Source organism: Oryx dammah, unplaced genomic scaffold (assembly GCF_014754425.2).
Source record: "Oryx dammah isolate SB20612 unplaced genomic scaffold, SCBI_Odam_1.1 HiC_scaffold_26, whole genome shotgun sequence".
NCBI classification, from domain to species: Eukaryota; Metazoa; Chordata; class Mammalia; order Artiodactyla; family Bovidae; genus Oryx; species Oryx dammah.
Genome location: NW_024070210.1, coordinates 20,506,149 through 20,643,303, shown reverse-complemented (window position 1 = coordinate 20,643,303; position 137,155 = coordinate 20,506,149). Strand labels below are relative to the sequence as shown.

Sequence of the window (137,155 nt, the reverse complement as noted above, 5' to 3'; positions counted from 1 at the left end):
CAGTACTTGGCACAGAGTAAACATGAAATAAACAGTAATATCCTCCCCCTCCCCAGCCTCAGCTTCCTCATTTATATTTTCTTCCTAGCTTTATGCTCAGTCCTGTCTGACCGTTTGCGATCCCATAGACAGTAGCCCGCCAGGCTCCTCTGTCCATGAAATTCTCCAGGTAGGAATACTGGAGTGGGTTGCCACTCTTTTCTCCAGGGGATCTTCCCCACCCAGGGATCAAAAGCAAGTCTCCTGCATTGTAGGCAGATTCTTCAACGTCTGAGCCACCAGGGAAGTCCTCCTCATTTACAGAGTGGCTACTAATACCTGTATGTTTAGCTTAGGTATTTTCCAGACTGAATTCTAGAAGAAGGGAGACTTTCAACAGTCCCCTGGGTTACTCTGATCAAATAGAACAGCTACTTGGGGGTTAGGGGAGCAGAGGAAGCCTCATCCTCCATCACACGCCTTCTCCAAGCATATCAGACTCCACAGCAATCGGTTAGAGTAATTCTGATGGCTTTCAGAACCCAGTGTTTCCTAGTCACATCCAAAGATCAACATAGTTTTCTTGCCGCAGTTGCTCCCAGAGGCTGGCAGCTTCTAGGCTGCAAGGAGAAGGCTATTGTCAGGAAAGAGGATAACCGCTGCCCACTCTCCTTCCAGTGCCCTGGTCACATGCCTCAGAACAGGAAAGACAAAGCTGGCCGCGAGGCCAAAATAGCTGATCTGCAGCTGCTTAGATTAAGATGCCCCTGCTGCCCACTCCCACTGCCTACACTTGCTCTCCCCACCAGCCCAGGGCAGGCAGCACAGACTGGGAAAATGCATTCAGTCCATCAGGCATGACAGAGTTCAAATTACCAAGTCAGCATGAAAAGTCTCCCTCTAAATGGACTGAAATTGGATTCTATTAAAAACCACATTCAGCGAGGCCCTTGGCTATTAATATTTTCTAAGACACAGAGAAGGGGGAGAAGGTAGAGGCCCCTGCAAAAGGTTGGGAATCTCAGCTGTTCTGTTGAATTGCTTGTCTGGAAAAAAGCCAACAATTGAAAGCCAGATTTGCCCTGTCTTCAACATCTCACAGAATCTTAGGGCTGGAAAGAATGTTAAAGTTTGATAATTCAACCTCTCATCTTATAGATGAGGGATCAAGTCCTGAGATGATAAGTGACTTCTTCAAGGTCACATAGCTAGTAAGGAACAAAGCCAGAACTAGAACTCACATCAGTTTTCTAACAACAAATTTATATTCTGTCCACTGAATCAACATACATTTACAAAGCATTTTTCTTCTTTGAATGTAATGCTGTGATGTTACTCTCTTTTAAAGAAAGAAGGAAAATAACACTCATGCAATCATCCTCTCGCTCAGAACTTATCATTCCCATCACTCTAGTATAGGTGGACAACAAGGTATTGTCTCTGCTTGTGAAACTCAGTCTATAGGGAAGAAGGAAAAATAAACAGGCAACTTCAAAACTGTGTAATAAATGTTATAGAAACACCAAGGGCACACGGAGAAGAGGCATCTATAGCAATCCTGGAGGACCAAGGAATATTTTCCCGAGGGAGTGCCAATTGGAGGGGCAGAAGTGGTGAGAGAGGGGTCAACTTCAGACCAGGGTCAATGGCAAAGCTCTGTTACTCCTTTTCCTGGATACAATATGAAAAGATTTGGGGCTGTCATTATGAGCTGTCTTTCCTTACCCTTTCTCTGGGTTTCATGCCTCGGTTCAGGTAATGTCACTATACTACCCGTATAGGCTCAGGGGCTGAGAAGCCACAGAAAACTCTGCAGACTCTATCTGATTAAACCCCCTCTGTGCAGAGTAAGGACAAGTACACCAGTTATCTCTGAGCACAATCAGAAGCTCTTCAAGACTTGTGATTTCCACAGTAGGTGAAAATTCTACACTAGGTTTCATGAATGTAGCCCCAGAGGCATCATGTCACACGGACCTTTGATATATTCCATAGGTTTTTTCCCCTCTCTGATCTCAGGCTCTTTATTCTAGAACAGCATTGTCCATAAGAAATAGAATGTGGGCCACCTGCATAATTTTACAATTTCTGATAGCCTTAAAAAGGTAAAAATAAAAAGAGAAAATGACTTTATCTTCATGTATAAATGGGTTAATAAAGGTAAGTCAGAATCCTGTCTGGATATCGTAATCACCCAGTCAACATTTAGAAAATACAGACGGTGGGGTCCTGGAAACAGCATTTTTAAGAAGCTGAAATTCCGGCAAGAGAAGGGGACGACAGAGGACGAGACGGTTGATGGCATCACTGACTCAATGGACATGAGTTTGAGCAAACTCCAAGAGATGGTGAAAGACAGGGGAGCCTGGCTTGCTGCAGTCTGTGGGGTCACAAAGAATCAGACACGACTGAGTGAGCAAAAACAAGAAAATTCTGGTAGTGGTTCATAGAGTCATATTTGGGAATTACTGAACTATTGAAAGGGCTTCCCTGAAAGGTTTTTGACAGTTCTAATAGTCTATAAATATGCAGTAAGAAAGCTAGCTAACACAAACAGAATCCATCCTTTCTGGTCTGTGTATTTGTTTCATTAATTTGCATGAATGAGTGTACATACTGGGGACTTCCTTGGTAGCTCAGTGGTAAAGAATTCTTCTGCCAATGCAGGAGACACAGGTTTGATCCTGGTCTGGGAAGATCCCACACGCCACAGGGCAACTAAGCCCGTGCACCACATCTACTGAGCCCACGTGCTGCAACTACTGAGCCCGTGCACTCTAGGGCCCATGCTCTGCAACAAGAGAAGCTATCGCGTCGCCACTAGAGAGTAGCTCCTTCTTGCCACAGCTAGGAAAAAACCCACGCAGCAACGAAGACCCAGCACAGCCATGAATAATCAAATATGCATATTGGTCAAAGGTGAGAAAGCTTTCCTTTTTCCGAGCTCTAGAGAAGATGGAGGGATAGACATAAAGACAGTGGCGATGGAGTGTCTGACCATCAGGCATGGTTCCAAGTTCATGGTAGACTGATATTTGATGGAAACTTCCATGATAAGGAAATGAAGAGATTAAAAAGATATGCCAGGGGAGTTCCCTAGTGGCCCAGTGGTTAGAATTCTGGGCTTTCATTGCCATGGCCCAGGTTCAATCTCTGGTCGGGGAAACATAATTTAGTATAAGCAAGGTACTGACATTCCATCCCCAGTGGATCCACCTGAAACCTGTGAGCACGCATGAGGTTACTTAGGCCTCTTAGGTACCATCAGAGCCATCACTGGACTTCTAGACTTGTAAAAGAGCTGAATGCTTTCACTTCTTCCATTCTCCTTCTGCTCGCAGCCACAGCTACCTTTAAGCCACTAAGCCCTACTTTCCTAGTCCGGGTCTAATCTTAGACCTGCCCAGGTTTGCACCAGCCTCTAGTTAAAAGAAACCAAGGTCTTAATTGAAGTGTGTTCTGAGATTCCAGAAAAACGAAGGGTAAAACAGAAGAGGAAAGGGAGCTGAGAGAAACGAAAACTCTTTTTGTCAATCAGGTTGCTCATTTTGCATTTGAGAGACTGAGGCACAGAGCACCGCTGAAACCAAGAATGTTGCTACCCTGGTCTTCATTTCTGGGATTCGCTGCACAGAGACCTCCAAATCTCTCTTTAGGACTGCTGGAAGTTGCTTCCATTGGTTTCCTGCGTCTGTTGGCAGGTACCAATAAGAAAATTTTGAATAAGACTATGAATAGAAGGTATGCATTAAGAAACGTCTAGTGAATCCACTGATAGTAGAATTATGTCTGGCGATTAAAAAAAAAAAAAAACTCATACTAAATATTGCTGATGTTAAACTGTGCCTATATGCCAAAGCCAGGAATGTTTGATATGGCAAAGGCACATTGGTGATGTGGTTCCCTTTCGCTGCTCATTTCTATACAAGAACTTTATTCGAAGATGAGTCCACTAAAGTATAAAGTTAATTTCAATGTAGAATATAATCTAGTTCTTAGCATCAGCTGATGGCATTATATCCTGGCATAGAGTTTAAAAATCCCAGCAGTTCACACATCCCCCCATGGAGAGTCGGGGACCTAGATAGGTGAACAGCAGTGCTTCTCAATCACCTGGAGATATTGTTACAATACAGACAAATTACTGAATGGGAGAAAATAGCTGCAAATGGTATGACTGATAGGGGGTAATATCTAAAATTTCTAAGCAGCTTATACAACTCAATATCAGAAAGAAAACAAAGAACACAATTTTCTCAATGGGCAGAAGACTTGGATAGATTTTTTTTTTCCCACAGAAGACATACAGATGCCCAACATGCATGTGAAAAGATGCTCAGCATTGCTAATCATCAGAGAAATGCAAATCAAAATCACAATGATGGTTAAAAGTCTGGCTTAACCTTTGAGCATCTTCAACACTAGAGAAGTTGGCCAAACTGATGTCTGAGATCCCTAGCCTCTTCTTCCAGACCCTCTCTGCTGGCCTCCACAGGACCATCTTACAGCCCCCTCCTCCCTCTCACTTCAAGAGCTTCTGTATTCCTGTGTTCTCTACTCTCTCCACATCAAAGGTGGCTTTTAGAAGAAGATCTGAAAATATTTCTCAGTGTCTCCACCTGTATGAGTTTTTTGAGGGAGTTTGCATTTTAAGCCTTACCACTTAATCAAGAGGGAAAAGTTTAGGAGAGCTTAGGTCTCAAGGATAAATGGCAGTTGATTAGGCTCAAGCTGGAGAGGGAAGTGGGGGAAGAAAGGGCATTCTAGGCAGGAGGACCATGCTTGCATATCCTAGTCACTCAATAAATGTTTGTTCACAAAGCGCTAAAGAAGAAAAGGGTGCGTTTAGTCCACTGGGACCAGAGAGGGATCTCTCCGAAAAAAATCTAGCCTCCTTTCCTGAACCTTTATCCAACTCTAAGAGAAGGGAGTTGGACAAAATATGCTTCATACATGTTGTTTTCCCCTCTCTATTGGCCATGTAGTTTGATTTTTCCTTTAATTCAGTATTTTAAAAGTAAAAATAACCATTCCACCAGGTACCACTTAAACAAGAGGAAATCTCTTTCAACCAAAGGTATTTGTTAGAATGGAGCAGGTTGGAGTTGCCTGCTTTTTACCCTCTCAGTAGCTCCCTTAGTTATTCAAGCCTCTACATAGTTTCTCCTTCTAGAAGCATGGTAAAATCTTTTGGAATCTGGCTACTGACCTTTGGAGTCTTGTCGGGGATAGGAACCAGAACCTAGAACTTTGCTGGGAGGACCACAGTTCAACCCAGGGCATGATCAGGCAGCTCCGCCCATTCTCTTTGTGTGGTTCATTTCTCTGACCCTCACTCTCCAACCCCTTGGCTTGCCTGAGTTGTGGGGACCTGTGACTGCTCTTCTAAGAGAGAAGCAAGCAAGAAGACAGCAGCAAAAGCAGCTTTGGGGTAACTTTCAAGCAGCTGGGGGGTTCTGCAATTGGTTGATGCTAGTACACAAGTGAATGGAAGTGTATTAGACCAGACTAGAATAGAAGATTGGAGAAGGTAATGGCACCCCACTCCAGTACTCTTGCCTGGGAAATCCCATGGACGGAGGAGCCTGGTAGGAGCCTGGGGTCTCAAAGAGTTGGATACGACTGAGCAACTTCACTTTCACTTTTCACTTTCATGCCTTGGAGAAGGAAATGGCAACCCACTCCAGTGTTCTTACCTGGAGAATCCCAGGGACGGGGGAGCCTGGTGGGCTGCCATCTATGGGGTTGCACAGAGTCGGACACAACTGATGCAACTTAGCAGCAGTAGAATGGAAGACAGAAGTGTGAGGAATGGGCACTTGGGGACAAAAGGGGATCATATGTATGAGTCAGGGAACAAGGATCCAAACAGTCAGTTTCTTCTCATCTGCTGAAACAATGGGGATTGTCCTTGGGTTGAGAGCCAGGGACACTTGGCTGATAAAGGCCTACTTATAAGAACACAGAGCAAGCTGAATGACACAGACATTTAGAAGAAAAATTCTGAGCTTTTATATTGTGAAGTGTGGGATAAGAGATGTTAACCAGTAGAACATCTTACTAGTAAAACCAAGAAAGACTCTCATCCACAGAATGCTTGGGCAACTTAGAAAAGAACTAGCTTATTCTATGAACAGCCAGGTTGAATCTTTTAAGCCATTTCTGGCTGTTCAGTGAAGCTGATCGTCTAGTTGTCAGTCCCCAGGTTTCTGTGCCCATGTGTCTTGCTCTCTTTTGCATCCTTGATGACAGGCATATAGTCGTGTGGGTGATCCACCAGCCTTCCAGCAATTAATAATCAGGGGAAACAGTTCATAATAAAGATCAAGAGCAACAAAAAGTTGAATAGCTAGAAATACTTCTGCACCACCTACTCCTGCACAAAACTTAAGGCAAGGGAAAGGACTTCCCTGGTCATCCAGTGGGTAAGAATCTGCCTTGCAGTGCAGAAGACATAAGTTTGATCCCTGGTCAGGGAAATAAGATCCCACATGCCTTGGGGCAACTAACCCCAGATGCTACAACAACTGAGCCTGGGGACTATAACTAGAGAGTCTGTGCCCCTCAATGAAAGATTCCACATGACGCAACAAAGATCTTGCCTGCCACAACTAAGACCCTACACAGCCTAATTAATTAATTAAAATATGAGATAGTACATAAATTTTTTTTAAAAAAAGACAAAGGAAAACCTAGGCCCTAAAGTTGCTCTAATGGAAAGGTGGTCTTCCCGCAGCCTCTCCTGCTGTCATGTTGCATTTCACCCATATCATCACCTAGTCTTACAGCCTTTGCCCCTCACAGCAAGAGGCTTTGATTAACCAGTCGAGCCACTTAATCTCATTTGGGAAAAACCAACTCTATGGTCTGTGACTCCTCCTCTGATAACCCCATACAGAGTCATCAGCAAACCAGTCATTGCTATAGCCCTGGAGCTGACAGAGGAATTTCATCTGCTTTTTGAAAGACAATTCATATGAAACATGAGGATAAAGACAACTGGCAACAAGAAATCAAAACTCTGCAAGCATCACCTTCTCTCATCCCTCCTTTCTGCTGACTTACTCCTTCTTGTCTCAAAGATGAGCATCTTCCACTCAGACTGCTGAGCGAGGCCCGTTGACAGGACAATGAGCTTTCCCAAGCCTTAGCCCAGTAATCTAGCTTGAAGGCGTCCTCTGTCATCAGGCCATTTTGGAAAAATGTAATTCACCGAGTTCTGATTTGTAGGAGGCTAAATCTTAAAAGAATGAGCACTCTGAAGAAACCATAGGCAGAGAAATAACTATCTCAGATAACAAAATGCTTTTATTGCATAAACTTCACAGGCCTCTAGAGCTTAAAAGGAGCTCATCTAATTGAACCTTTTATAAAGAGAGGGAGGTTCATGGTGACAGGGCTGGGACTCAAATTCATTTCTTTCAGAGTCCAAGCTCCATACTTCTTAGTGACCCTGGGCCTTCCATGCACTTCTAGGTTGGCAACTTGTTTCCTAGGGTAGGAACTCCATCCTGGAACCCCTCAATTTGTACCTCAAACCTAAGAAAAGAAGGAAGAAGTGACTTTGGGGATTCACTGTCAGGCCACTGAGTTGAAAGAGAGCTGTCACTATAATAAAAAATCCCTCAAGCCTCCTCGTCTGGGGGCTCAGCTTCAGAGCTTCCCAACCCCAGGAGCCATGGCTATGACCTTAGAGGTCTTAGCAGTTCTCTATGTCTTAGGTTGCCATGGAAAGGGGGTGACCCCTGAGCATTTGATGGAGACAGGCATGGGAAGGATTGAATGGCAAGAAAGACCATGCACCAAGTTACAGTTGGCTTGGAATTAGAATTTGTCACTGCTATCAGAGAACAGCAGTAGTTAAGCTGAACAAATCCCATCAGTTCTATTTTCAAAATATATCTAGAATCTGCCTCTTTCCACTCCTGCTAGTAACACTCTGTCCGAGACATGATCTCTACCCTCTTAGCAACGCTAACTAGACCCATTACCCCTGCACTTGACTTCCTCAGTGTGTTCCAAAGTGATTCTGTTAAAACTTGATTCCAATCAGGTAACTCCTCTGCTCAAAACCTTCCATGGCTTCCCTCTCACTCAGAGTAAAAGCTGAACTGTAAACCATTTACTATGAACAACAGGATCTGACAGGATCTGGATCTATAGCCTCTGACTTCATCACCTGTCTGCATCTCCAGCGACACTCGTCTCCCTATGACTCATCGCTGGTTCCCACCTCAGGGCTTTTGCATTGACTGTTTCCTCTATCTAGAATTCTCTCTGAACCCCCCTTCCCTGCCCTCACTCCAATAACATGACTAGCTCTATCACTTCTTTCAAGGTCTTTACTCAGAAGACACCTTCTTAATAAGGCCCTTCCTGACTACCCCCTTCTAAAATCTTAACACTCGTCCCAGAAGGTGATATTTCCTACATCTCTTCCCCGTTTTACTTCTTCTCCTTTGCACCTGCCTGTGACATATTACAAAGAAGGCAATGGCACCCCACTCCAGTACTCTTGCCTGGAAAATCCCATGGACGGAGGAGCCTGGTGGGCTGCAGTCCATGGGGTCACGAAGAGTCAGACACGACTGAGCGACTTCCCTTTCACTTTTCACTTTCATGCATTGGAGAAGGAAATGGCAACCCACTCCAGTGTTCTTGCCTGGAGAATCCCAGGGACAGAGGAGCCTGGTGGGCTGCCATCTATAGGGTCGCACAGAGTCGGACAGGACTGAAGTGACTTAGCAGCAGCAGTGACATATTACATATTTTACTTATCTTCCTTTGATCAGTTTTTAATAAAAATTTTTTTGCTTATGGCACACAGCATCTTAGTTCCCTGGCCACAGACTGAACCCGTGCGCCCTGCGGTGGAAGCATGGAGTCCCAACCACGGACCATCAGGGTTAATTTATCTTACTTAATGGTCTTCCTCTCCCACTAGAAATACCATGAGGGTTCACTGTTGCTTCTCCAGCAACCAGAATGGTATTTAGCACACAGTTGGCATTCAATTAACATCAGTTAATTTCTGAAAGGCTAGTGGATCACCCACACTATTGCATGCTTATCATCAAGAATGCAAAGTGAGAAAGATGCATGGTCTCTGCTCTTGAAAACCTTGCATCTGATGAGGGACAGAAACATGAAGACTGATATCTAGATGATCAGCTTCGCTGAAAGCCAGAGATGACTTTTTTTAAAATGGAGAGAATAGCATTGAAACATGTATATTACCTTATGTGAAACAGATCACCAGTCCAGGTTTGATGCATGAGACAGGGTGCTCAGGGCTGGAGCACTGGGATGACCCTGAGGGATGGGATGGGAAGGGAGGTGGGAGGGGGTTTCAGGATGGGGAATACATGTACACCCATGGCTGATTCATGTGAATGTATGGCAAAAACTATTCAGTTCACTTCTGTTCAGTCACTCAGTTGTGTCTGAATCCCTGTGACTCCATGAATCGCAGGACACCAGGGCTCCCTGTCCATCACCAACTCCTGAAGTTCACCCAAACTCATGTCCATTGAATCGGTGATGCCATCCAGCCATCTCATTCTCTGTCTCCCCTTCTCCTCCTGCCCCCAATCCCTCCCAGCATCAGAATCTTTTCCAATGAGTCAACTCTTCGCATGAGGTAGCCAAAGTATTGGAGTTTCAGCCTCAGCATCAGTCCTTGCAATGAACACCCAGGACTGGTCTCCTTTAGGATGGACTGGTTGGATCTCCTTGCAGTCCAAGGGACTCTCAAGAGTCTTCTCCAACACCACAGTTCAAAAGCATCAATTCTTTGGCACTCAGCTTTCTTCACAGTCCAACTCTCACATCCATACATGACTATTGGAAAAACCATAGCCTTGACTAGACGGACCTTTGTTGGCAAAGTAATGTCTCTGCTGTTGAATATGCTGTCTAGGTTGGTCATAACTTTCCTTCCAAGGAGTAAGCTTCTTCTAATTTCATGGCTCCAATCACCACCTGCAGTGATTTTGGAGCCCAAAAAAATAAAGTCTGACATTGTTTCCACTGTTTCCCTATCTATTTACCATGAAGAGTTGGGACCAAATGCCATGGTCTTCGTTTTCTGAATGTTGAGCTTTAAGCCAACTTTTTCACTCTCCTCTTTCACTTTCATCAAGAGGCTCTTTAGTTCCTCTTCACTTTCTGCCATAAGGGTGGTGTCATCTGCATATCTGAGGTTATTGATATTTCTCCCGGCAATTTTGATTCCAGCCTGTGCTTCTTCCAGCCCAGCGTTTCTCATGATGTACTCTGAATAGAAGTTAAATAAGTGGGATGACAATATACAACATTGACGTACTCCTTTTCCTATTTGGAACCAGTTTGTTGTTTCATGTCCAGTTCTAACTGTTGCTTCCTGATCTGCATATAGGTTTCTCGAGAGGCAGGTCAGCTGGTCTGGTATTCCCATCTCTTTCAGAATTTTCCAGAGTTTTTTGTGATCCACACAGTCAAAGGCTTTGGCATAGTCAATAAAGCAGAAATAGATGTTTTTCTGGAACTCTCTTGCTTTTTCCATGATCCAACAGATGTTGGCAATTTGATCTCTGGTTCCTCTGCCTTTTCTAAAACCAGCTTGAACATCTGGAAGTTCACGGTTCACGTATTGCTGAAGCCTGGCTTGGAGAATTTTGAGTATTACTTTACTGGTGTGTGAGATGAGTGCAATAGTGCGGTAGTTTGAGCATTCTTTGGCATTGCCTTTCTTTGGAATTGGAATGAAAACTGACCTTTTCCAGTCTTGTGGCCACTGCTGAGTTTTGCAAATTTGCTGGCATATTGAGTGCAGCACTTTCACAGCATCATCTTTTAGGATTTGACATAGCTCAACTGGAATTCCATCACCTCCACTAGCTTTGTTCATAGTGATGCTTTCTAAGGCCCACTTGACTTCACATTCCAGGATGTCTGGCTATAGGTGAGTGATCACACCATCATCATTACCTGGGTTGTGAAGATCTTTTTTGTACAGTTCTTCTGTGTATTCTTGCCACATCTTCTTAATATCTTCTGCTTCTGTTAGGTCCATACCATTTCTGTCCTTTAGCGAGCCCATCTTTGCATGAAATGTCCCCTTGGTATCTCTAATTTCCTTGAAGAGATCTCTAGTCTTTCCCATTCTGTTATTTGCCTCTATTTCTTTGCATTGATCGCTGAGGAAGGCTTTCTTATCTCTTCTTGCTATTCTTTGGAACTCTGCATTCAGATGCTTCTATTTTCCTTTTGTCCTTTGCTTTTCGCTTCTCTTCTTTTCACAGCTATTTGTGAAAAGCTATTTCACAGCTATTTCTCAGCTATTTGTAAGGCCTCCTCAGACAGCCATTTTGCTTTCTTGCATTTCTTTTCCATGGGGATGGTCTTGATCCCTGTCTCCTGTACAATGTGACAAACCTCCGTCCATAGTTCATCAGGCACTCTATCTATTAGATCTAGTTCCTTAAATCTATTTCTCACTTCCACTGTATAATCATAAGGGATTTGCTTTAGGTCATACCTGAATGGTCTAGTGGTTTTCCCTACTTTCTTCAATTTCAGTCTGAATTTGGCAATAAGGAGTTCATGATCTGAGCCACAGTCAGCTCCTGGTCTTGTTTTTGCTGACTGTATAGAGCTTCTCCATCTTTGGCTGCAAAGAATATAATCAATCTGATTTCGGTGTTGACCATCGGGTGATGTCCATGTGTAGAGTCTTCTCTTGTGTTGCTGGAAGAGGGTGTTTGCTCTGACCAGTGCGTTCTCTTGGCAAAACTCTATTAGCTTTTGCCCTGCTTCATTCTGCATTCCAAGGCCACATTTGCCTGTTACTCCAGGTGTTTCTTGACTTCCTACTTTTGCATTCCAGTCCCCTATAATGAAAAGGACATCTTTTTTGGGTGTTAGTTCTAAAAGGTCTCGTAGGTCTTCACAGAACCGTTCAACTTCAGCTTCTTCAGCGTTACTGGTTGGGGCATAGACTTGGATAACTGTGATATTGAATGGTTTGCCTTGAGACTGCATCCAAGTACTGCATTTTGGACTCTTGTGTTGACCATGATGGCTACTCCATTTCTTCTAAGGGATTCCTGCCCACAGGAGTAGATATAATGGTCATCTGAGTTAAATTCACCCATCCAGTCCATTTTAGTTCACTGGTTCCTAGAATGTCGATGTTCACTCTTGCCATCTCCTGTTTGATCACTTCCAATTTGCCTTGATTCATGGACCTGTCATTCCAGGTTCCTATGCAATATTGCTCTTTACAGCATCGGACCTTGCTTCTATCACCAGTCACATCCACAACTGGGTATTGTTTTTGCTTTGGCTCCATCCCTTCATTCTCTCTGGAGTTATTTCTCCACTGATCTCCAGTAGCATATTGGGCACCTACCGATCTGGGGAGTTCCTTTTTCAGTATCCCATCATTTTGCCTTTTCACACTGTTCATGGGGTTCTCAAGGCAAGAATACTGAAGTGGTTTGCCTTTCCCTTCTCCAGAGGACCACCTTTTGTCAGACCACTACAATATTGTAATTAGCCTCCAAATAAAATTAATTAATTAATTAAAAAAATTGAACCTGGCTCTTCAAGAATAGACTGGTTCTTCCCCGGGTCTCTGACCAAACTTTCTGTGGATGAATGAAGCAAAGGGTGGTTTGTTTGCCCATGACATGGCATCTCTGACCTGCCTTCCAGCTGGGAATGAGGAGTCAGGCCTCCTAAAATAACAATATTTGAGCATCCCCATCTCTGACTGTTTCCAATTCTGTCTCTCTCAATATGCAGTGAATAAAGACATATGCCTCATATCCCTATACTCCGTCCTTCAGCCTGATCCTCCTTTCCTACTCAGGCCCATCAACTCAGACATCTTCCTGTCAAGTCTAGTGAATTTCAACTTGGTTAAGAGCAGTTGTTTAAAGGGCAGCCTTTACTATGTCAGCCACAATGATAAGCACTTTACAAACAGTACTTCATTTCATCATCACAAGGTAGGTAATATCATTCCCATTTTTATATGATAAAACCAAAGCTTAGAGACTGCCCTGAACACCCAACTGAGTGATTTCTCACCACTTTCTCTTCTCTGAGATCCTGCCATCTACCCACAGAGGTGGGTCCTTGCTGACATGCTGATACTAAGCATGCACACACTCCCCAGGCCGGGGCAGAAACTTGACCCCACTGCAGCAGGGTCAGTTTCTTTTTCCCAGAAATATAGATGTGGATATAGTGGCATTACTATAAGGTCCTTCCTAAAGGGAGGACTGGACCATCAGGTGTGGTCCTGGGTACCATGGAGTCCAAGCAAGAAAGAAGTAAGAATCAGATGTGCTGAAAATCAGATGGGCAGAGCACAACTGTGGGGAGGAAAGAGGAGGAAGAAAGAGGTCACACCATGGTCCACAGTGGCTTTTCCCAGGCTCCCAGGTTTTCTGAGACTCTCTCTTACTCTTCCAACTAAGTGCTCTATTCTGATTAAGATAAATTGAATGGTTTTCAATTATTTGTAACCAAAGGGGCTTGACTCAGAGAAGTTAAGTAACTTACCTAATAGCACGTGGCCCCAGAAGGATGAAGGTGAACCTCCAAAGCTCATGCATTTTTGTAAATGCCAAGCCACTTGGATTTTGTCTTCTCCCAGAGGTAGGCAGGGCAGCCTATAGGGCAGTCCCTACCAGGTCACACTGTCTCCTTGTCCCTCCTTTCACACCCAACATATTTTCCCAAGGAAAACTGAGATCACTCCAGGGCAGACTCAAATAGAGAAAGAAGTTAGTTAATGATGAGAATGTGGGACTTCCCAGGCAGTCCAGCAGTTAGGAATCTGCCTGGCAATACAGGGGACATGGGTTTGGTCTGGGAACTAAGATCCCACTAGATTTCAGGGCAACCAAGCCTGTGCACTGCAACTACTGAGTCCGTGTTCTCTAGAGCCCACAACAAGGGAAGTCTGTGTTCTCTAGAGCTTCGCAACAAGGGAAGCGACTGTAATTAGAGGCCTGAACACTGCAACTAGAGAGCAGACCCCACTCATTAGAGAAAGCCCACATGCAGCAGCAAAGAGCCTGTGCAGCTCAATGAAGACCCCACATAGCCAAAATAAGTAAGTGAAGGGGCGACAGAGGATGAGATGGTTGGATGGCATCACTGACTCAATGGATGTGAGTTTGAACAAACTCCGGGAGATGGTGAAGGACAGGGAAACCTGGAGTGCTGTAGTCCATGGGGTTGCAAAGAGTCAGATACGACTTAGCGACTGAACAACAATAACAACAAATAAATAAATGTTGAGAATGCATAGCAAGTAGAAAAGAGCAGGAACATATTGTGGGTCGGGAGAAGACATCCTGGGGTTGATGTTTTTATCAAGTCTTGGGTCTTTGGGGGAACAGGTAGAACTATTTCCTTCCCTCCATCAGACCTGGCTAAGCAGATGGCTAATGTGAGGAGTGGGGGAGCCCAGTAAGGAGTCCTGGGGGCAGTCTTTGGAGCAGTGACTTTGTTCATGAGGCTTTCAGGCCCAACTCTACACATGAACAGAACTGCATTCAGACTTGCCCCCAAATATGCAATCAAGCCAGGCAAAGCCCACAAAAAAGTGGGCCAAAGGCTTCTCCGGGCAGATTCATTAGAGGTAGCTGCTCCCTGGGAGCCACTTGAAGTCTGCAGCTCCTGGAGCTCCGTTTATTGACTCTGGTTATTTCTCTAATTTGTCAAGTACTGTCTGCGAGCTTGAGCTTGCCTCCTAAGTGCTCAGCTTCTATCCTGCCTCCCAGGCTTCTCCAATTTGATTAGCGTACTCTGCACTCCATCTTTTGAGTCATTAATGAAAACACTGATGAATATTGGGCATAAGTCACATCCTGGGAGGCCTCTCCTCAGCTGGCTACCAACCCAGCAGGGATGACCCCTCTTTTCAGACCCCTCTTTTCAGCTTTGTCTATTGTTCATGAGTTTTTGTCCTCTCTTTCCATTCATCCATTTATTTAATCACTCACTTGCTAATTGTGCTAGGCCTAGAGACACAATTTCTGGCAAATGTAAATTCATGGAAATATTAATTATTACCACCGTGAAGTGCTCTGGGGACACAGAGATGCACTGGGAAAATCCCAGCCCTCAGTAATAAGAATGAGAATAACAGTTGCCACCTACCAGTGATGGGCTAAGTATCACACATATTACTGAGTCTGTGCTGGACATTATCCACCCTAGCAGGGACAAGCATTAATAAGGATTAAGAGGAAGGAGTTTTAAAAAAAAAAAAAAAAAAAACAGTAAGGATTCTAATCTTGCAATAGCCTATAATGGAAAAGAAACTGAAAAATAATGAATATCTACTTTGCTGTACACTTGAAACTAACATAATATAGTAAATCAATTATACTTCAATTAAAAATAATAAAGAAAATAGTAAAGATTTTTATTTTGGTTCTTCTACTTACTGGCTCAAGCCTTCTTTATCTTATATTCTCCTCCCATAAACTTACTTAATAGGATTATTATAAAACACTTAAATGACATAAGATAATACAGAAAAGGTGCTTGGAGCACATATGACAAACATTCTGCAAATGTTTACTATTATTATTATTTCACTCAATACAACTACCTGATACAAAGTACCATTATCTGGGTTTTACCAACAAGAAAAGTAAAGGATAGCAAGGCTAATTTGCCCAAAGTCCTATGGCCAATAACAGAACTAGGATCCAGGCCTGTCTGTTTGAGGCCAAATCCCATTTGCTTAATTATTATAACCTGTAAAGGAAGATAATATGGCCTAAATAACTATTCAACAAGACAGCAACGCAAATAAGACTGCAAGGAACAGAATATATTCATGATACAAATAAATTCTCAGTGAATACTACCAAATGATGATGATGACGATATACAGTTATTAATATGAAGTGCCATACTAAAGTTTTAAAAGACAGTGTTTTAGGGTGTCAGAGGAAGGAGAGATCATTTCTGAACAGGGCAATATCTGGGGACTTTCAGGGAGGAGGTACCATTTGAGTAGGACTTAGCAGATGGATAGGAGTTGGACAGAATGAGAAAAGAGAGAACAGCCCCACCATGTAGAGGAGGGGGACATGAGCAAAGGTAAGAAGATGAGGGCCATTTAGGGTGTGTTTTAAAAAAATAGCAAGAAGTTCCATTTAGATAGTAAGTGGCATGTGCAAGGAAATAATTGGGAATGAGCTAGAAAGGAGGGGGAAAAAAACCACACTGGTGTTAAATAAATAAAGCCTTGAATCAAAAAACTGGCCAATGCAGAGAGATTCTGACACTCCAAGAGTCTCCTAGAACTCACTGGGGAAGGAACGATCATAGGGATTTGGGGATGAAGAATGGATTTCTAAAGCGTCAGACACAATTAAGCACACGCACGCACGCACGCGCACACGCACACACACACACGAGTAATTTCCAGAACTTATGCACAACAGGGCTTAAGCTTGAGGTGGGGGCTGGGCAGAGCTGACATTCAGCCAACCCATGACTGTAAACACAGGCTGTTAAAACATTAATGTGCTTTGAACCTCGAGGACATCATGCTAAGTGAAATCAGCCAGTCACAAAAGGACAAATACTGTATGGTTCCACTCCTGTAAAGTATCTGAAGTCATCGAGATCATAGATGTAGAAAGTAGAAAGGTGGTTGCCAGGGGCTTGGGGGAGGGAAGAGGGGGAATTCATGTTTAGTGAGTATAGAGTTTCAGTTTCGCAAGATGAAAACGTTCCAGAGGTCTGTTGCACAACAATGTAAATATACTTAACACAACTGAACAGTACTTTAAAAATGGCTAAGATAGTAAATTTAATATTATGTATTTCTGACAAAAAGGGGAAAAAAATGTGAATATTCTCCCAAAATACTCTCCTTTCAGATGGTGAATGACACTGCCCCTTCCCCGGGACCCCTGGGCCTCCCTGACATCCTGCTATGAAAGGACTCATGTCTGGCACTATTTTGAAAATCACCCCTGGGGCTAGCGGACTTGGCTGAAAGATGCTTTTGTACTGCATTTTTCTTAGGATAGAAAAACACAACCATTATATCGATGAAAAGGGGAAGCGGGCAGGGCCATGCTGAAGAGTGTGGAAAAAGCAAACAGGCCCAACCACTACACTCTGGCCTCAGACATTCCTCAGGAGGGATCCCTGCAAGAGAGAGTTAGCACTGCCTGGAACTCTCTTCCTGCTGAGTCACCAGGGCGGCGGCCCCACCCAGTCGTGCCACTGTGTTCTTTGGAGTCTGGAGGTACAGACCCCGAGACAATTTCTTCCTGGGTCCAGAAGGATCACAAGGACCACCTCAGGACATTGGGCATGCCCACTCCACTGGGCACACACCTGACTGTTCACCTTGCAGGCCTCTGGCTTTCCTGTTGCTCCCAGCAGATACCCCGACCCCTCCATTAGCTTAGTAATGCTGTGGAAGATGCCAGAAAAAAAAAAAGAAAACAACAGTCCCAAGGAGTTGGTTTTTGGCAGCTCTGGGCTTAGTCATTTCTCTTCCTAATGAACCAGTGGAGAGATGGATCTGTTGGCCCATCCCGCTCCCTGCCCAGTGCCCAGTTCATCATCTGCCAGGCAGGACAGGAGGGGAAAGGAAAGGAGGTGGAAGCTTGAGGGTTGCTCTAGCCTCTGTTGTAACTTCCTCCTCCTGTCCCAGCAATGGCCTTTCTCAGTCCTGCATTTTAATCTGATTCCTCCTACTTCCCATAGTCACCTCATCAACTCCCAGCACTTTGCAAAAGAGAATCAAGAAGAAGGAGGAAGGGATTCTGAGACCGAGCTTCTGGTCAGCCAGGGTGCAAGGGGTGATGCCAAAAGTCAGATGTCAGTGGTCTTCCAGGATGGATGGGGCCCCCAATCCCTGACTTCTGGGGGCCCTGCGTGCTACATACTGCCCCTCCCTTGGGAAGTGGCTCCATCCTTGAGCCAGGGAGCAGTTGGAAGGAGCCTGTATGTGGTAGCTGCTCAGTCATGTCTGACTCCTCGTGACCCCATGGACTGTAGCTCACCAGGCTCCTCTGTCCATGGAATTCTTCAGGCAAGAACACTAGAGTGGGTTTTCATTCCCTTCTCCAAGGGATCTTCCTGACTCAGGAGCCTAGACATCTGATATCTGCCCTTCGGCTGGGTGAAGGTATTATTTCTTTAAGAAAGGTCAGAGGCTCCCATCCTTCCCATAGAGAAAACTTAGAGGATAACATAGAAGGTCTTACCATTTACCCTAAGCCATGGTGACTTTCAGGGATTTTCCAAGGGGCCTCCCCTGGGAGGGGAAAGGAGAGCCCATGAATGGCAGACACCTGAACAAGGGAGACAGGGGCACAGGAAATGGAGGGTCTGGGGCTGTGACCGTGAGAATGGTCTTTAGTACAGTATGAAGTTTTCTCAAAACCTAAAAATGGAGCTTCCATATGTCCTGGCAATTCCTCCCCTGGGTGTATATTTTTTTAAAAAAGAAAAATGCTAATTTGGAAAGATACATGCATACCATAGCAGCATTCTCTACAATTACCAATATATGGAAGCAACCTAAGTGTCCATCAACAGATGAACAGATAAAGAAGATGGTTTATATTGAAATACTACTCAGTCATAAAAAAGAATTTAATTTTGCTGTTTGCAGCAACCTGGATGGACTTGGAGAACATAATGCTAGGTAAAATAATCTAAACAGAGAAAAATAAATACTGTATAATATCACTTATCTGTGGAATCTAAAAAAGACACAACAAACTAGTGAGTACAACGAAAAAGAAGCAGACTCACACATACAGAGAACAAACTAGTGGTCACCACCTGTGGGGCTGCAACACAGGGGTAGGGGAGAGGAAGTACAAACTACTATGTGTAGAATAGGCTCAAGGATGTATTGTACAGCACAGGGAATATAGCCACAGTTAGTAATAACTGTAAATGGAAAGTACCCTTTAAAAATCGTATAGCACTTCCTCGGTGGGACAGTGGATGAGAATCCACCTGCCAATGCAGGGGACACGGGTTCGATCCCTGGTTGGGAGGATTCCACATACTGCAAGGAGCCGCTAAGCCTGTTCACTGCAACGACTAAAGCCTGCATACCCTAGAGCCTGTTCTCCTCAACAGGACAAGCCCGCACACCACAATGAAGAGCAGCCTCTGTTCACTGCAACTAGAGAAAGCCTTCACAGCAATGAAGTCCCAGAGCAGTCAGAAATAAGTAACTAATAATAAATACAAGTTTTAAAATTGTATAAAAATTTAAAGATGTTTTTAAGAAGAAATAACGGGGTGGGGGGAAGGTCTTTACCGGCACATCAGCCTTCATTGCGCAGTGCATGCCACGTGTCCGCCTGCAGCAGGCTCCTAGGGAAGCATCCGTGTTTTCCATTTTGGCCATTCTCCCCCTGCAGTGGCATATGCTGTCGGTTCCCTGCCCACCTCTGGCCTGATGCACCGGTGAGCTGGAATGACATCATCTCTGCTCCTGCAGAGCTCACTTTCAGTTCCTGACGTCAACTCCTCTACCGCTGCCCCTGCATCTCAAGCCAATGATGCTGATTTGGGGGTTTAGCTCAGCCTTTCCTGGGCATCATCAGTGTTGGCTTGGCCACCCCAATGGCAGCAGACACTGACCTGGCCACTCCCATAGCCTGGCCACCCCGTCATGGCCTATGATTCAGCTTGACATGGTGAGAAGGCAGCCTCTCCTACATGTAGAAGGACTCTTGTTGAGCTATAGTACAACAATTCATATTTATATAGATAACAACACCTGATTTTTAAACAGAGCTTCTCAAGTACCAGGCGCTACCCAAATGTTTACATGTGTTGTTCATTCAATCCTTACAGCTTCGGAGGTTCTATGCTATTGTTGGCCCCAAGGAAACTAGTGCATAGAAGTTAGCTAAGATGCTCAAAGCTGCATGTAAGAGACAGAGCCTGGATTCCATTCCAAGTTATTAACTCCAGAAAATGCAAGCCTTTTCCAAAACATCATGCCATGAAGCCACCAAAAGTACACAGGGCTGGTACCCAATTCTTTCCTCAAAACAGGTGGTGATGTGGTGGATGGAGAAGCATAAGAGGAGGCAGATACCCGAAAGATGGAGGGAAAAGGACTCAGAAAAGGGATTGGAGTCAAAGGCCAAAGAGGAGCGGAGATTTGTTCCCCTGTTTCCCAAGACCTGGCTCCCACGGCAGATGGTAGGCTGTGGGGTGGGAGTGAGGAGAAAATTAAGGACCTAGAAAAAGGATAAGCAAGCAGAGGAGGCCTAGAGGCAAGAAATGCAGGCAGGCTGACCCAAGGGAAGCGGTGAGATGGACAGCACATCAGAAAAGCATGATGGGAGGAGCTGGGGAACCAGTGCTGACTCCCCAGTCTGGATCCAGGGCAGAACCAGATGGTCCCTGGATTTAACTGTAAGCCATGAAAGCAATCCAAAGAAATGGAAGCAGTGACAGATTTTATTTTCTTGGGCTCCAAAATCACTGTGGATGGTGATTCCAGCCATGAAATTAAAAGACACTTGCTCCTTGGAAGAAAAACTATGACAAACCTAGACATTGTATTAAAAAGCAGAGATATTACTTTGACGACAAAGGTCCATATAGTCAAAGCTACGGTTTTTCCAGTAGTCATGTATAGATGTAGGAGTTGAACCATAAAGAAGGCTGAGCAGCAAAAACTGATGCTTTTGAACTGTGGTGTTGGAGAAGACTCTTGAGAGTCTCTTGGACTGCAAGGAGATCAAACCAGTCAATCTTAAAGGAAATCAACCTTGAATATTCATTGGAAGGACTGAGGCTGAAGCTGAAGCTGAAGCTCCAATCCTTTGGTCGCCTGATGCAAAGAGCAGACTCATTGGAAAAGATCCTGATGCTGGGAGAGATTGATGACAGGAGGAGAAGGGGGTGACAAAGAATGAGATGACTGGATGGCATCATCCACTCAATGGATATGAGTTTGAGCCAACTCCAGGAGATAGTGAAGGACAAGGCAGCCTGGCATGCTGTAGTCCCTCGGGTCACAAAAAGTCAGACACATCTGAGCGATGAAACAACAATGAAAGCAATCAGTTCATCACTGCAGCCCTCTTATTGACCAAATTTTTCCAAAAACAGGAGACACCAGTGACCCCCAACAGGGCTCCCAGCTCTTGGGGAAGAGAGAGACCCAGGGATGCAGAGATGGAAAACAAACACTAGCCTTTTGGCGAGCAGGGCTCAGGAACTGCCTGGCATGGCCGGTTCCTTGGCCCTGAAGCAGTCTGTCAGCCCAGGCCAGGCGAGGGGTGAGGAAAGGGAGGAAGGCCACCCCCACCAAAGCCTTCGGGGGGCCATGTCCACAGGCTGGTGTCCTCCGGAAAACTCCAGAAAAAAACCAGCAAAAGTGAGACAGAGGATTTCCTTCCTCCGGCCCCTAAGAAATTCCCTCAGGGCTCTTCCAGGAGCCACCAGTCTGCATTTTGTAACCAAGTTTTTAATCCACCCTGTAAGCAGGAAATGGAGAAGGAAGTAAGATGGAAAAACCTCAGAGTCTGTCACTGTTGCCGGTTCTTGTCACTGGGATAAAGCTGAGGAAACACAGATTTTTCCGAGTTGCACTTGATGCGGGTGGAAACTGAGACCCAGGGCTTAGCAGGAAAGAAAGCAGAAAGGGGAGGGGTTGCAGGGGAAAAGGAAGGTTGGGAAAGGAAAGATGGGAGGAGGGGAGGAAGGGGAAGGGGAGGAGGAGGAGGAAGAGAAAAACGGGTGGGGGGTCGAAGGGGAGGGGGGAAGTGAAATGGAATCCTCAAGGACTAGTCTGTCTCACTTTCTCCTGCCTCTTTCATCCTCTATATATGCCCCATCAGCAAGTTCTTGCCACTGACGCTTAAATTCTCCTCCCTTTATTGGCCCCCCGCCACCCTCTCACCTGGACCTTGTCAGTGGTTTCCATTAGTCTCTTAGTTTTCCTCCCATCTCCTCCAGCTCATCTTGCACCCCTCTAGGCTAACCCTTCCTAAACTAATTTTTTCATGACTTCCTTATCCTACCGTATAATTTTTTTCATAACCCCCTCGTCACTCCCACCACCCAATTTGGTGCAATAGAAAGAACATGGGCTTTGTGTAGAACCAACCTTAGCGGCTGTCGGTCTCAGCACTATTGATGTTTGGGGCCCAAGCATTTACTGGGCGGCGGCGGTGGGGGTGGGGCTGTCTTGTGCATTGTTGAATGTTTAGTGCCTTCCTATTACCCCGTAGATTGGAGAAGGAAACGGCAACCCACTCCAGTGTTCTTGCCTGGAGAATTCCAGGGACAGGGGAGCCTGATGGGCTGCCGTCTCTGGGATTGCACAGAGTCAGACACGACTGAAGAGACTTAGCAACAGCAGCATTACCCGGTAGCATGACTCTATCTCCTCAGCCTCAACTTGTGACAGCCAAAAATTTCTCCAGGCATTGTCAAGTATCTCCTGGGGCAGAAAACCGCCCCTAGTTAAGAACCCCTGCTTTTGTTGTTGTTCAGTTGCCATGTCAGCCTCTTTGCGACGCCGTGGAGTGTAGCCCGCCTTGCTCAGCTTCTTCCATTTATTCTATTGGCCAAAACCCAGTCACATGACCATACCTAACCGCAAAGGACCTATCTGGCTGGGCAGCCAAGTGCTTGGCTAAACCTTCCATTAGCGTGGATGAGAGAACAGCACTTGAGAGGACCTGTAGCTGTCAGTCTCTGTGTATACCCCATATCCCACAGTTCTAGTGAAGGAGCTGCCCCTTCAGCCAGCCTGAACAATGGCTGTCTCCCTCAGCAACCCCTACTTTCTTCTCTCCACCCCTTTGCTAGCTTTGTCCGTCCACAGGGGTTTCTTTCCCCCTTTCCCTGCCAATCTCAATCCTGCACATGCTTTCAAGCTGTGCTCACTCATTCAGTCGTGCCTGACTCTTTTCGACCCCATGGACTGTAGCCTGCCAAGCTCCTCTGTCCATGGGATTTTCCAAGCAAGAATACTGGAGTGTGTTGCCACTTCCTACTCGAGGGGATCTTCCTGACCCAGGGATCGAACCTTCCTCTCTCACGCCTCCAACATGGGCAGGTGGATTCTTTACCACTAGCGCACCTGGGAAGCTCCATGCTTTGAGGCTGAGCTCAGTAACACCTCTTCCTTGAAATCTCCTCAGATGACCTGCCCTGCCCCCTTCCCCGAATAGAGCAAGTGCTTGCTTCACTAACCTCCAACAGGGTTTATTACCAACCTAATTACAAAAACCTGATTTACCTTGGCCAGTTGCTAATCTATGTGTTGCTTCTCTTCCTGAAAGAATTCTTTGAGAGCCTTAGCCCATGCCGTCTGCTTTTTCAAATCCCTATGTAAAGCACAGTATTAATTTGCTAGGGCTGCCACAGACTGGGTGGTTTAAACAACCGAAATCTATTTTCTTACGGTTCTGGAGGTTAGATGTTAGAGGTGAAGGCATAGGCAGTGTTGGTTTCTTCCAGAGGCCTCTCTCTTTGGCTTGCAGATTGCCATCTTCTCATGGTCTTCTCTCTGCACTGTCTGTATCTTAATATCATCTTCTTATAAGGACATCAGTCATATTGGATTAGAACCCACCCATTGTTGTTCAGTCCCTAAGTCGTGTCTGACTCCTGGACTGCAGCACGCCAGGCCTCCCTGTCCTTCACTATTTCCTGGAGTTTGCCCAAGTTCATGTCCATCGAGTCAGTGATGCTATCCAACCATCTCACCCTCTGTTGCCCTCTTCTCCTTTTGCCTTCAGTCTTTCCCAGCATCACAGTCTTTTCCAATGAGTTGGCTGTTCACATCAAGTGGCCAAAGTTTTGGAGCATCAGCTTCAGCTTCAGCATCAGTTCTTCCAATGAGTATTCAGGGTTGATTTCCTTTAGGATTGACTGGTCTGTTCTCCTCCATAAAGGCCCTATCTCCAAATACAGTCACATTCTGGTACTTAGGGGTGAGGGTTCTAACGTATCTTTTGGGGAGGGACACAATTCAGCCTGTAACAGCCATACTGTGGAAGCTCAGGAAGTATTTCTTATCTATCTGATTAAAAGGCACCAAAGAAGAAAGCACAGTCATGCTGTTAACCAACTCCTGTGCCCAGGATCTCTCTGTAATGTCCAGCATGTTTACTTCTCTTGCCTCCTCTCAGAACTCAGTGTCCCCTTTGGCTCTGTGAGTGCACTCTCTGCTGGGTCTCCTTCTCAGGCCAGTCCTTCCTCATCTCCTTTATCAGTTCCTCTACTCTATCCTCCTCTAGTCAGGGTGTGTTGGTGCTCTTTTCTCCTAGCTCTAAGCTCTTTCTGTGGTCATCTCAGATACTTGATTGCCATAATCATCACTTGCATTCTGATGGTTCTCATATCCATAGCTTCCACCAAAACCTCTTCTGAACAAGAGGATGGTCATGTCCCAGGTCTCGAGTGAGTCCCTGGGATGGGCTACTATGTGAGGGTCCTTGGCTTTGAGCAGGAAAGAATTCAAGAGTGGGCCATAGTAAAGTGAAAGTAGGTTTATTTTGTGAGATACGCACTGAAGCTGAAGCTCCAAAACTTAGGCCACGTGATGCGAAGGGTCGACTCATTGGAAAGACCCTGATGTTGGGAAAGATTGAAGACAGAAGAAGAGGGTGAGAAGTTAGATAGCATCACTGACTCAGTGGACATGAGTCTGAGCAAACTATGGGAGGCAGTGAAGGACAGGGGGCCCTGGAGTGCAGCAGCCCATGGGATGGCAAAGAGTCAGACATGACTCTCAGTAACTGAACAACACTCCATATACCGGGTGTGGGCAGTAGCAAGTGAGAGCAGCGGGCTTAGGGCATGGGATTGTCTAAAAATGTAAGAGCAACCGAGGTATGGGAGTGGTTAGTTTTTATGGTCTTAGAAATTTCATAGGCTAATGAGTGGGAGGAATGTTCTATCTTGGAGAAGGGGCAGGGATTTCTGGAACTGGGGCACCATCCACTTTTTGGCTTTTTGTGGTCAAGAATCCACCTGCAATGCAGTAGACCTGGGTTCAATCCCTGGGTTGGGAAGATCCCCTGGAGAAGGGAAAGGCTACCCACTCCAGTATTCTAGCCTGGAGAATTCCATGGACAGAGGAGCCTGGCAGTCTACACTCTAAGGGGTTGCAAAAAGTTGGACACGACTGAATGACTTTGACTTTTTCAGAACTGTCATGGCACCTGGGGGTGTGCCGCTTAGTATGCTAATGTATTACACTGCACTTATAACGAGGCTCCAGGTGTACTGGAAGTTGAGTCTTCTGCGATTTTGAGCCTAGTAAGTTCTAACCAGTTTTTATCATATTCTGCTCTTCTTAAAGGTGATGTCATTCTCTGATGGTTGTGCCCTGCCTCCCCTTTCTTCCAGTCTCACCACCAAGTTATATTTGGTCTTCCTACTGGTGCCATCACCTCAATATGCCCAAACTGGATTATCTATCAATTCCTTCCATCTTCTCCACCATGACACACTATCTTCCCAACACACACACACACACACATTCCTTCTTCTCTAAAGATCCTTACCTAAGTACACTTTATCACCATCTCCCCAAAACTAAACTCCCTCACTCCTACATCCAATTCCCAAATCCCACCAAGCTTCACCTTCTTAATACTTCTTTTCATCACCTTTTCTACCAGTTGACTTTAGTCCACTGCCATCTCTCACTTAGATTACTGAAAACAACCTTCTTTCCAATCTCACCACCTTTAATCCACTCTTTCCTCTTCAACCAAAGTGATTTTCTAAAACATAAATACTATTATACCACTCCCCTGATTAAGACCTTTTAGGGACTTACCTAAAAACTGCAAATTATTCCTTAGTCTGGCAAAAGAAGTTTTAGAAAAAATTGCAAATTCCTTAGTCTGGCAAAAGAATTTCTTCGTGCTCTGGGCCCTTCTATATTCAGCTTCATCTCTCACCCATCCCCCTCAACACGATTACATTACATTACTTTATTACATTACATTATCCTATTACATTACTTACAGTTTCCCAAAGAGTTCTATACTCTGCTTCAGCCTCCAGCTTTTAGACACATTTTTCACTCTGCCTGGACTCCTTTTCTTTCTTTTCTTCTCCTGGCCAATTCTTATTCATATTTTAGGTCTCAGTTCAGATATTTCTTCCTCCAAGAAGCCTGATCATCATTTGAGAAACATCTTTGTCTGCAAACCATATTCCAGGAACCGGCCTCCTCTCTCTCCCTTCACACCCAAGAACACCCTCCCTGGCGAATTCCGTTTCCTAACCCCTGAGATCCTCTTGTCCTTTGTTTATGTCTTTGTTAAAGCATTTATCACACTGTAATTGATTTTTGCACTCCTGTCTCCCCTTCTCATAGGCAAGCCCCTTGAGGACAGAGGCTGTGTCTGATTTCTGTGCTAGAAATCTGCTTGTCCTTCCAGATTCCCACTCTGCTCTTCTCTGCCCTGCTGTGAACCCCAAGAAGCTGATTCATACTGACAATATCAATCAATTGTCCAAGGAGACACACGTGCTGACTAAGCAAGACTTTACTGGGAAGGGGCACCCGGGCAGGGAGCAGCAAGGTAAGGGCACCCAGGAGGGTTGCTGTGCCACGTGGCTTGCAGTCTCGGGTTTTATGGTGATGTGGTTAGCGTCCAGGCTGTGTCTGGCCAATCACTCTGACTCAGGGACCTTGCTGGTGGCGCACACATTGCTCAGCCAAGATGGATTTTAGAGAGGATTCTGGGAGGTTGGTAGGGCATATGGACTGGCATCTCCTTTCTTCTTTTGATCTTCCCCAAATTCTTCTGGTTGGTGGTAGCTTGTTAGTTCCACATTCCTTACTAGGACCTCCTGTTATAACTCATGCAAGCAGTTACTAACTTGCCTGGCCAGGGCAGGTGGTTTGGGTCAGTGGTTTCCCTAACAGAGGGAAGTGAGGGAGATCAAGGTTTTCGTTTCACCAGAGAGATGAGTCCTTCAACCTAAGGCCACACAAAGCTCCTGCCAGGTGTTCCTCTCCAGAGGGGTCTCTCCTGCTGGATTCTGGAAACGTTCTCTCCTTTTATCCCTTCAGCCCAGGGTTGATAATACCATCCTGATGTTTGTAGTTCCAGGGAGCTACAATATCCCCTGTTTTCCTATACTCTATCCATCTTTGAAAATATCTCTCTATTCAGTTCAGTTCAGTTTATTCGCTCAGTCGTGTCCAACTGTTTGCGACCCCGTGGACTGCAGCATGCCAGGCTTCTCTGTCCATCACCAATTCCCAGAGCTTACTCAGATTCATGTCCATCGAGTCGAGGATGCCATCCAACCATCTCATCCCCTTCTCCTCCTGCCTTCAATCTTTCCCAGCACCAGGGTCTTTTCCAGTGACTCAGTTCTTCGCATCAGGTGGCCAAAGGATTGGAGTTTCAGCTTCAGCATCAGTCCTTCCAGTGAATATTCAGGACTGATTTCCTTTAGGATGGACTGGTTGGATCTTGCAGTCCAAGGGACTCTCAAGAGTCTTCTCCAACACGACATTTCAAAAGCCCAGATTCTTTCTTTATAGTCCAACTCTCACATCCATACATGACCACTGGAAAAACCATAGCTTTGACTAGACAGACCTTTGTGAGTCAAGTAATGTTTCTGCCTTTTAATGTGCTGTCTAGGTTGGTCATAGCTTTTCTCCCAAGGAGCAAGTGTCTTTTAATTTCATGGCTGCAGTCACCATTTGCAGTGATTTTGAAGCCCAAAAAATAAAGTCTGTCACTGTTTCCACTGTTTCCCCATCTCTCTATTAACTCTCCTCAAATGACATGACCAATTACCCAATTTAAGTTTGCCAGGACTTGACTAGTTTCCTGTTTGAATCCCTTGCAAAGAATCTAGGACGTAAATGTCAAATGAATGAATGAGTAAGTGAATGATTCAGTGAGGGAAACAACCTAAAACATTGACTAGCTTGGCTTAATCAACCTCCAGCTCACCTCTATTTCGTAAGGAGAACGGGGTGGAAATCCCAGTTTAGAATTTGGAACTAAAGTGAGAAAGTTTTAGGGTTGGCAAATAAGGAGATATCGGGGCCTTTTGGCAGGAGGTGTGGTGGGTAATTGGAAAGGGGCTGTTGGGCAGATAGATGGGCTTTTACAAGCATCCCCCAAGTTCTTTTGCAGTGTTTTCAGAGGCTTGGGTACATCCCCGCTGTGAGCCCCCAAGGGAAGTCCATGTCCTGCGGTGACTTTGTCCCAGGCAGTGCCTATCGGTGGGAAGGGCTCTCAAGCCTTCTTTTCTTCCTCTTGGTCTCACCTTTAGAGAAGTGCTTAGAAAATCACTAGATGCTTCGGGTCCTCCATCCTCCCACTCAAATCCAGCAGCCAGAAATTCAAACTCTAGAGGTGTGGGAGGGGAAAGGTCAGCCATTGTCAAAACAGGATAGACTGTACTATTGAGGAGAGTGGGATTAAGGCCGCAGCCTAGGGGCAGGATCTTCCGGTGTGATTCATGCACCACATAACCCAGAGGTGTCCTCCCACTGTCCTGAGGGCTGTGGCTGGGAGAGACCTCAGTGCTCACCAAACCAGTAGAACCTGGGGCCCAGGAAGGGGAAGCAATTGCCCAAGATCACACAGTGGGTTAGTGGCAAAGGAGGGGCCAGAACCTAGGTCTCCCAACCAACAGGCCTACCATCCCCCTGCTAAACACACCTCGCTGCCTCCTGAGGTCAGGGGATGCCCCCAAGGTGCCAGGTCTCAGTGGGAGGGACAGGTTCACAATAGGAGGGGGGCAGAGCGGCCACAAGGGTCTTTCGCTGTGTGACTTGGGGAAGGGAATTAGCCCTGGCCGAGACCTGGCTACACCCCAAGCACTGTGCACGGGGCTGTCAGGGTTAAGAGCACTGGCTCTGGCCTCAAACAAATATGGATCTGAATTATGTGTGACCCTGGATAGATGAGTCAACTTCTCTAAGCCTCAAGTTCCTCTTCTGTAAAATGAAGATGAAAAGAATACCTCGTAGGATTTGGGGGAGGATGAAACAAAATAATCCCCATTAAGCACTTAGCACATTTGAAAACTGACACCGATTAAGCCAGCATGCAATATATGTTGGCTATTAGTTTCGACTACAACAGTTGTCTTAATTCTCACTCCAACCTCTAAGGGAGGGAGGACATAGGATCAGAAAAGATGTGACTTGCTCAACTTTATGTATCCATTTATATCTGTTAAGTTCCTACCAAGAGCCAGACACTGTTCCCAATACTGGGGGTGAAGCAATGAACAAAGCTGATGAGAATCCCTGCCCTCATGGAGCTTCCATTGTAGTTGGGGAAGACAGACCATAAGTAAGAAATCGAGTTGAAATGCATAATATGCCAGAGGGTGGTGGTAAATGCTGTGGGAAAGCACACCAAAGAAGGGGGTGGAATGAGGGCATGGAAGACTGCAATTTTATTTTAACTTGATTATTATCTTTTAATTGAAGTATAGTTGCTTTACAGTGTCGTGTTAGTTTCTGCTATCCAGCAAAGTGAATCAGCCACAAATATTCATATATCCCCTCTTCCTTGGAGTTCCTTCCCCTTTAGGTCAGCACAGAGCATTGTGTAGAGTTCCCTGTGCTGTACGAGGACTGCAGTTTTAAGTGAGTGAGTGAAGTCGCTCAGTCATGTCTGACTCTTTGCGGCCCCATGGACTGTAGCCTACCAGGATCCTCCGTCCATGGGATTTTCCAAGCAAGAGTACTGGAGTGGGTTGCCATTTCCTTCTCCAGGGGATCTTCCCAACCCAGGGATAGAACCTGGGTCTCCTGCATTGCAGGCAGATCCTTGACCCTCTAAGCCACTCTTTGAAGGAGGCAGGGGTGTAGTCATATGGGTCTCTAGGGGAAAAGCATTCCAGAGAAAGGAAAGCACACATGCAAAGGCCCTGAGGCAGGCAGCAATGATTAGGAGGATAACCCAGAGGCTAATGTTCTGAAACAGCCTTGAAGTGAAGTGAAGTCGCTCAGTCGTGTCTGACAGCCTTAGAAAAATATTATCAACTGTGGCTCTGGAAGCTTGGGTTTGAACCCAGAACTAATTGCCAAACCCAGGCTCACAAAAACACTCTGCCTTGCTCGGCCGCAACACAGGCTCCCTAGATTATCAGCTGCTGTGATTGTGGGGTGGGGGGAGAGTTGATTCTGTTCTTCCTGTGGTTCAAAGTCAGATACCAGGAAGGGGGTGAAGAATTTCACTTGCAAATATGTGTAATATCTCTATCTTCAGGACCCCAATCCAGAATATAAATTCCAGTAAGTATAAATACAGAATATCAGGACATCCGGGACATGATCACCATAAACAAGCAAAAATGCTTTTCAGTCCTGAAGATGCTCAGCTATTTCTCCTTTATCCACTCCTAATAAGGAGTATCTGAGAAACTTCTTTACTTGACCCGAGGAAGGAGAAACTGGAGAAAGGGGAAGCTTCCCAATCCTTTATCTGCTGTGGTAGCAGCAAGGTCCAAGTAGAAGGCATGCAGAAAGGGTGACCAGGAACCCCAGAGACCCAGGCCTGAGTTCTGATCCCTCTCAAGACCTTCTGCATTGCCTCCCTTTTCATCCTCTAGGAAGAAGCCCTCCATTGGCCCCTAGCCCCCACACCTGAGGGTATTGCTAGGAAGGATCAAAGAGAACCTCTTGAAAGGGCTGGTTCCCATTCCAGATAATTGCCAGGTAAACACGCAGTGTCTTTATGATGTAATGGGCCTGTGCTGGCAGAGCTGAAATTGCTCACTTTGGGGAGGGGCAGGAACTCTTCCAGGCCATTACGGTCCACTAAGTAAGTTGCCTTTGCCAAGGTGAAGTGGTTCCCTAGTGACTTGAAAACTGAACTATCATCTACCGTTCCATAAAGCTTTTCAGTTCCCTGAGCCATGACCTTCCTCTTCCCTCTCCATGAAACATCTGCAGCAGGGCTGCCACACTTTGGGCCAAAAGACTGGGAGAACAGCAGTATCTCAGGAGGGTGGGAGTTCATGCCGAAGGAGGTTGGGGCAAGGAGAGGGTGGCGAAGAGGTGACCTGCAGCTACGGGAGGGGCCTCAGGGATAAGACAGAGAGGACCCTAGGCCCGGCTCCAGTCTGAGCATTTCTTGATTCCAGCCATCCGCTAAACCACCTACAGGAAGTCAGCTCACAATTCTTGCCCTCGGATTTCTTATATACAAAGTGAGAAGATAATTGCCAAGTTCATAGTCAGCTCTGGAATGCCATGATGTTAATCAGAAGAAGAAACTGCGTGGGGCTTTTGTAATGGCTGGGGTGGCTCGTGGCTGGGCTGAGATGATCTGTCTCTGTTTCCAATCTGGAAGCCCCCTCAGCTGACTTTATCACCGCAGAACAGACCAAGACCTAGAGGAGGTTTTCATCCAGGCGGCAAAAACGAAACAAAGGAAGCGGGCTGGTCATTTTTACATGGAGCTTGGAGGCCCAGAGGAAAAAGGTACAAAGAGGAGAGGGACACACACACACACACGTAGTCCCTGAAATTTTAATATCAGAAGATAATAAGTTGCAACAACAGCCTGGTATCCCAGTTGGTGCCAACAAAACCCTCTCGCTTAATTACATGCCTAGAGCACCACAATTTAAAATCCTGGCAACGGTGTTCTATGCAATTAAAAACAAACTAACAGACAGTCCTTCCTTGCACCCTAGTATTTCGTTAGTTTGTTCCTGCTGTTCTCCCACGTCCCTGGTAACACTTAATGCTTTTCACCAAACAGCCTCCCTACCCTGTTCCTCCAGTGCCCACCCATCACTCTCTGACTTTAGACAAGAGACCCATGCTCAGCTATGGTTTACTGCCATAAACAACAGTTTTGTTTACTCCCGGCCCCAGCTGCCAGGTCACCGTGTTTCCATTTTTTCCTCATCAAGGAATAAGATCTTTGGACTGAGTTGAGGATGCTGAGTGGATTTTGCATTATCACTGGCTTTGAAAGGGAGGCTTGAGCATCTAGCTTTGATTAGCTTCCATTCATTAAGCAGCTCTGTTTTTTTTCTGCCTTTCCAGGTTTTTGAGCAGAAATCTTGAGTGCTAAAGAGATGCTGTCCATCAGCCAGAATCACAGGGGACAAAGAACTCTGAACCCAGCACACACAGTTCCAGACATCGTCCCAACCAAATGTTAACCCCAACTGCATATTCTCGTGAGAGCTATGAACCAGCAGCTAGCTATTGGGTTGGGCTTGAAGCTTAACAATTCCCCAACCTCCCCACCCCCTCCCATCCCAGCAAATGCTTCCACTTCACCAGGGAGCAAAGGAACCCCCATGGAGCTACCCTTAGTGATGAAATCTCCACATCAAGTCCATCAGTAAGACTTGAGTGTTCTCCTTTTCTTCACCTAAGTTTAGTTCATTAGTTAGTTCAGTTGCTCAGTCATGTCTGACTCTTTGCAACCCCGTGGACTGCAACATGCCAATCTTCCCTGTCCATCACCAACTCCCGGAGTTTACTCAAACTCATGTCCATCAAGTCAGTGATGCCATCCAGCCATCGCATCCTCTGTCGTTTCCTTCTCCTCCTGCCCTCAATCTTTCCCAGCATCAGGGTCTTTTCCAATGAGTCAGTTCTTCACATCAGGTGGTCAAAGTATTGGAATTTCAGCTTCAGCATCAGTCCTTCCGATGAATATTCAGGACAGATTTCCTTTAGTATGGACTGGTTGGATCTCCTTGCAGTCCAAGGGACTCTCAAGTCTTCTCCAACACCACAGTTCAAAAGCATCAGTTCTTAGGCACTCAGCTTTCTTTATAGTCCACCTCTCACATCCATACATGACCACTGGAAAAACCATAGCTTTGACTAGACAGACATTTGTGGGCCAAGTAATGTCTCTGCTTTCTAATATGCTGTCTAGGTTGGTCATAGCTTTTCTCCCAAGGAACAAGCATCTTTTAATTTCATGGCTGCAGTCACCACCTGCATTGATTTTGGAGCCCCCCCCCCAAATAAAGTCTCTCACTGTTTCCATTGTTTCCCCATCTATTTGCCATGAAGTGATGGGACTGGATGCCATGATCTTAGTTTTCTGAATGTTGAGTTTTAAGCCAACTTTTTTACTCTCCTCTTTCACTTTCATCAAGAGGCACCTAAGTTGCCACGGCCTAGTCTAGGCTGCCATCCTTTCCTGGGTGTTGGGCAGACAACTTCTACAACAGCCTCTGTTGACAGCCACGACTTTCTCTGCTACCCTAGTTAATCCACCCTTCACTCCACAGCCTAAAGAAGCTTTTCAAAATTCAGAGTAGATGATGTCACCCATGATTGAAAACAATGATTTCTTTCTACTTAGAATGAAATACAAATGCCTTACTATGGCCTCAAAGACCCCCAGTGCAGTCCTCTTTTGGTGGGTTCCTCATCTTTCAAATCTTGGCTTCAATCAGCGGTTCTCAATCAGGAACAAGTTTGGTCCTGAGAGACTTTTAATAATGCCTGGAGTCATTTGTTTCTTCATTCTTACAAATGGGGTTAGAAGGTACAGCTTTCGGGATCTAGTGGGCAGAGGCCAGGGATGCTGCCAAACATTCTACAACATGCAAAATAGTCACCAGAACAAAGAAATGTCTGGCCTAAAATGCCAGTGGTGCTGAGGCTGAGAAATCTTGGCTTAAATTCCTTTCCTCAGAGAGGCCTGCCCTGACCCTCTTTATCTCAAGCTGGTTCCAACTCCATTATCCTTCACATCACTAACCACAACAGGTTAGTGTTGTTAATAGGTTTTTGTTGTTTACATACTTGGATGCTCCACCAGGTTAGAGACCAGCTTTGTTGCTGGATAAGACATCTCACTTAGTAGATGCTCAATAAATATTCATGGAAAAAGAAGGACAGAAAGGAAAAAAGAAGAAAGGGCAACCAAGATTAAACAGCATCCCTTCCTACTGTTTCTGAGCCTCTTGTATTGTCATGCCCACCTTCATCTTTATGTAGAAAATCTTCCAGTCAACTTGACCAATTGCACTGATGGTTTCCTAGAGAAGAAGCTCAGTGGATTTTGAAACATTTTAAAAAGTCTGTGCTAGGTAGTGGCGTGAAGATATGTAGATTTCTTCAATATTGACTTGTGTTTTTTCAAAAAATTGCCACCATCCACTGGATCATGGAAAAAGCAAGAGAATTCCGGAAAAACATCTATTTCTGCATTATTGACTATGCCAAAGCCTTTGACTGTGTGGATCACAAGAAACTGTGGAAAATTCTGAAAGAGATGGGAATACCAGACCAGCTGACCTGCCTCTTGAGAAATCTGTATGCAGGTCAGGAAGCAGCAGTTAGAACTGGACATGGAACAACAGACTGGTTCCAAATAGAAAAAGGAGTACATCAAGGCTGTATATTGTCACCCTGCTTATTTAACTTCTATGCAGAGTACATCATGAGAAACACTGGACTGGAAGAAACACAAGCTGGAATCAAGATTGCCGGGAGAAATATTAATAACCTCAGATATGCAGATGACACCACCCTTATGGCAGAAAGTGAAGAAGTAAAGAGCGTCTTGATGAAAGTGAAAGAGGAGAGTGAAAAAGTCAGCTTAAAGCTCAACATTCAGAAAACAAAGATCATGGCATCTGGTCCCATCACTTCATGGCAAATAGATGGGGAAACAGTGGAAACAGTGTCCGACTTTATTTTGGGGGGCTCCAAAATCACTGCAGATGGTGATTGCAGCCATGAAATTAAAAGATGCTTACTCCTTGGAAGAAAAGTTATGACCAACCTAGATAATATATTCAAAAGCAGAGACATTACTTTGCCGACTAAGGTCCGTCTAGTCAAGGCTATGGTTTTTCCAGTGGTCATGATTGGATGTGAGAGTTGGACTGTAAAGAGGGCTGAGTGCCGAAGAATTGATGCGTTTGAACTGTGGTGTTGGAGAAGAAGGAGAAGAAGAAGTTGGAGGAGATCCAGTCAGTCCATTCTGAAGGAGATCAACCCTGGGATTTCTTTGGAAGGAATGATGCTAAAGCTGAAACTCCAGTACTTTGGCTACCTCATGCAAAGAGTTGACTCATTGGAAAAGACTCTGATGCTGGGAGGGATTGGGGGCAGGAGGAGAAGGGGACGACCCAGGATGAGATGGCTGGATGGCATCACGGACTCGATGGACGTGAATCTGAGTGAACTCTGGGAGGTGGTGATGGACAGGGAGGCCTGGCGTGCTGCGATTCATGGGGTCACAAAGAGTTGGACACAACTGAGCGACTGAACTGAACTGAACTGAAGGGTAGGAAACACATCTGTTTCAGGCTTCACTGTAGACACAGCATGTTGCATAAGGCCTGGCACATGGACAGTAGCTTCCAAATGATGTTTATGAATGAGTGAATGAATGAATAAATATCAGAGGAGGGGGACACATAAACTCCCAACCTAGAGGGTGGGGAGAGCTGATACCACCCAGCATCCAATTCTCTAGCAGCTCGTAGGCCCATTCAGAGAGCCAGCTCCCAGTTTAGACTCTAGTTCCTTTTCTTGGTGACCTTTAAAAGAGCATTGCCAATAAGCACTTCACCTCTGGAAGAGAATCCTGTCCTTCGTCAGCTATTTCAGACTGCTCTTAAAGGAAAAATATATTTGGCTTGAAGTTTTCCCAACGCCTATTTGTAGTCCATCACACAAAACCCAGACATTTATACTGTTTTGTCATCCAGAAGCCTGCTAACTCTCTCAAAGGTGACCTTCTCTCCACCCCCACCCCAACAACTCCAACTCAGTCCCCTCCTCCCCCACTGGGGCCTGCCAGGACCTGTGGGAAGGAGCTGCTGGCTGTGAGGTTACGACAATGCACTCCTTACTGGAATCAATCTGCCTACATTTCGCTGCTAAATCCCAGAGATTAATGTTATCTTATTAACAACACAAAATGGAAAAAGACTGAGCTCTTTTGGTTTAATCTGCTTAGTTTCCAAGACTTCAGGGAGCTTCTCCAAGGAATGTGCTTGGCTTTTGTTAGAAGAAGTTAAAAAAAAATCCAATATATTATTTGGCATAAATCTGCCTATTTAATTTAGATTGTGAAAACCCACTGATTAAGTCTTGGGTCTGTCACTTACTTACCTCAGAGTCTACAAATATCAATGCTTTAGGAAATCTCATACCTTAAAACTACTGCAAAGCCCACTTTTATTCTGTCTCCCACTACACACACACACACACACACACACACACACACACGCACACACACACGTCTCCTCTTTAGTCTCATTGGCGCCATCTGGTGGTCACTCAAATCCTCCAGGACTTCTAAAAATTACTGACGCCCCAGAGTACCTGTTTATGTATGTGCTTTGTATCTACTATATTCGATAAAACTGAAAAAAAATTTAAATGTATCAATTCACTTAAAAATAACGATAATAAACTTGTTAAATTGTAAACACAAAGAAATTATCAATGAACATAACCATATTTTTAAAAAATTCTATGAAAAGAGAGTCATTATTTTACATTTTTGCATGTCTCTAATGTCTGTATTAATAAAAGACAGCCAAACTCTATACCTTCTGCCTTCAGTCTGTTTCAGCATCTTGTTTTGGTTTAAACATATGAAAAAAATCTTGCCTCACACCAATATGTATTTGGAAAAAAGGGGCTTATTTTAATAGCCTTTTCAGATAATCATGGGTATTCTTCTGTGATACTATACCAAAACTCAACAAGCTATATAGTTTCTTAAATGCCAGTTGGAATGTGGAATTTGAAACCACAACCATGAACTTTTTATACTATGCTGTATTAGAATCCATTGGTCTATCTTGGGCTTTGCGTGGATTTCTGAATGCTTGATTTGGTAACTTCATTACTTTCATATGGAAAATATTGATTCACTGAGTTATGCAGAACTTCTAAGGGTTGACACATTTTATTATATGACATAAAAGAAATCACACTCATTCACATTGCTACCAATCACATCAGAAAAATCTCCTAAGTATCAGCAGGCTGTCAAGCTCATGACAGACTCAAGATTTTCCAAAATCCTAATTTTTACTTGAAAGTTTGAATTTTATCACTGGAAACAAATACTGTCAGTTGTTTTCCTTGAAGTAACAGTCTCACTTTATTCATTTGCAAGAAAATATCTACTAAATACTCAGGCCTGAATAATTGTAGTTGTCTTGATGATCATTCTCTTGAGTAAAACTGGTGTCATATTAAAAAAAAAAAAAAGAGAGAGGACACAGCCAGCTCAGCTGGCCATTCAATCACGTGTATGCTTTCCCTGAGACAAACCTTGTGTGTCTACAGGCAGCAGATACGGCTTTATGTGAACTTCACATTGCATCACACAGAACGCTAAAAAGATGACTTCACAGTCAAGATGTCATTAAGTTAGTGATGTCCACTGTTTTATCATGGACATTCTTCAGTGGACCTGACATCTCCGCTACTGTGAGTACGTGGTGGTGAAGAATACAGGGACTTCTGTCCAGTTTGGCATCACTGCCATGACAGGTGCTAAAAGATGCTGGCAATTTTACCCATTTTTGTTTAAAATCAACATTCAAAAAACTAAGATCATCCGGTCCCGTCACTGCCTGGCAAATAGATGGGGAAACAACGGCAACAGTGACACACTTTATTTTCTTGGGCTCCAAAATCACTGCAGATGGTGATTGCAGCCATGAAAAAAAGCTATGACAAACCTAGACAGCGTGTTAAAAAGCAGAGATATTACTTTGCTGACAAATGTCCTTCTAGTCAAGCCTATGATTTTTCCAGTAGTCACATATGGATGTGAAAGTTGGACCATAAAGAGGCTGAGTGCTGAAGAATTGATGCTTTCAAACTGTGGTGCTGGAGAAGACTCTTAAAAAAGTTTTTTAAATTTGTTTTTTAATTGAAGGGCAATTGCTTTACAAAATTTTGTTATTTTCTGTCAAACCTCAGCATAAATCAGCCATAGGTATACATATGTCCCCTCCTTCTTGAATCTCCCTCCCATCTCCCACCCCATCCCACCCCTCTAGATTGTTACAGAGCTCCTGTTTGTGTTCCCTGAGACACAGCAAATTCCCACTGGCTGTCTATTTTACATACGGTAATGTAAGTTTCCATGTTACTCTCTCTATACATCTCATGCTCTCCTCCCCTCTCCCCATGTCCATAAGTCCATGTTCTCTATGTCTGTTTCTCCACTGCTGCCCTGAAAATAAATTCTTCAGTGCCATCTTTCTAGATTCTACATGTATGCATTAGTATACGACATTTATCTTTCCGACTTACTTCACTCTAGGTTCATCCACCTCATTAGAACTGACTCAAATGCATTCCTTTTTATGGCTGAGTAATATTCCATTGTGTATATGTACTGTCAGCTACAAACTGGCACTTACCAAGAGCATTGCCAATGACCCAACCACAAAGGCATTTGCCATCTGCCTCTACGGAGACTGAACGCCATGCTGCTATAGCTGTTCACCTTCAACAACCCCTGAGGGAGTTCAGGGCGCAGTGAGGCACTCTGTGCTCCAGGGAATCTGGTGGGACAGGTCTTTAGATAGTTGGATGTTTTTAGCAACAGATTTTATGATCTCAATCCTTGTATCTCCTCATATCTAGTTCAGTTCAGTTCAGTTCAGTCGCTCAGTCATGTCCGACTCTTTGCGACCCCATGAATCGCAGCACACCAGGCCTCCCTGTCCATCACCATCTCCTGGAGTTCACTCAGACTCACGTCCATCGAGTCAGTGATGCCATCCAGCCGTCTCATCCTCAGTCGTCCCCTTCTCCTCCTGCCCCCAATCCCTCCTAGCATCAGAGTCTTTTCCAATGAGTCAACTCTTCACATGTCTAGAGAAGCACTCATCCCTTCATGGTGACATCAGACCCTCATGACTAGCAAACTCCCCCTTCACCCAAATCTTATATATTGACTTTCCCCCATTGCTGCTTTGGAGCAGTCTCTCAGAGCTATCTGAGATGCATAGTCTTCTTTTTGCCCCAAATAAAACTTAACTCACAACTCTCAAGTTGTACATCTTTGTTTAGTCGACAGGGTGAAGATTTCCAGGAACTGGGCCACTGTCCACTCCTTGGTCTTTTGACAGTGCCTTGGAACTGTCATAGCGCCTCAGTTCAGTTCAGTTCAGTCGCTCAGTCGTGTCCGACTCTTCCCTGTCCATCACCAACTCCTCACTCTGACTCACATCCATCGAGTCTGTGATGCCATCCAGCCATCTCATCCTCGGTCGTCCCCTTCTCCTCCTGCCCCCAATCCCTCCCAGCATCAGAGTCTTTTCCAATGAGTCAACTCTTCACATGAGGTGGCCAAAGTACTGGAGTTTCAGCTTTAGCATCATTCCTTCAAAGAAATCCCAGGGCTGATCTCCTTCAGAATGGACTGGTTGGATCTCCATACAGCCCAAGGGACTCTCAAGAGTCTTCTCCAACATCACAGTTCAAAAGCATCAATTCTTTGGTGCTCAGCCTTCTTCACAGTCCAACTCTCACATCCAATCATGACCACTGGAAAAACCATAGCCTTGACTAGAAGGACCTTAGTCAGCAAAGTAATGTCTCTGCTTTTGAATATACTATCTAGGTTAGTCATAACTTTTCTTCCAAGGAGTAAGCATCTTTTAATTTCATGGCTGCAGTCACCATCCGCTGTGATTTTGGAGCCCCCCAAAATAAAGTCTGACACTGTTTCCACTGTTTCTCCATCTATTTGCCATGAAGTGATGGGACCGGATGCCATGATCTTCGTTTTCTGAATGTTGAGCTTTAAGCCAACTTTTTCACTCTCCTCTTTCACTTTCATCAAGAGGCTTTTTAGTTCCTCTTCACTTTCTGCCATAAGGGTGGTGTCATCTGCATATCTGAGGTTATTGATATTTCTCACAGCAATCTTGATTCCAGCTTGTGTTTCTTCCAGCCCAGCGCTTCTCATGATGTACTCTGCATGTAAGTTAAATAAGCAGGGTGACAATATACAGCCTTGATGTACTCCTTTTCCTATTTGGAACCAGTCTGTTGTTTCATGTCCAGTTCTAACTGTTGCTTCCTGACCTGCATATAGGTTTCTCAAGAGCCAGGTCAGGTGGTCTGATATTTCCATCTCTTTCAGAATTTTCCACAGTTTCTTGTGATCCACACAGTCAAAGGCTTTGGCATAGTCAATGAAGCAGAAATAGATATTTTTCTGGAACTCTCTTGCTTTTTCCATGATCCAGCAGATGTTGGCAGTTTGATCTCTGGTTCCTCTGCCTTTTTGAAAACCAGCTTGAACATCAGGAAGTTCATGGCTTGGAGAATTTTGAGCATTACTTTACTAGCATGTGAGATGAGTGCAATAGTGTGGTAGTTTGAGCATTCTTTTGCATTGCCTTTCTTTGGAATTGGAATGAAAACTGACATTTTCCAGTCCTGTGGCCATTGCTGAGTTTTCCAAATTTGCTGGCATATTGAGTGCAGCACTTTCACAGCATCATCTTTCAGGATTTGAAACAGCTCAGCTGGAATCCCATCACCTCCACTAGCTTTGTTCATAGTGATGCTTTCTAAGGCCCACTTGACTTCACATTCCACGATGTCTGGCTCTAGGTGAGTGATCACACCATCGTGATTATCTTGGTCATGAAGATCTTTTTTGTACAGTTCTGTGTATTCTTGCCACCTCTTCTTAATATCTTCTGCTTCTGTTAGGTCCATACCATTTCTGTCCTTTATCGAACCCATCTTTGCATGAAATGTTCCCTTGCTATCTCTAATTTTCTTAAAGAGATCTCTAGTCTTTCCCATTCTGTTCTTTTCCTCTATTTCTTTGCATTGATCACTGAAGAAGGCTTTCTTATCTCTTCTTGCTATTCTTTGCAACTCTGAATTCAGATGCTTCTATCTTTCCTTTTGTCCTTTGCTTTTTGCTTCTCTTCTTTTCACAGCTATTTGTAAGGCCTCCTCAGACAGCCATTTTGCTTTTTTGCATTTCTTTTCCATGGGGATGGTCTTGATCCCTGTCTCCTGTACAATGCCAGGAACCTCCGTCCATAATTCATCAGGCACTCTATCTATCAGATCTAGGCCCTTAAATCTATTTCTCACTTCCACTGTATAATCATAAGGGATTTGATTTAGATCATACCTGAATGGTCTAGTGGTTTTCCCTACTTTCTTCAATTTCAGTCTGAATTTGGCAATAAGGAGTTCATGATCTGAGCCACAGTCAGCTCCTGGTCTTGCTTTTGCTGACTGTATAGAGCTTCTCCATCTTTGGCTGCAAAGAATATAATCAATCTGATTTCGGTGTTGACCATTTGGTGATGTCCATGTGTAGAGTCTTCTCTTGTGTTGTTGGAAGAGGGTGTTTGCTATGACCAGTGCATTTTCTTGGCAAAACTCTATTAGTCTTTGCCCGGCTTCATTCTGCATTCCAAGGCCAAATTTGCCTGTTACTCCAGGTGTTTCTTGACTTCCTACTTTTGCATTCCAGTCCCCTATAATGAAAAGGACATCTTTTTTGGGTGTTAGTTCTAAAAGGTCTTGTAGGTCTTCATAGAACCGTTCAACTTCAGCTTCTTCAGAGTTACTGGTTGGGGCATAGACTTGGATCACTGTGATATTGAATGGTTTGCCATGGAAACGAACAGAGATCATTCTCTCGTTTTTGAGATTGCATCCAAGTACTGCATTTCGGACTCTTTTGTTGACCATGATGGCTACTCCATTTCTTCTGAGGGATTCCTGCCTGCAGTAGTAGATATAATGGTCATCTGAGTTAAATTCACCCATTCCAGTCCATCTTAGTTCACTGATTCCTAGAATGTCGACGTTCATTCTTGCTATCTCCTGTTTGACTACTTCCAATTTGCCTTGATTCATGGACCTGTCATTCCAGGTTCCTATGCAATATTGCTCTTTACAGCATCAGATCTTGCTTCTATCACCAGTCACATCCACAACTGGGTATTGTTTTTGCTTTGGCTCCATCCCTTCATTCTTTCTGGAGTTATTTCTCCACTGATCTCCAGTAGCATATTGGACACTTACCGACCTGGGGAGTTCCTCTTTCAGTATCCTATCATTTTGCCTTTTCACACTGTTCATGGGGTTCTCAAGGCAAGAATACTGAAGTGGTTTGCCATTCCCTTCTCCAGTGGACCACATTCTGTCAGACCTCTCCACCATGCCTGCCCGTCTTGGGTGGCCCTACAGGGCATGGCTTAGTTTCATTGAGTTAGACAAGGCTGTGGTCCTAGTGTGATTAGATTGACTAGTTTTCTGTGATTATGGTTTCCGTGTATCTGGCTTCTGATGCCCTCTTGCAACACCTACCATCTTACTTGGGTTTCTCTTACCTTGGACGTGGGGTATCTCTTCACGGCTGCTCCAGCAAAGTGCAGCCACTGCTCCTTACCTTGGACGAGAGGTATCTCCTTACCGCCACCCCTCCTGACCTTGAACGTGGAATAGCTCCTCTAGGCTCTCCTGCGCCCGCACAGCCTCTGCCCCTTGGACATGGGGTAGCTCCTCTTGGCCATTTCTGCACCATTGCAGCCTGGCACTCTCGGCCGCCACCCCTGGCCTCGGGCATGGGGTAGCTCCTCCCAGCCGCCGCCCCTGACCTCGATGTGGGGTAGCTCCTCTTGGGCACCGCCCCTTGGGCATGGGGTCCTCCCGGCTTCTGCCCCTGACCTCAGACGTGGGGTGGCTCCTCTCAGCCACGCTCTGTGTGCTGTCGCAGCCGCCCGCATTCTGTGCCATCTTGTGTGTCTGTGTGTCTGCCATTTTGGACCCATTTAATTCTAATCAGTTTATGTTGTGCCCTTGGGCTATGTTATTCTTTCAAAAGTTGTGCCCTGCCCCTTTTCCTCCTGTTACAATCCAATTTCCTTGCTTTCCAAGGGATTCTCAAGAGTCTTCTCCAGCACCACAGTTCAAAAGCATCAATTCTTTGGTGCTTAGCCTTCTTTAAGGTCTAACTCTCACATCCGTATATGACTGCTGGAAAAACCATAGCTTTGACTAGATGGACTTTAGTCAGCAAAGTGATGTCTCTACTTTTTAATATGCTGTCTATGCTTGTCGTAGCTTTTCTTCCAAGGAGCAAGTGTCTTTTAATTTCATGGCTGCAGTCACCATCTCTAGAGATTTTGGATCCCAAGAAAATAAAGTCTGTCACTGTTTCCATTTTTTCCCCATCAATTTGCCATGAAGTGATGGGAAGAGATGCCATGATTTTAGTTTTTTGAATGTTGGGTTTTCAGCCAAGAACCTGAGCTAATCATTAAGTCCTGAGACCAAGTGTGTGATTGCAATTAGAAGACAGTGGGTTCAAGTCCCAGTCTGAGTTCTGGCCAATGGGTTCAAGTCCTATTTGAGTTGTGTGGTTTCATGCTCATACAAAGGAGAATGGTTTTCCAACAGGAGGTCTCTGTTCCTGAAAGATCAAGTCTTACAGGTAGCAGAGAAGGATAGCATTGTAGGTATGGGGATGGCCTGGGGCAGGGACAGTGTGGTAGGAGTTTGGGAAGGTAGATTGGGACCAGATGGTAAAGGGCCCTCAAGGCCATGCTAAAGAGTGTGAATCTTCTCTTACAGACCTTAGGGTGTAACATGATCAGACCTGTATTTTGTGAGCATATTTGCTAGGGCTGATCCCCCTTACCCTTTTCACAAGGAAGTCTCCAGTGCCCCCCATTGAGACTGCACAAGAGACCCTCCCAGTTGGGTAGCTGCAGTGTGACCAGCCTCTGAGAGGAGGGGCAAGGCAAAGTGCAGAAGCCCACTCTTCACCACCACCACCCCATGCCCCTACCCCAGAACATGTTCTCCAACTTGAGCTGGTAAGACTAGATTGGGTGGGGACTGGAGGGCTCAGAGGATTAGCACATCCCAGCCTTGAATGAAGCACATTCCATCATCAACTAAACAGGGTGGGGTGTGCCTTGGCCCAGCCCAGTTCCTTTCATGGAGGGGTGTGTCTATGTGTTGCAAACCTAAGAGTGCATGACAGGCCCATCCACAACCAGACATTCCTAACCAGCTATGCCCTGTTGAAGACCTCCATGTGCCTTCTCTCTTAGGACTTTCTTCCTGTCTCCTCACCAGGTTTTGCTTGTATTTTGCAGGTGGCTCACCAGTCCAGCACCATCTTTCCATTGGGAGGAAATGATGAGCAAAGGCGTAAGGAAGAGAAGAGATACCATTTGGAATGGGAAGCTGGCCCTGGCCCCAGCACCAATTTCATCTTCCAAGAGCAGGGCTTCTGCAGTTACTGTGCTGTGTTACTTGGCACAAGGGGGTCAGCCTCAAAGCAAGGGACCTGTGGAACATCTGCAGAGACCCCTGTGATCATGAGGAAGTACCCCCAAACTGCTATAGTCATCATTGTTTTACTGATTGTAAAATGAACATATATTCTTTGAAAAAGGCCTTAAAAAGTTTTGAAAGTAAAGAACGTTTTTAGGTTAGGTTATCCATAATACCTCTCCATAGAGACATCATAACTGACTATCTTTCCATCTTTTACTTATGCCTATCAAAGGGATTTTTTTAAAAGATGGAAAGGAAAGGAAGTATATTTTCTGTATTAGGATCAAGTTATTTTTGAAGCTTTTGGTATCCTGCCTTTAAACTTTTGAATGCTTCCCTATTTTCTTAATTATTCTTGAACAATCTGATTTTAATGGCTACATAACCTCACATATGGTTGAACCGTAAAATCAGAACCTATGCAAGGTATCACCTGGGGTCACTTTCCCACAAGAAAGAGACAGGCATGTACTGCTTGCTATGAGAGGAAGCCATCTCATGCCTTTGTGCTCCACCATCCCTTAAGACTCAACTCACATGTCACCACCTCGGTGAGGTCTGTGAAGCCCCAGCTCAGGCTGATGCCAATCCGTGGTGCTCTTGTAGCACCATCATAACACTGACCACCTTAAACAGGTGTCTGTATATTTCAATCTCTTCTAGCAGACCATGAAGTCTTGCAGAACTGGCCTGTATCCGAACAAGCCGTAAATCTCCAGTGTCCAGCTGGCACCCGGCACAAAGATATTCAATAAAGGCCTTGCAGAGCTGGAAATTTTAAGCAACCCCATTGCCAGGCATTTAGACTGTTTTTAATTTGTAATTAGAAACATGCTCTCATATTCTTATATTCCATGTTGACCGAGGAAGAGGGTAGAAGTAGACCCCCAAAATCTTGTTTGGGTCATTTGTAGTCACTAGAAGCCTCCTGTAAATAACACTGAGATGACTTGTAAACAAGTCTTTGCCTGCATCTGACTCATTCTTATGATATGAAAGCAGAGGCTAGAATCAGACAAAGCCCAGCTGCACTGTTTGATAGTTCTGTGGCCTTGGGCCTGTTCCTTAACTTCAGTCTTCATTTTTCTCAGTATAACATGGAGAGAATAATGGGATCTACTCTTAGGATGCTGAGATGTTGTAAATGAAATAATACAGGTCAAGACAGTGCAAGGCTTGGCGCACTGTAGCTAGTTGTGTTACTAAATGAAATTTCTGAGTCCATGTTATAGAATTAATGCCACAAGATTAAACTGCTCTGCAGAAACATGGAGCAATTTATATACATATGTCTCTCATAGCATTTTTTTGAACAAGGAGTCAATTTTCTCAAGGAAAAATTTGAGTCAATTTTTCATCTTTGCCCAGTCAGCCTGACAAAGGTCATATGGCCCTGGTCAAACCAGCTTTGAAGTTCAACACAAGGTCATCTTTCTCCTCACAGTCTAAGCATCTAGCACTCACCCCAGACACCCTCACCAGGTAGCAGAGAAAGGGGCTAAGAGGTATGGAGTGAGTGAAGGCCGAGGTGTTAGAGCATGAGCGGGTCAACACGGAAGTTCAGAAGCCGCTTTTCCACATGCAGCTGAGTGATGAGAAACAGTGGACTAAAGAACGGCCCCAAACAAAATTCTTCTGCTTTCACCCTCAGCCTCACCCAATGCACAGTCACAGAAAGTGAGCACAAAGGCTGCTTTGTGGTGAGCTTGCTCCAGAAGAGACGCAGAGAGATTAAGCGGCTTGCCCAAGGTCACACAGCTGGCAAGTGCCATTCAGAATATCAAGACCACAAGCAGCCCATGACTCACAGCTGGCAAACCTTGTCCACAAGTGCACGGCTCCACTGGTGTTTGTCCTCTGTCGCATTCCCAGCTTCGCCAGGAACGTCAGAGTGGACACTGATGGGGGTGAGAGAGCATATCCTTGCTAGGAATTCTGAAAGCCAAAATTCACTACCTGGGCAAAGTCAGTTGTGCAAAGAGACTGAACTGCTTCGGTAGACACCTGTTGGTGGGTCTCCGTGGTCTGGTTGGGGGTCTCTAAAATCTTCAAGGAGGTTCCTCACCTACCTCCTCTTTCCTACACCATATCTACCCCTCTCTCCCATTATTTTACCCCTACATATGGCAGTCGTCAAGAAACAGTCAGTTACTTGGACAGCTTGTGTACTTACAAAGAAAAGAGGGGAAAGGACAAGTTTACAAAGCACCGCAGCAAACTAAAAGTCATGATTGTAACAGTTTTATTCAAGTCTGTGTGTGCTCTGGTGGTGAGACCAGGCTGAGATCAGCCTTACGCTGTAATACGATAAGAGGTTTAGCCATTGAACCAAGCCTGCTTGGCATCCCTAGTTAACAATTTACAGTACCTTGAAAAAAAAAAATAAAGCCAAAGAAAAGAACCTGATAAGTTTCCTTCAGGACTTTTCTATTTTTAAATAAGGTTGACAAATTACAATAACTTAAATCCCAAAGCAAAATGGGAATTCAAGGACACAGGGTCAGCACACAAGGAAAGGACACTGGAGCAGGGAAGGCCTGGGAATGAAAATTAGGAGCTACAGACAAAGGAACAAAGGCAGCGGGGTATGTGAACTTCCATTTTAGCAGACGCAAAGGCTCTAACGGGGAGGAAAATCCCAAAGAAAGGTTTTCTGTGAGTTAAATAAAACCCATCTCCAGCTCCTTTCCTTAACCTCCCTAGAAAATACTGATACAGTCTCAGACTAAATCTGTGTGTATGCGTGTGTGAACATGTGTGTGAGTGTGAGTGTGACTGTGTGAGCATGAGTGTGTGTGTTTCACGTGGGTAGTGAGGAAGATTAGAGGAAGAAGTGGACAAGTTCATCACCTTCCTTCTTTGCCACAACTAGGTAACAAGGGCATGTGATTTGATACGATAAAAAGACAAAAGCCTGATTTCAAGTTCCCAAGAGGAGCTACAATAAGGCTTCCAAACTCGAGAGACCCAGAGGGATGTGGGTCGAAGCTGCGGTAAAGAGTGGTCAGTCATGGGGCAACTGTGGGCTGGAAAGAGAAGCGAGAGCCCACAGGTCTTCGGTGATGCTGGGAGAGGAGCTACGCAATTGACATATTCAACACCCCCTGAACAATCATAAAGAGGAAACGATGGAGAAGGTGCAGAGAGGAGGTTGGCTGAGCTCCAGGGAGATTGCAAGCTCTGTTGGGTGTCTCCAGTCTCAGAGGCTGGTGGTAGATTAGTCACAGGACAACTCCTCCTTGGATAGAGAACCATCTCAGAGCCATGGCGGACCTAAGCTAGGCTAACTTTACCCCCAGAGGGTCTAAACAGTGGCCTAAAATGTGCTCAGGAGAAAACAAGAGATGACTTTGGAGCCAAGAGATCAGCAACACTCCTTCCTAGCTGTGTGACCTTGGGCGTATAACCATCTGAGCCTCGGTTTCCACATTCTTAGCTGGAAGTAATATACTCCCACCCCACCCCCAGGGTAAGTGAGTCAAAAAGAAAGAAAAGAAAAGAATATACACTTTCAGGACAGCACCACTCACCTAGAAGAAATATAATGGTTTCATATAATTTATTGTTAGTCCTCATACCCAGACCAGGATGAACCCATGCCTCATTCTGACAGTGATGAAGCAAAGAGCCATAGCCAGCATGGCCTCTGGAACTGGAGGGAAGGATAAATGACGAGAGTAAAATAAAGATGACAGAGAATAATAACGGTAGCGAAAAGGATACCGATGGAGGTGACGTGATGGCTGACATTATGAAGGTCACTGAGGGCCAGGCAGTAGAGTGCCTGTGGAAGGGAATAAAAATGCCTCTGTCCATTTTGGTCCTTTCTGGAACTGGGAAAATGGTCTATTCACTTCTCTGCAGGCTCAGAGATGTCCCAGAGTTTTCAGATGGAGACTCTAAAGCATCCTTCCCACTATAATCCCTTCCCTTTACACATGCACTCCTCTAAGCGGCCTCAGGGTTTCAGAGAGGCTGACAGGCAGCTAGGGGACATCCGGGAAAAGTCACCCCAGTCACAGGTCCAAGGCTGAAAACTGCCCTCGGTCTTTCACTGCTGTTAAGTCAACACATTCCTATGCAAACACTCCCAGGGTCACCACCCAGCTCAGAACCTGAAAGGAAGGAAGCCCAGAAAAGACCTGAGCCTGCCTCACAGCTCTGCCCTCAGCGTGTTCAGGTGAGGGGCAGGCAGAGCTGAAACCAGGGTAAGGTGAGGCAACTCACCTTGGATGTAAGATTTAAGGGGGTCACAAAAAACACCAAAAAATCCCTCTGCTATCCAGATGAATCATATTTCAAAGCAGTACTTTTAAAAATTGAAATTAATGAAAAATTCACAATGAACATAAGATCAGAATTTTTTAAAATGCCATATCTCTCAAAGCAAGCAGTTAGAGGTGAAGGATTTCAGGAACACGGGCAACAGGTTATTGGACTGGCCAGAAAGTTCCTTCGCATTTTCTGTATTTTACAGAAAAACCCTAACTAACTTTTTGGCTAACCCAATACTTATGAAACTTGGTTTTAGACTTCAGGAAGTGTAGAGAAAGACCACTATCTCCGTGGGGTCATCATCCACCAGATGACCCTCTAGATAAACCAATTTGATCTGGGTTCTGATTTCCTGGACATCTACTCAACACAATCCAACAGGAAAGGCCTGTCTCTGAACCTCTGGCACTGTACTCTGGTGTCCGTCCTGAGATTCCTATCTAGTTGCTAGGTTCACGCCTGCCCATCAGGCGGGTAAAGCTAGATTGTGGGTGTTTGTGGGGAGGGTGGATCAGACCAGTCAGGAGGGAGACTGGGTCAGGGGAAAGGCAAGTAAGTCTGTTTCCAAAAGAAACAAAGAGAGGAGTAGACAAGCTCCTGGCTCTGCCAACAGCTGGGCGCTGAGACGCTTCTCTATTTCCAGCTGTGGTCATGAGTGGAAGACCCAAAGCCAGGCCACGGGCGGGAGATGCAGAGAACCACAGCCAAGAAGAATCAGGAAGGGCCAGTCCTACTGGCTCCAGATCACGGAGTAGCCCAACCTTCAGAAGAACAAAGCACGGCTCCCTGAGCAGCCTCTGGAGGCCAGAGTGCTCCCCTAGGGCCCAAGATCTGAAATGGACAAAGGAGGCGGTGAAGCCTGTCTATAGTGCATCAGGAGAAATGGAAAATAATCTAAGCAAATGTGAGGTTCACCCAGGCCATAGGGCCATCCAGAAGCACAGGGCCAGGTCAGGCTAATTAGACACCTACCCCCCCCAACCATTAATTAGCCTTAATCAGCCAGGACTCCAGTTTCTGCCTCCTGCCCTTCCAACGCCGGTGACTGCAGTGGTGGGTGCTGGGCAGCAAGGCCAGGGCATAGCCAGGGAATGAGGCCTCCACAGAAGCAGTAGAGGGTTTTCCCCTTCTGATGTGGAGTTTTACTCATTTGAATTTCTGATCTAAGAAAACAATGATACGTCTGACCAAAGAGAGACATTGGGAATGTGTTCCTCATAATAGCTGTGACTTGACAAGAAGGCATCTCAGGCCTGAAGCCAAGGAGAGAAACAGGTGGTCTAATCAGTCAAACCACATGAGACTGCCAATATTTGACTTTCAAACACGTGCACACGCGTGCGCGCGCGCACACACACACACACACACACACACACACACACACACAGTCCTCTACAAAAGGAAGCAACCCAGCCGGGGGGGCTTATCAGTGCTGGAGCAGGGGCCCTGGGACTACAGACTTTCAAGCTAGAAAGGTCCTTTGCTACAGGTGGGCAAGACAGCATCACCCTGGGCTCAGAGATCCAGAGAGAGGGAGAGACGTGTGTGACATACACTAGTGGGTGGGTGGCTCTGATCACCAGTTTCCTGCTGCCCCGTTCCCTTACAAGGCACCATGGGCAGCTCTCCCCCGACCCCGGTCCACAGTCACCGGCAGAGGCCTTGCAAGAGCCTGGCACTACAGGAGTGGCAGCACCTGCCCCCTCCCCAAAATTCTTTAAGAGACAACAGTGTTTCTGACCTGCCCTCACACGCCTGAGTCAAAGAGGTGGGCTAAGTGAGACATGTGTGGAAATGGTCAAGGTTCTGCATTCACAGCAGGGCCTGCCACACCCGCACGGACATACCAACCCTGCAGTGTACCACTCACAGCCGTCCTTTAATACCCGCTGCTCTGTACTTTGAAGAGTTAGGAAGGCTCAAGACAGGGTTCCTTCCTCCTAGGGGAGGGGGCGGGAAGGAGTCTCCCACAGGGGGCTGTGAGCAAGAATGCTGACACGGTATCAGGCCTAGATGCTCTTGCGGTGACTTGTGTCCTGAGGGAAAAGCAGCTTTGTGATGAAGCCCCCACCATGACATGTGTCCCATGGGCCAGCAGACCCTTTCCTAAAGATTGTTTCAGGAGCTGCCCTGATTCCTGCCTCAAAACACATCAGACTCCGGGAAATGACTCCAAGAAACAAGAGTCCCCGAATCGTCATTTTGGTGCTCCTTCCATCTCCCTGTCACCCACTTCCTGCTCCATAAGACACTCAGGATAGCGATGATAAGCCTAACGACTTAAGTGGGGGAATTAGGAGTGATGCTTGTAAACACCAGCTGCCATATAACTACAGTAGAAAAGCACGTGCCTGACCACGGTCCCCATTAGTCATTAGGCCAACTCCAGATCTTGCGTCTTCCAGAAGCCAGAGGAAGTAGGCAAGTCCCCCAGAGGCAAAGGTGGTGGGGACCGCACCGTCAACTTCAGCAGTTTGTCCTGTTTGCTGGCCGGGAGCCATGGGCTTCTCGGACCTGCTCTGATACATGCTTTTTTTGCCCTTGTGAGGGAAGCAGGTGACGGCTGCTCTTACAGGAAGGAAATCTGAGAGGGACTAAGAGACAAGTCCGAGGTCAGACAGCAAAAGCAGAACAGAGAACAGAGCCAATGCATTCAGTCTTAGAGCTGGGTGCCCAACTCAGCCATCAGTCCAAGCAGCTTATTAACTTCTCTTCACTTGGATCTTCATCTTTAAGCGTTTCCCTTTCTCTACCACCAAGTATATCAAAGGTAGAAGGCAAATGAAGTACTTTTGTAAAGGTTAGGAGGAAGGTTAGCCCTATTCTGAGTCATCCAAATGTCAGGTACCATCACCATCATCATCACAAGAGACTCTCCCGATACTAAAGGATGTGAAGCTAAGGGCATCCTTCAAAGCCTTTTAGACATAACATATGAAAATAACTGGGACATCTATTCAGCCCCTGGCAGTGACCTGGATCCTCAAGGACAGAGGACAATCCTATGTAGAATCAGTGGAATGAACTGAAGAAGCCAGAGGGGCAGAGAGCAGTATCTGTTTCCCATCATCATCTTCCGTGAAGGAGCACCCGCCAAGAGCAGTGGAAAGTGTCCGAGGAAAGGGAAAAGGGGGGCAACCCAAACCTTATTCTATAGGATCCTATCCCACCCAAGCCTTGCCCCAGAGAGAGAGAGTGGCAGATGGGGGCCCCTCAGAGACCCAGTTTGAAGGAGCTGAGAGGTGGAAAGTCCTCCATCATCATGGAAGCCCACAGAAGCATCTTCAGAATAATCCTGCTTCTGCCTCTTGTAGGTATAGCTCCACCCACAGTAGAGCCCCCGCCTTCCCTTGTCATCCCCTAGGCGGATGAGGAAGAAATGGGTTCAAGCTGTCAGCCAGTGGCAAGGGTTTACTCTAGACAAAATGACAAAAAGCAGAAAATGAACAAAGACTCCTTGCCTCATTCCAGAGCGCTGGCCAGAGCCAGGGTGTTCTGGACTACACTGTAGGCTGCACCCACCAGAGGACCAGAGATTGGGGCCAAAGGTTTAGAGATGTGAAGGTGGCTTAGGGCCTGGGGCCATGGATAGCCCTAGGAAAGGGCACAGGCCATCTGAGGACGAAGAGCAGTCACTTGGTTGGCTGAGCTGATGGGATTCAAGCACCGCCCCTCCACCCAACCCCCTCTAGCCAAGGAGTGGGGTTGGGAGCAAAAACCATCTCTTTTGGACTGTCTTTACTGAACAAAGAAACAGAGAGCAATGAGACACCACAGTAGAACCCTAGGCAACAAAACCAACAGTGCCTCCCCACCCAAAAGTAGGTGGGGCCCTTGAACCTAAGCGCCTGCCAGTGGGCTCGTAAAACAAGGAACAACTTGAAAACCAAGGCCGCTCATTTTGTCATCCTCAGGGCAGGACTTCTAGCATAGTCACAGAGAGAGCAGTGACCAAATCCATCACTTGTGCCAACAGCGCTGCTCTCCTGTCCTGCACCAGGGCAGCAAACGCAAGAAGCTGCAGGTGGGCCTCCAAAGCCTGCAGAGAAACAGCCCAGGATAAACGACGGGGGAGTGACACAGAGAGTCTTGGGTCAGGAGGAGCGTGAACTAAGGACTCTACTCCTGTCGTTATCCCCACTCAGAGACAACTGTTCACACCTGCCTCGGGAGCCTCAGGGTAAGAGGAAGAGAGGAGACTCGTGTGAGAAAGCTCCAGAAGATCAACATTCAAGCCACAGAAATGAATTCCAGAAAAGCCAGGATTGGCCTCTGTTCCTTCCTATCCAACTCATGGTCGGGGGCCCCGCAGTGGGGGCTACCTGTGCACGGAGACAAAAGCCCTGGTCGGTCTCCCACACTTGCGCTTGAAGATGAGGGTACATGAGGGGCTGACAGGGCACCTTACAGGTATCGTCACCCACCACATCCATTCACGCAAGGAACTACTAAGGGCTCGTTTGACTTTAAGGGCTTTGCAGAATGACGACGGGTGAGCAGGAAGCCCCATGGGTCCAACTCCCAGGGTCTAGGACCCAATTCTACATGCTATTCTTGGGCAAGGTAGAGACACCTCCCCACCAAACATGTAACCCCAAATCCACTAATTCCAGGGACTGGAGGGCAGATCAAGGCAAGGGAAGGCACATACAGATCAGACGACAAAAGGGGCAAACACAGGAACTTTGTCTCTGGTTTCAGAACTGACACCAGAGATTGAGCCTCCCCAGGCAATTCCTGGGATGAGTGCATATTTGATTCAGAACTGGGTCTGACCACGTCTGGACCTGCAAGCAGGAGATGGGTGCTGTCAACACGTGCTGGTTTCTGCCCTTCTTTGAGTGTTTATGAAAGGAACAAGGACAGACAGACTCTGTTACCCTCTTTACTGCAACTCGACTGTATTTCCTAATTCCCTCCTCTTTCCAGTTCTCACGGAGGCAGGTCCCGTACCACTGGGAGGCTCAAATAAAGAAGTGGGGGTGCATGGAAGTGCAGCAGGTGGTCCCAGCTCCCTCAATTCCTGTGCCCAACGTGGGAGCACTCTGCCTTCCATTCTCTAGCCGGCACCATAGGGCTTAGGATGCAGAAAAGCTCACATCTCACACCAAACGAGATTCTCATTCATGGGTGTCAGGAAAGCACGTGGAAGAGGAGCAAAATCAATCAGAGAACATCCAATACTGGGTGTGTGTGAAGGCTGAACTCAGGGCTAACAGAGGGACTCCAGGAGGACACCCCCTGGGGGCTGAAGAGAGGGAGCAGCAGGCAGATTCGGCTGAGTGACTCTGCAGTCACCCTGAAGGCGAGGAAGACTGTGGAGGGTGGGGGACATGCACGCACCCCTCCCTCCCCCACACAGTCAGAGCTGATGGCCACAGCCCCTCCAGCGGACCTGGGGAGAAGGGCCCTGCAGGGTGAGAAGCCCTCTGAAGGGGCCCTGCTTCCATCCCTTCCATCTTCAAAGTGCATTATCAGTGCAAGAAGTAGGGCGGAAGGCTCTGGGGGGTCCAATTCTGAGAAAGGGCTGTGCCAGCCAGCTCCCCTCCCCATCTCCTCCTGCATCCCCCCTTGCCCGCCCTCAACCCTTTGCATGCTAAGACCAGAACTCTTGCTGGATCTCATAAGGAGCAGGCCTGTGTGTGTTCAGTTCAGCTCTGCACAGTGGCACAGTGCTGTCCTGACTCTGTCCCTCTGCATCCAGGTCCAGAAGCGTCCGCTCGGTGGGCGGCAGCGGCCCCGCCTGGAAGGGGAGCAGGGCTGGCAGGCCCGGCCGCTCCTCCACAGTGCTGCTGCTGCTGGCCAAGCAGGAGTCCAGGTTGCTGGGCGTCTCCGTGCTGGAGCTGTTGGCCGGGGAGGCGCTACGGGCGTGGCTGGGGGACACAAACCACCACGGGTCCAGCCGTTGCCGGTTGGCCGAAGGACGTGGCCGAGGCAGAAACTCCAGGGTCTTCGGTCTCTCCAAGGTAGAGTCCTGCTGGGTGTTCCAGCGCCTTGGGGTCGGGGGAAAGACCACATTGGGGTCAGGGAGACGGGGGAATTCACCTGGGTCTCGGCTGGGGCTGGGGGTTTTCAACATTCCTGGTCCAAGAGACAAAGGGAGAGGTATCAGATGACAGACCACACTCATGAACCACACACGCCACTTACTCCCTGCCCCACCCTCCCCCCACCCCCGACCATGGCCCTGACCACCTGGGATAACTTGAAAAATGAGCGCCTACTCTGTCATGCAGTGTGTTGGCAGGCACTGGGGGTGTAACAGTGAACTACAGACCATATCCAGGGGACAGACCATGGTCCCTGTATCTTATAATAATGGGACACATGAGGTCATATCTGTAATGAAACAACTTAAGGAAATGTCTTTCATTCTCAGTTCATCCATTTAATAAACGTGTGACAAGAACAAGGGCTTTCCAGGTGGCACTCATGGTAAAGAACCCACCTGCCAATGCAGGAGACATAAGAGACACAGGTTCAATCTCTGGGTCAGGAAGATCCCAGGAGGAGGGCATGGCAACCCACTCCAGTATTCTTGCCTCGAGAATCCCGTGGGCAGAGGAGCCTGGTGGGCTATGGTCCATACAGTTGCACAGAGTCGGGCACGACTGAAGCGACTTACCATGCTTGGCAAGGACAAAGCAGGTATCAGAAAGCTGCTGCTGCTGCTGCTGCTGCTGCTGCTGCCGCCAAGTCGCTTCAGTCGTGTCCGACTCTGTGCGACCCCACAGACGGCAGCCCACCAGGCTCCCCGGTCCCTGGGATTCTCCAGGCAAGAACACTGGAGTGGGTTGCCATTTCCTTCTCCAATGCATCAGAAACCTAAAGACTAGTAATCTGGGGGGTCTCTTTTTCCAAAGAGGCCACCTGATTTTAACAAAAAAATCTGAGCAGGGGAAGGGCAAGCTGAATAGTAAAGTACAGCTGTCACTCATATTCGAGTCTCACTGAAAGGGTATTGCCACGCCCTCCTCTCCTATGGGATTTCAGGTGGTTTTTATGTCAGATAGAGGTCTTCTAAGGAGCAAGGGATGGGGCGGGAGTGAGTGTATGCTCAGGTGTCTCAGATGTCAGCCAGAGAAGGACCGGGTATGCTGCGGCACAGCAGTTCACCTGGCCGCATCTCCACATCTGAGCGTCAGGTGTGAGTAAAGGATGACCGGTGCAGGGTGTGATGCCCGGCTGGAGGCCTGCCTTACGAGTGTGTCTGTACTCATGGTCTGTACTCACTCTGTAATGACAGGCAAGAGCCGGGCTATGTGCAGAAAATACCGCCCTGTGTGTGGCCAGATTCCTCCCGGTAATTGCAGTCTTCTTTCCAGGGAACAAACAGAGCTGGCCTCCTACCCTTGATGCACCCTGAAAGTACTGACTTGTACGCTCCCAGATCCGGGGCCTGAGCATCTCACAGGAGTCCCGGTCAGATTCTCCCCAGATCCTGCCTGTCTGCTTCCCCTCTTCAGGGAAGGCCCCCCTGAGGCACAGGATGGACAGATGTCAGTCCCCTCCCAACCCAGAGCAGCCTGTCTCAACTGGCTGAGTCAGAGGAGGAACCTGAGGTTGGCCTGATATCTCCACTCCTGGGAGAGAGGCCCCAAGGCGAAGGAGGCCCCAAGAGGAAGGAGTAAGGAGGAGGAGGAGGGCAGGTCTCACCTGCTCCAGGGCTGGGACTCAGCCCATTGCTGGAGGAGGGGCTCCTGCTGGCTGGAGGGGCAGCCGGCTTGAGGGCCCCGTCGGAAGGAGTCCGCCGGTGAGCGCTGGGCTGCGCGGGGGCCGTGAGGGTGACGTGGGTGGGCGTCAGGGACTGCTTCGGGTCTCGTTTGAAGCGCTCCACTCGGACGTTGACCAGGGGGTTGCGGGTGCAGGGGCTCAGGGCCGGGGCCTCCACGGGGCTGACGGGCATCTCGTACACCACGATCTCATCGCTGTCAGATCTCAGCAGGGAGCGGGTGGAGTTGCACTCGGAGATGGAGGAGAGAGACAGCAGCGTCAGCGAGGCGGAGGGGTCTCCTAGCAACAGCACAGGCTCCTCTTTCTTGAAGAGCTTCCGGGATGGGGGGCTGGTGCTCCGGCGGGGCCGGCTGGCTCTCAGGAAGAGCCCCTCGCGCCTCTTCTTCTCCTCCCGGGCTGGTGGCTCGGGCTCCTCCGGGGGCGGCAGCTGGCACTTGCCAGCTTCCAGCAGGTCAAACCCGAGGCCCGTGGCGGCGAGGACGGCCCCGCAGCCGAGCAGAGCCACCTCGCAGCGGCGGTGGTGGGGGCCGCCCCGCTTGAGGCTGTTGGTTGGCGTCAGCTGAGGGGTACTGGTGGCCGAGTTGACCGGGGTGGGCTCCTCGTGACCGCCATCGCTGAGGGGGCCATCCCCATCTTCCCCGCGAGGGAATGGGATACAGAGGTAGGACTGGCTGGGTGACGGCGGGAGACGACTCTCCCCACTCCGTGGGCCTTCGCTGTCCTCGTCCTCTGCAGAGACGAGAGACGTGGAGGGGGAACAGAAGATGGGAGCGAGGCGGCAGGAATGAAAATCTGGTCCTTCTCCCCCACCCCCAGGTCCCTGGCTTAGTGCTAGGGATCCAGAGGTTGAATAGTCAGGGGTGCAGGACCAGGAACCAATAGGACTTCACACTCAACAGTGACCAACATGGGGAAGTCGCTCTCCATCTCAGAGCCTGTTTTCCCATTTGCAGAAAAGGGGATCTGCCAATTTGCTCCTTCTGTCATAGACGCGCCCTGTCAGTTTCCCAGAACAGGTACATCCTTAATTATTTTACGACTTGAAACTGGAAGGGAATAGGGAGGGAGTTCAAAAGGGAGGGAATATATGTATTTGTATAGCTGATTCATTTTGCAGTCCAGTAGGAACTAACACTGGGCTTCCCTAGTAGCTCAGATGGTAAAGCATCTGCCTGCAATGAGGGAGACCCGGGTTTGATCCCTGGGTCGGGAAGGCCCCCTGGAGAAGGAAATGGCAATCCACTCCGGTATTCTTGCCTGGAGAATCCCATGGACAGAGGAGCCTGGTAGGCTCCATGGGGTCATAAAGAGTCGGACACCACTGAGCGACTAACACACACACAGGAACTAACACAACATTGTAAAGCAACTATACTTCAATAAAAATTAATTAAAAAAAAAAAAAACGGGAAGGGACCTTGAATTTCTAGAATTGACAACCTACAGACTTATCTTAAGACCCATTTCCTGCAAAGGATTAGAATCCTCGGCATAGATGAAGGCCAATCTACCCTATGGACTGACTGATTATGACCTTGGAATTCTAGAGAGAGGAATATTTTCTGAGAGACAGCCTGAAGAAGGCCTTCCACATTTAGGAATCACAGGGCTACACTGGAAGAGCTTCCTTGGAGGAACACTGGGGTTCTATTGCCATCTCCCATTCTATGGACTTCCCACGTTAAAATGCAAGGAAGGAGACCCAGGAAAGGCAAGTGCCTGATTCCACGCCTCCCCCTGCCTCACTGCCCTAAGGAAACTATAACCAGCTCCTTGGGACAGGAGGTCAAGGGCAGATTCCACGGCAGCAGTGATGTGGAAATACTCCCTGTAATGGGAGTAGGGCAAACAGAGAGAATAGGGTGCGGGACCAAGAGTTGAGGAAAGGAGGAAACAGCCCCATGAAGCAGTGCTAGAGGTCTTGAAAGAGTCCAAGAAGCTTGGCCACGAGTTCCCTGAGGGATCAGGGGAGAGTTAAGACAAAGGCAATGCTTACCCATCTCCATAAGGCTGGTGAACGCCGGCAGGGCTGGACTACTCCTCGGGCCCTTCCCCAGGTTGGGGGCACTGGACGACCACTGTTTGTATCCATCTACCAGGGACTTGAGGCTGAACGAGAGGAAATGATGAAACTGTCAGAACTGGTTACTCCCTTTACCCTCAGCTCCGTGGGCCTCTCCCCATCTGCTTCATTACAGCAAAGCCCAAGAGCCTCAGGGTACAGGCAACAAAGCTTGCTGAGCCCACTTGCTTCTTTAACAGAAGTGCACATGCTCTAGGGACACAAAAGCAGAGGCATGACACACCCCTACACATGCTGCCATGGAGCTGTGGGAAGACCTCCTGGGCAGGCTGGCAAGAGAACAGAAGGAATGAGGACTGCTCGGCCCTGGCCAGGGTCTTGCCTAAGCCCAACTTAAGGGAAAAGCCAAGACTCCACAGACACTGACTATAATATAACACACCGGTGACATTAGAAAAACTGCAATGCTGAGATGTGCAGTGCAAGGCAAGCACTGGGCGATGAGCTCACAGAGATGGGCCAGGCCACTCCACTCACACCACTTCTCAATTTCTCCTTCCAAGCCTCCAGCATGCTTAGGCAACTTCCAAAGCCATCCACATTTCAAATACAAAAATCGACCGACAAAAGCTGCGTCAACCCAGTGCACTTTGGGACAGACCTATGTGGGTAGCACATAAGGCTGGACTCGAACCCTCGGCCTGTCTGGGAATGGAGAGGAAGAGGACAGGAGCTGGCTTTCAAATCCTCGTTATCAGCTCCCAGTGGCAAGTCAGTAATTCCAAGGACACAGACTGGGTACCCCGCCAACCCTCTTACAGGACAGGGCATCAGAGGCCCACAAGCACTGGTCTTTTTCCTAAAGAACAGTGAAGGAGGCCTGAGGAATCTGTGGGCTATGATTGCCAAGGAGATACTGGGATTATAACCAGGGGCAGCTCTCATTTTAGGACTGCTGCTGCTAAGTCACTTCAGTCGTGTCCGACTCTGTGCGACCCCATAGACGGCAGCCCCCACCAGGCTCCCCCGTCTCTGGGATTCTCCAGGCAAGAACACTGGAGTGGGTTGCCATTTCCTTCTCCAATGCATGAAAGTGAAAAGTGAAAGGGAAGTCGCTCAGTTGTATCCGACTCTTAGCGACCCCATGGACTGCAGCCTACCAGGCTCCTTCATCCATAGGATTTTCCAGGCAAGAGTACTGGAGTGGGGTGCCATTGCCTTCTCCGCATTTTAGGACTAGAGAGAGCCATTCGACTAAAGCCCACTCTTCCCAGCCCATCTCTAGGGAGGGAGAAGGACCAGCTTTTCCCCCTGCCTGCAGATCTCTGTTTCAAGTGCTATCAGAAATACCAGTGATTAAAGTACATTCCAGACATCAGTGATTTCAACCAAAATACACAGCCAGAGAGAAACTTGCTGCCAAACCCACAGCCTGAGACTTCTGACTGAAAATCTTATAAATCCCTTCCAGCTCTGGATCCAGGGAATTCAGATCAGCAGCATCAAAGCCTGTGCTGAAGACCGAAGGATAAACAGCCATGTACTGACTCCCTAAAATGAAGGATGCTGGGAGAATCTTAACAACAGGAGTGGTCAGGGCAATGAGGAAACGTTAAGTCGGACCAACACAGGAATTTTCCCAAGGTGCACGATGGTACTGCTTCCCAAAAAAAAAGTCAGCATGGCCCTGGCAATAATGAGGCTTGATTCTGCAGGATGTGCTGTGAGGACAAGGAAACGGGGGTGGGGAGGAGGATTATTATAGTACATGTGATGAGGTGGTGAAGATCAGACTCACCCCAAGTGGAAATGTGGAGACTCTGATGGGGTACTTAAACCATTAGCTTTCTCCCGTCTCTGAGGGGATCTTCAATGAATAAAGAGAATCAGTAGCAGGCAACAGTGAATACATGCCGCTCAGCCTCTCCCACCTGAGAACCTTCAAGGCTGGGCTCCTGGTACGTCGCCAGCTGCCCTCCCCTTGCAAAGCCCACACCATGAAGGGATCATAACAAGATGGCCCTGCTGGAATGGTCACAGGTCCATGACCTCCCTATCTGTGGGATAAACATCCCAGGGGCAGCCACAGCTTAATTGATGGCGGGGGGGTGGGGGGTGGGGGCTGTGAATCCATAGATAGCTGCTGATTACAGACAGGTGCATATGTTTCCTATAGAAACACCGTTTTTTTAAAGGATGGGATGCAAATTCACCTAATGTTGTTGAATTCAGTACAGCTTTTTGTCATTATATATTTTCTTCAGTCAACAGGAACTAACATTAGAAATAGTATCATACAGAAGCTCTCAAAAATTCCTAACATTAAGTCTTTTCCTGAGATTTTATTTCTTCAGAGGAATTGACAATCATGAAAAATTAAGTCACATATTTTGAACTGCTTCAAAAGTTCTGAGGGCAAATCTATGTAAGGAGGAAGAAAATTCTAAAGTTAATGTTTTGTGTAATGTTGAAATGCTGTGAGTTTACTGGCAAGACAAAAAATACATTGAAATGAAACAGAACCATTGAGACTGCTGGGATCCAGAGCCAACCTGGCAAAGCCTACCTGGAATCACACTAATGTCAGAAATACCAAGGGATTCAGAGTGACTGGGTTCCTCAGCCCGAGCTCAACCCCACTCTAGCCAAGGCTCAAGGGACAGACTGGGGAGTGCTTGCACTTGCAGAATTTAGTACAGCAGAGCAACCAGGGGACTCCATCACTGATTTCTTACACAGCTTAGGGAGGCCTGCCCTACATACCTAAATTTTCTGTTCCAAGGGAACTAGTGATTTCCAAAGACTGGCTTCAAAGAGTCCATCCTTCATGAACCAAAACTTATTTTCACCTTCTAGCATAGAAAAATAGATTTTGGACATGAAATCTTAGTATTCAGAGAAATAGCAAGGCCAAGGCCAGTTACAGGTTGAGGGCACCTTTAAGTCTAATAGTAAACCTTAGAAGCTCTTTGGAAAGCCACTAAAAAGGATGAAGAGGGCTGCTGCTTATCCTCACACTCGGAAAAGTCAAGAAATATGGTTCTAGATCCTAACACAAGAATAAGAAGTATACCCCATCACGTGCATTCTTCAGGTATGAAGCAGAACTGCATAAGAAGCGTGGAAGAATCATCAGAGTAAGTATTTACATAAGTTTATTTATGCAAATTTACTGTGAGCTAGCCCACCTTTTAAGGGACTTCCCAAAGATAAGCTTACTCAGGGTCAACTCCATGAGACGGGTATGGAGAGAATCCCCATATAACAGATGAGGATACTTAAGGCCCCACTGCTGGGTGTGGAGGAGCCGGGATTCACACCCAGGCAGCCTGGAGTCAGCGTTCATGCACTTCACTACCACACTGCAGTCAACTGGTCTATGAAAGACCAGGGCCCATGGGCCACAAACCCTCAGTGAGAACACAAGCACATCCAAGGCAACAGGGCCTGCTGTGTGCTTCGTCCAGAGGGGTCTCTCACACGTCAGCATGGTCATGGGGTGGGCTCGTAGAGAAGGGCTAGTGGCTCTGGAGTGACCTCTGCCTGCACCTCCAAGGCCGGGTAGCTCCGCCTGCCTCTGGTTCAGGACAAGCCTCCACTCAAGAGCCCTGTCATCTCGCCTTGCCTTCTCTCCCCTCTGGGCAGATGCTTTAAGGACAAGAGCCAGGTGTAAGTAAAACACTCAGGCGGAACTCCTCGCAAGTGCCAAATGCTTGGGCTACTTGCTCCTCTGAACAGGATGCTCCAGCGGCTGGCAAACTAACTCATGAGCTACATCCTGCCCATCACTTGTTTTTGTCCAGTTTTACTGGAACACAACCGTGTTCATTCATTCACATATTGTCATGGTCTGTGGCTGCATCTGCATTACCACCACGTGGGGCTGAGTAGTTACTACGGAGACCACATGGCCCACAAAGCCTAAAATACTTCCTACTGGGCCCTTTATGAAAAAACTGTGCCAACTCCTGAACAAGGCAATTGGAAAACCTTCTTGTAAAGATCAAGAGGCATGTAATTTCTTTGAACAAGGTGAAACACACAACAGAGAAAAAGGTATTTCACGCCGCATTTTTAAAGGATTTCCCATCATCTGGCTCTTACCCTTCGTCTCCTGAGGCAAATTCCTTCTGACCAAGGGTACTTGGCCCCCACGTCCGCCCCTTCTTCTTGGGGGCCCTCTTCTCCTCCTCCTCCCCCTCCTCCTTGGGGATCACAGAACTCCGGCCCCAGGTTTTGCTGCTTTCGCCTGGTGTCACTGTGAATAATAAAGGTCACATGGGATTAGGAAAACAGAGAGGTGCCCCCCTAAACTAGCCTCTCCCCGACCAGACTCACACACTCACGTAACTGGAGATGCAGGTGTGGGGGAGTCAGACTTTGTGAGCAACTCTGTGCCCAAGGGGAGCCTGCTGGGCATGTAAGGGAGTTCCCAGCCACCATTCACTCTGCGCCCTCACAGTGCCAAATGTGGGAAAACCACCCAGATTCTTCTGAGTCCAGTGGAAGGTGGACACCCTGGCCAGCCAGTCACCAGAGCTCCAAACAGACCTGACTTCGGGAATGTGTTTTATTGGGTGGGGGGTGGGTGGGAATTGGCCTGGGGGATGATGTGGGGGGGAGGGAGGGAGAAAGTAGGTGGGAGAGATAAGGAGTAAAGATGATATAGAAGTGAAGAAATTTTGGTAAGAAAGTGCTGGAAAGCAAGGAAGTGAGAAGTTCAACACTATGGAGAGGGAAGTTAGGGACTGGGAGCGACAGGCCTGGAGAAATATAACAGAGAGAGGAGGAGGAACCTTCTCCTGACCCTGACACCTTAGAGCAAGGGCTAAAACCCAAATTCTTCAGAGACTGGCCTTTTATCATCAGTGAGTAGAAGGAGTGTGTTAATTGCTCAGTCATCTTCGACTCCACAACCCCATGGACTATAGCCCTCCAGGATCCTCTGTCCATAGAATTCTCCAGGCAAAAATACCTGAGTGGGTGGCCATTCCCTTCCCCAGGGGAGAATGGAAGGAGCCAGTTATCGAAAAACAAAGAGTTAATGGGACTGAGGCAAAATACAGAGCACACGAAAAAAAGAATCCACTGATTTGACTTGATTTTTCAAGGAAAGCCAAAAATTCAGGTCTTGGGGGGGTTTTCTCTGGGATGAAATCTCTGTATCTTTAAATTAGGGCATATGCCCCTCCAACCTCTCCCTCCCACACACTAGGAATATATGTATATATGTGTGTGTATACCTAAGCTCTTTTTAATAAACACCATCATAAAATAAAATTGGCTCAGATTTGGACTACTGTAAAGTATTTGGCAAGTTTACCTTGGAACCTGCACTTTGACAAAGCCCCTTCCTAGGAAGCATGGACCAAAGAAACACCACGATGCCCCAAATACAGCAGAGGTCCTAAGTCCTAAATATACCAGATCCCAAGTCCAGGGTACCTTCAGCACATCCCAAATTACTCTGTAATTCGCTAAAGATCCCGCCAACACCCACAAACCCCTCTGCAGGTATCTGGCTAATAGTGAAAGGCAGAGGAGGCAGGGTCAAGTTCACAGAGAGATGAGGTCATGGGGGTAAAGGCCAGCATACGTATGTGAGTGCAAGCATGCTAAGTCGCTCCAGTCATGTCTGACTCTTTGCAACACTATGGACTGTAGCCCACCAGGCTCCTCTGTCCATGGGGTTTTCCAGGCAAGAATACTGGAGTGGGTTGCCATGCCCTCCTCCAGGAGATCTTCCCAACCCAAGGATTGAACCTGCATCTCCGAGGACTCCTGCATTGGCAGGCGGGTTCTTTACCACTAGCGTCACCTAGGAAGCCCTCACACATGTGGGTGTGTACACATATTGTCCAGGAGAGGGGGCAGAGTTAGGACGGAGCCAGCCTGACCAGTCTGTGGCTGGACAGAGCAGGGGACAGGTGGCCTGGTGTGTTCTGACCCCAGCTAATTTGGGAAACAGACGTACACTGGATGGCGCGAAGGCGAGGGATGATGGTGGGGCTCGCAGGAGGACTGGACCGGCTGTTGATCAGACTCTTCCTTTTATCCATGGTGGGCGAGGCCTGTACCGTGAACTTGTGCTGGAAGTCTGCTTGGGGGAAGACAAACAGATGTATGTGTGTTAGAATTTTCCCATCATCAAATTCTTATGAACTACAGGGATATATGGGCTACCCTGGTGGCTCAGTAGTAGAGAATCTGCCTGCCAATGCAGGAGACTCAAGGTTCGATCTCTGGATTGCAAAGATCCCCTGGAGAAGGAAGTGGCAACCCACTCCAGTATTCTTGCCTGGAGAATCCCATGGACAGAGGAGCCTGGTGGGCTACAGTCCACGGGGTCACAGAGGAGCTGGACACTAGCAATTAAACAACAACAACAGGGATATGTGGTCCAAAACAGGAAATAGAGCCAATATTTTATAATAACTATAAATGGAATATAACCTTTAAAAATGGTGAGTCATTATGTGTGCACCTGAAACTTGTATAATATTTTACATCAACTCTACTTCAATTTAAAAAAATTCCTGTGAGAGAAATGACACTTGCTGGCAGCCTTGAGGGATGGGCACTATGTCCTGAGAAGCTCCTTTTCAACTGGGAAATGTTCTCTTTTAGAATCATTTCTTTTTCCCATAGGGATGTGGCGGCTGGATGTATGTAGAGACGGAAGCTTCATTACTCAAGTGAACTTCATTAGACTGTTTTCGTAAAGCTGTCCATGTAATGTACATAGAGTACATACTTGGAATAAATTTTTAAAATATCATGAGACCTTGTCGATTATTCTCTGTGTGTGTGCTTAGTCACTTGGTTTTGTCTGACTCTTTGCGACCCTTTGGACTATAGCCTGCCAAGTTCCTCTGTCCATGGGATTTTTCAGGCAAGAATGCTAGAGTGGGTTGCCACTTCCTTTTCCAGGGGATCTTCCTGACCCAGGGATAGAACCCTCATCTCCTATGTCTCCTGAGTGGCATGTGGCTTCTTTACCCACTGAGTCATTGGGGAAGCCCAGTTGATTATTCTAGGAAATCTAATATAAAATACATAAACTACTCTGTCTCATATTATCTATTAGTACACATCTCCTTTTCTCAGGGACCAAAGCAGGGAAACTGATGCTTCTCATTAAGTGCAGGGTAACAGGATTAACCCATGGAACCTGAGAAAGTGAGAGAGATGCAGTTAATGGTCCAAATTCCGGTTTATTCCAAAAGCGTTTACATCAGAGCATGAGGAATGTAAAATGTACATTCTCTGAGTTTCTAGGCTTCATTCTCCCCATCTATCGAAGGGCTTATCACAAAGATCTGCCTGTTGGCACCTAGGTTTCCCCTCTAGATGGTGATCTCCCTGGAGGTGGGATCCATGGCTTTTCTATCTGCTTCCTTAAGCACACACCAAGATGCTGGCACATGTTGCTCCAGAGATGCTTAAAGACTCTGTGTTGCCTGAAAAAAAAAATGTGCAGCAACACTCACTGAATTTCACTAACTGGATTCTCTTGTCTGTACCTAAGCCACCATCCCAGTGCTTAAAATCATCTACTACTGCCCCCGTTACGCTATTTTCCCTTGATTCCTTACACTTCTAATAAGCCTGCTTCCTGGGGACTGACAGGCTCAGAATATAATGAACGTTTTTATCTACATAAACACACACTTGAGTACTCACCTCCCTCCGTGGGTACGTAAACTCCAAAGACTCTAATTCATAGTTTCTTACTTCTTTGCATTTTCCCAAGGTGGTACCTACCGCAAATGTACCTTTGCTCAACTAATGTGTTTCTGAAAGGTTACATGTAAATCAAATTCTTAAACATTCATCCTAATCTCAACTGCACATAGAGAACTAATTATTACGGAAACCCTGAGTTATTTTGCAGAGCCAGGAGTCTTCTTATCTCATAGGCACATACACACACTCACCCTGGGATTCTTTTACCCCAGTGACATCTTCATTCTCCAGGTTTTCCTACAGTAAGAATTGCCTGTATGCACGGCCATGCTTTCTAGCAGATTGGACCACGCCACAGTCATGGCCTTGCCCTCATGGTCTGTGTGCAGTCATACTCCAAAATCCCCCTTGGAAGGGTGAAGCTTCTCAGCAGGCCAGGCTTTCCCTGGAATAGAACCTGGGGTTTCCAACCAGCTCTATAAGGAACCTGGGATCTCACATTTCTGAGCCCAGTCCCTGGTTCCCACAGACCCCGTGGCGCATGAGCCCCTCGGCTCACTCATGCTTCCCCTAGGTTGTGCGTGCTCAGCTGCTTCAGTCATGTCCGACTCTTTGTGACCCCATGGACTGTAGCCCACCAGGCTCCTCTGTCTATGGGGATTCTCCAGGCAAGAATACTGGAGTGGGTTGCCATGCCCTCCTCCAAAGGATCTTCCTGACCAGGGATCGAACCCGCTGGTCTTACATCTCCTGCATTGGCAGGCGGGTACTTTACCACGAGCCTCACCTGGGAAGCCCTCCCCCAGGTCTCCCGGGTACCAACCAGATGGGAGGCTAATGCGATTTCCGTCCTTGAGCTTCAGCCGGCTCTTCCTGAACTTGCCCTTGCGCTTCTTGACCCGGGGCTTCTCCTGGCATAACTGGTGGATGATGATGTTGAGCTCTCGTTCCAGAATGTCGATCTCCCGCTCAGCTAGCTCCTGCTCCCGGCGCCGCAGCAGCTCCTCTTGGTTCTTCTGCTGGAGCGCGGCCCGTGTCAGCTCCTCCTCCCAGGTGCGTAGCTCCTGCCGGGCAGGTAGAACCATCAGAGAGAAGGGGGCTCCTCCTGGGGCAGTGGGGGAGCTCAACCCTGGGAGAGCAGTGCTCACGGCAACCTGGACAGCTCTCCTCTAATGCCCCATACTTCACTCTCTGGAGGAGATGGAGGTGCTGGATAGCTAGTCGGCAAATGAACACCTGACCACCGCAAATGGTAAGGGAAGACAGGCTCAGAAGAGACATCCTGAGTACACAGCTAGGGTAGCCACAGGCCAAGCCCTGCAGAAGGGGGCTGAGAGTTCCTGGTGCTGGAGAAGACTCTTGAGAGTCCCTTGGACTGCAAGGAGATCCAACCAGTCAAACCTAAAGGAAATCAACCCTGAATAGTGATTGGAAGGACTGATGCTGAAGCTGAAGCTCCAATACTTTGGCCACCTGATGCGGAGAGCCGAATCATTGGAAAAGACCCTGATGCTGGGAAAGACTGAAGGCAGGAGGAGAAAGGGGCACAAGAGGATGAGATGGTTGGATGATATCACTGACTCAATGGAGATGAGTTTGAGCAAGCTCTAGGAGATAGTGAAGGAGAAGGAAGCCCGGCATGTTGCATCCATGGGGTCACAATGAGTTGGACACAACTTAGGGAGTGAATAACAACACCTTGACTGACTGATTAAAATTATCTGTGACCAGGAAAAACAACAAAGTTTAGGTAGAAAATATAATCATAATCATATGATAATGATCATATAATCATATAATAGTCTCAGTTCTATTTTGATTTTTTTTTCTGTTACATAAAGGAAATTTTTTAAAAACCAGAGCCAACTTAAGGTAATCTAGCTTAAAAATGAGCCTGCTATAAATGAGTCATACTCCAGGCATCATCTAACGTGCAAATAAAAATAAATGCATTCCCAGGGTGGCTGTTCAAAAGGTTCGTGAGGCATGTCATCTAAATCTTGGTTCACCTGGTGAGTGACTCCACTGAAGCATGTGGTTGAAACTTTCATCTTATCTTAAAGGGCAGCCATGTGCTCTAGAGGGATGGAGACAGCCCAGCAAAGAGAAGCCAGAACACTCCTGAAGTCTTTGCCAGGCACTTGCTCTAGAAACACTACCACGCTGGGTGGGCAGAACATCTTCCTTGCCTTCCCTTTGTCCTTCTGAGTGAATTTATAAATGAACTCAGCATGGAGTTCCTAGGAAGAGGTGGGAGATTACAGCATCAGGAAATAGGAGAGAAACCAGGAAAGAGAATAAAGTATCTGTAAACAACTTTATAGATTCTAAACTATTAACACTGGTTACTGTAGGCCCATGGTGAAGTGAAAAAAGGCTGTGGCTCAACTGGTAAGGAACCCCACCTGCCGATGCAGGAGACACAAGTGATTCGGGTTCAATTCGTGGGTTGGGAAGATCTCTTGGAGAAGGGATGGCAACTCACTCCAATATTCTTGCCTGGAGAATTTCACAGACAGAGGAGTCTGGTGGGCTACAGTCCACGGGGATGCAATGAGTCGGACATGACTGAGCAGCTAACACTTTTACTTTCAGGATTGAAATAATGGGGTGGGAGCAGAGGGTTCAAATTTCAGAAGCTTTCATGTCAACAACCTGAGAGAACCAGGTCTAAAAAGGATTTTTTTTTCCCCCAACAAAGCAGCCAGAGCAACACTCCTGTGATTGGAACTTAAAATTCTCAACAAAATGCTCCACTCTAAGAAGTCATTCTGCTCTCGAAAAAAATATAGAAATGGAACCCAGGGCTACAAAAAAAGTATGTGAACACATACTGGGGAAGCAGAGCAGCAGGCAGAGAACAGAAGACAGAACAGAGGCAAAATGGGAATAAAATATTCTGATGAAAGGAGTGTTTCATTCAACTTGCTTTCTGTTCGCAAGAATACCTGCTAATGACCATCAAAGTGATAGAATAGAAATGAGAAGAGGGTGAGCACTTTGAAGGTTGGCTCATTAGTTGCTGATTAACCTTTGAATCAATGAACGAAAGAAATGAGGAGAGGAGAAGACAGTGTTATAAACGCAATCCTTCTTTATGGTAATATGCATTCATCACAAGTGCCTGAGAAATGAGCTTGAACTTCTGAACTTCTTCTCTGATGAACAGATTGACTGCTGTGTGCCCTCCAAACCCTTGGCTTTCTTGTTTTCACCATCAGAACAAAAACATGTAGAAGATTCAGAAAAATTATTCTTGGTTGGTTATTTTGCTGCTAAATGGGAAAGCTAAAATTAGTTCAAGCTACTCTCAGCCTTCCTAGGTCCTCTCTCCTACATGCTTTTGTCTAAGGAAAGGCTTGAGTCTAAACTCCTTCCTTTAAGGAAATTCAAACTCCAGCCCAGAAACCAATCCATCCTCACATACAAGGGAGCAGCAGGTTGAGCTAACCTGAAGAGTGAATTATATGGGAAACCAGGACATTTATGGAGTACTGGCCTATGGCACCATATACTTGGAACCCCTCCAACATGGTAAATCCCCTTCTTGTGGAACACCTATTTGGGCATCAACTCCGTACTATATAAATCACATCTTTCACATACAATGATTTAAGAGGAATCTCTCCAGAGAGAAAGCTCATCATCTATCCTTACCCTCACTTGCTGAACTCCAAGATTTATAATGGAGAGGCATCCATGCTCAAGGCAAGGACTCCAAAACAGAGTGGTTGAATCTGCGGCCTTGGGCAAGTTAAAATGGGCATCGCATTTAATATGGAGGTAACAGCACCAACGTCCAGGGTTGTATTACCTAAAACAATTACTAGCTTTTTATGCGAGATTATGTAAGAATTCATATAAATTACTTAGAGCATGGCATATAGCCCATGCTCTACACGTGTTAGCTATTACGAGAACTGGTTTGACTTTTCCTAGTATCTACTTTCTGACAAAATCCAGCTTTCATTTTTCTTACTGGTTGCAACCCTTATAGTGTCATCAATCAAAAGAAATAATCAGAGAACTATATTCAATATCCTGTGATAAACCATAGTGGAAAAATATGAAAAGAATATAAACATATATATCAGTCACTAAGTTGTGTCTGATTCTCTTGTGACCCCACGGACTCTAGCATGCCCGGCTCCTCTGTCCATGAAATTCTCCAGGTAAGAATACTGGAGTGGGTTGCCATGCCCTCCTCCAGGGGATCTGCCCAACCCAGGAATCGAACCCAAGTCTCCTGCATTGGCAGGTGGATTCTTTACTGCTGAGCCACCAGGATAGCCCATAATTCAACTACACTTCGATAACAAATAAATTTTAAAAAAGCAAAAGAAAACAGGAGTTAGTGATTCAAAAAAGGTCAATATAATTAGTAATTGGAACAGTCTCTTTTAATCATTCTGCTCAATGGTCAGTGAGGATCCACCCCCTCTCCGAGCTAAAGAATTGTCACAAGCTCATTGCATCCCCCTGCAGAATGCTCCTTGACTTGCCAAACAGTACCCTGGTGGCTCAGTGGTAAAGAATCCACCTGCCAATGCAGGAGACATGAGTTTGATCCCTGATCTGTGAAGACACCCTGAAGAAGAAAATGGCAACCCACTCCAGTATTCTTGACTGGGAAATTCCACAGACAGGAAATTCCATAGACAGAATTAGAGGAGCCTGGTGGGCTACAGTCCATGGGACCACAGAGTCAGACACGACTAAACACAGAGTCAGACATGACTAAACAACAAAACCAGGCTTCGGATTGCTATGTTGCAGCAACACATCTACATCTTCAGATCAGCTCTGGAGATGATTTTTAAGTTATTTGTTTACGGAACAACAATGATATTGGAAAGTAGAGACGGTTTTGGAACCAGAAGGCCCTGGTTCAAGATTCTGCCCCCTCACTTACTAGGTGTATGACTTTAGGTAGATACTGATCTGCTAAGATACTGCTCTGAGATGCAAAAGTTAATAACACCTGCCCTACATGCTGTAGCAGAGGGCATAAGATTCCTGGATAAAACGGATGAAAAGGTCTCTTCACACCTTCCAAGTGAAAGAACTGGGAAGCCATGAAGACAATTTTAGACACTACTATTATATTGCTTTCTGAATTTCCACAGTGGGGAGTGAGAATGGAAAGAAGAAATTAACCAAGTCTACCCATGGACATCCCTCGTGTCCCGAGCTGCAGGTCCTGAGGAATAAGCAACATAATTGCTTTGATTTGGAGTAGCTTCCTCCACGTGGACCCTGACTGTTAGCTAGATACTAAGGCATAAAATGGGGCCATTCAGAGAATGGTCACCAAAACAAAAAGGCAGATCTCTAATGGGCTATGAGTCTCTGAACTCCTCAGTTGGTTCAGCCTTTGAGCCTTTCTCATGGTATTTTCAACCCATGTGCTGTTTCTGATCCTGATCCCCAAAGACACTGGCAGGACGTTCTGATAACTGTTCTCAGTGTTCAAGTATCCCTATATCCTGTTAACCCCCTTTGACGAGTCCATTGCAGAACCAAGACACCTTTCTAGAACCTTCTTGTAATTTGTCCAGCCTCCAAAGTGAGACAACCTGTTGGTACTTGCCCAGCGGTGCTCCTCCTCCAGTCTGGACAGTGAAGCAGATACTCTGCAAGGAGAGCTCTGGGCTCATGACTTCCCTTACTTATTCCTGTGCGTGCATGCTTGGTCAGTGACTTCAGTCGTGTCCAACTCTTTGTGACCCTGTGGACTGTAGCCCACCAGGCTCCTCTGTCCATGGGATTCTCCAGGCAAGAATACTGGAGTGGGTTGCCATGCCCTCCTCCACTTATTCCTACCACATCTCCAAAAGAGAGGAAAACTCTCTTATCGTTTCAGGTCACACCTGAGGCCTGGAGAACGCTCCACATAAAGCCGGGAAGGAAAAAGCTGCTTTGATATCACAAACCAAGCAGGAAGGTGGCCACATCACAGTCTCGCTCAGAGGCCCCAGTGGAGAAGGTCCACTGAGTCAACACATGCCTTCCGCTTCTCTTTCTTACCTTTTCTTTGGCCCTGAGTTGGTCAAACATCTCCTGAATCTCGTGTTTCCAGTCATCCTGCAGGCAGTGGAAGGAGTCCTTGGGCATTTCAAAGAAACCAGACTCCTCTATGGTAGTTAGCTGGTCCAGGATACTCGTGAAAGATGGGCGTGAATGGGGGTCAGGATTCCAGCAATCTGCATGGAGCACACGAGTCAGGAAGCATGAATGGACAGAGGCGGACGGAAGACTTAGGATGTCACGTGACCTCATCTGACAGAAAACCATCTCTCATTTCTTCTTCCAGAAACAGAGAAACTGGCATTGAGGGAAGCCCCAACAGGTCTCAGGAGGTAAAGCAAGCTGCCCAGCACCACAGTCATCAAGAGTGAAACTGGAAACACAGCACAGCAACTCTGCACCCGCTCTGTTCTCCTCATTTAGCAGAAGAAAGGCAAGTCCAAAGAGTTTTCGTGCGTAAAGTACAACCACCACAGTTTATCAAGTTAGTATAATACATGATTCCGGGTGTGACAATGGGTAGTTACACCTTGGGCCGCGATTTCCCGTAAATAAATGAGCTACCCTTCCCCTCCTCGATGTGCTGACGAGATGAAAAGCACGAGCAGGGGCCCCAGAAAAAGCAAATTCTATCTACTCGCAGCTCAGTCCCTAACTAATGGAGTGGCCACCTATCCATTTAACCTCTCTCAGCTTAGGGTTTCTCACTGATAAAAATCACAGGGCCTAACTAGACGACTTTTAGAATTTCTCTCTTCTTAGATCTTCTTCATTTCTACACATAAGACACTCAGAGGTCTTGAAATGAAAGCTACTATCCTTTCTTATTTTGCATTAACTAATATACCGCAGCACTGGATAGCAGCCTTTAGTTTCTAAGTTAAGTTCTATAGTCACTAGCTGGACAGAAGGGACGTGGGTGACACCAGTGTAGCAGGGTGCTGATATCATCTTGAGCTAACTCTTGTAACCATCTTTAGGATTCCTCCTTGAGTGACTCCTACTTCACCCCCTCTTCCAGTTACTGGTCATGCAGAACTGGCCACACTCTATCCAGTGCTGACAGAAAGGTCAAACAGTCTCCAGTTTTGTTCCAGCCAGGGGTCACTCACCTTCCATGAGTTTGGCAAAAGGTTCCGGGCATGTAGAAGGAATGGGAAGGGCAAGCTTGTTCATGGCCACTCCATAAGCGACTGCTAAGCCATCGATTCCCCGGAAGGGCACCTCACCAGTCAGGAGCTCCCAAAGCAGCACCCCGTAGCTAGGGAGAGGAAGAAGACAGAAGTCATACAATGAACCACAGCTGTAACTTCATTGAAATAGCTCATGAGGCTTTGACGAGCATCCCACATCTTCTCTAACATGTAGGGAGACTTACAGAACAGACATACTGCCATAATATAAAAGGGAGGCCAAGCCCTACTGGCTATGAGCAAAACCTCTGGCGTCAAGCACACTCGGATTCAAAGTCTTATTCTTCAAATTCCTCATCTGTGAAGTGTGAATAACATGAGCAGTTGGACAAGGCTATTGTGAAATGAATGCTCTGTTGTTTAAACCACTGCACAAGGGCCACAGCTATTCTGTGGTTGCTATTGTGAATGTAATAAACTGGATGAAGAGGAAGGCTCCCAGGAATACATTTTTTTCTGCTTTAAGAAAACTTCAGCTTTAGTCACAAGATATATTATTTTCTTTTAAATTTTATTTAAGTATAGTTGATTTACAATGTTGTATTTAATTTCTACTGTATAGCAGAGTGATTCAGTTCAGTCCAGTCACTCAGTCGTGTCCAATTCTTTGTGATCCCATGGACTGCAGCACACCAGGCCTCCCTGTCCATCACCAACTCCTGGAGTTTACCCAAACCCATCTCCATTGAGTCGGTGATGCCATCCAGCCATCTCATCCTGGGTCATCCCCTTCTCCTCCTGCCCCCAATCCCTCCCAGCATCAGAGTCTTTTCCAATGAGTCAACTCTTCACATGAGGTGTCCAAAGTACTGGAGTTTCAGCTTTAGCATCATTCCTTCCAAAGACATCCCAGGGTTGATCTCCTTCAGAATGGACTGGTTGGATCTCCTTGCAGTCCAAGGGACTCTCAAGAGTCTTCTCTAGCACCACAGTTCAAAAGCATCAATTCTTCAGTGCTCAGCTTTCTTTATAGTCCAGCTCTCACATCCATCCATGACCACTGGAAAAACCATAGCTTTGACTAGACGGACCTTTGTTGGCAAAGTATTTGCTTTTTAATAGTATACACACACACACACACACACACACTCCCCCCACATATATACTTTTTCATATTCGTTTCCATTATGGTTTCTCACAGGATATCATGTATAGTTTCCTATGCTATACAGTGTGCGTGTGTGCTCAGTTACGGTCATGTCCAACTTGACCTCATGGACTGCAGCCCACCAGGCTCCTCTGTCGATGGGATTTCCTAGGCAAGAATACTGGAGTGGGTTGCCATTTTCTCTCCAGGGGATCTTCCCAACCCAGGGATCAAACCCATGTCTCTTGCACTGGCAGGCCGATTCTATAATACTGAGCCACTTGGAAAGCCCATACAGTAGGACCTTATTGTTTATCCATCCTATATATAATGGTTTGCAATGCTAATCCAAAACCCCCCTCCCCTTTGGCAACCACAAATCCATTTTCTACATCTGTGAGTCTGTTTTTATTTCGTAGATATGTTCATTTGTGTCATATTTTAGATTCCATGTATAAGTGACATATATAGTGTTTGTCTTTCTCTTTCTGACTCATTTCACTTAGTGTGATAATCTCTAGATCCATCCATGTTGCTGCAAATGGCACTACTTCATTCTTTTTAATGGCCAGGTAATAGTCCATTGAAAGACTAGAAATCTCTTCAAGAAAATTAGAGATACCAAGGGAACATTTCATACAAAGATGGGCTCGATAAAGGACAGAAATGGTCTGGACCTAACAAAAGCAGAAGATATTAAGAAGAGGTGGCAAGAATACACAGAAGAACTGTACAAAAAAGATCTTCATGACCCAGATAATCATGATGATGTGATCACCAATCTAGAGCCAGACATCTTGGAATGTGAAGTCAAGTGGGCCTTAGAAAGCATCACTAAGAACAAAGCTAGTGGAGGTGATGGAATTCCAGCTGAGCTGTTTCAAATCCTGAAAGATGATGCTGTGAAAGTGCTACAGTCAATATGCCAGCAAATATGGACAACTCAGCAGTGGCCACAGGACTGGAAAAGGTCAGTTTTCATTCCAATTCCAAAGAAAGGCAATGCAAAAGAATGCTCAAACTACTGCACAATTGCACTCATCTCACATGCTAGTAAAGTAATGCTCAAAATTCGCCAAGCCAGGCTTCAGCAATACATGAACCGTGAACTCTCTGATGTTCAAGCTGGTTTTAGAAAAGGCAAAGGAACCAGAGATCAAATTGCCAACATCCGCTGGATCATGGAAAAAGCAAGAGAGTTCCAGAAAAACATCTATTTCTGCTTTATTGACTATGCCAAAGCCTTTGACTGTGTGGATCACAAGAAACTGTGGGAAATTATTCAAGAGATGGGAATACCAGACCACCTAACCTGCCTCTTGAGAAATCTGTATGCAGGTCAGGAAGCAACAGTTAGAACTGGACATGGAACAACAGACTGGTTCCAAATAGGAAAAGGTGTACGTCAAGGCTGTATATTGTCACCCTGCTTATTTAACTTCTATGCAGAGTACATCATGAGAAACGCTGGACTGGAAGAAACACAAGCTGGAATCAAGATTGCCGGGAGAAATATCAATCACCTCAGATATGCAGATGACACCACGCTTATGGCAGAAAGTGAAGAGGAGCTAAAAAGCCTCTTGATGAAAGTGAAAGAGGAGAGTGAAAAAGTTGGCTTAAAGCTCAACATTCAGAAAACGAAGATCATGGCATCTGGTCCCATCACTTCATGGCAAATAGATGGGGAAACAGTAGAAACAGTGTCAGACTTTATTTTTAGGGGGGCTCCAAAATCACTGCAGATGGTGACTGCAGCCATGAAATTAAAAGACGTTTACTCCTTGGAAGAAAAGTTATGACCAACCTAGATAGTATATTCAAAAGCAGAGACATTACTTTGCCGACTAAGGTCCGTCTAGTCAAGGCTATGGTTTTTCCTGTGGTCATGTATGGATATGAGAGTTGGACTGTGAAGAAGGCTGAGCGCCGAAGAATTGATGCTTTTGAACTGTGGTGTTGGAGAAGACTCTTGAGAGTCCCTTGGACTGCAAGGAGATCCAACCAGTCCATTCTGAAGGAGATCAACCCTGGGATTTCTTTGGAAGGAATGATGCTAAAGCTGAAGCTCCAGTACTTTGGACACCTCATGCGAAGAGTTGACTCATTGGAAAAGACTCTGATGCTGGGAGGGATTGGGGGCAGGAGGAGAAGGGGACGACCCAGGATGAGATGGCTGGATGGCATCACGGACTCGATGGACCTGAGTCTGAGTGAACTCCGGGGGAGGGTGATAGACAGGGAGGCCTGGCATGCTGCGATTCATGGGGTCGCAAGGAGTCGGACACGATTGAGCGACTGAACTGAACTGAATAGTCCATTGAATATATATACCACCCACATCTTTTTAAACCAAGCATCTCTTGATGGGCATGTGGGTTGTTTCCATGGCTATTGTAAACAGTGCTGCTTTGAACATAGGGGTGCATGTATCTTTTCAAATTACAGTTTTGTCTGGGTATATGCCCAGAAGTGGGACTGCTGGATTATATGGCAACAAATACATTGTTTGTTTAGCTTTAGAAAAGCAGAGAGATGACCACCAGAAATAAACAGATTTTGTTCCTGTGAAAGATTTCTTTTGTTGCCCATTAGGCTGAGTAGATTCTTGCCCATGACCAGCATGAGTACATCCCTAACAGTGAACTCTGTCTAATTCAAAGGGGCAAGTTTCACAAGGGTGGACTGCAATGGTGGAGCAGGGCAAGCTTCAAGTTCCCTCCCTACCTTTTAAACGCACATGAAGAATTTCTTTTCATTTGTCCTTGGAGTTAGAGAACTGGGAATACAGAGTTTAGTGGAATAATTATCCTATGAATTCACAGTCACAACCAGGCAAACTCATGTAGTGTTATTAACTACTCATGTAGTTATTCCTTCCAGGAATAACTCAGGAACAGAAATCATGAGGCCATGAGCAGTCGGAAGAGGGGCTTTCCTTATATTTGCAACATGAACCTCAATTTTTTGGTAATACTCATCGGTAGTTTACAGTCAACAAGAAGACATATTAATGTTAAAAAGAATAATAAACCCAGTAACTATTTGACCATGGTATCTTGTACATACCGCATGCTAAGACATTTACAAGTGTCATCTTGAATCCCTACAACAAACCTGCAAGATAAACATTATCATTTTTCAGATGAGGAAAGTCAAGTTTTAGCCATATCTATTAAGGGCATATTAGAGAAGGAAATGGCAACCTACTCCAGTGTTCTTGCCTGGAGAATCCCAGGGATGGGGGAGCTTGGTGGGCTTCCATCTATGGGATCGCACAGAGTCAGACACGACTGAAGCGACTTAGCAGCAGCAGCAACAGCATTAAGGGTGTGTATAGAGTAAGTCATAGTGGACCTGGACCAATTCTCAATTCTTTCTCCCTAGAATGCCCTTCTACCATTTCTCTCTGCTTGGTAAACTCTGCTAATTATCTTTCAAGATCTGATTCAAATGCACCACCATTTATTCATTCATTTTAAACATCTAATATGCATCAAACTCAATGCCAAGCACTAGAATATAGGATTAAAATACACAGATCTTATCCACAAAGAAATCAGAGAGAGGAACAGAAAAAACACTCCTTTGAATACAGAGAGAGAAATCACAACAGAAATACTATGAGAGCGCAAAGGAAGGTCACCTACATCAGACCAGGACAGAGGCAGGAGGCAGCTAAACCCTGAGCTAAACTTTGCTAAGGGAGGGACAGAGGCCAGGGATCAGCATAAAAAAGGGTGTGGACTTGCCCTCAAAGGGCCCCAAGTGGCCTGGCATGGCTCCAAAGGAAAGCAACATGCCCACCTCTGTGCCAGGGCATCCCAGGGGTCTCTACAGAGGGACCCTCAGAGTGGACTGGCCAGTCTCCTTGGGCAATGTCTTTCTCCAGTGAGCCCTCCAGATACTATACATTTTTTTCATGTATTTTGACAGGGCAGGGGGAATATCCTAGTAGACTGGTAGTTACCTGTCTTGTCTTGTCCTGACAGGAAGTTGGATTTTAGTCTGAGACTGATGGGAACAATTGGACACTTCAGGAAGCCTTCCCTGACACCCCGACGTGTTACTCAGCCCTTCAGTTGTTTGTTTACCAGCCTGTGGTCTCCTAAAGGGCAGGGACAACCGGTTCGTAACCTTTGCATTCTCAGGACCTTGCCCAGGCTCCGGTACACCTACACCCTCACATAGTGAATGAGCTGATGCGTGGATGTAGGAGTGAGGGCACAGCCAGACTGTCCCACAGGCTGCACCACGTGCTGCAGAGTAAGCCCCAAATACCATCAGGAACTGCACCAGGGCACTTCCGGCCAAACCTCTCAGGTGACTTATCCAGACAGCAGCCATGCTGGGCAGCACCCATCAAGGGACCTCTACGAGTTCTAGGCACCACTACCTAGATTCCATGCTAGAGTCATTCCCGTGTGTGGCTGTGTGTTCCTGGCACTACTGCCTACTTCTAGTCTGAGGAATAAAAACTCAGTGTTCCCCAAACCCCTTTCTTCCATATAGGCAAAGACAATCGATATCCCAACCCTAATGACCTGGAAAAATAGGGTGTTTTCAAAGATCCAAATGTATCCAAAGATCCAAATGTGTCCTCGAGTCCCGCCTGCTATGGTTTTTACACTGCGTTCTACTCCAGGGTGATGTCTCAGGCCACCAGGAAGTGGGAGGAGCCAGGGATCCTCCCCTCCGGCTTCCACAAGGGCAGCTCTGCTCTCACCTGTCTTGGTCCTTTGTTCATGGGCATTCCACTCCATCTGAAGGGCTCTACAACAAGGAAAAGTGGGAGAAGTGCTGCTCAAGAAAGACTTAAGCCAAATGCCTGCTTCAACACTTACAGCCGTGTGACCTTGAGAAAGCAAGTTCACCTCTCCAAACCTGTTTCCTCAACCGTGTAACAGAGCCAGCAATCCCAACACCTCACAGAAGAGTTGCAAGGAACAAATAACAATAACTATCCAGCATCCTGAAACTGCCACCTATTGCTGGAAAATGCTGCGTGCTTCTCCACGGCAAGGGCCTGAAATGAGAAAGCGTCTGGAGGGGCACTAGCATTCAGGGAAGGAGCCCTTCTGGGGATGAATTAACCAGTCAAAGTGTTCCTCTGCCAATGTTCCTCTGTATTTTTATAACAGAAGGTGGGTGATATAAATGAAGGTTTGGTGTTCCTTTGGCAGGAATAGAGTCCAAAAGGGGGACTGGAGAAACACCCATTAAGTGGATCTGAGCCGCTGGGGAGAGGTAGACATGATTTACCTTGGGTTGAGCCTATTTTCTTGCCCTCCAGGGTTAAGAAAAGGCCAAGAAGTCTGTTCAAGACCGTTTACAAGTGGCCTCCCAGTACCAGCTCAGCTAGAACTCTGCTTCAGCATCCCTTCCACTGAGAGAACTGCCAGCTCTCACAGGGCTGCCAGTAATTTCCCAAGAGTCCTCAGAGCCCAACCTCAAACCCTCGGGAATGCACCCTGTGTCAATCATTAACCACCTTCAGAGGTGCAGTAATCCTTTCCACTGGTAATGCTGGATGTGGGGGAGGGGTGAAGGAAAGGCTGAGAGTGAACACCTTCCGAACCGAAGGTGCAGCAATTCTGCACCTGTCCTGGGCCAGAGCTGCTTTTCTTATTAACCTGCATGGACTTTAAGACTGTCAGCTCAGGGGTCCACTCCCTAAAAGGAGATGGTATCCCTTGAATGGGTTCCTGCACTTGGTCATCAGCTGGGATCCCACGTTGCAGGAACCACACTGACCGTTTAATAATTTTGGCAAAGACAACCGAACTACTATACGTGAATGCACTTTGCAAACTGTGAGGTAGCATACAATTGCTCTTCTTATTGTTAACCAGACCCTCATTCAAAATGACAACATGTTTACTAATTTATTTACAAATATACATGTTAATATATTTATTGACATAATAAATACTTATTAACATGGCAATATGGGGACTTCCCTGGTGGTCCAGTGGCTAAGACTCTGTGCTCCCAATGCAAGTGACCCAGGTTCAATCCCTGGCTGGGGAACTAGATCCTGCATGCTGCAACTAAAGATTCCACATAGATCCCACATGCCCCAAACCAAAGATCCCGTATATGACAACTAAGCCCTGGCACAGCCAAATAAATAAGTTAATTAAAAATAAATATTGGAAAAAACCAAAGAGCAAAAATCATAAAAAATACACATAACCATTTTTTAAAAAAAGCATGAACATTCATGTAAAAAAGGATAAATACAAAAAAAAAAGGCAATATGTTCATGCTGCATTACATTCAAAAAGTTAGCTTACAAAACAGAAATGATCCCATTTTAAGGGACGGGTGGGTGATCATGGGAACAGGAATAAACACACCAAAATGTCATCATAGATTATCTTTAGAAGTGCGCTGTGGGTGATTGTCTTCTTTTCTTTCTTTTTCTCTTTTGTTTATCCATATTTTCCAATTTTTTTTTTTTCCTGCAGTGAACATGTTTTCCTTCTGTCATTTAAAAAACTTAAAATAGTTAACAAAATGCCCCCACCTCATCCTACACACCACAGGCAAGGAGTCACCATGGGAGGATGCCCTCTGACTATCACCACTGCCCTCCCTGCACAGCACAACCAGAGGGAAAGAATGTCTTCTTGAGGACTCTGGGCCATTCTCATCCTACCCCCCATCACAGCATGGAAGAGGTCCAGAGAACTATCCTTGAAGAACAGTGAGACACACTCTGCTGGCCCTGGGCACCTGGCAACTGCAGAGGCTCAAGGCCCTGGATGAGTTCAGCAGAGTGAAGGCAGGTAGGGGAGCACAAGGGAAGGTGGCTGGACTCAGGCTCAGCCCAGCATCTGACACTAAAACCATACCATTACCCCCCGCACTCAAGGCCCATAAGGTAGAAATGAGATAGGAATAAAATGATACCTGGAGGGTATCAAGCTTGGTTTTTAGAAAACCAGGGAAACCACAGATACAGAAAACAACCTGCTGAGAGCCTCCTTCAAGGCACATTGAGGGACTAGGACAACCAGCAGTGAACTTAGATAATGAACTTCACATATTACAGGCTGAAAATCCACCTCACGTAATGTAAGGAAGCCCCCTGAATTTGCACATGCAACCCATGCAGTGGCATGAAGAGCAGTCGAGACTGTGCAAAGAACTCCAGAAACTGAAAATCACTTTCCACCAATCATTTCCCAGTCCCTTCTCCTCATATCCCCTACTTCCACATAAATATCCCACTCAACAGCTGATCGATTTGTTGTTGTTTAGTCACTAAGTCATGTCCAACTCTTTGTGACCCCATGGACTGCAGTACACCAGGCTTCCCTGTCCTTTACCATCTCCTGGAGTTTGCTCAGACTGATGTCCATTGAGTTGGTGATGCCATCCAACCATCACATCTTCTGTCGTCTCCTTTTCCTCCTGCCCTCAATCTTTTCTATAGCATCAAGGTCTTTTCCAATGACCTGCCTCTTCACATCAGGTGGCCAAAGTATCGGATCAATCGATTAGGGAGACAGATCTGAGCACTGCTTCCTGCTTGGCTGCACTGTAATAAAAACTTTTTCTCTGCAAAAGTCTTGGTGTCAGGTCTTTCCATTATGCAGCAGGAAGCAAGCACATTTGCTTGGTCATAACACAGAGTAAGTAATTTTTAAATAAACATTTCTTGAAGCAGTAATGCATTATAAGTCAGTTTGGGAACCAGCTTTGTCCTGAGTTCCTAGACATGCTTTGGCCCTCTGGGGACATCCTGCTGGGTCTCAGGCGTGATGGACCATGGGCCAATCCCCCTGAAGAGGGTGCCCAAAGTGTAGGATTAAGAGTACACAGATGGTGAAGTGGCTGCAAGCACAGATTTTCAAGAGACACATATCTAGTTCAAATCACAGCTTTAACTCTACCACCTGGGTGAACCTAGGGACCTAACTTCAATCATCTAAGCCTCAGTTACCTCATCTGTAAAATGGAAATAAGAATATCTACTTTTGGAGTCATCTCCAAATTAAAGACAAGCCGCTTCCTATGGATAAGCTCTCTTTCCCCTTTTCTCTGGGATATAAATACAATACTTCTGCAGAAGTAACTGTCACTCAGATGTAACTGTTCAGATAAGAACAACATGCTGAGGAATCCTGAAATAATCTGAGTTCCTAAACGACCTCAAGGTGCACAGCTCTTCCACCAGTTTGGACAGGCTGGACTACTCCTTGAAAAAGAAATACATTTCTTTCATTGGTAGGTCTCTTTGTAACCGCCAATTAGCTTAATACATCAACTAATCTAATTAGCCAACAGTCAAGTAACAAAAGTGCTAAGTTGAAGTGTATGAAGTTGCTGTTTCTGTAGGTCAAAAACAGTTGAATATCAAGATATAGCTTAACCTAATGAGATCTGGTCAAATATTTGAAGGAAAGGAAAACTCCTTTCTTTACAATAGCTACTTCCCCCTGTAATTAATGTGCATGGAAATAAGATTCAATATTCAGAAGCTATAAAGCATCAGTGAAAGAAATTAAAGAAGGTCTAAATAAATAGAAAGATATCCCATGTTCATGGATTGGAAGACTTAGTATTACTTAGATGGCAAAACTCCCCAAGGTGGTCTAAAGATTTAACACAATCCTTACAAAATTCTAGCTGCCTCCTTTTCAGAAATGGACAAAAAGATCCTAAAATTCATGCGGAAATTGAAGAGATCCAAATAGCCAAAATAATCTTGAAAAAGAAGAAAGTTGGAAGACTCACACTTCCTAATTTCAAAACTTACTACAAAGCTATAGTGCTTAAAAACGGGTGACATTGGCATAATGGTAGACACAGATCAGTGGAGTAGAAGTGGGTCCGCAGATAAACTCTTACGTTGTGGCGAACTGCTTTTTGACACGGATGTCAAGACAATTCAGTAAGGAAAAAAACAGTCCTGTCAACAAGTGGTGGAAAAAAACAGTCCTGTCAACAAGTGGTTCTGGGACAACTAGATAGCCACAAGAAAAATAATGAAATTATACCCTCACCTCACACCACATACAGAAATTAAGTCAAAATGGAACAAAGACCTATACGTTAAGAGCTAAAATTATAAAACTCTTAGAAGAAAACAAAGGTATAAAACTTCATGACTTGGTTTCTTGGATAGGACACCAAAAAGCACAACCAATCAAAAAACAGCTGATAAACTGGACACCAAAATTTAAAAATGCTTGTGTTTCAAAGGTTAACATCAAGAAAGTGAAAAGAAAATGCACAGAATGGGAGAAAATGTTTGCAAACCATGTACCTGATAAGGTTCTTGTATGTAGAATATATAAAGAATTCTTTCAACATAAAAATGTAAGGATTCAATATAACTCAATTTTAAAACTGGTAAAGGATTTGAACACATTTATTCAGAGAAGATATACAAATGACCAATAAGCACATGAAAAGATGCTCAAGATCATTAATTAGGGAATACAAATTAAAACCACAATGAGATACCACTTTACATCCACTAAAATGGCTACAATAAAAAATAACTAGGGTTGAGATGATATAGAGAAATTGGAACACTCGTGTGTTACTAACAGTAAGCCATGGTAAACAAAAAAATTATTTGGCACTTCCCAAAAAAGTTAAGTAAAGAATTACCATATGACTCAAACATATGTTCACACAAAAACTTACACACAAATGTCTGCAGCAGCATGATTTACATTAGACAAAAAGTGAAACAACCCAAAAGTCCAACAAATGAAGTGAATGAACAAATTGTGGTATATCCATACAATGGGATATTATTCAGCTATTAAAAAAATGAAGTTCTGACACATGCTACAACATACATGAATCCTGAAAATATGCAAATGAAGGAAGTCAGACGCAGAAGACCCCTTCCCATGTGATACCATTTATACAAAATGTCCCAAACAGGCAAATCCATCGAGACAGAAAGTGAATTAGTGGTTTCCAGAGAGTAAGGGCAGGGATAGGAGATATTGGGGAATGACTGCTAATAGGTATCGAGGGCTTTTTTGAGTGATAAAAAATATTCTGCTTGTCATGGGTTGAATGGTGGCCCTGAAAACGTACATCCAAGTCCTAATACCTAGAATCCTTATTTGGAACAGAATCTGTCCTATAGTCTCTGAAGAGAGTATGATTCAACTGACACCAATTTCAGACTTCTGGCCCCTAGACTAAAAATTTCTATTGTTTAAGCCATCAGGTTTGTGGCAATTTGTTAAAGCAGCTTTAGAAAACTAGTAACAATGATGATTGGTGTAAAACAATATAAATTCACACACACAAAAAAAAACCATTGACTTAAATATATTTTAAAAGGTACGCCTTATGGTATGTGAATAATATCTCAATAAAGCTGTTATTTAAAATACACACACATACAAGCTTGCTTTACAACACAGTGAGAAGCAACAACTTCATAGACAAAATATAATGATGATCTATAAGTCCTTGGACTTATAGATATAAAGATGATCTAAAGTCTTTTCTTTTGTATACCAAGGTGATGCTACTGTCTCACAGCATAGGGATGCTTAGACTCTGTAGATGTTCATCCTCCCATTAGTGGGAACAAGATTTTTAGCTCCATGTCTTTGTGACCTTTTGGGCTGACATTAACTAGAGGGATGGTTGGTCTAATCTTTGACTCTGCAGTTCTGGGCACATGCTTGAGACCCATCTTCTCATTTCTTTATTAATGCTCAACAGACAAGACAGATCCTTAACCAAAAGCTTAACTGGATAACTAGAAAGGATAATTTCCAGCCCACCCAGAAAAAAGAGACAGCACAAACAATACTCATCAGCTGAAGAGCTTACAGTGAGAACAAGTTCATCAGTAACAGCCACTGATGCTAAGGAATCCAGGGTGACTGTGGGGAAGGTCTCCAGGAGTGACTGGGTCCCCCACCATCCCATAGGTCAGTACACACTGCCCCTAGAATCTCCTGGTCTTTCTTAGGGATCAGTCGCCAACCCAAAGGCTCCTACATAGAGCTGGTACCAGCCCCAGCACTGGAGGGACTTCTGGTTGATGAGGCATTAGAAACTGTTATTCAGCAGTGTGGAATTCAGTATAAATTGCTCTGAAGAGGTCACCCAGACCTTCTTGGGGGTGCCTGGGATTGTACACCAATTCTCCAAGTCCTGAGGCATCTGTGCAGTGAAAATACATCTGGGGAAGGCTGACTGTTCACCTCTGGACCTTACCTCCACACGTCGCTACCTTTGGAAAACATGGAGGCACGAATGACTTCAGGGGCCATCCAGGCATACGTCCCGGCCGCGCTCATCTTGGTGGTTCGGTGCCATTCGCGAGCCAGGCCGAAATCAGTGATCTTCAGAACCTTGTTGCTCAGGTCTCCATTCTCCACCTTCTGGAGGATCAGTACTGGACAAGGAAAGGAATACAGAAGAGACCAGAGAGTCTGCATTAATGACAGGAAACCACGCAATACAGAGCCCTCCTGCCTTCCTCTGGGCCCCTCCTGCAGGCTCCGTCGTGCGGCTACCATGGGTGGATGGTGGAGCCACCATCCTCAGACACCTCGGATGTACTCATTCTGGTGCGAGGTATACTGCAGGCATGAGATACTATTGCCAGGGCTACTCTAAAGATGAGGAAACTGCAGTGCCACTAAATAAATTTTCCAAGGTCACTCAACTGATAAGCCAGGACTGAAACTCCGGCAGCCTGACTCAAGAGCCTCCTCTGTTACCATGACACCGTAGGGCCCCCTCACACCCCAGGACAGAGGAGCAGGTGGTCACAGCCGACTCTCCTGAGGAGAAGCTCCCCAGGCTTCCTGTCTCTTCCAGGGCACTCCTGGGCTTTCACCACTCTCAAACCATCAAGAGTGGAGGTGCTTGTTGGACTTCTAACGTTTTCAGACAGTGTCTGAACAGTTTCCATGAGCCTCTCCAAGTGACTTGATTTAAAGTCTTATGAAAGTATATCTTTTGGGCAGAGATTTTCCCCTTAATTTGAGCTCCTGGGACATGAGGAAGCCAAGCCTCCATTTCCACAGCTAGGACGGTTCCCAGGGCCCCTGGGTTAGCACCCCTCTGAGGCCCAGATGCTGAACCACCTGGAGTTCAGAGCTCTGTGCACAGGATCTCAGACAAGAAGGGAAGATTCTCTCTGCCATTCAAGTCTAAATGGGAAGAGCAGGAGAAGGGGGTGGGTTTTTAGGACAAGAGCTGAAGTCAATCCCTCAAGTCATACAACTGTACTTTTCTTTTCCTGCCCCCTGAACTGCGCCCAGCACACGTCCACTAAATTGTTACACAATGAAAGGATGTGGGTCAAAGTTTTCTACGTCCTGTGTGCATCCCAGAAAATCAGCAGTAAAGAGAGACTGTTGTTGTTTAGTTGCCAAATCTTGTCCAACTCTCTGCAACCCCATGGACCGTAGCCCACCAGGTTCCTCTGTCCATGTAATTTCCCAGGCAAGAATACTGGAGTGGGTTGCCATTTTTTTCTCCAGGGGATCTTCCTGACCCAGGGATCAAACCCACGTCTCCCGCTTGGCAGGTGCATTCCTTACCACTGAGCTACCAGGGAAGCCCCAAAGAGGGATGACAAGCAGCTATAGGGATAGAAGCACAAAAGAAAACAGCACCAGCCACTCCCTGGATCTAATGGACTAAGTTTCTTTCCTCCACACCCTCTCCCCTGCTCCCCGGACCCCTGACACACCCCTGCCCCACTCCAAGCTTCTAGCATCCTGTATGGGTCCCAGCCTTGGAATGCTTGGGAGATGAAAACAAACAACAAACAACTTTCTACATCTCATCTAATCACAAAAATCTTCCGGGATTCTTCTGTGCCTCTCTCCCCTTCTCTGCGGGTAGAGAGGTAACAGACTAATAAGCGCTCAGACTGCTGGGAAAGCTACACCACAGAAGCCACCATGCCCACCGCAGTGGCGGTAACTGGTCGCCGAGAATTTCTCTGAGATGCCTGTAAATCGAAGACTCTGGGAGAGCCCTTCCCCTTACAGATCCAATGGGGTGACAGGATTGGACAGCTGGCTGGGACGGGGTGCAGAGGGAGGAGGGTTATGGTTTCACAATGCTTCATGAGTCCAGCTGTGCCTTCTCAGAGCCTATGCTGGAACGGGAGGGCAGAGAAGTTTAGATGGTATGACAGGAGACGGACTTTTAGAAATGGGATGGCCTACTGAAGGTGATTTTCTAAATATATTAGTCTCTGGATGGCTTAAGAGGGATAGCCAAAAGATGCAAAGAGGCAAGAGGCAGCCCAGGGCAGTTTATGTAAACTGGAATGCCTTTAGGCAGTGCCCGTCCAGCCCAGCTCAACCTAATCTCCATGACTCTGCTGCCTTACACCCAGACGACCTCAAACATCTGTTCTAACAAGTTGGGCCCCTGAAGGCATGGAAGTTAGAAATCTCTGGCCTACGGGTCCTGCCCACAGCAAAGGAGAGAGGTTATAATCCTGGCAGTCAGTAATTCTAGCAGATGGTTGCAGTCAATGGTTTTCAAGAATAGTGTCCTGAAATACTGGTATCTACCAAATATGTATTACTATTAACAATCAAAGCAACAAAGTTTGTGAAAGCTGTTTTCTGGTAGTTTTTTAAAACTGAGATGAAATCCACATAACAGAAAATTAACCATTTTGAATTGAACAATCCAGCAGCATTTAGTATACTTCCAATGCCATACAACCACCACCTCTGTCTAGTACCAAAACATTTTCATCACCCTCAAAAAGAGACCCCCATATCCATTAAACAGCTATTATATGCAGAGTACATCATGTGAAATGCCAGGCTGGATGAAGCACAAGCTGGAATCAAGATTGCAGGGAGAAATATCAAGAACCTCAGATATGCAGTGATACCACCCTAATGGCAGAAAGCAAAGAGGCACTAAAGAGTCTCTTGATGAGGGTGAGAGAGGAGAGTGAAAAAGCTGGCTTGAAACTCAGCATTCAAAAAACTAAGATCATGGCATCTGGTCCCATTGCTTTATGGCAAATAGATGGAGAAAAAGTGGAAACAGTGACAGACTTTATTTTCTTGGGCTCCAAGTCACTGCAGACGGTGACTGTAGCTGTGAAATTAAAAGATGCTTGCTCCTTGAAAGAAAAGATATGACAAACCTAGACAGTGTATTAAAAAGTGACACCACTTTGCCAACAAAGTCCATATGGTCCAAGCTATGGTTTTTCCAGTAGTCATGTATGGATGTAAAGAGTTGGACCATAAAGAAGGCTGAGTGCCGAAGAAGTGATGCTTTTGAACTGTGGTGCTGAAGAAGACTCTTGAGAGTCCCTTGGACAGCAAGGAGATCAAACCAGTCAATCTTAGAGGAAATCAACCCTGAATATTCTCTAGAAGGACTAACGCTGAAGCTGAAGCTCCAATACTTTGGCCACCTGATGTGAAGAGCCAAATCATTGGAAAAGACCCTGAGGCTGGGAAAAATTGAGGGCAGGAGGAGAAGGGAGCAGCAGAGGATGAAATGGTTGGATGGCATCACTGACTTAATGGTCATGAGTCTGAGCAAGCTCCAGGTGATGGTGAAGGACAGGGAAGCCTGGTGTGCTGCAGTCCATGAGGCCACAAAGAGTTGGACACAACTTAGCAAGTGAACATTATCATCACACATCATCCCCGTTCTCCCCTCTTCCTAGCTTCTGGTAACCACCAACTTGCTTTCTAATGTTTCCCAGGTTCACCCACATGGTAGCTCACACCAGGACTTTAATCCTTTTTTGTGACTGAATAGTATATACCATAATTTGTTTCTCCTTTTGTCCACTGATAGACATTTGGGCTGTTTCCATCTATTGATTATTGTGAATCTGCTGCTATAAATCTATGTGCACATATACTTGTTTGGGTGCCTGTTTTCCATTTTGGGGGGTGTATCCCTGGGAGTGGAATTATTAGGACATATGGTAATTCTCTGTTGGACTTTCTGAGGAAGCACCAAATTATTTTCCACAGTAGCTGAACCATTTTACATTCCCATTAGCAATGTATGAGGATTCCAATTTCTCTGCATCCTCACCATACTTGCTATTTTCCTTTTCCTTTTTCTTATTATAGTCATCCTACTAGATGTAAAGTGGTATCTCACTGTGGTTTTGGTTTGCATTTCCCTAATGACTAATGACACTGAACATCTTTTCTCATGCTTGTTGGCCATTTGTACGTCTCCTATGGAGAAACGTCTGTCCTTCTTTTGCTGAGTTATAAGTTCTTTATATATCCTGGATTCTAGACCCTTATCAAATACATGATTTGCAAATATTTTCCCCTCTCTATAGGCGTTTTACTGTCTTGATAATGGTCTTTGATGTACAAAAGTTTTTAATTTAGATGAAGTCCATTTCAGCTATTTTTCCTTTTGTTGTTTCTACTTTTGATGTAATACCAAAGAACTGCCAGATCCAAGTTCATGAAGATTTGCCCCTATGTTTTCTTCTAAGAGTGTTCCGGTTTCAGCTCTCACATTTAGGTTGTTAATCCATTCTTAGTTAATTTCTGTATTCATATGAAATAGGGGTCCATTGCCAGTCTTTTGCATGTGAATATCCAATTTTCCCAGCACCCTTTGCTAAAAGGGAAAGCTTTACTTTTTAAACAGAGTGGAGCATGGTTTCCTCCAAACATGTTTTCCTAGGTAAGAGAGAAAGGTTATATTCATAGCAGCTTACTTATCTACGCCACTGCTGTGAGCCCATTCCAAGCGTCTACTGCTGACAAGCACAGGTGCAGCAGTAACAAGCTATTGTGCTTTTACTTTTTGGAAAACTTAAGAATGTTTTATCAAAATCTGGTGAATTCCATGAAAGCGTATTGTATAAACGCCCCCTCTCGTGGGGGATGTGGTAGAACAAATGCTGAAAACTATCAAATACAAGTCGAGAGGGGTCTGGCCAGGCAGAGGAAGAGAAGAAAAAGCATTGAACTGAAATCCTAGTGATTAATCAGATAAAGGGGCTTGACAGAAGGAAGACATCTCTTGTCTTTCAGATATGGATAACAAATAGAATGGCAGTACCCCCAACTGAGAAGTTGAAAGACAAACCCATTTGAGGAAGCCAAGTTCAGTCTGGGACATAATGGGTTAGGGTGACAGTAACAAGAGTCAGTGAGAATAGAAAAAAACAGAAATGAAAACAGGCAATCTAAATTCCAGGCTTGACATTTTCCATGCAATGCTTGTTAAGTTTCATAAACACTACATCATTATTCCTGATTCTATAAAATGGGGATAAAGATTAAAGGCAATGCAGTGATAAGGCACCCACCAGAGTGCCTGACACATAAATAAATAGGCACGCAGGACATTACAGCTATCATTACCACTATTATGCTTAAGGGGCTCATATGTATGTGGAAACCATGGGACTCTAAGTTCAAAGTATTGAGAACTCTATTGGAAAGGCTGGCAGGCCCTGACACATAATAACACATGCAATACATCTTTACTGTATAAAAACACGGGCTTCTCTGGTGGCTGAAACAGTAAAGAATCTGCCTATAATATGCGAGACCCGGGTTTGATCCCTGGGTCAGGAAGATCCCCTGGAGAAGGGAATGGCAACCCACTCTAGTATTCTTGCCTGGAGAAGTCCACGGATAGAGGAGCCTGGTGGGCTACAGACCATGTGTCGCAAAAAGCTGGACATGACTGAGTGACTAAATCAAATGGTTGATTAAATAATAATGATAGCTAACCATTATTGATCACTTATTATATACAGACTTAGCTCGTTTCATCGTACTTTGCCTTATTGTGTTTCATGGATACTGCATCTTTCTAAACAAAACTGAAGATTCGTGACAACTCTGCATTGAGAAAGTCTACTGGTGGCATTTTTCCAACAGCATTTGCTTACTTCATGTCTCTGTGTCACATTTGATAATTCTTGCAATATTTCAAACTTTTTCATTATTTTTATGCTTGTTATGGTGATCTGTGATCAGTGACATTTGTTCTCACTGTTGTAATTGTTTTGGGGAACCATGAACCATGTCCACAAAAGATGGCGAACTTAATTGGTAAATGTTGTGGGTGTTCCCCTGTCTCTCTTCCTCTCCTCAGGCCTCCCTATTCCTTGAGACACAACAGTATTGAAATTCGGCCATTTATTAACCCTACTATGGCCTCTAGGTATTCAGGTGAAACTCTCTCACTTTAAATCAAAAGCTAGAAATGATTAAACTTAGTGAGGAAGACATGTCAAAAGCCAAGACAGGCCAAAAGCCAGGCCTCTTGCATCAGTTGTTCAAATGACGAATACAAAGGAAAAAACTCTTAAAGGAAATTAAAAGTGTTACCCCAATGAACACATGAATGATAAGAAAGCAAACAGGCTTATTGATGATATGAAGAAAGTTTGAGTGGTCCAGATAGAAAAATCAAACCAGCCACAACATTCCCTTAAGCCAAAGCCTAATCCAGAGTAAGGGCCTAATTCTCTTCAATTCTATGAAGGCTGAGAGAGGTGAGGAAGCTGCAGAAGGAAGGTGTGAAGCTAGTGGAAGTTGTTTCAAGAGGTTTAAGGAAAGAAGCCATCTCCATAACATAAAAGTGCAAGGCAAAGCAGCAAGTGCTAACGTAGGAGCTATGGCAAGTTTTCCAGAAGATCTAGCTAAGATCATAAGGCAGGTCACTCCACTAAACAGCAGATTTCCAATGTAGATGAAACAGCTTTATATTAGAAGAAGCTGCTACCTAGGACTTCCATAGCTAGAGAAGAAAAGTCAATGCCTGATCTCAAAGCTTCAAAGGACAGGCTGACTTTCTTAGGGGCCAATGAAGCGGATGACTTTAAGTTGAAGCCAGTGCTCATTTACCATTCCAAAAATCCTAGGGACCTTAAGAGTCATGTTAAATTTACCTGGATGGGTACCAGGCAAGCCTAGATGACAGCACCTCTGTTTACAACATGGTTTACTGATTATTTTAAGCTCACTGTTGAGACCTACTACTCAGAAAGATTCCTTTCAAAATATTACTGCTCACTGACAATACATATGACCACCCAAGAGCTCTGGTGGAGATGTACAATGAGTTTCCTGTTGCTTTCACAACTGCTCACAAAACATCCATTCTGTACCCCATGGATCATGGAGCAACTTTGCCTTTCAAATCTTAAAATTATTTAAGAAATAGATTTCTTCAGACTATAGCTCCCACAGTGATGTATCTGATGAATCTGCACAAGGCCAATTAAAAAACTTCTGGAGAAGATTCAACATTCTCGGTGCCATTAAGAACACTAGTGACGTTCAAAATATCAATATTAACAGGAATTTAGAAGAAGTTGGTTCTGACCCTCACGGATGACTTTGAAGGGTTCAAGACTTCAGTGGAGGAAGTCTCTGCAGATGTGATGGAAAGAGAAATAACGCGAATTAGAAGTAGAGCCTGGAGACATGACTGAATTGCTGCCGCCTCATAATAAAACTTTAACAAATGAGGAACTGCTTCTTAATGGATGAGCAAACAAAGTGGTTTCTTGAAATGGAATCTACTGGTGAAGACTGTTGAAATAACAAAGGTAGAATATTGTATAAAACTTAGTTGACAAAGCAGCTACAGGGTTTGAGAAGACTGACTCCAATTTCATTCTACTCTGGGTAAAATACTATCAAACAGCATTGCGTGCTACAGAGAAATCATTTGTCAAAAAAAAGTCAATCAATTCTGTAAACATCACTGTCTTATTTTAAGAAATGGTACAGCCACCCAGATCAGTCAGCAGCCATGAACACTGAGGCAAGACCCTCCACCAGCAAAAAGATTATGACTCACTGAAGCTTCAGATAAGGGTTAGCATTTTTTAGCAAGAAAGTATTTTTAATTAAGGTATGTACTTTGTTTTGTGGACATAATAGACTACACTCAATAGGCTACAACTCACTGTAAACATAACTTTTATATGCACTGGGAACCCAAAAAATTCATGTGACTCGCTTTATTGTGATATTTCACTGTGGTGGTCTGGAACCAAATCCGAAATATCTCCAAGGTACATGCCTGTAATGGAGTTATGCTCTTTACATGATGTATGTAAAGAGCTTGCCATCACCTTAGTTAATCCTTAAACCAACCCTATGTAGTAGGCATAATTATTTTCCCTATTTCAGCCATGCTGAAACAAACACAGAGAGGTTAAGTCAGCTGCCCACAGTGAGTGAGGGATGGAGAGGTGTTCCAAGGCCGGATCTCTCTTCACGTGTTGTGCCATCCAGAGAACAGGAAAAATCCTATACGTCTTTATGGGTTAGCTCAATTTCCACCTGATCCCTAATGCTGTCATTAATCAACTAGTCTTCACTGCTCTCCTTTTTCATGAAGTATTCCTTTAGCACCCAAAACCAGTACCACATAATTTAACACTATATACTTTTTTTTTTTTTAAGATTTTTAAAGATTTTTTCTTTTGCTGCACCAGGTCTTAGTTTCTGCCCACTGGGTCTTAGGTATGGCATGCAGAATCTTAGTTGCAGCATGTAGAATCTTAGTTGCAGCATGCAGAATCTAGTTTTCTGACCTCCAACCCCCTGCACTGAGAGAGCAAAGTCTTAACCACTGGACCACCAGGGAAGTCCCCTATATGCTTCTTTTAATTATTCCCTGCTGCATGCACTTGTCTCATCATTCCCTCTAGAGTGTGACGGAAAATAATTTCTAGAAGGCAGAAACTCAATTCTCTTTTTTCTGAGACTCATGCCAACGCCCCTCCAGGAACCAAGCAGAGGACCATGCTCTCAGAAAGAACCGACCCCTCATGAAGTTAGTCCCTGGGCACCTTCTCAGACTATCCACTTCCTCATCCTGTTGCTGCCGGGGCTGGAGGGACATCCCTCCTACATTATCCAACCGTGAGGCACTACGGGAAGTCGGGTGGGTACCAGGCAAGACAACAAGACCGGAGAAAGGGAGAATACCTCAGCCAGGGTTACTGGTGACGAATACATCCTGCTGCTGTCAGCCGGGCCGGGGGACCCAAGGATAGATAAGATAGAGATGTTGTCCTTAAGAGCCCCTGCCTGATGTATGCAAAGACACGTGACAAATCTGAGGATCAGCTCAAGACAACATGTGCTTCAACTGAGGGCTCACGTTTTACTATCAGCAGTAAGATAATCACAGTTTTCCAACCCTCAGTAAACCAAGGACACTATTTCCAGACAGGCCACCACCTATATACCATTTACTTAGTATTTTTCTTTAATCTGACTTTTTAAAAATTACGAAAAGAAGAAATTTTATATCATTATTTTAAGTGGAAAAAAACAAATATTCTTCTAGTATCAGGTAACCTGTGCAAATAAATAAAACGAGAACAAAAATTAATGTTAGTAAGTTTCAACAGATCCTGCACTAGTCAGAGTTCTGAGCCTAAGACCAGCTGCCTCTGTTAGAAAGAAAAGGTTGCAAGGGCTAGAGAGGAATAAAGGCAAACTCGCACCAAAATGAACCTTGATCCTTCATGAATTCAGAGGGTGAATGACTTTCTATGGGATTTGATGTTCTCTAACACAGACCAACAACAACGATCTCAAGTCCATCCCCTGCTAGAACAACAGAGGGAGAAATGAATGAGTCAGGCAGGGGTGGCCACAAAGGACACTGTGAGTCCGACCAAGTATCATTTAGCTGGAGGCCAGGCTCTCAAAACTTGGCATAACTGAGGAGACTTTCCCATATGTCCTAATGGGAAATTGAGCTTTGGTTGATGATTTATCATTTTGAGGTTTCTTATTAATTATTCATCTCCATTAGCACAAGGGACTTTGATTCGCTAAATGTTCACCTTGGCGCCAAGGTTCCCACATCCCCAAGCTTTCATTTGGCCCAAATGATTCAACATCATCCCTCCCAGATTAAACCGTAGGTCCAATTCTGTTTTGAGTGCTGTGTTTGCTTGGTTTAGTCTTTTCTTTTTTTAAAAAAAAAAGCTTACTGTCAAATATATATACACATGAAAGGGTGTATAAAACACACAGGATTTAAAGAATAAGATGAAAACCCACCTGACTCCGTCCAGTCCCTTAGAAGTTCCACGTGTTCCTTTCCATCACATCCCTTCCCCTCTCTCCAGATGGCTCACAATCTCGACTTCTACTGTCGTTGTTCAGTCACTAAGTCCCGTCTGATTCTCTGTGACCCCATGGACTGCAGCACACCAGGCTTCCCCGACCTTCAGTATCTCTTGGAGTTTGCTCAAACTCATGTCCATTGAGTCGGTGATGCCATCCAACCAGCTCATCCTCTGTTGCCACCTTCTCCTCCTGCCCAAAATCTTTCCCAGCATCAGGGTCTTTTCCAATGAGTTGGCTCTTCTCATCAGGTGGCCAAAGTATTGAAGCTTCAGCTTCAGCATCAGTCCTCCCAATGAATATTCAGAATTGATCTCTTTTAGAGCTGACTGATTTGATCTCCTTGCTGTGACTTCAATTATTCGCCCCTGTTATCTTACCCCCTGTGTACACATCTGTGAATTAAGATGTAATTTTGTTTTGAAAAGTGAGTGACAAGCACAAATGTAGCTAGGTGTACTAGTTTCCTGGGGCTGCTGTCAAATTAACACAAATATGGTGGCTTAAAACAACAGAAATCTACTGAATCTCAGGTCTGAAGCAAGACCTCTGGTCCAAAATCAAAGTGTTGGCATGGCCATGCTACCTCCAAAGGCTGTAGGGAAGGACTCTCTTGTGCCTCTTCAGGCTCCTGGTGGCTGCCAGCAATTCTGTGTTCCCCAGCTTAGGGCAGCGTGACTCCAGTCTCTCTACTGGCCATCTGCCCTCTGCGTCTGTCTCTGCTCCTCACATGGCATTCACACCACTGTGTGTCTCTATCCAAAATTCTCTTTTCTTATAAACACACCAAGCATTGGACAAGGGCCAGTTCTCATACCACAGGACCTCATCTCCACTTGATTACAGAGACCCTATTTCTGGGAATTCCCTGGAAGTCCATTGGTTAAGACACCCTGTACTTTTGCTGTAGAATGTTTGAGTTCAATCCTGGCTGGGGAACTAAGAGGCCACAAGCCACGTTACATGGCCAGAAGAAAAAAAGAAAAAAACAAAGACTATTTCCAAATAAGGTCCATCCACAGGTTAGAACTTCAGCATGTCATTTTTAGGGAGATACAATTTGACCCACAATACAGTAAAAAAATTGCCTCTGCTAGATGAAAGCTCTCAAGGAAATAAGCTAAACAGTGTCTGGCCATGGTCCCAGAGAACTGACAAGAGCCCTTCCTGAGAAAGTCAGTAAGCAAGATCATATATGAGGGCTAGAAAAACTGTGTAGGTGGCCACAGTGGGGAAAGCTGACTGCAGGGAATTGTGGGGAGAGATGCAGACACTGGACATCCATCAGAAATATGTTTGCGGGGGGTGGGCTCCCTCTATTTTCTGTTTTGAAATTCACTTGGGGGCCTACCTCAGGTTCTTGGGGTTGGTCAGAGAACACATTTTTGTCTATCCAGGCAACAGAGTTTCATGAGCACATGAGCAAGACAGCCAAGGATGGATAAGGATCCTGATGAGACTCCCCAGGTAGTCATTCCTCAGGTTAAACTGACGGAGCAGCGGCAGCAGGCGAGCTGGAGATGACAGTCCTAAGTCACACTTTGGGATCTAGACTGCCCCTTCTATGTCCCACGCACAGCTCCTCGCCCGGGGTCTCCTTTCCCAGTCCTCGGGGGCTTCCCTTCACTGGTGTCCTCTGTCCTATACCCTGCTTTCTCTTTCTGCTGCTTTCTTCTCCTACTTTAGTGACAGTCATTCTCCCACAGCTCCTTAGAAAGAATACATGGAAGGTACACTTTTTTGTTATAAAAGTTCTACATTCTATCCCCATACTTGGCCTAGAAATGATGAGATTTTCCTTCATCATCTTGAAGGCATCATGCATCAAGTTTCTTGCTTCCAACATTGCAGTTCAGGAATCCGGAACCACTTTGCTTCCTGATGCTCCGTATGTGACCTGTCTTCTTCTTTCAGGAAATTGAGTCTCTTTTTAATCCCCAGTATTCTGAAATATCAGAGGGATGTGCCTTGGGTGAAGACTTTGTGAGTCCTCTCAAATCTGAACAAACTCATGTTCTTCAGTTACAGGGAGTTTTCTTGAAGTATTTCGCTGTTGCTTTCTTCCCCATATTTCTCTATTTTCTCTCTCTAGAGCCTCTATTGCTTAGGTCTTAGGCTTTCTTTACTGGTCTTCCAATCTTATCTTTTCTCTACTTTTTCATCTTTTTTCTCTTTTTGATCTTCTTCCTGAAATGTCATCACTTTGTCTTCTAACCCTTCTATCGGGTTTCTCATTTCCCCTATCATGACTTTAATTTCTAAGGGACCTCTTTTTTGTTCTCTGAATTTTTTTTTTTCAATTGAGAGGTAAGCACCTTCCCAGAACAATCTCTGAGCTGCAGCAAGGCAGAAAGGGGAAAAGCAACAGATGAAGACGCAGAATGCCTGGGTTTCTGGCTTCAGTGCTGTGCAATCTTCACCAGGCCCCTATGGTCCACCTCTGACCTTCTCAAGAGTCGATTATTCCTTGAAAGCTGTGATGGTCTCTCCCGGAGGTCAGCGCAGCTCCCCAGCCATCTGAGCTGAAGGCCAGCTACAGTTAAGGGCAGTTAGGCCAGAGGCATTAGACCAGAGGATTCTAGCCCAGAGAAAAGCTCCCCTCGCCAGACCCAGCCAGGCCTTGGGGCGCCTGAGTCAGCACTGAAGACACTGCTTCCTGCAGCCTGTTGTCTCCAGTGGAGGAAAGACCACCTCCGGCTCAGCCCCACCCAGCGTTCCAGGAACCGGCAGTAAAACCCCACGGCAGGCTCGCTGTGGGGCTGAATCCGCCGGAGCCACGTGGAAGAGCCTCACTTCACTGGCCACTCGCGTGCGGTGAGAGCACGGCCAGCACCCAAGCCCGGCCTCTCCCACGCCCTGGCCCTCGGCCCACTCTGTCCCCCCCGGGCGAGGCCGAGAGAGGCCGGACGGACCTGCTCACCGAGGCAAATGATTCACCGCCTAGACTCCCTGACTCTCCGCCTCGGGAGAGGTGTGGCGTTGCCGGGAGATGGCAGGGAGATGCCGGCGGCCGCTGCGGCCCCAGCCGGGTTCAGCACTGTCAGCAGAGCTGCGCCGAGCTCCGCGGGCACAGCCAGCAAAGAAAACGGCTTCCCGGCAAACCCTGGGTGCAGGCAGCCAGAAATCCCTGTCGAGAGAACTACAGAAAGATGGAGCGAATCCGGTGCTTGGGGGTTTAGGATCCACTCGCTCTTAGTACTAATCCAAAGTGAAGGGACGTATGCAGTGCACTCCTGGCAAAGCCAGAGAACTCGGAAAAAGGAGGGACTTCGTCCGAGTGCCAGGGCAAATCTGAACTGTAATGGCCCCCCCTGCTGTAACCGGAAGAGGCCTAATACGTGTTCAAAAAATAATGGTCTTGAACGAATGAAGGAATACAAACTATCCCCAAAGACTTCTAATTAAGTCAGTTAAGGCAGTAGCCCCAAATACGTGTTTGAGGACTGGTTACACTAGATTCACCAGAGGCTACAGCAATCACTCCTGATCTTTTAAAATATGTCCTTTCGGCTTTAAAAAAAATGCTATTATGATGACAGCTGTACTTACAGTGTGTGTTGATTAAGAAGAAAACACTAACCAGAGCTCATGGTTATGGGAGCCTTCGTGTGTGCAGGGCACTAAGTGATTCGTGTACATAGTCTTATTTAATTGTCTCAACCATTCTGGAAGGCACTGCAGATATGGAGAGTGAAATGAAGAGAGGCTGGTCCACAGGTGGCAAGAGGTAGGGACAGGACATAACCCAGGTCTGAATAAAAGCACAAGGAGAGCCCCAGACTACCAGGCTATATTAAACACCCTGGAGAAAAGTGTTTTTAAATGAGTTTGCATTTTATCAACACAGTAGCACCTACACACCTTTTGAAAACAGAAATATGAATACTTATCCTTTCTACAGTGCATTTAGATTCAAAGGCACCTAGCAGCAGTCCCCTCCCCCAGGGTCTGCAGCCCACCATTGGGAATCGCTGATGGCCAGGCTGCCACCGGAAGCCCATTCTGCAAAAAAACAGCTGGTTACTGCCCCTGGGGAAAGGGTCCACTCATCTGCTATCATCTCCCATTGAAGAAACAGGTGTCCCAAAGCCTCTGACTCCAGAGGGGTGGATGGGTGAGCACCTCCAAGGAAGGGTTAAAAGAGAAGGACAGACTCAGCAGCATTTGTGAGAAAGAAAACAAAGTGGAAACACAGCAGAAACGAACTGCCACATTAGCAATCCTGGCAACGTATCATGAAAGGACTAACAAGGGATTAATGGTAGGAAAAGAGCTTAAAATGTGTGACCCAGACTGCCAGTCGCCCTGCAGTGGTTATGCACCCCTCCTCCCATAGTAACAGAACCCTCCATTTCAAGATGGGCACCAGGCCACGGATAACATTAACATTTCCTAGGCACCTTGTTCCAAGGTACAGCCAGGTGCCTAAGAAGTATCATGTGACTGCTTTCTGTAACCTGTCTTCAAGGACATCAGCTCAGGGCTTTTGGCCCTTCTTTTCATCCCTTCCTACCCTGTGCTGCCTGGAACATGAATGTGATAGCTGGAGATCGAGCTACGATCTTGGACTAGGAGGAGAAGATCATGCCCAAAGGCTGGCTGAGGTACAGACAGGAAGGAGTCTAGGGCTCTTGGAACAGAGATGCTGTGCCAGCCATGGATTGGTCTCCTGTTAAGACCTTTACATACAAGAGAAACAGATTTATTTCAGCTACTGTTACTTTGGGTGTCTGTTTCTCATAGCTAACCTAATCTAACTAATACAAAGTTCAATTTCACTACTATAAAATCTCTTTATAGCAAAACAGAAATAGAGACATTAAAATTGAAAATCTAAACCAAAAGCCACATTCCAGGCAATAAAATCTCCATATGATATAGCCAAAGATTTGGACAGCCTCTCCAAACTGCTATAAAATGATTCCATTTGAAACGGGTTTCAGCTGCATATTTTTTTCTTAGTAGAATGTCATGTTCTATAATAAGTGTTGACTTAAATCCTTCCCCCCCATAAAGCCCACATGTATAGAGGGCCCATATGCATTGTGCTAAGTACAGAGTGTTCAAATATAAATAAAACCAGTACCTCCCCTCAAGAAGATCACTAGCCGGGATGGAGATTCAGGGAGTAAGAAGGGCAAGAGCAGGAGAGCTTTATTTTTTATTATGAGCCTTGTGATATATCTGGCTTGTCAAACCAGATGATACACATGCGTTACTTTAAAAATATGCATAAAAGATATATTGCTGTTGTTGTTTAGTTGCTCAGTTGCATCCATCTCTTTGCAACCCCCTGAATGGCAGCACATCAGGCTTCCTTGTCCTTCACTGTCTCCTAGAATTTGCTTAAACTCATGTCCATTGAGTCAGTGATGCCACCCAACCATCTCATCCTCTGTTGCCCCCCTTCTCCTTCTGACCTTAGTCTTTCCCAGCATCAGGGTCTTTTCCAGTGAGTTGGCTCTTCACATCAGGTGGCCAAGGTATCAGAGCTTCAATTTCAGCATCAGTCCTTCCAAAGAATATTTAGGGTTGATTTAAGATTGACTGGTTTGACCTCCTTGCAGTCCAAGGGACTCTCAAGAGTCTTCTCCAGCACCACAGTTCAAAAGCATCAATTCTTTAGCACTCAGCCTTCTTTATGGCCCAACTCTCACATCCATACATGACTACTGGGAAAACCATAGCTTTGACTATATGGACCTTTGTCAGCAAAATGATGTCTCTGCTTTTCAATACACTGTCTAGGTTTGTCATAGTTTTTCTTCCAAGGAGCAAGCATCTTTTAATCTCATGGCTGCAGTCACTGTCTGCAGTGATTTTGGAGCCCAAGAAAATAAAGTCTGTCACTGTTTCCATTGTTTCCCCATCTATTTGCCATGAAGTAATAAATAGGACTTTCCTGGTGGCTCAGACAGTAAAGTGTCTGCCTACAATGCAGGAGACCTGGGTTCAATCCCTGGGTCGGGAAGATCTTCTGGAGAAGGAAATGGCAAGCCACTCCAGTATTCTTGCCTGGAAAATCCCATGGATGGAGGAGCCTGGTAAGCTACTACAGTCCATGGGGTCGCAAAGAGTCAGAGATGACTGAGCGAATTCACTTACTAACTCACTCACTCACTCAGTGGGACTGGATGCCATGATCTTAGTGTTTTGAATGTTGAGTTTCAAGCCAGCTTTTTCATTCTCCTCTTTCACCTTCATCAGGAGGTTCTTTGGTTGCTCTTCACTTTCTGCCATTAGAGTGGTGTCATCTGCATATATGAGGTTATTGACATTTCTCCTGGCAATCTTGATTCCAGTTTGTGATTCATCCAGCCCAGCATTTTGTATGATGTACTATGCATATAAGTTAAATAAGCAGGGTGACAATATACAGTCTTGGCGTACTCCTTACCCAATTTGGAACCAGTCCATTTTTCCATGTCTGGTTCTAACTGTTGCTTCTTGACATGCATACAGGTTTCTCAGGAGGCAGGCACGGTGTTCTGGTATTACCATTCTTAAAGAGAATTCTTATTCTCTTTAAGAATTTTCCACAGTTTGCTGTGATCCACACAGTCAAATCCTTTAGCATAGTTAATGAAGCAGAAGTAGATGCTTTTCTGGAAGTCCCCTGCTTTTTCTATGATCCAAGGGATGCTGACAATTTGATCCCTGGTTCCTTCTAAATCCAGCTTGTACATCAGGAAGCTCTAGGTTCACATATTGTTGAGGCCTAGCTTGAAGGATTTTGAGCATTACCTTGCTAGCATGTGAAATGAGCTCAATTGTTCAGCTGTTTCAACATTCTTTGGCATTGCCTTTCTTTGGGATTGGAATGAAAACTGACATTTTCCAGTCCCGTGGCCATTTCTGAGTTCTCCAAATTTGCTGGCATATTGAGTGCAGCACTTTAACAGTATCATCTTTTCAGATTTGAAATAACTCAGATATTTAAAAGATACGTAGAAGGCAATTTAATGATATATGTGACTATATACTAAGAAAATATTAGTATACAAAAATACATAATTTGATCAGTCCTTTCTGTTAAGAATATGCTATCTACCACATAGAAAAATACCTGAATGCTATGGGACTGGGACTTGGGGTGACAAGCTTTTCTCTATGTTCATCTATATTGTTGAAATCATTTAAAATAAGCACATAGTCTTTGTTTAAATTTTTTAAGATTAGGTCATTTAATAACACTAGTAGCTACCATTTCTTGCATGCCTGCTATTGTCCTAGGTACAAGAACTTCTCATACATCACCTCATTCAGTCCTCATGGCAACCCCGCAAGGGGAGATGACATCCTTATTTTACAGATTGAAAAGCTGGGCTCAAAAGTTAAATAACCTTCCCACATCTAGGCAGAGAGAGAGAGGCAGGACGTGAACTCTGCACTGGATTCTATGCCCATGCTCCTTCCCCTGTACCACGCTGACCCTCCCCTCCAGGGCTCTGATGTTTACCAGATCCATCTCTACAAGCCCCTGTGTCTCTATAATGCTGGTCTCTCCTACACCAGTATACGAACCACATCTGCATTTGATGTGTCTTGGGGCGGCCTCAGATCATAAATTAATTGGGCAGACTGCTCACCTAATTCTATATCCTGTATGGACAGAGCCACTGCTAAGGGTAGTTTTCTCTGTCAAGTTGAAGGTTACTTCTGACTGGAACAGACAAGGAGGGATAATTGTGTTCAGAGCGGAAGAAAGCTGACAGAGAGGCCCTAGAAACTAGGAGTCAAATGTAATTCCGAGTCCACTGTCCTTTCCACTAGAACCTGGGGGACGAGGGGGGAATCTCTAAAGCTAAACCATTTGAGCATTGCTCTAGATGCTTCTAGAGAAGGGAACCTGCCCTTTATATGTAAATGGGAGGGCTTTAGAAGTGAAGGCTGTACATATTTGGGGAGCTAGAAGCTACTCAAACTAGGACAGCTTTGGCAAGGTGAGGTGGCAAAGGCTTGCTGGGGGGCAGCTTCTCACCAGCCCTAATTCAGGGCACAGGTGTGCTAGAAGCACCAGGGCTAGCATGTTAGCTTGAGGGTTGGGACGAAGGTCTCATGGGCAGGACAGGTAACCCTCCTGCACCAGGTCTGACACTGCTTCAGAAGCTGTGAGATTTATTTTGGGCCGTACAAGCCAACCCTGTGAACTCAGTACCACCAACCATCTCTCAGTCACAGCCCTCTAGATGGCACAGCTAGGCAAACCATCAGTAAGGTCAGTGGAGAGCTGGGGAGAGAAAGTGAAATGTTCAAAAGTGTGAGGATAAGAAGTCATAAAGCAGAGACACCCTAGGCTCTTCAAATTCACTATCACCCCTGGACCGTCATCCTCGAGACAGGTGAGACAGGTGCTGAACACAGCAGGTGAGACCAATATGGCTGTTCATTGGAGCCCAGAACAAAATGTGCTTGATCCAGGATCTCCACTTCAATTTACAGAATCCTCTCCCAGGGGCCCTTCAGCCATGAGGCTGTAAGAACTATGAAACGCCTCTGACTGACTCATCCAGCTGTCCGCCTGACTCTAGGTCCTGGAGCGTGGCCCAGGGCAAATGTCATTAACCCTTTCACAGGCGAGTCTTCAGTTCCTGCCACCACCCATACCAAGCCACCATCCACATCTCTTTTTCCTTTTCTGAAATGTGTGCCCTACCCAGTGATTCACCTCCAGATCAGCAGAAGCATCCCCCAGAGAGTGGTAAGAAAGGCTGAGGTTCATACATCAGAAAAGCAAAGAATAAGCATCAACGCCGAAACTCTGCACCTGGGTCTACCAACAGGGAAACGTAACTCATTGCTCATCCACCCCAGGAAGGACAATTCATCATGTTCAAAAACGAAGGGAAAGGTTATTTTAGACAGGAAGATTCTCCTCGCTCCATCACACTCCAGGGCTCAGAAAGACTCCTATCAGACCAGCCTGGTGCTATTAACAATGGTCAGGGTACCCTGGATGGAATTCTGAAGCACAAGGTCCAGGGCTCAGAAAGACTCCTATCAGACCAGCCTGGTGCTATTAACAATGGTCAGGGTACCCTGGATGGAATTCTGAAGCACAAGGAGCAGCCCCTCATCAGAGGGCAACGTGCCCCAACTAGTCAACTCTTGAGATGCTGGGCTCTGTCCACAGACCTTAGGACCCCACCCTGACTAACTGGAGCATCCACCTTCCTCTCCAGGAAGGAGCCAACATGGATGGAAAGTGATTTGGTTAACTAGTCTCTAAAACACAACCTACACCCAGGATCACAATGAAACTGAGAGACTACCCAGGCTGTTACTCCAAAAGATCAAGACTCATCCCCATTAAACATTCCTGTGTGAAAATCCAATAAGTTTGGCCAGTAAAAGATGCCAACTGCTTCAGTTATTGGAAAAAGTCAGCTGACACTTAGATAGGCAAAGGGAGAGGAACAGAATGGGATGAAGAGATGATTTTATCAAGGAACACAGGATGGCAGTTCGCTCATTCTCACATTTCCATGCCCATTCGTTCTGGCCACAAAGCTACATCTATAACCACTTTCATCATCATTACTGGATTTATGTATTTATGAAGCCCTTCCTACATGTCGGGCACTGTGCTAAGCATTTCACAAGCACTCTCTCTTTTAAAAACCTCCAGAGATGGGCAGTGTTCTCATCTCTATTTACAGATGAAGAAACTGTGGCTGAATCAAGTGAGGATCTAACTCAGAGTCACACAGCCAGGAAGTGGCAAAGCTGGATGAATGGCTCCAGCTACCATGTGCTTGATGATGATCTGATTCTGCCCCACCTTATTTGAGCATCTCCTGCCGAATAACAGGCAAAGGAAGAAGCTCCTCGGAAGAAGGTCACAAAATATACATCTGCTCTTGCACCTGTAAAGAAGGGTCAGGGCTTAGTCCATGGGAGAGCATCAGAAGGCCACTCTAGGGAGGGGGAATAATGTGATTCCAAGCCAGAGAGGGGGGAAAAAAACCTTGATGCCGCGAAGAAATAGGAAAGAGTCCCTTGTAGCTGGAGCAGAACCTTCATGAGGGGAAAAAGGAAAAGATGGAGCTGGAGCACTGGGCTGGGGCAGGACCGGAAGATGCAGGCCACACGGAGGGGGAGCTGGTGGCGGGGCTGGGATCTACCCTGGAGTCACAGGCAGTTTTTAAGCAGGGAAGTGGTGTGAGCAGATTTGTGTTTTAGTCAAACAAGCAAGGCTGCAGTGAGACAAATGGAACCGAAGAAGCAAGAGGTTGGCAGCAAGGACACAAGAAGTAACCTATTAACTGTTTAGGGAAGGCGATGAAGAATGAACTAGGTACTGGGGGTGGGGACGATGGGAAAAGAGACGGAGTCATTAACTACGCTAAAGGGAGGCGGAGTGGCCAGCAAGTCCTAGGGACATCCTCCGGGTCTGCATGACCCGCTTGCTCAGGCAGGGAATCTCTATGTCATCAGTCTCATAGAAAGGTACCAGCATTCAGTGAGTACAGGGGGGCTTTTAGATGCCCCGCTCCCCTACCTCTGTGCCAACATCTGCCCACCTATTCTTTCCTTCCAGCAGGGACCAAAGCTGCCCATCTCCTTCCAGCCTCTCCACAACCACCAAGGAACATGGGTCCTTTGCTTTCAGTTGTAACTACCAATTCACACCTTACTAACTGTCCCCGTCTGGACCACACGCCACTCCACAGTCCAGACACGCTAAGACCAGAAGAGCTCTGTGCTGCACTGGTCTGGCACAGTGGGCCAGCCCCAGATGCCAGGGCCCTGTGCTTCACAGTGTCAGCCAAGAGTGTGCAACCGAGAGCTCAGGGAACAGCGAGGGCTAAGAACCAGGCCAGAGGGGATGGATTTGATAGATGAGCTTCCCTCGGCTGGCTAGGATGTTGTCCTGGAGAGCCAGTCCTCAGTCAGGTACCTGAGCCTTAAGATAGCTAATGGGACTGCGACACAGAGGCCTTGGTTCACACCCCAAGTGTGTCCAGGGTTCCAGGCCAGTCCTAACTGGCTGGCCATGTCATGACGACGGGCCACAGGGAGCAAGCAAGAATCACATATACATGTGTGGACCAGCACTTGAGAAGCAGCTCAAAGCACCAGGCTTCATGACGTGCCCACATCTGTGCTTGCCACATGATTTAACAAGAAGAGTGGCCTTCTGCTACCTTTTGGGGCTGGAAGATAGAATGTGGTAGGGAATTACTTTGTTTAGAGACTGACAGTGGCTCCAGTAGGCACAATAATTCATCAGCCTGTTTCAAGCTATTTTTCAGTGACCCTTGACTAGCCCATTTTCCACAGAAGCTTCCCTTTCATCTCTTCTCTGGATGTCGTACCCGCTTCTTACCTCCCTCATGCTGCTAAGGAAAAGTTTTCTTACAGCCAAGCTTCCTGTGATTAAAACAGAAAAACTGGTATCACCTCCCTGATCAGAGTCGCCAGCACGTGTTTGCTGGATACCTTGCTCTCAGCAACATCCTAAAATATGACTATTTCAAAAGTCAGATCTTTTGGGTGCCTATAGCCCAAAAATCTCAGGTCCACTTGGGCACCTATAGCCATTGCCATCTTTTGCAAATTAAGCTCGGATAACACAGCTGGGACTCTAGTCCTGAGCTCTTCCAGACACAGATGGCAGCAGCAGGAGACAGAAAGCCAGAGACAGAGTCCCCACGCAGCCACTTTCCTTATTAAAATCATCTCCAACACCCGCCTGCCCCGAATATCCCTACCACCCGGCTCAAAGTGACTGAGGACAGTGGCCTGATCTCTGGCATGCCTAGGAAGCACCCAGCTACAAACTAGATAAAAAAATAAAATAAAAAAGAGTCAGCACATCAGACTCTTAATGATTTTGTCAACAAAGAGTCACTCTTCTTTCTTGGCATGTGGGTGTGGGGGGCTGCTGCATGACTGGCTCCCTAAAATCTTGTCACACACTCACACAAACACACACACACAATCCTCAGCTCTGCCATCAGAGTTCCTGGGGCAGGCCTGGCAAGTTGATTTTTCAAATGGCACAACACCTCCCATCTTAAATGCTTCCTCCAATGAGACCCATCACCCCTCCCCTTGAAAGATGTGCCTATGTGGCCTGTCTGTGAACCTGGGTGGGCCTGAGACTTGCTTCCACTGCCAGGAAGCAGAGGAAGTGACATTGTGTGATTTCCAAGCCAGACCAGAGAGGATGACGCAGCTTGGTCCCTGGAGCACTTGTGTTTGAAGTCTGGAGCCACCACATAAGAAGGCTGAGAACCCCGAGATACCATGCTCCTGGAGGAGCAATACACCGGCAACCTCACCAGCCATCCTAGCCTTCCAGTCCTTCCAGCCCAGACACCAGATACGGACATGAACAAGTCTTCCAGATGATTCCTGCCTTCATCTGCAGCCTCACCCCAAGCCTTCAAATCTTCCCAGCAGAGGCTCCAGACACCGAGAGGCAGAACAAGCCATTCATACTGAGCCCCCCTTTCCTGACCCCAAATCTCCATGAGTATAATGAAATGGCTCTTGTTTGAAGGGTGATGTGTTCCAAGGCAACAGTCATGGAAGCAGCTGGTGACATACTTGTGAGTCTATTCTCAGATCTGCTGCCACCAGAGAAGCAGCTGCTCTTGGAAACGGAATTTTAAGAAAAAGAAAAGTTCCCTTTTATTGAGCATTTACTTTGTGCCAGGCACTGTGCTAAGCTAAACTTCAGTCGTGTCCGACTCTGTGCGACCCCATAGACGGCAGCCCACCAGGCTCCCCCGTCCCTGGGATTCTCCAGGCAAGAACACTGGAGTGGGTTGCCATTTCCTTCTCCAATGCGTGAAAGTAAAAAGTGAAAGCGAAGTCGCTCAGTTATGTCCAACTCCCAGCAACCCCATGGACTGCAGCCTACCAAGCTCCTCCATCCATGGGCCTTTCCAGGCAAGAGTACTGGAGTGGGGTGCCATTGCCTTCTCCACTGTGCTAAGAGCTGATGTATAATTTCGCTTAATGCTCATTCTGGTGCTGTGAGTTAAAACTAGGATTATCCCCATTTGACAGAAGAAACGGGCTCAGAGGCTGAGGACCTTGCCCAAAGCCAGGTCTGGCTGACTCAGAGCCCCTAATGCTGTACCACACTCTACTTTTTGGCCATGCAGAGACAGAAGCTGTTTCTATAGGGAAGACTCAGTTCCTTACCACAGACAGCCTGGCTTTCCTGTTCAGTAGGCCAGGTCTGGGAATTCCCCGAAGAAGCCAGGCAACAGGGGCACGGCATTGAGAAACACTTGGCCTTATCTGAGTAGGGGCCAGCTCCTTTCCCTATAAAGCCACTGCTGTGGCCTACCACCCTTTTGGGCTCCCCAGGTGGTGCTAATGGTAAAGAATCCGCCTGCCAATGCAGGAGACATAAGAGACGTGCCAGTTTGATCTCTGGGTCAGGGAGATCCCCTGGAGGAGGGCATGGCAACCCACTCCAGTACTCTTGCCTGGAGAATCCCATGGACAGAGGAGCCTGGCGGGCTACAGACCATAGTTTTGCAAAGAGTCGGACACGACTGAAATGACTTAGTGTGTGTGCACACACACACACCCCACCCTTTTATCGATTCCCCCTGAATCCCACTCCTTCTTTAAGGTCTATCCATCAAGGCCTTCCAGAGAATTCTCCATAGCCCTGCCCATCTCATATACACCTGGCACACTATTCCATATGGCTCCATACTGTTCTGGTTGTTGGGGGGTGTTTACACAGCACGACTCTGAGGATGGGAAGAAGGTGGTAGAAGAGACATCTATGTAGGCATATGATAAAATGACTGACCCATCATATTGCCTACGGCATCGTTATAATAGCAGACACAGCCGGCTCACACAAGGACCTGCTGGGCTGAGAATCATCACCCAGGCACAACACAAACACTCCAGGCTCTGTGACTTGCGCTTCACCCGAGGCATCAAGGGGAGAAAGGATTTGAGGGTGGAGGAGGAAACAGCACGACACACCATGGAGACCCATCACATCCCCTTGTGAGGGAGGGAGCCCCAGCCACAAAGGCTCAAAACAGTGGGGGCTGCCATTTTGAACCACAAGTCCTTAATCGTCCTAGAAAGCTAAGAGACATGGATTAAAGCTTCCTGTGAGTCATTCCTCAACCTCTCTGCCTAAGTAGGGAGGGACCAACCTCCAGACCTCCTCAGGTCAGACTAGCTTTGTTCTGACTCACCGTCTTCCTGTTGGTGCTATAGACACTCTTGCTAGGAACTTCCTTCCACCTCCATGCCCACTGGGATGGGTGAGACAAGGCGTGTTGCCTTCACCTTTCCAGCCTGCCTCCGAAGAATACTGTTCTTCCTCTGGGATGGAGTCAGAGATCTTACTATGGCAGTAAAATTCAAGACCACACAGATTCTCAAGGTGGCGCAGTTCAGTTTCCAGGAGAAAGCCAGCCTGTTCCTTCCTTCCTTGGTACCTGGGAAAGTGGGCATATTGGGCACAGCCAGAAACTGCTGGGAATAAGCTCCACTGCCTTATGTGCTGTTCTTAAAGAACTTCTTCCTTTTTCCTGAGCAGGGACACTCTTACTCTTCCTGGAAGGTTATTATTGGTAAACTTTCCATTCCCAGTCACTTCTCCTATATACTACCTATCAAATCAAGCACCAAAAAGCTTATGATGGGCCTAAAACTGGCCAGACTCATGGTCCATCCAACCTAGAGCCATGCAAATAAGGCCAGACTCACATGTTACAATCATGGGGCAGAGATGTGTTTAATGGCCAGAGGAGGATCCTAAGTAATTCCAAAGTAGGTGGACTTGACTTATTTTATTAGGCAGGGGGCTCATATGGTCCACTCAACACTTCTTTAATCCATTTTTGCCTCCCACTCAACAAAGCAGCCCACAAATGTCCTGCTTAAAATTCCATTTTAAAAATGTTTCTGTTGGGCTGAATGTGCATGATTCTAGTCCTTGTCCCCTTGCCTGTCCTCCCATCACAAAAGCGCAAAGCACCAGTAGCAACAGAGTCAAAATTCTCTCTGTGAGGCAGGAGAAGGGGACAGTTGGGAAGCTTCACTTAAAAGAAATCTGTGTGTGCGTGCTCAGTCCGCCTCTTTGTGATCCCATGGACTGTGGCCCTCCAGGCTCCTCCGTCCATGGAATTTTTCAGGCAAGAATACGGGAATGTGCTGCCATTTCCTCCTCCAGGGGATCTTCCGGAGCCAGAGATCGAACCCGCATCCCCAGCATCTCCTGCATTGGCAGGTGGATTCTTTACCTGTAAGAGTTTGGTTACTATTCCCTCAGCGATCAGTCCTAATCAGGGCAGTAAGGAATGAATGGTGAAAAAGCCTACAGCAAATCCCCTACATACAAACCTTCAAGGTGCCAACTTTCATGTATCTGGTTCCAGCAAGGAATCAGAACCTGTGTCATCAACATCAGGTGTGAGTGAAATTGCAGCTTGCCCTCCATCTCCCACAGCTGAGGACTCTTCAGCTCTACTATCTTCCACCTCCTTCCCCACCTCCAGTCAGTAACTCTTCTTGCCTGTGTGCTTGATGCCAGACTCTGTATTCTAGCTGTTGTACTTTTCAAGATACTGTACTATAAGATTAAAAATCATTATTTTTTGTGCTTGTCTTTTATATACTATTCATATGAAAAGTATTATAAGCCTATTACAGTACAGTACTATATAGCCGATTGTATTAGGTAACTAGGCTAACTTTGTTGGACTTAAAACTGGCCTTATGAATGTACTCTTAGAAGGGAACTCATTCATATATAGGGGATTTATTTCACAGCATTAATTAAGAATATAAGCGGGCACCACAAAGCATGCCTAGCAATCTGTCTTCCACGGGACATGGAATTGCCATACTGGTGCAACACAGTCCATCTGGTTACACACTCAGCTGCAAAAGCAGTGCCCTAGGAAGGCCTGCTTACCTCCCAGATGACATGGAGCTAAGAGTTGTGACATCTGAACAACCACGAAGGGCTGTGCCATTAATAAATGTGTCCAGACACTTTCTAAATGTTTACATTACTCTTCGGGTTAGAAATTTCTAAATTCCATAAACAAGCATCTGTGAACTTATCTGGAAATCTAGCAGACACGTCCCTTGTTTAACCAAACACAAAACCATAACACAGACACAAGCAAAACCAAGATAAAACCAATAGAGCAGAAACTTCCAGAGGCGCCAGAGGCCCCTGAGCTGGAACAGTGCAGGATCACCTCCCTGCAACTCCAGATGTGAGGACAATCCATCCCACAAAGCCACAGGATTCGAGTTTAGGCACCATCATTCTCTAGTTCTGTTCTTGGGCAAGGCGTTAAATGTCTCTCAACCTCAGTTTCCTCTACTGTTAAATGGGGATGATCACCACCTCTGCCTGGAGTACCTTAGATACTGTTCCAAATCAAACTCTATAGTACCAAATACAAAACATGGTTATTCTTCATCCTAACTCTAAGAATATGGGGGATGGGGAAAGTAAAGGGACAAGCATTTCTTCACCATGAATAACAAGCTAAGGGAACAAAATCAGATAGTGCCACAGCACATTAATCATCTTAAATCACCCTAGAGAAGCTTTTACTGGGAAAATGTAAGTTGATTTTCCATTACCATCCATGGGACTTGATGGAGTATCCTTCCATGTCACCAGCTGCTATGCACTTGGGACAGACAAGTAATTTAATCCAAATAATTAGGAAGGCAGGTCTCCTATGGCATTGGGGGTAGGGAGGGGAAAAGAATTGCCAATGGTAGTGAGATTACTGATCCACTCCTGGGCCTCCTATATCTAAATTCAGGTAGCCAGGAATTCACTACTTCAAGACATAAAAATGTTTTTCAATCTGATTTAAAAAATGGGCCAGGATAGAAATTTTTCCTAAGAAGATACACAGATGGCCAACAGGCACATGAAAAGCTGTCCAACATCACTAATCATTAGGGAAACGCAAATTAAAACCACAATAAGGTATGACCTTGCACACGTTAGAATGGCTATTACCAAAAAAAAAAAAAAAACCAAGAAACAAGTGTTGGTGAGGATGTGGAGGAAAGTGAATCCTTGTGCATTGTTGGTGGGAATGTAAGTTGGTGCAGCCACTATAGAGAACAGTATGAGGTTCCTCAAAAAAATTTTAAATATAGAAGTACCTTAAGGCCCAGCAATCCCCCTTCTGGATATCTATCCAAAGGAGATGAAATCACTATCTAGAAGAGATATCTCCACTTCCATGTTCACTGGAGCATGAGTCACAATTAGCAAGTTACATAAAAACCTAAGTGTCTGTCTTTGGATGAACGGATAAAGACAAAGTGTATATATATTATGGAATACTAGTTAGCTATACAAAAAGGAAACCCTGCCATTTGTGACAACAGGGATGGACCTTGAGGGTATTACATACACTAAGTGAAAAAAGTCAGAGAAAGACACATACTGTATGATCTCACTTACCTGTGGAATCTTATAAAAAGTCAAAATCACAGAAACACAACAGAATGGTGGTTCCCATGAGATGCCGGTCAAAGAGGACAAACTTCCAGTTATACGATAAATAAGTTCTGGGGATCTAATGTACAGCATGGAGACTATAGTTACCAACACTGGATTATATGCCTGAAAGCTGCTAGGAGAGTAAATCTTAAATGTTCTCACCACACAAAAACACGGTAATTATGTGAGGTGATGGATGTGTTAACTACTATTGTGGTGATCGTTTCACAATATTTATGCGTGTCAGGTAGTGTTGTTGTACACCTCAAATGTACACAATGCTATACATCAATTATATCTCAGTGAAACTGGGGGGCAGGGAGAAAAGAAGAAACAAAGAATTTTTTTTACTGTTTTTTTCCTCCTGAAAACTAAACCACCTAGAAACACAGTGAATACTGTTATCCTTCTACATAATACAGAGAAGAAAATGACCAAGTTCATGTTGGCAAGCAGGAAAGACAGACTTCACTCCTCGGCTCCTACCGCTGGGTCCTATAAGTTGGGCTTCCCTGGTGGCGGTCCTATAAGTTAGTCATCACTGATTCCCTGGTTGGTGTTAAGAGCCTCATGCCACCATTGCCCACCACACTGGCTGGAAAGCCAGGCAGAGTAACTGGCCATTGTCAGGGTCTGGGAGTGGCTGAGAGAAAGAACACAGTCATGAGACTCAGGAACCCCAAGTGGATGGCTTTTAAGCAAGCCACTCAACTTCTCCGGGTCACAAAAGAAGGTTCCTTTAACCTCTAAGCTTACCAATAGACACAAGAGAAAATTAGGGTCACTGGAAACTGAAGACTATCTCTGTTTCACTCAGCCATGGCCCTTTGCCCTTCCTCTTGGATTCTGAAGATTAACAGAAGGCAGGAACAAAAAAGTATAATAAATGTCCAGACAGTATGAGAACTATGACTATAATGGCAGAAGATGAGGTCTATTGAGCAAATCATATACAACCACTGAAACAGCCAGATTTGCACAGTGGAATCTGGGATAACTTTTTTTTTTTTCTAATCATCATCCTTCTTCCTGTTACACTGCTGTATCAGGCACATCAGTTTGGAACAAGTCACTAGGATTTGCAGGGGAAGGTCTTACCTACAAGATCCCTTACTACCTCACCCTTGTGCCAGGTTTGGGGTGCCCCAACTCTGCTCCCAGGGATGGGCAGACAGACGGAGCCTTCAGAGTTAGGCAATTCTGGAGGCCGACATTAGGCTTCTGACCTTCCAAGCAACTTCAAGGAACCCTTTCCGTAGGGCCCCCAAGCTCCCAAAAAGTTTATGAAATGGATATATAAAAGCCAAGGCTGGATAACCATAAAGGCAGCTCACCCAGTAGTTTGAGTCCATCCAGAAAGAAAGTAGGAACAGAAAAGGCAAGATTTCACAGCAAAATTGGAACTGCTGCCAAACATCTGGACTGCCATATGTAAGTCCTATGTTAGGTAGGGTTGGGGAGCGGGGGAGGCAGGAGCAGGGAAGATAGAAGAAGGAAAAACAACACCACTTCTGCAATCGAGAATCCTAGTGGGCGGGGTATAAATTAGGAGATTGGGATTAGCATATACACACTATACATAAAACAGACAACCAACAGGGACCTACATATATACCGGTTCTCCAGTGGTTAGGGCTCTGTGCTTTCACTGCTGAGGAACTAAGATCCCACAATGTACCCCCCGACCCCAAAAAACTTACTGGAAAAAAAAAATCTATAGTGCAATTGGAGAAAATAGAAATAAAATACTGAAAATACAAGTATAAGACAAATCATACCCAAAAGTACAAGATCACTAATTGTGGATGTCAATACCGAGGGAGTATAGCTGCTGGAATTACACTAGATGTATGCACCACTTACTATGTGTTGGCCACTGCTAAGAGCTACACCCACATGATTTTATTTAATCCTCACTTCTACCCAGTAAAATGAGGGAGGTGGGATTACGATTATTCCCATTTTACATTTGCAGAAATGAAGAGAGTACATCCTTTTCCGAAGGTCCCAGCTAGCATCAGAGGGAGGATTCAAAACCAATGTCACCCAGAGCTCACGTGGGTTCATTCGAAGTGGAAAAGGGGGTTCACTCTCAAGTGTGGGCTCTAAAAGAGGAGAGCTTGGGCATTGTCTGGAGGTCTCTGGGGGCGAGGGGATTCATGCACGGGAAAAGGCACAGGGCTGGAATCTGTGATGATCAAAACCACAAACATTTCTTGAGGACCTTTTAAGTGCTAGGCACAACCAGATTTGGAAATAAAGCTGTAATACGGAGAAGGAGAAGAGGAAATCATACTCCATTCTCCTTCCAAAAGAAGACAATAACATAAAATAAAATCTCTTTTGCCCACTCTGAATATTCCAGGGTCTCAAAAGAGACCATGCCACAAGAATGCTACATTGATTTGGGTAAGTCGGGAGGGGGATGCAAGAAAGGGCATTCCCTTTGACCTTGGCAGCAGACGAAAGAGCAAGAGAAATGTATTGCCTTCCTCCTGGGGCAAAAGCATTTTAATTATCAGCTGAGAGGCCAGCAGAGCCATAAAACTGGCCAGCTGTCCCATTCAATCAGGCCAAAGGCCATAACAAGACAAGGCAGTGTTCTCAGGGGGCCGAGCACTCGGAGTTAAGGCTGGGTCCAGAGAAAGCAAGAGGCCCGCACACAGTAGGAAGGAGCAGCTGGGGATAGATGCCTTCCGTGGCTTCAGCTGAAACAAATCTGCCTGTTTCGGTAGAGAAGGAAATGGCAACCCACTCCGGTATTCTTGCCTGGAAAATCCCACAGACAGAGGAGCCCAGTAGGCTACAGTCCATGGGCTCGCAAAGAGTCGGACACAACTGAGTGACTTCACTTTCTTTTTGGTGAGAGGGATAAAACTACCCCTGGCTGACTTGGCAGAAAGCAGGGCTTTCTGGCTACTTAAATTCCCATACTACTTTAAAAAGGGAAATCCAACTACAGCCTGTGTATACCTAAAATAACGAGAGATAGAAAGAGCAGGGAAAGGGGCAGCCCTTCACTGAATGTGGTTCCGGGTGATACCTTCATGGTAAGTTTCTTCGGTCGTGTCTGACTCACTGCGACCCCATGGACTGTAGCCTGCCAGGTTCCTCTGTCCATGGAATTCTCCAGGCAAGAATACTGGAGTAGGTTGCCATTCCTTCCTCCAGGGGAATCTTCCCGACCAGGGATCAAACCCACATATCTTACATCTCCTGCATTGGCAGGTGGGTTCTTTACCACTAGCACTACCTGGGAAGCCCGGGTGATACTTGGCACACATCATTTCAGGCCGTCTTAAAACAGCACTGCTCTCTTATGTCTTATCCACGTGTTACAGATGAGAATCCTGGAGCTCCAAGACACACCCAACGTCAGGGGCACAAGAAGTAGCCTAAATCCGAGTCTCTCTGACTCCTAAGCAGTGTTCCTTCCGTGAGACCACATGGCTCCCAATGTCAAGCTTAAGGGGGAAATGCTTACTTCTCAAAATCTTCGAGTTTCCCACAGAGAGCAAAAATCCTGGGAAAGTTAGGAAAGAAGGCGAAGTGTGATCCACAGCCTTAACATTTCTCATTTCTGTGTCTCACAGCCACTTCTAGTGTGCTGCACAAGCAGTCTCCCTCACTTCTGTTGGTAATGGGCACAGAGGCACAAGATTAAAAGCGCCTAAGTAGACTGGAGGGCTTCCCTCATGGCTCAGTGGTACAGAATGCCCCTGCCAATGCAGGAGACATGGGTTTGATCTCTGGGTGGGGAAGATCCCCTGGAGAAAGAAATGACAACCCAATCCAATGTCCTTGCCTGGAAAACCCCTTGGACAGAGGAGCCTGGCAGGCTACAGTCCATGGGGGTCGCAAAGAGTCGGACACGGCTTAGTGATTAAACAACAAGTGGTCTGGAGCCCTGCTGGAAAAAGCCTTGTGTTGTTGATTCAGAGGAGTGAATGGGAAACCAGCCGCAGAGCTCTGACAGGCCAGGACACCCCCTCGCTCAGCTCCAAGGACAGAGGTGGCCTGTGATGAGCTGCGTCCTGCTTCCAGGAGGAAGGCTGCCCTTGGTATATTGTAAGTCCCTGGCATGATTCACGTGGCTGGAGCATCTTGTCTCAGTAAGGCCATCTGTCACGCTCCGAGCAGCAAAGGGGGAAGGGAGAACCTGTGGGCTCCGGTCAGCTGTTTCCCCGCTGAACCGATTGGTGAAGACTCCCCATCGGGAGCTCTGGCCCCTGCAATGAGCCCAGGAAGCGGGGAGCCTGGGCACACTGTAGTGTGACACAGATTTAGACAGAGCGCGGGGTCATCATCTACCCCAACACACACACATTCACCCTAGATTGTGTAATGTCAGCCCCAGGAGGGAGGGATCTCAGAGACCATCTCATCCAAACCTCTCATTTCACAGATGAGGAATCTGAGGCCCAGAGAGATGATGAGATGTGCCTAGGACTACCCAGCCCATCTGCCCAGAGGGCACCTGGTCAGTGCTCCTTTCACTGCCCCATCCTCTTCTTACCCAGACACCCAACTAAGAAGCTCTCCTTTCGCCAGAACCTTCTCTGAGCCTCAGATGAGTATAAGCTGTAACCCTCTTCTCCCAAAATTAGTATGAGCTGTAACCCTCTTCCTTCCAAACCTACACACATTTTGCATAGATCCTTCCTTAATAAGAGGAGCAGGCGTGGTTGAGCGGGAAGCTGATGGGGGTCCTGACAGGGACTTCTAGGTAAAGAGATGGATGACCTGGGAAGAAGCTACCTTTTCCTTTTGCCTCAACCAGACCACGGTCTCCGCTCTGTGTCCCAGTTTCCCATCCATAAGTGACCCCGAGCTACGTCCTGGGAGTGGGGGAAAGCACCACGTCAGGAAGGGAAAACTGTCCAAGAGCCGCGGGGAGGAGGGAGACACAGACAGACTCCTGTCTCCTCCGAGATCCCGAAGCACAAACCTTGACCCTGAGCAATGACAGTGCCACAGGCCACCCGCAGAAACGGGAGATGGCTACTTAGCTGTTACCAGGTTTGGGAGGGGTATGGGGAAGAGAAGACAGAATAATTTTCCTGACTTTCAAGGTAACCAAGGCTCAAATCAGAGGAAACAGAAATAGCGGAGAAGGGACAGAAGAACAGTGTGGAAATTCACAATTTCCATCCTTTATCCAAATCCTTTCCTGCCCTGAACCCAACCCTTACCATGGTGTTCTCCCCAAGCTCAGGGCTCAATCATAGTCCAGGGACACCTACCAAGATCATCCATACGACACAATCCTCTGACCACTCTAGCACAGGCTCTGCAGGTACCTACATGCTGCCCAGGGCCTGGCTTCTCCCTGCACCTGAGTAAGTTACAGAGCAGAACCCAGGATCGCCAGAGGAAAAACAGGTGGACAGCCTCCCCGAGCAAGCTGGGCAGAATGAGGGCAAATGTTCCATGAAGAGCGCAGCACCCTTTGCGAATCCTAAGAAGGGGACCCGAGCACCTCCAACTTCAGGAAAGGGCTGAGGCAAGAGAATCCATGGGGATGTCCAGGCACCATCACCTCCTGGGGGGCCATGCTTGCACTGGGCTGGTTTTAGGTCCTTCTCTGTGACCCCACAGGGAACTCCTTGAGGGCAGGGCTGTGTCTATTATAGTCCCAACACCAAGCGCTCAAAATGACGCACCAGTGAGAGCCATCTCTGCACAGGAGATGGTCATGTCCAGGTCAAAGTGGGAAAGCAAGGCTTCCAGGCAAATCTGAAGAATTGAGAGGTGCACGTGGCCTGCAGGTCAGACCTCCCGGCCTCGCCTGCTGAGTCACACTCACCAGGATGGTTCTTTGCTTCATTTCTGCTTTATTTACTTATGTATTTATTTTGACTTGCAGAATGTGTCTCTGTATCCACAGAAAATGCAATCTATCCACTGAACACAATACTTTAGGACATGCCTGGTATACCTGCTGGGTAACCTTAGAAACAGCCTCCTGCTTAGCACTGACTCCAGAGATGGGCTAGCAGGAAGTGGCCAGGTGTGACTCGAGTACAGGAAAATGAGTGGGGTTTGGCCAGTCAGAGAGATGAGGTGAGGGTACCTCTGGAAGCAAGCTTGATCCTCCAGCAACAGTAAGTGTGATGAGGGCCCAATGGGTGGGAAGTAATACACAGCATATTCCAGGGAAAGACGAAACTGGCCTGGCTAAAAGGAAAACACCTTCAGAGGAAGAAGAGGGAGATAGGATAGCAAAGACCCGTGAGAAGTTGACATCTGAAAAGACGAAGGCTAGCTGAGTTCAAGCTGACATTTGAAAAGGCGTGGCTAGTCCTGAACCAAATCCAGTTCATCGCTCACCTCTGCTCTTTCAGCTATGAAATTAACAATGAGTTCTCATGCGTTAATGACATGTGGACGCTAAGGCCCAGTGAACCCAGAGTATCATTATTCCTAATTATATAAAACAAAAGCACTACACGAAGTAAGTAGCAGGGCAGTGAAACACCCCAGCTAACCCTCAGCAGAGTGCAGGCAATGGTGCAGCCATGAGGAGTCAGACCTGGGCTCGGGACCAGCAGTGACAGCCCAGAGCAATGGCTGCCCACTTTGAGCCTCTGCTTCCTATTTGTAAAATAAAGACATGCACAGTCTTCACTCTGCAGGGTTGCTGTGAAATTTAGACAGGAACCCACATAAAATGCTCAGACAGGGCCTGACCAAAAGAGCATTCAATAAGCATTAGTTGCTTGTTGTTATTATTACTTAGAGGTTTGGTGATGATGATGATTATATACGGGTTTGGTTTAGTTAATATATTATATCTAAATACTGTAGATGTTGTGGCTGTTTAGTTGCTAAGTCGTGTCCAACTCTTCTGCGACCCCATGGACTGTAGCCAGCCAGGCTCCTCTGTCCATGGGATTTCCCAGGCAAGAATATTGGAGTGGGGTTACCATTTCCTTCTCCAGGGAATCTTTCTGACCCATGGATCGAACCCGTGTCTCCTGCTTGGCAGGCAGATTCTTTACACTGAGCCACCTGGGAAGCCCAAATAGTGTAGTGGAAAACTGTAAAACCTTTAAATGTCTTGTGGTAGAAGAATATTTATTTAATAAGAAAGTGGTCACAATATAGCAAGTTGGCAGTGGGGAGAGAAAGCATGCTACAAGCAATGAACTTATTAGGATTTCCTGTGTAAGATTTGGGGCTTCCCAGGTTACTCTAGCAGTAAAGAACCCACCTGCCAATGAAAGAGACATGGATCAGTGTAAGAGATGTGGGTTTGATCCTTGGGTCAGGAAGGTCTCCTGAAGGCAGGCATGGCAACCCACTCCAGTATTCTTGCCTGGAGAATCCCAAGCACAGAGGAGTCTGGCAGGCTACAGTCCACAGGATCACAGTCACACACAACAGAAGTGACTTAGCACACACACACAGTTAAGATTTAGGGGTGAAAAGAAATATGCAAAAATGCCAAGAAAAGGGAAAAACACACACTGGGTTTAGCTCTATGTTCTTCCATGTTTTTTAACGGGAGGAAAGAAGTTAATAACAAAAGTAATACCACTACCTTCACTTTGAGCAAGGCTTTTCATTTTCTATCACCTCATTTTTATACTAATTTTATTTTTAATAGCCCCTATTAAACCGTTATTTTGCCAAATGCCCTTAAGCCAAAACCCTGAAATCCACTTACCTACCCCCAAAAGGACAATCTTTCCACTAAAAGACCATCTTTCACTAACATCTTTGCTAACAATCAAGTGGCTGGTTTTCCCCAGTGTGAGGAGCAGAGACACATAAATCCACTTTTATAGCCAGGACTTCAGTGAGTAGTTTCAAGAAGAGATGTTTAAGTTAATGATGCACTGCAGTAGAGTAGTAGAAACTGCTCCTTAAATCAGGAGTCTGAGCCACACATCCCAGCACCTGGCTAACCCTGCTTTATTGGCTGTATGATGGTAAATATCTAATCAATACCTAAGATCACACTTCTTCCCAATGCATGTTCCCAGATTTCATGGTAAGACTGCCAGCTGTGTCCCCACCATCCATGTTCTCTCTCTTCCTTGGTAACAGACCCTGATTATTAGCCAGGATCCATGCCAACCCAGAATAAAACCCTCCACCGCCCAGTGGCCCTTGCGCTAGCCATGGCTATGGGACTCCACTCTAGCCACTGAATACACGCAGATGTGTTGTGCTGGATTTCTAGGAAGCTAATGGGAGACGACTCAGCCACAGGAGCAGCTTCCTCTATGCTTCTGCTTTTCCTGCTCCTTCAGGCCTGTGACTCAGACCAAATAATTGGCATTTCAGAAGTCATCTTGGATCCTAAGGCAACTCTGAGAGGCAGTAGAGAGATGTGGAGATGCTTTAAACACCCCCGGCCTTCTTTTCAAACACAAATGAATTATACCTTGTTTTAGCCACTGTTACTTTGTTTTGCTTTTTCAAGTTATGTGCATTAAACCAAAACTTACTTCAGATGATACATGAACAACCTAAGATGTTCTATGCTACACGTTGTAAATAGCACATGACTTTTTAAAACGGATGATCAAGATATATTAAGCCTTTTAAGAAATCACTTTTTTACTGAACTTTTTGTAACAGTTAGATTTTATCACCAGCTACTTTCTTTTTTCCACAAGACAGCCCCCATGTGTACCTTACTCTTTTCTCTAGGGGTTCAAAGTCAACTAACACATATAATTCACAGAACTCTGCCCTCACATGACTATGAACAAAATGCGACTCTCTGGAGCTCCTAATAAAAACCAAGAGAAACAGGCCAGTATCCCCAAGTCTGCAAAACACAAAGAAGTTACAACTCTCAAACTGGAGGCAAAGAAGTGACATAACATTTCTAAAATGATTTTCAAGTTGTGTACACACAGCAATGGAATAAGAACAACAGTGTCATCAGGGCTCATATTGGATAAATTCAATCACAGACAAACAGCCACCCACAGACAAATACCGAGGAGTTACCACAACTCGCCTGTGAGATTTACAGCAGACATCAACATCAGCACCAACCAGCAGCCCAGTGGACTATGGACATTTCAGGGCATCAACTGTCTTGCTGGGTGAGGTCCTTTAAAATAGTACCCTATGTATGCCCTGCCACCATACATTGTACCTGAAGGTCCCCCTTGGGAATCCTAAAACCCACATTAAGATAAAAGACCAGGGTTTTGTCTCCAAGGAGACAGAATGACAGTCAGGTCCCCTGCACCTCGTTAGCAAGTTAGCTTTCCCTTCATAAGAGTCTAGACTTCCAACATAAATCAGAAAATGTAAAACCTTGTATCTGCAGCTTGAAATTATACCCAGATGTAAAACTTCATAGAGGAAATTATTAACTTTCACAATCACCCACCCTAGCCCAAGTTTTTAAATGGACCCAATTATGTAAGATTAGTGCACAATGCCTAATTCACCCAGCATGATAAGGATATAAGAATGCATTTTTTTTAATTCAGTTTCTATATCACATTTTCTACCAACACATCTGCTAATTCTCACTCCATCATCCAAAGCAATCTCTAGGTAGAAATTTTTTTTTTTTTTTCTTAAAAAGGAAGTCAGCAGAAGTTTTAACTTATTTTATACATTTAAAGGGCTTCCCTGGTGGCTCAGATAGTAAAGAATCCATCTGCAATGTGGGAGACCTGGGTTCAATCCCTAGGTTGGGAAGAACCCCTAGAGGAGGGCATGGCAACCCACTCCAGGATTCTTGCCTGGAGAATTCCCATGGACAGAGGAGCCTATAGTCCACAGGGTTGCAAGGAGTTGGACACAACTAAGCACACACACACACATTTAAAGAACAGAATTGTGCAGGAAGGATGAGAATAATCATATAGTAAAGAGATAGAATAATGGCAGAAGGAAAAGAGAAACCAGATTTATTTTAAGGAACTGAAATCCTTCACATGCATTATATCCAAAATACATATCTAATGCTCCATACGCACCAGGAGGAAACTTGCTCTTTTTAAAGGGGAAGAGGATGCATGTAGATGAGGTAAGGGTAACAAATGCTATTTTAAAGTAAGTTGGAAAGTATATTTCTGTATACATGGGCCATATATGCTTTTTAAATGTCTGGGGAAATATGCCAAATGTAATATATACACTTCCAGAAGGAAAACCGGAGAAGGCAATGGCACCTCACTCCAGTACTCTTGCCTGGAAAATCCCATGGACGGAGGAGCCTGGTAGGCTGCAGTCCATGGGGTCACTAAGAGTCAGACACGACTGAGCAACTTCACTTTCATTTTTCACTTTCATGCATTGGAGAAGGAAATGGCAACCCACTCCAGTGTTCTTGCCTGGAGAATCCCAGGGACAGGGGAGCCTGGTGGGCTGCCATCCATGGGGTTGCACAGAGTCGGACGTGACTGAAGTGACGTAGCAGTAGCAGAAGGAAAACATTATGGGTGATTCTTCTTTCTGTTTATCTACACTTCCTAATTTTTGTAGAACAAAAACACTTACTATTTATGTTATTTAAAACGTATTTTTTAAAGTTAACAGATTCACAATAGCATCAACACAAAAATAAGCCACATGTGGAACAACCAGGAGGAAAACAAGGTCTAAAGGATTTCTGGGCTCAAAGCTGAAGGACACAGAGCATGAAATTCCTGGGACCCCAAACTCCTAACGCCCTCCTCTCTGGACAGGATGCCCAAAGTGACTTCAGGCATATACCACTTAGCAAATTGTATCCTCTCTACCATGCAGTTTAGGTCAGGGAAAGTCCAAATTACCACACAAAAGAAGCATACTCCCAAGGCCTGCTGATTCAGCCAAGGAAAGAGACTGAAGTTTATACCAACCCACCATTTAATTATGTCTAACACTTGCTTTACAATCCAGTTTATGGGTTCTAAATGTTTAATAAACAGTTACTTCTCAGTTCCCTACTATTAAACACTATGTAGTTATGACAATTAATTAATACCACCTTGAGGCTATGAGGAGAGCTGTAAGTCTACCAGTGAGGTCGTGTTCCCCAAGCTGACACTGTCACCTGAATGGGCCTCATGGCTTAAACAACACGTCTCCTCTCTCTTATACCCCTTCTCTGGTGGGAACTCAGGTTGGATAGTTCAGACAGAAATGCAAACAGATGGTATTGGTTTGCTTTATCTATTGTTTCACTAAAGAGGAAAACTCCTTTTGTGTTCAGAAGCACCCACCCTTTCCTCAAAATGGAAAAATGAATCTATGTTTTGTTTGAACAGTACATCACAGAGATACACACTGCCAACCATGCCTGCTAGTTGGGTTTTTTCTTTTTTTGGTACTTTTCTTCTTTTCTTTTTTTGGTAATTTTTTTTCCTTTTTCTTTCTCTTTTTGGCTGAGGTTAAAGCGTCTGCCTCCAATGTGGGAGACCTGGGTTCGATCCCTGGGTCGGGAAGATCCCCTGGAGAAGGAAATGGCAACCCACTCCAGTGTTCTTGCCTGGAAAATCCCATGGATGGAGGAGCTTGGTGGGCTACAGTCCACGGGTCACAAAGAGTTGGACACGACTGAGCGACTTCACTTTCACTTTTCACGTGGCATGCAGGATCTTAGTTCCCCAACTATGCCCTCTACAGTGGAAGCATGGAGCCCTAACCACTGAACCACCAGAGAATTCCCAAAGGATGGACTGGCTTTAAGCAGGGCATTTCACTGCCCACTAAGATTCCTGAGACATCCACTTCAACCCAAGCTACGGACCGGGTCTGAAGGTGATCGCAAGCCCTCCAGCCCCACCTCTCTGTACTCACTGTTGCTGGATTTAAGGTCACGGTGGATAATGGGGACAATCGCCTCATCATGTAAGTAGTTCATCCCTCTGGCAATCTGCACGGCCCAGTTCACCAGGATGTCTGGGGGAATCCTTTTCCCAGATAACACTCTATTCAAAGGCCCTCCACGAGCAAATTCCATGACCAAGCAGAGGTTGGGTTCCTTCAGACACACCCCCCGAAGGGCAATGATGTTGGGGTGCTTCAGCATGGCAAAGAGCTTGGCCTCCTGGCGGACGTTCTCTATGGTCTGGCTGATGTCCTCGTCGGGATCATGGCGAGCTGCTTTCACAGCAACCTCATCCCCTATCCAGAAAGCACGATAGACCTTCCCAAAGCCCCCAATGCCGATAATCTCTTCCAAGGTCAGCTCCGCAAAGTCAATCTCTAACACTGAGAAAGAAAAGGAAAAAAGGAGCAAGTCAAAAACATTTGAAAAACACCATTTAATCACCCATTTGCCTAGCTGGGTAAACACAATAAGCTGTCTGTCTACTTGGCTTTTCAGTCTCCCCACAATAAACTCACCAAGGACAGGAAAAGTGGGTAACATTTTTTTCTGTGGCCAGCGCGTTATCTTTAGTGACCAGCACATAGTAGGTATTCGATAAGTATTCACGAAATAACTTCTACTTGGAACTTCATGAAGAATACTGTACTGAGAGCAACCATTCTAACTAAAAGAAAAACTGGGGGAGACCAATCATTGTATGGCTTATTCACATTTTACTGTGTATATACTAGGTAGCAAGAAGCATATAATACAGTGCCAAGGCAGACAGACAACAACCAAACTGTAGTGTAAAAGAGCTTCGGTGGTGATATGATCCGAAGATGAGGGAAATCACTCACTCCCACCACAGGACAGGGATTAAGGGGGTGGGGGTGGGAAAAGGATTCTCAAGGAAGGAAGCATCTGAAATGGGCCCAAAGAATGAGAGGAAGGGATACCATCAGGAAATGAAGACCAAGGTGGAGAAGACAATCACAGCAGATGGAAGGTCATGAGCCAGAACATAGGGCACGAGGCACTTATTCACAGTAGACGTGACATGGAGACAACCTAGACGTCCATCGACAGACGAGTGGATAAAGATGTGATGCACACACACAATTGAATGTTACTCGGCCATAAGAAAGAATGAAATCATGCCATTTGCAACAACCTGGGTGGACCTGGAGATTATCATCGGAAGGGAAGAAGTCAGACAGGGAAAGACAAATACCGCATGACAGCACGTGCATGTGGAATCTAAATTATGACGCAAATGATCTCATCTACGAAACAGAAACAGACTCAGGGACAGAGCAGCCTTGGGGTTGCCAAGAGGGGGAGTGAACTGAAGAGGGACAGAGTGGGAGTCTGGGGTTAGCAGACGCAAACTAGTACATATAGAATGGATAAACGACAAGGTCCTGCTGCTCGTACAAGGGAACTGCATTCAGCATCTTGTGATAAACCATAATGGAAAAGAATATAAGGAAGAAAGTAAGTATATGTGTAACTGGATCACTTTGCTATACCGCAGAAATTAACACAACATTGTAAATCAACTCGGCTTCAATAAAGAGAAAAGGAGGGAAAAAAAAGAACATGGGCATGAAGGCATATAGTCTATCAGGAATTTCAGGGAGTCCAGGGCAGCTGGATTATATATGCATTAGGGTAGATGAGGCTCAAAGTCTTGCTGGGGTCAGACTTGTGACTTAGAAAGGAAACCAACTCTGGCAGCTATGTGGAACGTAATAGCAAAAGGGACCACTAAGGAGAACACTGCAGTAATCCAGGTACACAAGCACAAGAGTCAAATCTCAGGAGCCGTGAAGACTGGAGATCAGGAAAAAAAAATCAGGAGACCTTCAGAACTTGGTTTTACCAGGACCTGGTGATTAAAGTATGCAAGAAAGAGGAGTCTCCAAGGCAACATTGTACCCTCACCACAGTTCCAGCTCTGAGGTTCCCAGTGACACCCCCACCCTCTCATTTCCCATCCCAAATCCAGAGTTTGAATCTACCATACTTGACTGTATCTTTAGCTGTTTGGAAAGACTTCCATGGGTAGGGAATAATAACCAGCAGTGATTATGTATCTTGAGTTAGATATGGTGTTGCTGTACAAGTGAAGTGCTATTTCAAGTTTCTCTCATGAAAACCCTATTCTCTGTCTTCTCAGTCTCTTTCCTTGTCTTCACCCAGCTGACCCAGCTGGTCTCAGATCTCAGCTTAACTATAATTTCCTAGAGGAACTTTTCCTAACCCCTCTACTAAACGAGGCCAGGCCCCCATCAAGCACTCCCATGGCAGTCTCTATTGGCAAGACTCAACAAAGTTATAATTGCTTATTCAATGCCTATTGTCCTACTAGACTGCAAGATGCATGAGGGCTGATCCTCTCTGCCTGACATACCACTGTCCTGTACGTGCTGAATATTCAGCTGGTGACCAATAGAGAGTAAAGCAAAATGGGGAGAATCTACTTCAGTATGAAAGAAATCAAACTCAGATCTGTGGGGGAAAACTGGAACTGGACCTCCTGAAACAAACACAGGGAATAGTCACACTGCTACAAAAGAAAAAACTGAACATAAAGATCACATGTTTCTGAACTCTTGGCAAGACCGAAAGAAGAGATGCCCACAGCAGACTGTTCTTTTCTATTCTCACCCAGCTCCACAATGTCTCCATTCTCCATTCAGATGCTGGTGGTGCTCAGAACTAGGTTCCTGCTCAGTTATAGCACTTCCATCCTATCTAGGGCTAATATTCATTTATATTTTGTAATTCACCTGGCAGTCCGCACAAAGAAAACTCTTAGGAAGTTAGTCAGACTGCCTTTAAGTATACAAAATATGTGGCCCATTTGCACCCTCAAAGTTCCAACTGTTCAGGATTATCACCTCAGTAACCAACACAGCATTGTAAAGCAATTTTCCTCCAATTAGAAAATAAATTTAAAAGTTTTATGAGAACAAAAGTAAATAAATGACAGCAACAACAAAAGCTCATCACCTTATCTAGCACCCTTCTTGAAAAATAAATGGTGTGTCCTGAGACTAATAATCTACATCCATTCTACAATCCTCCAGTATACCTTTCAGTACTACAGAAGCCGGAAAGTTTAAAAACTACATTTCCCAGACTTCTTGACAGAGTGCTGGTTCAGCCAATGAGATGCATAAGATTCAGAAGGCAGAAGTGATATGGAGACCATCTCCTTGCTGATTCTCCTGGTAAGCATGGCTGTGTAGAAGCGGGTTTTCTATAATATCATGTCAGTGTCCAATTATTAGGGTTCCAAAGTGGCGCTAGTGGTAAAGAATCTTTCTGCCAATGCAGGAGATTAAGAGACGTGGGTTCAATCCCTGGGCCAGGAAGATCCCCTGGAGAAGGAAAAGGCACCCTACTCCAGTATTCTTGCCAGGAGAATCCCATGGACAGAGGAGCCTGGTGGGTTATAGTTCATGGGGGTAGCTTACTAGTTTTGCAGATGTGGAAGGAATGTTGCAAGGCCGAGTAGTCACCTAATCTCCAGACAGCAACTACAACAGGGTATTGGAGAAGTCAACTTCAATGATAACTCCTGATTCTGTACCTTCTCAGAGAAGCAGCAGCTTGTCTGGTAGGCCAGGTCTGCAATGGACTGGGAGTTGGTCCCATAGTTCTAGCTGAGAGCCCCTTCTCCCTGCCCTTCCAACAAATCTACAAGCACCCAATTTCTTCTACTAAATTGTTTTCTGTTTAAAGTAGCTTGAGTGTTTTTAGGTCCTAAAACGAATCCTGACTGATTACTAATTCTTATCTTATCTATTACATGAATAAGAAAAAATACGCCTACCTCAAAAAGAGATTAGAACCTTCCTGGAGAAAAATGTAAGTTATGTTAGGAATCCCTTGGTCATGGAGGGAGCACTCATATTTTTTCCTACCAGATTTTTTTTCATGGATGAAAAGGTGGGTGGCTATTTAATAAATGCACATTTACATATCTTATTCCTCAGATATCTTAATTCTCCTTAAGGAAATTAAGTGCTCTATTTTCTTGTGTATCTACCCTCTTCTTTCCTCTGGTCTGAAGCATAGTTGTTAACACACAGGAGGTGTTAAATATTTATTTAAACACTTATCATCGTTGTTTAGTCACTAAGTCATGTCCAACTCTTTGCAACCCCATGGACTGTAGCCCACCAGGTTCCTCTGTCCAAGGGATTTCCCAGGCAAGAATACTGGAGTGGGTTGCCATTTCCTTCTCCAGGGGATCGTCCCAACCCAGGGAATGAACCCATGTCTCCTGCATTAGCAGGCAGATTCTTCACCACTAAGACACCAGGGAAGCCCCTTATTTAAACATACGAGGACTTAAAAAGATGTGATTCTGAACGAGGGTGCTGAAAGGACAGCTCCTCTGATGGCATTCCACAGAAGACAGAAAACCTCTGTGGGGAAGGCAAAGCCATGACCTCTCTCTCTCTCTCTCTCTGCATAGAACATAAACTCTCATGTTCTTGCTATTTAGTCAAGGAAATATTTTGACCAGGCTTCAAGAAAAGCATAGAAGAGTACTTACAAGCTGACAGAAGACAGAATAGTGGAGGATGTGGGGAGGGTCCTCTCCTTTCTCTTCCCTGTCAGGAAGTCCTTGTGGATAGAAACTAGACTATCACATGCAGCTGAGAGCATGTGGGACTCCTTCCCTTCCCTGCTCCAATCAAGACCTGGTTTTAAGTAAGAACCAGGTCAAGTTTCATGCAGCACATATTTTGGTTTCTGTGGAAGAATGTTTCCAGGAATATCAGGAATCCTTATTTCTTTCAGTCTTGGAGTCAAGACATTATTCCCTCTCAAATGTATCCTTAGAAACTATAGACATATAGGCACATTCTGATGAGTTTGGGGTAAGTGAATAGTACACACATCACTCATTTAAAAATCTTAAGTACATCTGAAAATACACCCTTATATTTCTAGTGAGTGCAAGAAAAAGAAATGTAAATCAAACATATCCTTAATTTATGCCCTGCTTGAAAACAAAAACAGCTCTCCTGCGAGAGAAACTTTTTCTCAATACCTATGGTTATAGATCTCCAAAGATGATATAACTGTACATTTTCCATCTTTTGCTAAAATAAAGAAGATGAGTATGCTCTTGGGTTATTTATATTTGTCAGCCCCATGGACAGCTAAACTCTAATACCTACATTGGAGAAGATAAAAGCACTCTATGAGTGTTAGATGATTTATAATACCCTTCCTATATGTTTTCCTTGTCACAAGATTTAGCAATTTCCTCCTCTTCTGCTTTGATTAAAGACTGCAACAAAAGTTTTACTCTGAAAAGCAGTATTTGAAACTGAAACTGAACATTTCATGGCAACCCACTCCAGTATTCTTGCCTGGAGAAATGCATGGATAGAGAGGTGCCTGACTGACTAGAGTTCATGTGGTCGAAGAGTCAGACACAACAGAGTAACTAACACTTTTGCGTCTTTTATTCACAATCTAATAGCAAAATTCATGCCCCAAAGAGGAAGTTCAAAAAACTAACTGGGGAAAAGTTGTCAAAGGCTCGATTTCATTCAGAGTCTTTGGAAGACAAGGTCGTCAATCACCTTTATTTTCTGAGTGACAGTAACTGAACCGATGGACACAGCATACAGACCAGAAACACTTGATCAGATCAGCAACTTCCTTTAGCACAGCACTGCACTGAAATTATATATTTACATCACCAGTTTCCCTCATGCGTAACTTTTAAGTACCTCCTCACTTTCTCATTTCTTTAACCCCTGGTATTTAACACAGTATCTCTCTTTCACTAGGCACTCTAATTGGTTTTTTTGTTTGTTTGTTTCAATTGTTTATTAACCAGAACACAAAAATAATCCTGGTAGATACCTTAGTTCATCCTTCTAATAAGCCTGTTGATCTGGTCTTCCCTGTTGCCAGCATCTCCACCTTCTACAAAATGGGTGGTCTTTTTCTTCATTCCACCTCGTGGAGAAGACAATTTAAAGGGCCACAGGAAGTTGTTTGCTTCTTTGAAACGTTTTCCAATGGTATAGATCTCATGAATCAGATCCTCCATGCAGATGATTCCATATTTCCCAAGAGATCGAGCAATCAATGCATTGTCTGTCAGGGCAATTCGCTTTTTGTTGATTTTGCCATAACCACGCTTGTAGATCAATTCATTTACGGACTTCAGATTGGGGTACCCCCATGCTCCACAATTCTCAGCATATTAATTGATGCCTTGTTGAGCTGCACAAAGGTGCCGTTGAAGATCTGCCGGAGGCGAAGGAGCTGCAGCACCTTTCGAACCTTTGGGCTCACACCGCTGACACCTCTGATCCTGATGACGAATGCCCATTTGGGTTCCGCAGGTACATAGAAGTTGCCGGCTTTTCGTGCCATCCTAGCCATTCGAATTTCAGTTCTGTACATCTGCCTGTATTCCTTGTGGTAATGCTTAGCTTTTTCACAGATAAGCTTCCTCCTTGCCTTTCGAAGCATCTTTTGGGCAAACTTCTTTCTCAGTCGCTTGATCTTAAGCTCTGTGAAATTCTTCCGCTTTTTCTTAAGGGTTTCTGGCACAGCAGGAACCTTCTTTTTCTTCTCTTCTGCACCCTCCATGGTTCCAGCCGGGAAAGAGCTAATTGGTTTTTGATTAGAACTAAATTTTCTGAATTATCAAGAATTAAGCCCAGTCAAGATCAGAACTCCCAGTGTGGCTAAATAACAAGACCTTCAAAGGCAATGTTGTTCAAGTCAATTATTTCAGTAAGTACAAGATGCTTCCTAATTTCTCATCATCTGAGTTTTAGATATAGGAATCTATTCTATCCAAGGTAACTTTTGTTACCGCAAAGGTGAAGTCCTGGGCACCCAACAGAGAAGGCGCTTCTAACATGGTGCAGTGAGTGTAGACCTATCTGGCTTTCTGTGCATGGGGTACTTCCAGCCTCGGTCAGGTTCACTCCTGACTGCTCTGACAGCAGGAGCACAAGCTACTAAAGAAACTCAGTTCCTGCTCACGAACCTCACAGAGCTCTTTTACTCTGACACCAGATGTCTCTAAAAACAAATCACCAAACATCACCTACAAAGAACCTCAAAATATGACATGTTTAGACTACACTACTCTCTAACATGCCAGGCCAACATCTCTTCCAGTATGCGACCAAGTTCATCTTCAGCACTGTTTGGGACATTATATGCTAGGACCTTTAGCCTTCACTTTTCCAGCACTAGTGCCAAAAAGATGCAACAACTGGAAACAATTTAACTTGTCACCTCCTGGTATTATAAAGATCAACTAGCAGAAGCAGGAAGTTTTTAATTGAATAAAACAGAGAGAAAACAAAGGAAGCTAAATACTTGAATGTCAATTTGACAGTCAAAACAAGGAAAGAGGCTGTGATTTTTTTACTAATGGCTGTTATTTAATAAACAGGTTAAGATATATTTGGGTGAAAATAAGTCATAGGATCAGAGAAATAACTGTTACAACTGAAAGTTTTAAACTATTTCCCTTGGTAATGATTTTTTAAATCAGCTAAGGGGCAAAGTACATAAAACACGGAATAAAGATACACGTGTACTAACAATATGTTTTTAACAGGAAAGAAATTATGGAACCCCTCAAATACAAAATAGTGTAAACTGTACCGGGAGATATTTACATCTTTCTTCTAAAACAACCTAGCATCACGGATTAAAGGATTCTAATGGCAAGTTAACTCCTTTGAAAAAACAAAGAAAAATTCATTACAGGGTGTGTTACAGGGGGCTCCTGGGAAATTGGTGAAAACCAGGACACTGCAAGAAAGGCCCTGGGAGGGACCCCTGGGTATCATTCCCCTGAGATTTGGCAAATACCAAATATAGGCAAGGATCTAGGGTGAGAAGAAAGGAGAAAATATATTGTCTAGGTGTCAATGGGCTGGGCTGGGATTTAACCACTATACCCTGTGCTCCTGATCTCTCTGGGGGGAATGACATACTTTACCCTCTCTATCATTTCTCCACCCATCACCTCCCCTCCACCCACTCTCTCTCTCTCTCCCCACACACCCTTCTTAGCACATTATTCAGTGAGACTCCTAAAGGTACCACTTTTGAGATACAAGATTAGGATCGAAGAAATCAACACGGCAATTCAAAGGTGTTTCAGAGGCTTCCAGGACTTGTGAACCAGCTCGGCCCCGAAGGAGACACCACCATCTCCTTTAAAGCAAAAGTAAGGGGCGAGGACAGGCGATAGAAGAGGTAGGGAAGGTCCCTGATTTGAGGACTAAGGTTATTACAGAAACCACCAGCTTGCCTAAAATCCTGCCAGATTGGCGGGGCGGGGTGGGGGCGGGGTGGTGTTGGGGCTTCAGGATGTGGAATCGAGCTGCTGCTGAGGTGGTCAGGTGAAGGTGAAGAAGCCCAAGCGCCCGAGGTTCCAGGCGAGGCCTGCCTGCGGCGTGTCTATCTTACCCAATGCACCCACCAAAGCCCGTGCAGCCTGAGCGCGCGCGCGCGCACACACACACACACCCAGGTCAATCATTGCCCACCCCAACCTAACCCTCAGGGAGGTCTCCCCTCCCTCCGCAATCATCCCCAGGCCTCCATCATCCCCCGCCCCACTCCAACGCCGGGCTCCTGGGCCCGCCTTCGCCTTACACTGAATGGGCGGGTAGCAACTGGGGTCCTCGCCGCCGGGCTGGCAGCGGCTGGAGAAGGCGCTGCGCGGGGTCACGTAGTTGCTCGGGAAGATGCCCACTCGCTGGTTCAGCTGCCCGGTCCACCAGCCCTCGTCGCCGGACACCTGCGAGTCCTTGGACAGCACCTCCACCACGTCGCCCAGCCGCAGGGTCAGCTCGTCCTCGCCCGCCGCCTCGTACTCGAACACTGCCGTCCAGTAGGGCAGCGGCGCGCCGCAGCCCAGCTCCCGGGGGCCCGCCACCGCCTCCTCCTCCTCTTCTTCCTCCTCCTCGGCCCCAGCCCCGGCTCCATCCTCCCCCGGCGGGGCGGCAGCGGCGGCGCTCGCCAGGCAGCCGAGAAGCGCTCTGGAGGGCTCCATGGAGCGGCCGATCCATAGGGTGCGGGGCTGCCGCCGCCCGCAGGAGCCGCCGCCGCCTATTGTTCATGCGGCTCCGCAGAGCTGGGGGGACACCCCTCCCCCGACGGCGGCCTCAGGTAGGGCCGGGGTTGGCGGGGCGGGGAGCGCCGGATAGCTCGGGGCTGGGGCCGGCCGGGCGCGGCGACAAGTGTGCGGAGCTGGAGTGCTCACCGCAGCATCGGGGCGAGGCGGGCCGGAGCCCTAGCCTTCGCGATCGCCCCCCTGAGGCGGCCTGGCTACCTCCCCGCGGGTAACCTGCTCTCGCAGCCGGTGCCAGCAGCCGCCCGCCGCTGCCGCCACCGCCGCCCGCCGGCCGCTGCTCCCGGCTTCGCGCTGCGCCCCGCCCCCTGCGCCGCCCTCACGCCCTGGACCACCTGACGCGGACCTGGCTCCACCCCAGCCCTGCGGACCCGAGGGGGCGGGACCTATCTGCGCCCGGGCCCGCCCCCCGGGCTATCCGGTCTTCCCATTGGCCGCCACCGACCCCCGCCAGCCATCCACCCCGCCCCTCTCCACCCACCCTGCTCCTACGTCATGGGTCCCCCCTGTCCCCGCCCCCCGCCCTGTGCGGGCTCGCTCATTCTCAAACCCCAGGTTGACCCATTTCTCTCTCCCATTGGCCCGCCGCAGCTCCAACCATTGGTCTGAGCTACCTGTCCGTTTCCTGGGAGTGTTCAAGGAAGAGGCTGCGGCTTCATTGGGCGCCTGAGGAAGGATGGGTGGTTCCGCAAAGGTAGAGCCGAGTCTTCCTCATTCAGACCAAAAAGGCTGAAGGAGAGACCGTTCCCTTTGTTTGCTGCGAAGGGGTAGGGACTCCCATTGGCCACCACCTGTGTTTTTGATCTTAAAAGTGAGCTTTTGAGAGTGAGCGGAGGAGAGGCGAGCTGGGTAGCGCCCTCTGGGAGAGCTCTTTCTTCTCCAGCTCCTTCTTACAGTTGGATTCTCCCTTCTCTTGAAGATGCCTCTGCCCCAGTCCCTACGAGGTGGATCAACTTCGACTCCCCTCCGACTGAATTGCACCCCTACTCCATCCGTAACCTTTCGTCTATTAAGGCCTTCAGGCCCACTGGAATGCTCTTTAGGACTCTTAAAACTACAGTTCTTGCCCTTTATGAGGACTGTATACAGCTTGCCCTTCCTTGGGTTCTTGTTGGAAGAGAGTCCAATACCATCGATTTTTAGAATTCAGACGAGAGAGACCACTTTAATGGGGCTCAAATTGAGGGTGGCAAGGCTGTCGGTGAAGTGGGCTTGGTCTCTCTGAAGAGACTCCATTTTTCTACAAATCTTTAATTTCTTTCACCTGGGGGAATTGCACCTTGGATCGCAGTAACCTCTGTAGAAATCAGATTAAGAATCAAAGCTGAATATACACACAAAACGATACTGCATTTCATGAGCAAGGCAGACTTTCCATCTATCTTTTTGTTATCCTCCACTTCTCAAACCTTAAGAAAGAGATAGGTGGCCCCGAACATTTCTTCTGTGCTTAAATTCTTTCACAGCAATATAGGTTTTCAATGAGAAGATTCTGTGACTTTTCAAAATAAGCCCATTCTGAGAGGTCCTGCCTGATCTCTGCTAAAGTTTTCCCCTTCCGTGGTAGGAGTGGGTCTGATTTACTTGGCAAGTTTAGTGCTTCACTGTTTTTATTGTTGTTGTTATTTAATTCATTTTTTAAAAATTTATTTATTTTAATTGGAGGCTAATTACTTTACAGTATTGAGTTGGTTTTGCCATACATCAACATGAATCCACCATGGGTGCACACGTGTTCCCCATCCTGAACCCCCCTCCCACCTCCTTCCCCATACCATCCCTCTGGGTCATCCCAGTGCACCAGCCCCGAGCATCCTGTATCATACATCGAACCTGGCCTGGCAATTCGTTTTACATATGATATTATACATGTTTCAACGCCATTCTCCAAAATCATCCCACCCTCGCCCTCTCCCGAGTCCAAAAGACTGTTCTAGACATCTGTGTCTCTTTTGCTGTCTCACATACAGGGTTATCATTACCATCTTTCTAAATTCCATATATATGCATTAGTATACTGTATTGCTGTTTTTCTTTCTGGCTTACTTCACTCTGTATAATAGGCTCCAGTTTCATCCACCTCATTAGAACTTATTCAAATGTATTCTTTTTAATGGCTGAGTAATACTCCATTGTGTATATGTACCACAGCTTTCTTATCCATTCATCTGCTGATGGACATCTAGGTTGCTTCCATGTCCTGGCTATTATAAACAGTGCTGCAATGGACATTGGGGTACACATGTCTCTTTCAATTCTGGTTTCCTTGGTGTATATGCCCAGCAGTGGGATTGCTGGGTCATATGGCAGTTCTATTTCCAGTTTCTTAAGGAATCTCCACACTGTTCTTCATAGTGGCTGTACTAGTTTGCATTCCCACCAACAGTGTAAGAGGGTTCCCTTTTCTCCACACCCTGTCCAGCATTTATTGCTTGTAGACTTTTGGATCGCAGCCATTCTGACTGGCGTGAAATGGTACCTCATTGTGGTTTTGATTTGCATTTCTCTGATAATGAGTGATGTTGAGCATCTTTTCATGTGTTTGTTAGCCATCTGTATGTCTTCTTTGGAGAAATGTCTGTTTAGTTCTTTGGCCCATTTTTTGATTGGGTTGTTTATTTTTCTGGAATTGAGCTGCAGGAGTTGCTTGTATATTTTTGAGATTAATTCTTTGTCAATTGCTTCATTTGCTATTATTTTCTCCCATTCTGAGGACTGTCTTTTCACCTTGCTTATAGTTTCCTTTGTTGTGCAGAAGCTTTTAATTTTAATTAGGTCCCATTTGTTTATTTTTGTTTTTATTTCCAATATTCTGGGAGGTGGGTCATAGAGGATCCTGCTGTGATATATGTCGGAGAGTGTTTTGCCTATGTTCTCCTCAAGGAGTTTTGTAGTTTCTGGTCTTACATTTAGATCTTTAATCCATTTTGAGTTTATTTTTGTGTATGTTTGAAAGTGTTCTAGCACCAGTTTTCCCAGCACCACTTGTTAAAGAGATTGTCTTTTCTCCATTGTATATTCTCGCCTCCTTTGAGAAAGATAAGGTGTCCATAGGTGTGTGGATTTATCTCTGAGCTTTCTATTTTGTTCCATTGATCTATATTTCTGTCTTTGTGCCAGTACCATACTGTCTTGATGACTGTGGCTTTGTAGTAGAGCCTGAAGTCAGGCAGGTTAACTCCTCCAGTTCCATTCTTCTTTCTCAAGATTGCTTTGGCTATTCGAGGATTTTTTAATTTCCATACAAATTGGGAAATTGTTTGTTCTAGCTCTGTGAAAAATACCATTGGTAGCTTGATAGGGATTGCATTGAATCTATAGATTACTTTGGGTAGTATACTCATT

At 45.9% G+C, this 137,155-nt stretch overlaps 1 protein-coding gene, 1 non-coding gene and 1 pseudogene across 3 annotated transcripts; 1 reads left to right on the top strand and 2 right to left on the bottom strand.

Moving 5' to 3' along the window:
* Positions 1-46,500: 46,500 nt before the first annotated feature.
* Positions 46,501-133,732, bottom strand: MAP3K9 (mitogen-activated protein kinase kinase kinase 9). Of its 2 annotated transcripts, XM_040226169.1 has the most exons (12): positions 133,333-133,732; positions 124,644-125,057; positions 85,512-85,692; positions 73,133-73,281; positions 72,021-72,196; positions 66,817-67,057; positions 64,282-64,404; positions 62,412-62,565; positions 60,106-60,174; positions 58,281-58,393; positions 56,207-57,013; positions 46,501-54,631 (listed from the first exon to the last, which is right to left on the bottom strand). In XM_040226169.1, exons 1-12 carry the CDS (start codon positions 133,730-133,732, stop codon positions 54,147-54,149), a joined length of 3,312 nt encoding a protein of 1,103 aa, XP_040082103.1. In that variant the 3' UTR covers positions 46,501-54,146. The 2 variants fall into 2 exon arrangements, with proteins under 2 accessions (XP_040082103.1, XP_040082105.1); XM_040226171.1 differs by lacking the exon at positions 60,106-60,174.
* On the top strand, positions 80,258-80,330 carry TRNAG-CCC. The gene has a single exon. It is a non-coding gene; the product is annotated as a tRNA-Gly (tRNA).
* On the bottom strand, positions 130,507-131,316 carry LOC120852753 (annotated as a pseudogene).
* Positions 133,733-137,155: the final 3,423 nt, after the last annotated feature.

Coding starts and splice junctions, on each gene's coding strand:
- MAP3K9 (XM_040226169.1), bottom strand. CDS start 133,732: ATGGAGCCCTCCAGAGCGCTTCTCGGCTGCCTGGCGAGCGCCGCCGCT. Junction 72,197..73,132: donor TTTTGCCAAACTCATGGAAG/GTGAGTGACCCC, acceptor TGCTCCATGCAG/ATTGCTGGAATCCTGACCCC. Junction 58,394..60,105: donor TCTCCACATTTCCACTTGGG/GTGAGTCTGATC, acceptor CCTCTCGTTCAG/CCTCAAGTCCCTGGTAGATG.